Genomic DNA, 122,886 nt, shown 5'->3' with positions numbered 1-122,886 from the left:
CAAAATGATTAATGCTCAATAATTTGACGACTTCCGAAGCAGTAAAGCTTGCCTGGATAAGAGTTAAAAATGCGTCTTTGTTGGATAGAAATGAAATACGTCTATACGGGTCTTAAGTTATGAAAATAATTTTATCCTAAGTGTAGTTTATTGATACAAATAGAAAAAACTATATGCATCGTATAAAGTGATATGCAAACGTATTATGATATAAAAGCCATGATAAATTAAAGTAAATTAAAAGGCATAAAACGATACAAATACAATAAAAACCCCAAGCCAATCCAGTGTAGCAAGATAATTTGTTTACATGTGCGTGTTTAAAAATTTATACTCTGGCCTTTTCACTCCCCTCGAAAATTAAAAAGACATCGTATTATTACGAATATGAGACAATAGAACACCCAGCATTGTGATTTTATTCTCATCAAAAAATTATCATATGTCGCAGTCAAAAACAGAGAAAATCATCAGGTGAAATTGGGATTATTTTGTCTCAGCCATGTTTTGACGTGAACCTTCGAAGAATACAACAATGGCAATGAAAAGGGTCGGTTTAGCTCACCCGAACTTTGTCATATTTTAGCATTTCACAATGCTATAGGGGTGAAAGGCGGGCCATTATCTCTTTTATCTTTGAAGAGTGCATTAAACGGATACCAGGGCAGTGTAGGTGACCTATGGGGCTATTATTTCCCGGTCTCAGATTTGGGCTGTAGGGGTACCACCAAGTGGCTCCCAGGGGTTCTGGCTCATATCAGGGGTTCATATCTCACTTGAGATTGACCACAAGAACTTGGTAACACTAGGATTAGGTAGAGGGCCTCAGGAGGTATTCATGATAAGCGTTAGAGGGCACCTATGACCCCTGCAAGGGTCCAGTTAGCTCACCCGAACTTTGTCATATTTTAGCATTTCACAATGCTATAGGGGTGAAAGGCGGGCCATTATCTCTTTTATCTTTGAAGAGTGCATTAAACGGATACCAGGGCAGTGTAGGTGACCTATGGGGCTATTATTTCCCGGTCTCAGATTTGGGCTGTAGGGGTACCACCACTCGAAGGGGTCATAGGTGCCCTCTAACGCTTTTTATGAATACCTCCTTATAGGCTTGGGGCGAATTACATTGTAAAGTAATGCATTACATTACCATTACTTCATGAATTTGGGCATTAAATTACCATTACCATTACTTGATTTTCTTGAAGTAATGCATTACATTACCATTACATGAGTAAAGTAATGCATTACCATTACCATTACTTTTTTTTTAAGTAAAGCTAATAAAGAGTTTTTGCAAATGTTTCAAATATACAACACTCTTTAACATATCTACAGCTTCATGCTCAGTGTCAGGTTCAAATTCAATGAATAAACAAGAGTCACTCTTTATTTGCTCAATATATAATCATATTGTGGCAATATGAACAACATATTACATAAGTAAAATGATATTTATAGACATTTGGCATGATACAATACCAGATATGAAATAGAGACACAGGATAACATGCGTAACAAAAAACAATTTATGAAATAATGTTGCGGTTTTTAAAAGCTAAATATAGATATATCCCCAGATTACACAAATCTTTATAATTTTGGACACTTAATTTTATTAATTTATAAACAGATGATTTTTCCCAGTTATAATTCTTAATATATTTTAATTGTATTTCTTTTTACGGAGGACACTTTAAGACAAAAGATTGCTGTTGCACTTTATGATCGAAGTTTCAAAGGGTTCATCTTTTAAATGCATCGATCTTCCGGGCTATACTAAATAAATGTTTTGCAGGAGCAGTCAAAGCTTGGACTGGAAAATATTGTTTGACGATCTTTATCTTAGGATATATTAAATGCAATAATAGATTAAATACATAAATCTTGTATTTTCTATTAGTCCAAACTAATGTACAGTGTAATTAATATACAAGAGAGAGAGACAGACAGACAGACAGACAGACAGACAGACAAAGTGAAAGAGAGAGAAAATAAGTAAGATTATTTTCAAATACGTTTACATAATATTGGAAGTGATATTGATTTTCATCATGGATGGACAGTGCATTCATTTTGCTTTTAATGGTGCATGTCTGTCTCCTATTCTATTGTAAGGGGATTTGGGTGTTTAGCACTTCTTATAACAATAGATTGTTTTGATACTTAGATTATCCTGGGGGCATAGTGTGTTGTTGACACATTTCTTATTGAAGTGCAAACTAATTGGAGTAAATTGTTTAAATGATTAAAAACTCTTAATAATAATACTCTTAAAAATGTTATGAAATTGTGCTGTTATCTTTAGTAATATAAACAATTCAAAAATGAATTTTTAAAAAACCTTTTTAAAAAAACATGTACAATTATTAAAAACATTTTTTTCTCAATTAGAATTATTTCTTTCTTCTTTAAAAATGAATTTAATCAAATTCAATTTCAACTATTCATTTATTCATCACATTTTTTTTAAAGTGAACATGCATAAATAAGCATAGTAATGCAAAGTAATGCCATGTAATGCCAGCATTACACTAGATTTTGGAAAGTAATGCATTACATTAGCATTACTTGAAATGCTAATTTTGAGGCATTACACATTACTAGCATTACTTTGAAAACATGTAATGCATTACAATGCATTACCATTACATTTAGCATTACCCCAAGCCTGCTCCTGAGGCCCTCTTCCTAATCCTAGTGTTACCAAGTTCTTGTGGTCAATCTCAAGGGAGATATAAACCCCTGATATGAGCCAGAACCCCTGGGAGCCACATGGTGGTACCCTACAGCCCAAATCTGTGACCGGGAAATGATAGCCCCATAGGTCACCTACACTGCCCTGGTATCCGTTGGATGCACACTTCAAAGTTAAAAGAGATAATGGCCCGCCTTTCACCCCTATAGCATTGTGAAATGCCAAAATATGACAAAGTTCGGATGAGCTTACCGAACCCTTGTAGGGGTCATAGGTGCCCTCTAACGCTTATTATGAATACCTCCTGAGGCCCTCTACCTAATCCTAGTGTTACCAAGTTCTTGTGGTCAATCTCAAGTGAGATATAAACCCCTGATATGAGCCAGAACTCCTTGGAGCCACTATGTGGTACCCCTACAGCCCAAATCTAAGACCGGGAAATCATAGCCCCATATGCCTTCTACACTACCCTGTTATTCGTTTGATGCACACTTCAAAGATAAGGAAGATAATGGACCACTTTTAACCCCTATAGCATTGTGAAATGCTAAAATATGACAAAGTTCGGGTGAGCTAACTGGACCTTTGCAGGGTCATAAGTGCCCTCTAACGCTTATTATGAATACCCCCTGAGGCCCTCTACCTAATCCTAGTGTTTGCAAGTTCTTGTGGTCAATCTCAAGTGATATATAAACCCCTGATATGAGCCAGAAACACTGGGAGCCACTTGGTGGTACCCCTACAGCCCAAATCTGAGACCGGGAAATAATAGCCCCATATGCCCCCTACATTACCCTGTTATTCGTTTGATGCACACTTCAAAGATAACGAAGATAATGGACCACTTTTAACCCTTATAGCATTGTGAAATGCTAAAATATGACAAAGTTCGGGTGAGCTAACTGGACCTTTGCAGGGGTCATAGGTGCCCTCTAACGCTTATTATGAATACCTCCTGAGGCCCTCTACCTAATCTTAGAGTTACCAAGTTCTTGTGGTCAATCTCAAGTGAGATATAAACCCCTGAAATGAACCAGAACCCATTGGAGCCACTTGGTGGTACCCCTACAGCCCAAATCTGTGACTGGGAAATAATAGCCCCATAGGTCACCTACACTGCCCTGGTATCCGTTGGATGCACCCTTCAAAGATAAAAGAGATAATGGCCCGCCTTTCACCCCTATAGCATTGTGAAATGCTAAAATATGACAAAGTTCGGGTGAGCTAAACCGACCCTTTTCATTGCCATTGTTGTATTCTTCGAAGGTTCACGTCAAAACATGGCTGAGACAAAATAATCCCAATTTCACCTGATGATATTCTCTGTTTTTGACTGCGACATATGATAATTTTTTTATGAGAATAAAATCATAATGCTGGGTGTTCTATTGTCTCATATTCGTAATACATATGTAACACGATGTCTTTTTAATTTTTGATTGATGTTGTTTCCGGGGAATGAAAAGGCCCGAGGTTAAATTTTTAAACACACATGTTCAACTTTGATGTAAACAAATTATCTTGCCACACTGGATTAGCTTTGGGGTTTTTATTGTTTTTGTATCATTTTATGCCTTTTTATTTACTTTATTTTATCATGTCTTTTATATCATAATACGTTTGCATATCACTTTATACGATGCATATAGTTTTTCTATTTGTATCAATAAGACTACACTTAGAATAACATTATTTTCATAACTTATGACCCGTATAAACGTATTTCATTTCTATCCAACAAAGACGCATTTATAACTCTTATTCAGGCGAGCTTTACTGCTCTGGAAGTCGCCAATGCTCGTACAAATTATTGAGCATTAATCATTTTGATATTAATTAAAATATGTCGATAATTAAATAAAATAAAAATGTTTGTTCGAGTACTCTCAGTACTTTGATGAATTTCCTTATTGGCTGCTAGCTTCTACGGGCGTAGTGGCTGCTGTTAGTGGCTGCTAGCTTCAGCCTGGTAATTTAGATTCATGTTAAACAACATAATACTCTCCAATACTGCAGAGGAAATAAAGAATATCTCATCTTATCTTGCCCAAGTAAGGCTGTTCTTACACATGTTAGCCAAGTGATGTTTCCCGTGTCATACATTGTAGAAGTGAAAACTGTACCTTTGCAGGTTACTTTAATCAAATCCATCTCAAATCTAAAGACATTTGCTACTGTCGTTGTTTCTGCAAAGATCATAGATATTTTAAAGTTTTTAAAAAATTGTCTAATATATTTTACCTGCAGTTAAATTCAAAGAACTGAAATAGTACTGAAAGCTGGGCTCTTTTAATGTGTCATTATGCATTTTTTGTAGTAAAAACTGGCAATCTCTCTCTCTCTCATGGAAATTCATGCGCATTGTATATGTGCCCAAAACGCATAGTATTGTTTAAAAAACACGTGAGTAATAAGAAAGGAAAACAATTTATTCGCAAACAAATAAAAAACCATTAGATTTGACAAAACATGGCTCTCTGTGTAACTATTTGGTATAGCGGAAGCTTTTACTTTGACGCTGCTCGGTTTTTGTTTACTTTTGAAGTTGTGCTATTTATAGTATCATTGACGATTTGCCTGCCTACCGCCATGACTCGGCTTTCAGCAAAGCCCGGCTAAAAAATAAGATAACGCATGTTCATCAATTCATACAAGTATCATATGTGCTAAATCATACGGAATCGTACATAAAAACATGTATAGATAATCTATAGCTATTCTAGCTACATCTTACAAAACAAAATGAATATTAAGTTGCTTTAATCATATCCTCTCTAGGTTTTTATTATCTTTCAGAAAAAACCGCTACAACCGACGACTAAAACGATAATTAATAGCAACTATATAAATATGATAATATTATGTGACTCTCTCTCTCTCTCTCTCTCTCTCTCTCTCTCTCTCTCTCTCGATCGATCGATCGATCGATCGATCGAAACTTTGCCCATACAATCTATATAATGATTATATTGAATTCTAAGATGAATTCACTCGTACGCCATATTTTTTCATTAAATGAAATTGAATAAATGCATGTAAACAATTGGTCATTTTTAATCGTTTGCCTGATCTTTTCGACCTTAATCTTTTGAATTTTTCAATATGATTCTGCTGTTAAGTTGACGACTAACATTATAAATATCAGGATATTATGCTACTAGGAAGTTCAATATATCTGCAACAGATTGCTCAAAATTTTTATTGACTTAACAACGAAGTTGATAAAGATTTGTTTGTGTTTCATAATAAAATATTCAATTTTTTCAAGCATTTTCATTTTATTATTTTGAAGATATGATCTGTTTCAAACAACCATGATTCCTTATTACTTATATTTATATAACTTTAAGCCATCGTACGATTTAATATTCAAATTAAAGTAAGCAAACCCCGCTTGTGTCTCACATTTGCAGTTATGGGTTATATAGAACAAAATCGATACGTAGTGTTATCACAGGCAAAGACACTGGGAAATGTAAATATATACAAGAAAACGTGTGCGTTTCATAAACTGTTAAGTGTCCTTTATACCACTAAGCATTTGAAATTATATTTGCACTTTATTTATATGTTGCAAACTTCTAAAACGCGGTTTATTATTGAGTTGCTCTTTTGGAGTGGTGCCACTGTTTTTACCCGGTTGGTGGAGTAGTTCCAATGTTTTTACCCGGTTGGTGGAGTGGTGCCACTGTTGTTACCCGGTTGGTGGAGTAGTTCCAATGTTTTTACCCGGTTGGTGGAGTGGTGCCACTGTTTTTACCCGGTTGGTGGAGTGGTGCCACTGTTGTTACCCGGTTGGTGGAGTAGTTCCAATGTTGTTACCCGGTTGGTGGAGTGGTGCCACTGTTGTTACCCGGTTGGTGGAGTAGTTCCAATGTTTTTACCCGGTTGGTGGAGTGGTGCCACTGTTTTTACCCGGTTGGTGGAGTGGTGCCACTGTTGTTACCCGGTTGGTGGAGTGGTGCCACTGTTTTTACCCGGTTGGTGGAGTGGTGCCACTGTTTTTACCCGGTTGGTGGAGTGGTGCCACTGTTTTTACCCGGTTGGTGGAGTGGTGCCAATGTTTTTACCCGGTTGGTGGAGTAGTTCCAATGTTTTTACCCGGTTGGTGGAGTAGTTCCAATGTTTTTACCCGGTTGGTGGAGTAGTTCCAATGTTTTTACCCGGTTGGTGGAGTGGTGCCACTGTTTTTACCCGGTTGGTGGAGTGGTGCCACTGTTTTTACCCGGTTGGTGGAGTGGTGCCACTGTTTTTACCCGGTTGGTGGAGTAGTTCCAATGTTTTTACCCGGTTGGTGGAGTAGTTCCAATGTTTTTACCCGGTTGGTGGAGTAGTTCCAATGTTTTTACCCGGTTGGTGGAGTGGTGCCACTGTTGTTACCCGGTTGGTGGAGTAGTTCCAATGTTTTTACCCGGTTGGTGGAGTGGTGCCACTGTTGTTACCCGGATGTTCTTTTGTATTCATATGTGAACGACATGCAGCAAGTTTATTCACATTGTGTTTTTTTTTTTCTACGAACGTAAAGCAATTCAAGATAAAAACCATGATGACACGGTAAGACTGATTATAATGCTTCAGCAAAGCAGCTGCTCTCTTAATATCTGTTGTATTACTCCCTATAGGGCTAATTTTTATTAAAATATTCTGTATTTCTTATTTTTATCATGTTTGTTACTTTAAGGGTATGTTATTTTCGATGAACAAAAAAGAATGTTTCGTTGTATGTATTAACTACGAATCAACACCTAAATTCGGACAACAAGTATAACCTTTGGTAGAAAGTATTTACCGAATAAAGAACTATGTATACAGCCTTTGTTATACCGTATACTTAGAGAACTCTTGGTGTCTTAAAATTTATTGATTTAATTCTTTGATTTGAGTATTTCAGGATTCTTAATATTTAAGAATACCATTCGTTAGTTATGAACCATCAAACCATTGTAACAATTTACTTGCAAGAGACAACATAAGTTTCAAACAGTTGTATTTTTTTTTAATTTTCATTATTTTATAATTGTCAGTAACATCACATTGACATGAAACACAAAGTTGAGAAATAAGCGATATTCTTCTATCCTATAAATAAGATATATACAAATGCTGGTTATTCACCAGCATTATATAAAATTTCTGTAATTTGTTTTTTTTTTGTTACTTTAAATATTCTGTAGCGAATCTGTAATCAATCCAGACAAAATGAAATAGAAATGGAAAAAAGTAATAGGCATCAAATTTATTTATAAATGTAAGTATATCATTCGACTCAGGTTGTTTGTAAACATATTAACAAATACACAAGAAAGAAATTTTAAAAAAATCATACAATAAGTAAATCAAAATATAGTGTCACAACAGAAAGACAATAGGCCAGTGTGAGGGAACATAGAGTGTATATTTGGTTTAATTTTCATATATCACTTGTCGTTGTTTTCCCCGGGTATGGGGTCCTTAAAGCTCTCGGGCTCAGCAATAGGCGCTCTGTTAAACTCTTGAAATACCAAGTCATCATCGATTATGTCTTCACTGAAAAATATATAGGTACTATTATGATAATAGTTATTGAGAAAAAAATCAAGTACAAGTCGCCTTGTCGGATGAGAGACGATTAAGTTGTTGGAATTTCGACCGTCATTTTTTACGCTAAAATGTTTTTTCAGCCGTTTCACATGCAAAAACGTCTCCTTTAAAGCAAGTTAATTGCCAATACATGTATATGCATGTTTTATCCAGAATTTGGAAACCATTACCTAGGAATAATGGGATCGTCAGCTACAGAACTTCGATAGCTGTTTGTTCTGGTAGAGGGACTGTCTGGCATCGGATGTGTCAGAGTAAACGGAAGTTCTAAAATGACGTCACTAAAACAAACAAATATTTCATTTTCTCTCTGATGTACAATTGTGCTGCTGATAAGTTTCTGTATTCATTCATTCATTCATTCATTCATGCTAAAACATGCTAAAACAAAACAATAGTTTTGTCATTTTTGATGAGTTCTGCACCGTTTAGGTATTGGATAAAAAGAGCACTGATCATGTTATAAACGAAAGACAAATAATTTTTGATGCAACACCTTGTTCAATGATACACATACCAGTCTGAGAAAAAAACAATATTAAGGAAGATATGATCAACATTTCTTATATTTAAATTCTTCTTTATAAAAAAAATACTGAAAAGGATATATATTTTTTTCATTACTATATTTCGAAAATGAAAAAGTACCTTTCATTTTGCTTTATACGCATTGAAATCACACTACGTTACTTTATAAAGTGTTGTATTATTTATGTCACACTAATTTAACACATACTTCATGTTACTAAAGTGTATCTAAGTATTGAATTGCTTGAATAGTCTTTTATATTAATGCAAGGCACCCATAAATCATTACATTAAAATACTGTTTTGCTGTGTTTTCACTCACTTGCTTCCGAATCCAAGCACTAGCTTGATAACCACCTTGTAAGACACAATGATCCCAGCGTTTTCCTTTTGAAGACAATTGGACATCCTATTTTGAAATATGGATACCATTCGTTTTACACATGCATTCAAACTTATGACTTGTTTTTTGTTTTCGGTCTACTCACTGCAATTGCATTTCCAACACAAATTGCATTTTTTTATTCAAGTGCATAACACGTGTTACATTTTTAATTAATAAGTACACATTATACCTATTTAAACTCTAATACCAAATAAACTTAAACATCTTTCCTAGACTTTACACCGTGTTACCTACTTTGTTGAACATGCCAGATTTGTATCCTCATGCTTAAGTTTCCCGTCCAGAGCTATGCCTCGTTTGTCACGGTTATTCTCCAGTAACGGCATCAGGTGGTAGGTCTTAGCGAACCCCGTCTGTCCGGCTCTTATTGGGAATCCCTCTCTTATAACACCAATATTATGTTTAAAAAGTACCATTTTTCTACTTTTATGTAAATTAAATCATGTAACTTTTCGTGATGTTTGTAATTTGCTAGGGGCCAATATAATTAGTATTAAAAATCATCAAAGTACTCATTGACTGTTCAGTTCTAGAACTTTCATTCTATTTTATCTTATTTGTTGTTTATTTGATGTGAAGTTGATAAAGCTACGAATTACTGACAACAGAATTCGAGTGTGTCAATGTGACTTCTAACTTACTGACTGTTCAGATCTGGGACTTTTATTTCCTGTTCTTCCTCACAAAGCACGTGCAGTGTGACCATTGTCTTCTGTACAACTGAAAAGTCAGGTAGGAACAAAGGGATGTGTTTAATTGTTTTATAGTACATGTGGAGCATGCATGAACAAATCCGCTTGCACGCTTTATCAAATACTTATTATGCTTTAGGGGGGAAAAATTGAGAAAAAAGACTCTTTTGACGGAAAATTTACAACATGTTTTTATCTCTTTAGTTGTAACTTCTTTATTTCTTTACAGTGTTAAAAATTTATAAAAGGGAATCATTATTAAATAAACAGAAGTTTTCTGCCACTGAAATAGCCTTACTATTGAGTTTAATCTTCTTAATGGTCTTGTTGGACGCATTGTCTATAGAAATATGGACAGCCACGCTTTCCCCGTGGTAGTATTTCTTGCAAAATGAAAAAAAATTCAGTTTTATTGCACCTTTATCAGAATAGCTAAAATTTGAATGCTATTTGTCAAAGCAAGTGAATGATGCAGAGTTTACTATCATAGGTTAATATATACACAAAGCTAGAGATACCATTTTTGTGAACCCTTGTAAGATATGCTAGACTGTTTTAAGCAGATTTTTCTCCTCTTATTAATTTGCTTTGAGTATAAAAACAGTAGGCCACCTATCTTGTGTTTGTCAATTTGTTTGAAACTGTGTAAGTTCTCTTCAGCTATTCAATACTTAATTTTTGATTTGTGATTTTTAGAAATACCGTTACTTATCCAAAATGGAAAAATAAAAAATTGAACAATTTCAATCAAATCGTTACCATGCCCCTTTTATATTTTGGCTATAACTCAGTTGATTGTTAAAACACGAATTAATCTTATTTCAAATTAATGACATAAAAAATAGCCTTATCATAGCTACTACACTTGTGGCACGAAATGCTGAGTAGCAAATGCCACGTGCACGATGTAAATAAAACTTCATGTTACAAATGCTAGAAAAGTTTATTTGTGTATAAAGCGTGCTAATAGATTTAATTTGAAAACTTGCTTGAAACTGGAGTTTCATTATTATATTTAGTCAATGTAAACAAAACACGTAACAAAGATATATTGGCTGTTTATCTCGCTTAGAACTTGACAAGTGGCATTAGAAATACATCGTGACCGTACTTCTTATGATGATTTATTTTCATTCTCGTCTTCAAACGCATTCACTTCCGTTAAATTATACTTGATTGTTACTGTATAAGTGTTAGTATAAAAATAGTGCCTGTTTGGAAGGGTAAGAGTTGAAATTGACACCCCGAGAAAACCAATGTCAACCGACGCGAAGCGGAGTTTGACAATGGTTTTCGAGGGGTATCAATTTCAACTCTTACCCTCCTAAACAGGCACTATTTATTTTATTATACTGAATGTCTTTAATTTTAAAGAAAATTTAACTTATTTTATATAGGAATGACGTGAATTTTATGGCGAACCGTACACGCATAATTTACGCGCATGTAACAATTCGTTATGTTACCTGTTGCCAAGTGCGTTGATAACGCTGGGGGTAATAATATATAAATAGTGCCTGTTTGGGAGGGTAACTGTTGAAATGACACCCCGAGACAGCCATTGTCAACCGACGCGAAGCGGAGGTTGACAATGGTTTTCAAGGGGTGTCAATTTCAACAGTTACCCTCCCAAACAGGCACTTTTTATTTTATTATACTGAATGTCTTAATTTTAGCGAGAATTTTACTGCTTTTATATAGATTTGAGGTAAATTCAACGGCGAACCGTACGCGCATAATTTACGCGCATGTAACAATTCGTTGTTGTACCCGTTACCAAGTGTGTTGCTAACGCTGAGGGCAATAGAACGGATTACCAACTGCGTCTAAACCAATCAGATTTCAGTATTTAACATGAAAGTATAATAATATACAATTATTTAATGCTTGAGCAGTCAATAGACCAGAATATTTTTCCCGAGGTGCAGGGAACAGCTCAGTATGATCTATTGCCCGAGGCTAACGGCCGAGGGCAATAGATCATACTGAGCTGTTCCCTGCATCAAGGGAAAAAATTCTGGTCTATTGACTGTTCAAGCATTAAATAATTGTTTTATTACCTAATTCCTTTTTTAGTTTTCGGGGTTTACAATTTGCATATTGCAGATGGTTTTCGTGCCATTATTCAATATACTCAGATTTTTTTTCCATCTTTTACATACACAAAGCCTGTTGCATGCATTATAACATCTCAATTTAATATTAGTTTACTCAAAGAAGGGGGAGTCTTCAACCCATTATAGATTTTCATTAGTCTTTTACCTCATATAAAGCATTAAACCTGTTGATTATTTGATACTCCATTTTGATAACATTGTATTTGGTTTCACCAAGTACTAAAAACAGCGTCTATGTAAAGGAATATACATTCCCTGAGAACTATCGAAAGGATATAACATTAACATACCCGCGTTCTGAAATACATGTACGTTGCCGGTCCAATAGATCGCAGTCTATTGACCGGCGGTCCAATAGATCGAAGTCTATTGACCGGCGGTCTAATAGATCGCAGTCTATTGACCTGCAGTTCAAAATAGACGCAAATATTTAATTTGTAATAAAACAACAGAATCCCTTTGATTAGGTAATAAAATGGATTATTAACTGCGTCTAAACCAATCACATTTCAGTATTAAACATGAAAGTATAATAATAGTGTATATTTTATCATAACATGCATACAGAACTTGTAATAGTAAGATAATACATGTAAATTTACATATGATTATACTTTGATTTTTTATCAACTAATTATCTATGTTTCTCATTGCATGTCCATTGAATACTCGTTCATTACATGGTGTTATAAACGTTGCTTTGCAATGGTCTTGTTTTGCTGTGTTGCTAAATTGCTTTACAGTTTGTTACCTCCTTTCCTAGTGAGGCATCCAGCTTGATTCCGTTTTTATTTATCTCTGCACTGGGCGGAGGAACCCTTTCGTCACTTGGGGCATACGTCAGCTTACGTAAAGCCATTCTCACCGTAGTCCTGTCAAAGTCAGTATGCGTAATGCTTTTATACGGGTAACTTTTAAATTGTCATATTTATAACTGTTTCTTTTCTCACAGTTGAAGCATGTACACAACAGCCTAGCGCAATGGGTAGAACATTAAATAAGAATCTGTAAGCCTGGTTTGAATCCTGATGGGGCTTTTATAATTTTTACTTTTCCAAATATTTATAATACATAGTTTTTGGTCATAAGTTGTGAAATTTGAAAATTCTAAATCAGTGAAAGCATTTTGATTAAAATGCACTTTTTTCTTCGCATTAATATTGACATGTGTCCCATACCATCTTAATTTGTTATATTCATTAAAAAATGTAAAATACACAATTTCTCCATGCATCACTGTATATATGTTTATAGATATTTCCAATAAACATCAACTGCAGCCTTCGTTTGTTTTTAAGCTTCAGGTGCCCGATTATTTCTTTTATTTTCTCTGTTATTGCAGTGTGTTTTGTTAATCAACGGGAATCAACAGTAACTTACAATTTCTCTGGTTTGTCATCCAGACTCTCAGCAAGATGTGTCTTAAGTTGATAGTCAACACCACAGGGCTTGAAAAGTTGATTTTAATATAGGTCATTTGATAGAACACAATAGTTAAATGCATTTCCTTTGTAATATATTATCTTTCTAAGATACAGTCAACTGAACATAAGTCATATAATTTCTTCAATAAAAAGGAATTTGTTATCACAAGTCCTGCTCGAGGTCGTTATCAACTTTCAGCTAAATTTAATCAAATCCATTGTTTGATAGTTATAATATACAATTATCACTAAAACAATAGATAATAATAAATAAACCTTAGAATAACAATTATGTAACTGTATATATAAACAAATATAATTATATAAAAATGATGGCTACTTTAAAATTAAATTGAACTTATCATTTAAAAAATAATAGCGACTTTTATATTATATAAATAGTGCCTGTTTGGGAGGGTAACAGTTGAAATTGACACCCCGAGGAAACCATTGTCAACCTCCGCTTCGCGTCGGTTGACAATGGTTTTCGAGGGGTGTCAATTTCAACTGTTATCCTCCCAAACAGGCACTATTTATTTTGTTATACTGAATGTCTTTTTTAAAATTTTAAGAAAATTTTACTGCTTTTATAAAGGAATAACGTGAATTTTACAGCGAACCGTACGCGCATAATTTTCGCGCATGTAACATTTTTTAATGTTACCCGTTGCCAAGTGCGTTGCTTACGCTGAGGGTAATAGTAAATATTATTAACTGCGTCTTAACCAATCAGATTTCAGTATTTAACATGAAAGTATAACAAAAAATAATATTGTCCGCAAGGAAATACATAGGAAACAAATTTTAGTAGACTTTGAAATATGTTCTCTAGACTTAAAGAAATAAAGCGAACTTTTATCGTACAAATAAAAAAAACGCAGTTTTTGGTTATTGTTTAACATGGCTAAAACCTTGCAAATTCCCAAGTTCCGCGAGGGACACGTCTAGAAACTGACTCGTCAATAGTGATTGTCGCTTAGGTTCTTGATGAAATTATGATTCATGGTTTTTGGAGAGCTTCGTGGTCTTAATGATTCTAATTTGTCTTCAGAGACTCCCCGTCAGACAGCGGCTAATTTTCAGGTCGGACGTGCGAGTTCTGAATAATCTTTGATGATTTTTTTCAAAGGTCAAAAAAAAAACAACGACAAGAAAATGGTGAATCTAAATTTTTGTTTTTGGTTACAAATTGAGGAGAGAGCTTTCGAATACGTAACTTTCGAGGACTGCTGGGAATTTCTTGTAGAGTTGAAATAAGTTAAGCTTTAAACGTGATGAAATCCCTTCATTAACCGATCTCTTCAATCATTATTCAAGAAAATACAATTGCTAAGAAACGTAGAATACTCGAATAAATCAAAATTCTAACATTATAATATAAGCTATTTTAAATTGATGTGACGCAACAAGTGCGCGTTTGTTACCTTGCCATCTTCCCCTGGGGATTGCTGTAAAGTGACAGAACTCGGGGTGTTAGGAGGAATCTGCAACGAATCACTTTTATTAGGAAAAGCATTAATGTAGTTATACACACAAGAACCTTCTTCCCAGCGTGTATCCAATAGCATATAATATACTGTTGGAACATCTAACTATGCTGATCAATTGGAATTTGATGCCGAAGCCGATGACAACTCGGTCTAAGATATTTCTCATTGTTTGGTAGCAAGCGTTCATACATCTATTTCAATTGTAGAAAGCTCATTAATTTTACATTCAGTTGCTCCTGGACTAACAGCCGTCAATACGCATAGTGCATAGTGTGTAGAGTAATGAATGTCAGTTATCTAACCTATCTGCACTCTGAATAAACGTTCTGAATGAATGTCCTGAACACGTCATCCGTTACTACGTGAAGCTGGTAGTGGTCAAACGAAATAATTCAACATGCATTTGATTACCTACATCTTCGCCAATTAAATGATTTCCAGTTTGGTAGTTATAGAAATGCTTTTAACCGGGTTTTACAAATATAAAATTCAGTTATTGAACCGGTTAAAATGGCGGCTGAGCGGGTGGGTCGGCGGCTGCCAAAAGGATATCACTATTGTACCGATACAGTTTTCAAGGATAGGAAGTTGGTGTTTTGCAGATCACATGGATATATATCAGAGATGTGCATATTACTTGTATTTGATTTACGAGCTGTTAAAACATTTTCTCGCAGATATTGCATATATGGTACACCATCATTTCAACATATTTTTGTACACTAACATGTTTTTCACGTTAAAAAAGCTCTAGGTTGTCAAGGTTGGTCACAATTTATTTATAGCCAGCCTGATTTGGAGATTCCCAGTTTAACAGCATTCGGTGGTCAGTGTAAAAATCACTGGGTTATAACCCACTGATTGAATCTAAAGGGCGTGGGCAGATTTCTTGTAAAACATTTATGAACATCATACTTTTGCATACAACGAAAATTAAAATGTCCAATTTGTCTGTTAAACTCATTTACTGATCAGAGAGAGTTTGTAGTTAAGCAAAACAGTTCTTAGATAAGCAAAACAGTTTGTGAAGAAGAAAAACAAAATTAACAGTGTGTTGTCTGTAAAGGTGTTTACATGTATATTTTGTTACCTCAAAGAAGAAAGGATACGCGTTGGGTCCAAGGACTCCCAATAGTTTTTCTTGCAGTGGTGTCAAGGGTTTTTGTTGTTCAACAACTGGTGGGTAAGCTTGAATCGTGGCGCTGAATAAGTCCTTCCGAAAGGACAACCCTATGATATCCAGATCTTCTCTTCCATATCTGAAAGCTCCAAGGACTTGCACGTAAATTTTCTTCGAATCCTTTACACATTCCGGATCAACCAAAACCACACCGTCTACAAAATGATGAATTTTTTACATTAAACTCGATTATGTTATTTGTTTGGGTTTTCGTTTACTTGCGCATGTAAGAAATTGTTCATTTATCAGATAAACATTCAAGGAATGATCTATATAACAATTTTTTCTCGTATGCTAAAATTGTCGTATCTGGCAAGCTACATTGTCTTGAGTAATCCCCATTGACATTTCTAATCTGACCAAGATCTCGATAGCACGCGGATCGGTTTCGATTTTGAGGACTTTGCGCGATAACTTCCGCTTAACTCGGATTTTACAGACCATCACTAGAGAAGAATTCTTTTTAATGTAGTGATACAACCTAATTAGCCAGCAGAATGCATTATACCTCTTCATTCACAAACATTTCCAAGAATTTTGCAAACACAGTGCAATCTCTGATTCTGTCAAACATTACAAAAATGCGAGAATGGAGAACATGGCCATGTTTGTGTACTTTCCAGAAATCCGTTTTAGGTTGAACACGTAAAAATCCGAATCAGTGAGGATGAAGACACCCAACTGTGAACTTTATTAAGGAAAATCTCCAGTATTTGTGAAGTCTATCTATCCGTTCATGTCATTTTGTAAATACGGCATGTTACACAGACAATCACTCTCTGGTATATTACCGATACATTTAAAATGCTAAGACAAGACACAGAAATGCTTTTAAGGTACTAGGGCCTAAACATAGATAAAATATTATTTCAAATAAAATCAGCAGACCCCAAACTGCTGTGATGTATTAATGAAATAAAAAGAAGTTTTTACAGTATTATTTGCAGTTACAATTACTTTGCTACATTTTGTATTTAATCAGAAAATAAACTTTTCACCACATCAAACCAATGTTACAATCGATGTTTCACAAACATGTCTTTTTTTCATAGGGCTAGAATTATAGGATATGTCTAAGAATAAGTTGCATAATCTTGTTAAAAACATTTTTGCGTTTACGATTTCTTTTGTTTGTTCCTCTGAGTGACATACATGTATTTTCCAACATTCAAATACATAAACACAGGTTAGTAAAATAAGTGATAGATCGATAAACACTGATTTTTCAAATGTTGTATTATAAAACCATACTTTATACTTGTAAAGGGTAATATTCAGTTAATTTGTTTATTCATAAGCTATTTCAAAAATTCTCTACTTGTTGTTGTGAACATTTTGATCGTGTTGCTTCGAATTCATCATCAATTTTTTTTATATTCACATGAACGTAAACTGATGGAAGAAACGCGAGTTCTTTCCTATTGATGTTGGTAAGATGTACGTGCTTTCCTGATCGTATTCTATTTTGGTATAAGCTCTTTACAATGAAGGTCAAAAGGACTGGTATTGAAGGTCCGCTAATATGGACATGACTGGTTGACATAGCAGCATACGGTCATGACATCGGCTTTGTGTCCATTCAATATACTAATCGGACTATAACAATATCACGACTACTTTTCTTCATATCGAAACCCACTTGACTGCCGTGCTTGGAGCAGCCTATTAACTTGTTGTAGAGTGCATATGACTCCCGTATCCTAGCTACTTTAATTAAAGTCGACTCAATTGCAGTTATTCTCTGGAGAATTACGTTCGTTATATTCAATGTTCAGAACTTAAAAAAAAACACAGTGAGAAATAAAACAAGAAAATATTCCTTGAAAGAACATACAATTGTTTTATTGACGTGCTTAATTTAATTTTTTTTTTTGTTTTTTTTTTGTTTGTTATAATTCTTGATCAAAGAACTAACATAGGTGTTTCTTTTTCAATATTTTCGGTTTACTAATTGTTTAAAAGGTTTGGCGAAAAAGAATGAAGAGTTCTATTACCGCTCTGAGGGGAAAAACAAGAAAATTCCATTTTTTTTTTCTTTGATGAATCTTCATTACTATGTCCAAATAATGCATTAGAATGGTTAATTGAATCCATTTTCAATTTGGGGCTAGCAGAAATTAGTTCCGCCTTCATAAGGTTTGGTGTCATTTGGTACGGTATCATTAGCACCTCAATAAAATTTTTGCCATTTGTACACTTTCTAGATTCACCATGATATCATTTATGCCGTCATATTTTCCTTAAAAACTGTGCAGAGGTAGTATAAAAATAAAAAATTATATATGTGCATTTTATTTTCTGTTCCATGATTTAGATATGTTGATCTGTTTTGGAAATTTGGTAAGACCATATAAGATTCTTGTAAGGTGACATTTTTTATCGGAGTCTGTTTTCCATCGGAGTCTGTTGGTTTTTTTAAACTGTTCTATTTTGTATTTCAATTTGTTTTTGGAAAGTAGTTATTCGTTTTGCATTAAAAGCTTTTCGGCTGCAAAAACAAAGCGTTTTTAGTTTTAAGTGTGCTGTTTTAAATGCAAAGATGTGTTTTGGTAAATTGGAATGGTTGACTTTAACTTTCTAATTCTGTTCTTTTTTTATATTGTTCAAACATAACCTCATCGGCTCTGGATTTGATCATTTTTTTCGTATATTTTTATTAAAATCTTTGACAAAAGAAAACAGATAGAATTATACACTATACATGTATATCATATTCAACCATAAGAAAACCGAATTCTTGACCTAAAAATTTTTTATTTTTTAATTTCCAATTCGCAGCATGTGTTTGGGTCACTGGGTTTGCATTGTCGAAATTATAATGAATTAACTTAATATTTGTTTTTAAAGATGATTTGGAAGAAGTCAAGTACTCACCTATCGGATCAACGTGGGTCAGGTAATCCAGGAAGTCCCGCTTACCAAGGAACACCGTCACCTAGCAACAGCAAAATCATCCCTTAGCAACCGATTTTACATCCGCTTAAAATATGTAAAATTAAAGGAAAATTTATTAAATCTGAAGACTTTTTTCTTTGTATCTAAAATAAGGTACTTACTCTTCCATTTAAGCTACTCTTCTTGAATATTCTGTTTTAAAAAAGAGAGAGATAAATAGTTGTATAAACAGTTAGGACATAAGGTAATTTGAATGTAATGAATTTCAGTACCTGTCTTGTTTTTGGGGGTTGGGTGATTTTTTTTGTATTTGATTTCTGTGTGTTTGGGTTTTTCAGATTCCATTGAATCATTTTGATAGAAAGAAAACATATAAAATTTTTAATAAAATATACTGTAAAGGTACTTTTTCGATATTGCCAATCTCACAAAATAAGCATAAATTTTATACTCTAAGACAGTTTAATATTCAAAATAAAACCAATAATTAAAAATCTTAATTGACAATCAAACCGTTCCCCTTTATAGGTAGACGGTTGTTAATAGCAAAACACGTTTTGACAGAGCTTAGATTTCAGACCTGGAGGTTTTGTTACTCATTAAAGACACCGAGCAAGAATGCAGCACGATCACAATTAATTAAACTAATGCATCGTCATAATTAAAAACTTTGTATTTCTCGATTTTTGCGATGTAAACTTTTCTTTTAAATTTTGGAAAGTATCGCATTACATTACCATTATTTGTAATGCTGAATTTGTGACATTGCACATTTCAAGCATTACTTTAAAAACATTGCAATGCATTGTCATTACTAGTATACATTAACATTACCCCAAGCCTGACGGACACAAATCTAAAAATCAACATTACTTGATGATGGTAAGCCGAACAAACCTTCTACCTGGCAAAGCTGACATATATCAATAGTTACCGAAGGATATGTACGATGATAATTTGAAGTAGATAAAGCGAATGTGGCTCTGTTCAGTCAAACACAAGATATTTTGAAACGTCAAGTACCAGTGTCATCACTTCTTATTCAGCTTATTGTATAAAAAAGCTGAAAGAGGTCAGAAGGTCTTTTAGGGGTAATGGATAGAAGGGGGGGGTGACATTGGTATTCTGTTCTAAATCTGCTGGTTAAAATAGAGTTTTTCTAATGATTTTGAACCTCGTTTTCCTTTGCGCAATTACAATTTTGCCTAACTATGCGCTCACTTCATCATTCACCAAACTGATGCAACACAGTTTAATCATGTTGTTCATCTAGTATAATTGTTCCTTCTATTATCAAAATTAAATGCATGAAGGGAGAGTCGTGCAAAAATGCTATAAGCGACGTGTGTACTTTGGAAATTTCGTGCATTTGAAAGCACGGGAAACATATAGTCATAATTAAACATAACTATACTGTAGAAAAAAATTTTCATGTAATTTTCTTTCATCATTCTTGCAGAATAAACATTTGGGAGCGTTCTGAGTAAATATGTTGGCCAAAGTGACGTCATAATTATTCTTTCGAATTTCCTTAATTTCGGTCGTTCAAAGGGAGTTTTTCAATACATCTATTTGCATAGAATTATAATTTATGTTGAATATAATCAAAGAGTCAGATATCTCTGTGCATGTACACACTTTTAGAAGAAAAAATCAAAATAAGAAGATAAAATAATGTACCATAAACAATTCAACCCTATTAACGTTTAGTCTCTGTGGATATAATTACCGACAATACACTTTCTTTTCTTCTCACATGTTGTTAAATATCTCCTTAGATTATTTAATTACGTAAGGGTATGAAATATAACAGCATCATATGTTTAACTTAGCGTTTTTACCGACAGGGTAGCTAGTTGAAAACAGCTCTGCAGCAAAAAAAAAAATAGCAATGCATGTATTAATGTTAGGACCGATATCCGCAGTAAGCATAGTTCAGGTGCTTATAAAGAATGATCGACAATATTTTAATTACAACAACCCTATGCTTTGAAACTAATACTTTTTCATAAGATATTTTTTCTAGAGTCACAATACAAATCAACTTTAGAAAATAAATCTGAGAGGAGAGAAACTGACCTTACCGCATCCATAACCATAATAAAATGAAAGACGTGCGAGTATATTCTTAAGAAAGATGATAATACATGGACGTCCTAGGTCAAACATCAGAGAGGAACGTAGTTTATTAAGCCTCAATCTGAATTATTAATGTTTCGATAATAATTCGTAATTGACAAAACGTGTAGCTCAGATCCAATTGCCATAAAATAGAGAGAGAGATATTTCTTCATGTCCCAAATGAAATTAATCTGACCAAAACAAAAGGACAAAAATGAAAGCGAGGGTTTTCTTTCAAATCAATAGAATTTGAACATTTCATCCGAAATACTGATCTACTTTACAAGACACCAATTTTACAATTATCATTCGGTATTCAGCTAATGATTTATTTCTGATGATAATGGATGTGTTTATATCCAAACAATGTGTTCTAAAAGCTAATGGAGCTTTCTGAAACTTTCCAAGAGAGATATTAATTCAATACCAACAATGGCAAACTGTAATCGAATTTATTCATCAAGACCAAATTAACTTATGTGTTCAAAACCACCTGCTCTTACTAATACTCATGCCTGTAACCAACGACTTGTTCAGCAGTCAGATCATGTGCGATATGATCATACCTTTAACGAAATCGCAACATCACAAATATCTTGTTTAAGAGATCTTTTCACGAGTTAGACACCGGATGTGTATTTGTTTATATTTCATAAGAAACTACTTCTAAAAAGCATGAACATTGAAAACTGGTTTGTTATCTGTAGGTTTGGTAAAAAAAATACCAAGGTGTCAACGGTGGATTTATAAGGTTAGACCATTTTGACAAATGCATTTTTCCGTCTGCTGAAATATTTTTTTAAAAATAAATTTAGAGTAAATCAAATGATCCCAAGTCGGTGGAGTGAGTCTTGAAAAAATAGATTGTCTTTGTTGATGTAATCAAATATTGCATCAGATGTCTATGCTATATCCTTATTGTCGCTTCAATTAGAAAGGTTTACCCCTAGATATGACGCCAGGTTCCTACCCCTTTCTCTTAAAAAGGTTTATGCGTATAATTACATACAACAAATGTATATCATAGGACATATATCTAAATCACAAATGCAGAGGAATCCGCAAAAGTTATTGCAACCCGTAACTAACATGTAACTGCAGACGGAATTGTAAACTAATTTCTCTTAAACTGGTAAATTAAGTTTATTGTGACTATTAAAGCTACTTTAAATTACTAACAGTGAACTCCACATTCTCGCCTAGAAAAACAAAGGAAATATTTGCTTCATTAAAGAATTAATAACTATGTACTGATGAACCAAAGTTTGATTTAATAAAGAGTACACGTGTACTTGTTTTTGCTATCGTTCCAGAAAAACATATTTTCTCATCAAAGAGCCCGGGTATCAGTAGTATCAGTACTTTCATTTTTCTTTTCCGGAATGTCAGGAATCCATCGTGTTATAATCAAACAGTGACATGCGGCGTTGGTGCCTAGTATTGTACCAGTCTCATTTTTCATTTGATTTGAAATCGCAATTTATCAACGGTTTCTCAAAACACAGAAATGATTGAATTCTGTCCTTCAAAATTCGAGTTGCAATTCCTCAAAATTACTGTAGTGATCTCATTTTTTTCGTCGTGCTTCTCCCAAGGGGAGATACGAGTGACAGTGTGCCATTCGCAGATATGATCCCACAGATACACTTTTGTTATTTAAATTGCCATACAGATACTTTTAATCAACTTTTGCATCTACGTGTATCTAGACTGAGGTCTTCAATTAGTTACCACCCATGTCCCAAATGTAACATACGAATGGAATTCGGCTATCTCAAAGCAGACAGAATTCAGATAGCTCCGTGTATTGATTCCTATTATTTCAATACATTACAAATTATAGACCTCATATATGTGGCCAACTGCAACTTCAAGGTCAGAACTAACTATATCACAAGGTCGTGATCAGACGTCTGTCCTATGAAGCCATGTCATGACATGGGCATAGTTTTATTTCCAAACTGCTTTTTTATGTATTTCAAAATTTCAATGAATTAAATACAGTTTATATAATTTCTTATTAGTAATTTAGTAAAACAAAATAACATAAATTATTGGCAAGCTTACTTTTAGGGTATATGCTTCAAATTGTTGTGCTAAAGTAGCTTTTGTCTTATTTGGTTATAATTGTTACACTCCCCCCCCCCCAACCCCCCCCCCCCCCCCCCCCAAAAAAAAAAAAACTGACTATAGACAGCGGTCATCAGTAAATTACTTGCGTGATTTTCGATATTGTAGATATGCATTTGAAATTTGAAGTGATGCTACCAAATTGCTTGTAGCGATAATAATATCGAATGAGTGGAATGAGAAATCTTTTGACCATTTTCTGAATCTTAAAGAATCTGATGGCACTAAATTATATGTTATTTTCTCTTTAAAAAATATATAATCGTGTATTATGACTTTGTATGACATAGAATTGCAATGGTAATCAAATTACATTTTAATCTGGATTACTAGATATTTTTTATTGTATTGTACTAGATATTTGTTTTGTTATTCGAACCACTTTTATTTTTGAACAATCAAGATTCCAACTTTTTGAGAGAGTCAAAAAATTATCAAGTTTGGGGCCGTTTTTATAGTCAAAGCGTATATTATGACTTTCAGGTTTGAAGCTGAACTAGATATAAACTTTTTTATGAATTCAAAAAGGTTATTGGTGAAAACAGTCTTGTATAAACTTTAAATAACAATGCATGTACGAACATAACCCGAGTGAATACAAAAGCGTTGACTTCATTAACAACTGTGGCTCTTGGTGTCCACTCTTTATTTCATGACATCGTTACTTTGTACAAAATCTAACAACGCTAATTTCCTACCGCCCAATGATTGGTACCATCACGCATGACGATTCGTCAATGCTGGATAAGCTGCGTGCTACAAACCATTTGTTTTTCTGGCCTTATTTTCCACGTATTATTAATCTAACTAACGTACAGTTTTTTAAACATGTTATTTCTAAAATTGTCAAAACAGCAAAATTATGAACAGAGCACTACCCTAAAAATCTGATTTTTTTAATTTAGATATATATTTTGAAAGGACTATATATGATAAGGGCCTAAAATGGCCCCCTTAAATGAACATCATCATTTTACTATCATTCTTTGTTTTCTTAGTACAGATATATATGTGATGTGTTTACAAAATATTCATTTTGGTTCAAGTGCCCACAATTTAGAAATACGACATTGTAAAACCAACCTTTTCCCGCCATTTTTGCATTTTTAGCGTAAAACAGCTTGTTTTCAAGCAGTTTTTCATTCCGAAAACATAGAGCCCATTCTTGAACAAATAAAATATTTTAATCAGAGATGTATCTAGCCAAGACTAATAAGTGACAAACAAATTTTCCTTGTTCAAGCATGCGCTCTATATTTCCCATTCGTTAATAGATAAGAAAAATGTAAATTTTTGGCTGATTTTGATTGAATTATAAAAATGGCGTCACTTCTGACGTCATATACTGCCAGTGAGTGCAAATAAATCAAATAAATAAATGAAAAATATATTTTATATCAACTCTTCTAAAAAATTAGTTAACATTTTATCGTACCCGAAACACTTAAAAAATGGCGAATTATGGGGGCCAAATTTAACTCTTATCATATATAGTTCTTTGCCATATGAATTGGAATTTCAAAATACAAGTGAATTTTCTTGGATTTTATTTCGAAGTACATGTAGAAAGCCATGATATAAAAACTTCTATAATCATGCATTATGCACTATATGAATATAGGTTAGTCTATAGCTAAAGTTCTGCTTTCTGTCTATAAAGCTACAGTAAACATAATCATTATAGTGTTATAAAAGAGTATAACTGAAAATATAAATTAAGATTTTAAACTGCCGCTGGTATGTTTCTAACCTTAACGGTTCCGCCGGATCTTGAAGCTCTCCCTTGGGCATATCGTCACTGTGTTCCTTGTACCACACACCTGACTTCTTGGGGTATAGTGGCAAAGACTACCAATACTGGATAAGTAATCAAACTCAACTGGGGAATTCAATGTTAATCAAGGTTTTATTCATCAAAACGTAATCACTTCAGTAGATGGTAATTATCCAGTAAGTCCAAAAACGATACCATTACTGATAACAATCAACACCCAATCTCGGCCAGCATTACTTAAGAGAATGCCGGATATGACAGAGTCACGCATCCACTCCTGGTATATGCGGTGAGTTTCTCTTTATACCAGCTGGAACGATCGAATACCAATTAAGAGGTAGCCTCGGATCTCAAGCCTGAGTGAAAATGACTCCAGTGTTCATACGAACACACTCAGTGTATACTCTCAGTGCTCAGTGTTCAAGAAGCGCCTGGTGTATTCACGGAGAGAGTGTACCTTTGTAATTTCGTAATCCATATTTCATGTTTGGCTCCACAGACCACTTCTGCTAGATTGTATGCTTGATAATATATGCATGAAATTTAATTACGTTTTTAACAGCGCAGGTATTACAGTAAGGAACAAGGTTTTTGATATCGCAAGCGATTCCTTTGTGCTTGGCTTCCAGGAAATACGGTTGCTCTAGCAATAAAGTGCATATATTCTGTCTGAAGTTACCATCACAGAAGCTAAAAGTACCCGCGGTTAATTCATACTTAAATACATACCTATGTATCACGATAGATGAAAACCAATATATGGCTGATCGACAACCGATTTACAGATGTCAACTATTTTTTTTTGTACTTTATAGTATCCTTCGTATCTTAGACCAAGTCGCGTTTATCCATTTTTTATTTGACCTAGGAAGTGGCGAAACAATCAAACACATAAGCGCTTAAAGAATACAAGATGTTTACAATAATTGTTTACAAAATACGGTTAACCATCATCAGTATAAGTAGAAACTGTTGCTTGAAATGGGGAAGATTTTTATAGAAGCGTCAGCCAGAAACAGAAATGACTAAATAGAAGGTGTATTTAAGGAACTAAAATTATAAACAAGTCATATCGAAGTAATTACTCAATTTTCATTAGTACCTTTACATTTTCGTTTCATTTTTCCTTAAAGGTTATTAATTACTAAATAAGTGCAATGTCGTGATTGTAATAAGTAATACAACTGATACTTCTGCTGAGATTTATGATCTTTGTAATCAACATAATAAAAACTCGTACGATAAGAACAATTACGTAATTGCTAGGTTTTTTAAATTTCGATACACGGTGCTATTTATTAATGAATATTTTCCCCCAACAAAATCTCTGAAAATTTGTACTTAGTTGATTATTAAGTGTCTAACCGAAAGGGCTTTTTAGAAGATTTAATTAATAATACATACAGGAAAGGCATTATTTTGACTGCATGAATGGCAAACTTTAAAAGAATACTAGTACCGTACGATCTAATATGAATGTGCTCAAAATTGCTAAATAAATAATGCATTATTATGACTTTGATAACGCCAATATTGGTTTGTTTTAAGTGTGCAATATTATTTTTCCACAATTTGGGTTGTTTTAATTACCTAAATTTAGTAGCAAATCATGCGAACGGGCATCCGATGTACATATATCTACCAATACTTTCATGATAATAATTTCAATCCCAATCTTAACCTTTTGAGCTTCATATAACTATATTTATCTATAGTTATAGATAACTTTAAAAACGTTCGAATTTTTGCATCTTAATATCATAGAAGGAAGGCCCCCTGTGACAAACTCCAATGGTAGCGTAACCACTTACAACTGAAAAAAAAACCAGAAAAGGAAGTTAAAAGGTAACTTCAAATGTGTCGAATTTGACGTCCTCTAGCGGACGAAAATGGACTGTGTCGTCATTAGGCAGACGGTCAGCTGATTAACAATCTCACCGACGCTTCCCGCGTTTTTTCCGGTGTGCGGTTTCCGTAGTATTGATAAAGTAAAGAAGCTACTGCCAAGGTGGATTTGAGTAGATTAGGATCTCATACAGCATTTTTAACATCCATATTTGTAGCATAGCCACATCACGAGTAGTAAAAAGTAACACCCCCCCCCCCTTTTAAAAAAAAACAACAATACCAATACCCTTGTCTAATGAAGTTCGCCCAAGAGAATAATATTTACCTTTAACGTCAAAGTTTTAAGTTCATTACGCAGTAGATCTAAATAAAGAATTACTGGTTTATATAGTTCTTCTCATCACATTTAAATCATAAGAGATTTATGTAACTAATGAATGGTTATTTTTATTTGAATTTTACACCAATTTCTGGCCCAGAATCTAAAAAATGCAAATTTTGAATGATTACTTCATTATCTTTTATTAAAGTATTTGATGGAAATACGCAGTTCAATACAATACACTAATTTTTTTTTTAGATACAGTCATACGCTGCAGAATTCCTACCACATTACTTTAACAGTTGTTATATTTATTGCTGAAGTGACGTTCCTTATATAGGTCAGCTACGTGAAACTTGAGAGAAACGCAATTAAAATACTGTATAAAATTAACATTAAAAAATATTAGAAAACAGTACTAGCTTTAAAAAACATACAGTTTGTGAACCAATACCAGTCAAGTCTGTCGATCTCTTTGCAACTACATAAAAGTCCTGAATATCAGGTAAGGTTACTTTCTTTGCATTACATTTTAAATCATTTATAGTATACCACAAGTTATTGTTTCGGTCACATTTTGTCGATTTTTAATGAAAATAATTATACCTGTCAATTAAGCGTAAATACAATCAATAAAAGGAAAAAAATCCATGACACAGCATCTGTTTTGCCATGAGAAACTCACAGGAACGAAAACAAATTTCTTACGGAGATTTATATTGGGGAATGTTTACATCTTTTCCCAATTTTTGAAATATTCGGGACACCTTGCACAGTTGTTGAACGTTTTCATCCGGTTCCTTCATGTTGCATGCAATGAAATATCCCCGTAGACTATTTTTTTTTTATCTGACAAGCTAGAGGGAACGTTTCAAAGAAGAAGTATTGGGAAATGTTTCCTAATATTGAGTGAGCATCGTTTGAACCCCAAGGTATTTGTTCATATCGAATCACATATAAAAATGTGCTGCATAAATATCTTGGGACAGAGTATAGTTACAGTGAATATAATGGTTTGTTGTAAAAAGAACAATATTGTTTTGAATAAAATAGGTATCAAAGGAAATGATCTAATTGGTTAAATTACAGTACATGTACTTTGGATGTTGATGTTCTTACAGTAGTGGTTTGGACCCTCAAACAAGAACGCTTCCATTGAATAGAAATACAACATTAGACTACTTAATACAAGTGCACTTGAAGTACGCACATGAACTTCATGTGGATGAAAATCCATAGCTGTCTCTATACCACTGATGCTTGATAACTATAAGTAAGGACATCACACTGCATTATTTTGAATTTTCATTCTCTTATTTTTAAACGGGTTAAAATGTTGTACACAAAACCAACTAAAACTGATGAATTTCTTAGCGAGGTTATAATAAAAGACAAAAAGTGTTCCATTAACAGACTTCGTTAAAACGACTTAAATTATCTCATACGATATCTCTATAATGAGAAAATATATCATTATCTCGTTGTTAGATAATTTCTCGTCATTACAGAAAACTATCTTTATATTATGACATAATGATCTCGTAATTTGGAAAAGATTTGTGATTATGACTTAGTTATCTCGTAATTATGTAACAAAAATGCTATTTTCTATTTTTTTTTTTTTGGCATAATTAACATCGAAAACTACAATGTATGAAGAGGACATTATAGAAATTTGCTTAAATTTAAAATAAACCAATAATATGATATTGCTATGCTTATCAAACTGTGCAGTGGGGTTAATAAGTTTCAGAATAATAAAGAGGAAAATGAATCGCTAACGGTTAGTCCAACGGGGAAAATGTAGTGAACATTTGCAGGGTGCACTGTCTATATTGTACAAACTTAGAACAATGAAGGACGTATGCATTAAATAGCTTGTATAAATACATTTGGAGTGGGTACAATATGACTGAGATGAAAATTCCGAAAGATGTCGTATATGGGATCCTTAAAGTGCTAATTCCTGTAAGAAGATCGCAAATTAGAAAGACTATAAATAAAGGAAGTGGTGACCCAAACTTGGCATGGCATATAGATGGCTGCGATAAACGTAGAGTAGCACTACAAGGATGTATTGATTCCTTGGTTGGACAGAAGATGAATATGGGTGGGGGAAGGAACCATAAAAGACAACGTGATGGAGTATGTCGTGATGACAACAGCTACTTGTTGTTGATTACTTGCAATTTCTTTGTAGACAACTGTATAGATGAAGTCCACAATATTTGGAACAAACGTTGCCAGCAAATGACATGAAGTGGTTGAGGCCAACGGTCTGTAATGCTAGACGACCTGTCCTCTTTATAAGAATCAACCGACCATCTTTATTGAGTAGAGAATAACAAGTTCTTATCTGTGAGAAGGAAACAACACCAAAGTAGTCACGTTGATAAAACTGTACCAGTGCTTTGTTCATTACTTTATATGGAAGAAAACAAAATTAGCGCACAAAACATAGATACGGAGGCAAACGAACTTTTTATTTCAAACTTTTCGTTTTGAATTAGAATTATTGTGATTACATTAATTACAATACAAAGTCACATTTTATATTTGTCGCTTTATGATGAAACGACATTAGATTGATGTTTTGAGTCTCATTAAGAATGCTTACTTAAATTATTGTTCATCAAATCCAAAAAGCCAAAGTTTGTCCGCTCTGTCAATCTTTTCATCTCTAATAGAGATCAGTTACTCTTATATTTAAACAAGGAAATGTGTTGGTTGGTTCAGATTGAAAATTTCTCCTCCAAGACCACTCACAGAGAAATGTCAAAACATTTTTAGAAACCGTGATGCAGAGATTTTTAAAGTATGTTCAAATTACAAACACCAGAGTTAACTAGTTTTTGCCATCAAGCAGTATATGTTTGCATTTAAGTACAAGCAAACTTCGCTCCGTCCTTGTACTTTGGTTGTCTACAAAACATAATGAATGAGATAGGCTTTGTATAAAAATAATCTACTACTGTAAAATTGCAAATACAATAATATGAAAGGCAATGGAAGGATACTAAAATGCAAAGGATTGTAATTGTCTTAACTTCTAAAAAGAAACAATTTGAATTGTATGGTACACGGAGAATTTTAAACAGTTCTAAGAGTTGTTTATCATAGTTTTAACAATTGTGAAAGTATGTTTATCAAATATACAATGTTTTGCAATAGCAAATGATCGATTTCATGATAGTTTACACAACATAGATTCTTGCGTTAACTGTGGTTTACAGATTGAGCTATATATAGATTAACGTTGTCAACTCTACTGTAGATTCCTTATTTTACGCGAGTACTGAATTCTGTTTTTCCACCGTTATACACTGAACGCGATTATACAAAATTGCGAAAGCCGAATATTTATTATAGTTTCATTTAGTTAAAATCTATCCGAAAAATAAAAGCAATATTTTAGATTCTGTGAAATGGGGTTCTTATGATTTTGTGGAAATTTATTCCGGGCGTTAATTAGGAATCTACAGTAGTAAAACTTATAGTCGATAGATCTAGTTTTTTAACACTGAAACTATTCCTTTCTCAGTTTTTGGTGAATTTGGCGTGTCATAGAAATATTGTTGAATGAATAATTGATACTTTATAATAAGGAATGCAAAAAAATGTAAAATATTGCACGTGTTATGCATTAAAACCTTCTACAAGGTCAAGTTGCAACACTGTTTTTAATCTTGGTGCAGTAAATTGTAATCTTTTTTAAAAAAGGATGGCAATATTTTACAAAAATAAATGAAGTATTCTGATAAATTTTATCTTTAGAAATATAATATAATGTGTAAAGCAAGCTTAAATCGTGATATTAAAAAAAAGGAAAAACTTTTACAATGTGAATAACAATAAAATGATTTGTAATGATAAATTAATACATGTACGTAAACAACACAAAAAATGCTTGAAACAATTCCCATTACTTCATAATGAATGATGAGGATGACTTACAATTTCCATTTGTTAGTTTTCTTAATTATAATGAAATACATTTCATGTTTTAGAACGTAAATGAAAGAAAGACAACTTCTACACAGTATGAATACTAGACAAAGTACATTACTATTGAGATTTTTTTCGTCTTACTGCTAGACTGATTATTTACTACAAGAGTCTTTTAAAGATGCCATTCTGCTCTGTCTCATCTTTTGTCTATCGTGTTACAAGTGCTTTATTCTTTTGTCTTTTGCAGCTGATCTGGGTTTGCAGCTTTTATGAATTGTTACTCTGTATTTTAACTTAGAACCATGTTTACAAGGCCTTGGACTTTCAGTAGGATGTAATTATCTATTTTTGCGTCAAAACAAGTTAAAATGACGCTTGTTTCAGGCGAATATATACACCGATTGCGTAAGTCTTCGCTCAAAAGCCAGCCAAATGTTGGTAATTTCAAAGAGCCTTGACTGAGTGGCCAGCAATGAAATAGACAGGTCTACGTCACATCGCCGATTGACACAACTACCCAAAGTCCAAGCTCTTGTTAAAATGGTTCTACTTGGATACCTGTGTATGACTTGAGGTACTAGTAAAACTTGTAAGGGTCAACTTGAATGAAACCTTGTTTGCTATCAATGAAATATGTTACGTAACCCTTCTAAGTAAAGGCTACGTTAGCTGTGATTTACAACTTTCAATTCTGCACAAAATACATGCAGTTTAAAGGGGGATGTGCGGCCATCTTGTACATTTGAGGAGAAGAATGTAAACATTTCTTGAACTGGCTTGTTTCTGCCCAAAACTGGCCAAAAGATATAAAAGTAATAAGTATGAAAAACCTACATGTTATTTTGTTTGAAAAGTATGCATACAAGAACAGGACAATGCCTTTTTAATCACTCAGAACAGCTGTCGAACTGCGCAGCTACAGACTTATTTTCAAGATTAAAAAATCTTTTAAAATGAAGGGGGTTCATTGGTGTCCTCTCTACAACCATTTGTTGAGAAAAAGTTTGAATATTGCTCATTTTAGTTGTAGCTTTGCCTCAAAATTGGGTACCCTATTTTTATCAGTAGGCATGGGATCTTTTTTTAGAACAAGAAAAATCCATTCTATACCTAAAACTCCTGTGTCTATGGAGACACATTGACGTTATATTTTCATAGAAAAAAATAAATGTCAACTCAAAACAATGCGTTTTGAATTTGATATACATCTCAATACCTGTCCCATGTTTGTTTTATGGGGATTTTTAGTTCTATAAGTATAAAATAAAATATATTCTTTTTAGAAGTGGGATAGGGGTTCAAAAAATTGATTGTCTTAAATCAAAATTGTATACATCATATTTAAATGAAAATATATATGCTATCTACCTCCATAGACACAGACAAATATATCTTGTGGTTTTTGAGGCCCATTTTAATTAAGAAAAGGGTACCTTACTTTGATTACTTCATTAAGCAAGCTTAGACATTTTTCTCAAAAAATGTTGTAGAGAGGACACCAATGAACCCCCTTCCTATTTTTTTTTCAGAATTTTAAATCTTGAAAATCAGTCTGTACCTGCACAGTTCGACAAATATTCCTAGTGATTAAAAAGGCATTGTCCTGTTCTTGTATGCATACTTTTTAAACAAAATAACATGTAGGACTTCGTATTTATTGTTTTTATATCTTTTGGCAACAATTTTGTCCAGTTTTTTTTGGCAGAAACAAGCCAGTTCAAGCAATGTTTACATTCTTATCCTCAAATGTGCAAGATGGCCGCACATCCCCCTTAACTTAAGGTCAAGATCTAATTAATGATGACAAAATGAAACAATAAAATTCTTATCATCCTATAAAAAATTATACGAAAACATATTTAATTTGATATCATTTTGAAAAGGAGTAGTGTAGGCATTCTAATAGATAGATTTTAAAAATCAGAAATGAAGAGGAAAATCTCTGAGATATGTTACCTATTCCCTACATATTTCATTGAAAATGACAGTTCAAAATCAATCTCCAATATTATTATAAAATTATGATTTTCATAATCAATCTCCAATACTTTATACTAGTATCAACCAAAAATAAAGAAGATTCTCAGGATTAATCTGTGCCATTCAGTCGACTGAAATGTGACTGAGAGGTAACTGAAAGGTGACTGAATGGTATAGCTTTGCCATTTAGTGACCTCTCTAGACCATTTAGTTAACATTCAGTTGACTGAATGGTACAGATTCATCCTGTGATTTTTGGGAGTTGATTTTAATCAACTCTCCTATGCAGTTACTCGGACAAACCGAAATTAAAGTGAAACAGTGTTTGGACCTCAGCACAAACCATCGCCGCTGACAAGACTTAGTTCTTGAAAATAATTGATAAATTCGATGTAATGTATGCTAAAGCATTGTTTTTCAAGGAAACTTATTTAAAAATACCTTGAAAATAGTCAGAATTTATATGGTACGAACAATTTAGATATTTTTTGTAGTCGTATGTATTCCTACGCCAGAGTTCAATACAGTCTCGTTCAACTCGACGCTCGGCTGTCTCCGTAAATCTCCGAAAAGCAGAGAGTCTCTCTTGCTTGTCGGAGATTTACGGTGTCAGTTGAGCGTTTGGTTGAACGAGATTAGAGTTCAATATTGCTTGGATCCATACAATTTTCGAGAAATATTTCTATTACTGATACACAGTTTGATTGAATTAATTTTATCTTTAAATATTATATAACATGATTCATATGGGGGTTTCTCGACATTCTTGTCGAAAAAGTATAAAAAATCATATTATAAAAATGTGCGTAATTCAAATACAAATTAGAAACTACATGTACTTGTCATGCAAAATAACATATTATTGATTTTAAAATAAATAAACATCGACAAAATCAACTCTCGTCAGTTCTTCAGTACTTTGATCAAACATTATATTCATTAACACTATATGGCCATTTAAGCCCTGCTCTCGATTTGAAACCCTTACCCCCGGGGGACATGAAATTTATAATTTTTGTTGAGAGATTGCTGGTGTACTAAACTATTCAGGGGTTTTTTTCTTTCAGATGAGCAGAAGTAGAGAAGATTTTTGAAAAATTGTCAGATTTTGCCCTGCTACTAGGCCCTTGTGAGACAAGAGTCATAAACTTTACAACTTATGTTTCTCTTGCCAACAAGTTGCAACATACCACATTTGAAAAGAATTCGACGAGTAGTTTTTACGAAGAAGTAATAGTGTTCAATTGTTAACGGACGGACGACGACAGGCAGATAACAATATCAATAGGTCGCCTGAGTTACTCAGATGACATAAAAATGCAATTGCAATTCGTTCGTATTGACTCCTCTTGTGCTACAAACTAAAAATTAAACACAGATTAACTATTTGATATAATTTCATATTTATTTTAGGTTCCTGCTCTGCTGTGTAAGGCACGTAAATGGTACTTTATTTTCATAGCATAAAACGTTATTACTTGTTAGATGACATATTGCGGTCCGTTTTCGTCCGTCGTCGTGAACATTTTAGTTTATTGTCGATACTAGTAGGACAAACTTGACTAACTTTGGTGTGTATCATCCATAGAGGAAGAGGAACATATACACTGTAAAAGTCAAGACCCCCACCCTCAACTAGACGCCAGAAAACTTGGGTAAAAACTGTAAAAATGGATGCAAATTTTATAAATCTGTTTTTATACTACTGGACATTTAGCAGAGAAACTAAGCACATATTTATGATGAGCAAGGATTGTGAAATTCATTGCCTAGAGGTTCAAATCTCAGTGTGAAACCAATATGGTCATGTAGTGAACACTTATTAAACATTAGAATATCTTCTTCTCGACTTCATTATAAATTTGAGAAAAACTAAATGCATGTATATAAACCTCTCTACTTTAATTCTTATAAAATATAGCTATATTGTAGTAAAATGTATTAAATCTTCTGAACTCCCATTTAAACTTGAAAAAAAATTTAATGGTCATGAAGCCCTCTACCTAAAGTGTAAAATATATGGCCCCTATACCTCTAGTCCAGGCCTTCGGTCGGGGCCAATATGACCATAATAATAATAATATATTAAATCTCACAAAATCTTCTTTTCTATGTTCATATATATTTGAGAAATTCGTGGTTCCTGAATCATGGGTCCAGGTCCTAATGCGGGGCCAATTTGGCCATATACTGTAAACAGGGTTTTAGTTTCGCCAAACTGCATTTTCAAATAATTTTGCCCCGTCTTGAATTCGCCCAAACAAAGTTGTGTTAAAGAGAAATAATTTGAGATATTAGAAATCCCCCAGTCTTAAATTCGCACACTGACAACAAGGGTGAAGGGGGCGAAAATAAAACGGTGGCGAACATTTCCCTTCATACAATAGTGAAAATGTATTTTATCTGAATAAATTCTTCTCTACTCACATATTTAAGGAAAACTAAATGCATGATAGCAATAATCAGAAAGTCCCTAATGCTGAGTCAATATGGCCAATTTGTGAAAATGAATTAAATCTTGGAAAACATTCTTCTCTACTTTCACAGCATGGAGAGATAAACTGAATGAAAGGTTATTTCTTATGTATCAATACATATATTTATAATATATAATTTATCAAATTTACCTATTTCTAATTATTTTGTGTCACCTTACTGTATATGAAACGTTATTTCATGTATATTCAATGGTTTTATTGAATTCAAGTTTTTTATTTAAACTATAATTATCATTACAGTTGTCATTTAAAACAGTGTCGGAGTTATCTAGGGATAATCATTAATCAATGAAGTCTGCGATTTTTTAGTTATTTATTCTGTATAAGGCGATGAATAAAATGATGTGTTAAATCGCCAGTGAAAGTATGAGATACAAAATGTTCCAAACACCCATGTGACACCAAGCGGAATGCAAATTTCCTACATTTTAATTTCTATTGTAGATTAGCCGATTACATTTCCTCGTCCATGAAAAAAAATGGTATTACGGTATATCAGTGCGAAAGTACGCCTTGGGGAACGTATACTCACTTGATGATGCCATCTAATAACATTTGTGTTCTTTGCGAGAAAATGCAGATATTGGTAAAACGATAAAACTACATACGATGCCATGAATGCAGGGATACAAGTATCAAAGTCTTAAGACGAACTCAGTTGAGTTGCTTCTTGTACACAACCAGTGAACAAATTGAATTCATCTACTGGTAATATACCTAAAGCAATGTGTTACAGTGTTACAGAGCACTGAAAATCATATTAACAACAACAGCATACTAGGATGAATTTCATATATTTACTTTAACAATACAAATGATTAAATTTCAGGACTACCGAACAACAACAAAGCATATAAATATATCTTGTTGGACATAAGCGCTGACAGGCCGAACAGAAAGTAGGACAGTCAAGGGTTCTCTCCCCTTCCCCACACTGCAACTAATGCTGGCGAATGCGCGTGTCTTTGCTTCGTTTAACAAGTGGTCAAAACTCGTGTGTATATCTAGTAGTTCTGCTGAAGTTGCATTTTGTCAGATAAAGCATTACATAGTTAAAAGTCAAACCCAGGAGACTTCACAATGACATACCACAATGAGGTACAGATGGTACGCCATACTGAAGAGGTTACCAATAAGCTCTTTATCTATATCTTTAAAAAAAAACCTGCAATCTTATTAACAGTTCTAAACTAATCCCGTATTGACGATCGAGTATTGTTAAAAATCACCAGTCTTGAACTGATAAAGCTTCGTGACATAACACAGTTTTTTTGCCATAGAATTAAGCTGACCGTATTTAAATATGCAGTGTAAAATTCAGACAAAAATATTTCCATTAGCTAAATAAAATCAAATGAGGTTCAATTGATGAATGACAACGTTTTGTAAGACATATCTTTTCTATTAAATAAAATTAGGTAAAATCACATGGAAAAATTCTAAGCATGGTAAAAAAATTTGAATCATGAACTGATAAAAAAAAATAATGAAAAAATCAGTATGGTAGGTTTGCTTTCTATTGTTAATATGAAGAAATTTTGATAAATATTGCAAATCATTTGCTTTATAATGTTATATATTCTGAGAAGGAAAAACCTTCAAGCATTTTACACAATTCAAACATCCTTAAAAATGGCTACATTATGCTGATTTCTACAGATAAATATACAAGCACTAGAACTTTTTAATAAATATATAATACTATAATTCTCAAGCCAAACAGATACATAACTTATCTAAATATACCAAACCATACACACACGCACACACACACAGACAAGCACCCTGACAGACTCAAACATACTGAACTCGTAAAGCACCAGATAGGAAGGGGCTTACATAGGTACCAATTACACTTGGAGAACGGTGTGAAGTTTTCTTGTCTTGCATGCACAGATCGTTTGCTCCCTGGAGTAAAAACTTTTTATCAGAAATATAAAGTACGAAGACATGGGGAGAGGCTTCAATGATACTCAGATCAAGATTCAATACAATAAAAATATAGAAACTTCACATTTGTTACTATGACAACATCTAAGAAAAACACCCAGTCTGCTCTTGGGGTATCTCTAACACTTATGAATTCTGAGAATTCTAACAAGTGGTCCTATTCATTCTCTTTTTCATCCTGAAAGGTTTGACACAAATCTTTTTTTTTTCATGTAAATTGCCACATAGAGTTGATTTGCAAAAGGTTACTCCAAAGGTCAACTTAAGCTTCTGTGTCATCTGGATCATGACCTTTTAATCTTAGTCTTGCAAAGTCTTCAAATATAAAGTCATCATCTTTGACTGGCTCCACTCCACTGAAAAAAATGAATTAATTTCTTGTAATGAAGTATAAATATAAATATTTACATTTCACATATTATTTGCTTAGGGTACCAATACTTTAAGTTTAAAATGACAAGTTTTATTATGATGCCACAAACACTGAACGCTGTAAACTGCAAGGTCACAAGTGTAAATCAAAGTTCACACTTGTGGCTGTTACAGTGGCTCTTCCATTAACATGAAGTTACCCCTAGCCTAAGATAAGATAGGAATTTTAGGTATAAATCACATTTGCATACAAGGCAAAAAGTTAAAAAAAAATGTAAACATAAGCATTAAATAATGATTTTTCGAATGATAAAGTTTTATAACTGCAGCTATGTGCATCAAAATTTTCATAATGCGCTAACGCACGTTATTCAATTTGTATTCACATACTGTACAGTTATGCGACTGTATCTTTCAAAAAATCATTATTCAGTGCTAAGAGAGGGTTGATTATTACTTTTAAGTTTGAATAATGAGATCTACTGAAGGTGATCATTAATAATATTTGATAGCCAACAAGTAGCACTGGCTTACTTGGTGTCTAATTGTATGAGGTCTGTGTCCACTGGTGCATTCTCGCCTTCCTTGGAGACCACGCTGATAGGACGGGAGGGGGGAGGAGATTCCGGAGGTTTAGGATGAGTCAGGGTAAAAGGTAGCTCCACACACAGGTCTCTGTAAACAAATGGCAAACATAATGAACATGCCGTATATTCTGTAATTTTTGCAATTATCTTATTTTCGCTTTTTTCACATTTTTTTTTTACACATTTTTCCCAATTTCACGGTGACATGCATTATTAACTTATTTTTGTTCTTCAGTGACAAGGTATCCTTTTGCTGTTGTTTTTGGCTTTATTTTGTAATCAAATAGAGTTTGTTAAATAAGGACTTTGATATCATTACAATCAAATCAGTAAAATAAAAACCATATCAATAGTAGTATCTGAAGTTTGGATTATAGGTTAATTACAACTAAACTGTTTAACGGTAAATGTACATTGATGTATATACAGATTAATGATTACTGATAAATAAACAATAAATGCATCTTCATTTATCAAGTAGAGTTGAAAACTCTGAAGCTTTATGAAATATTTTTGTTAATGTTTCAAAAAATGAATTCTAGTATTATTCAATACTGCAATGTCTACTGAGTTTAAATTTACCATGCAACTACCTATTGTAGGTTAGCAGAAAAAAAACTGTTGGTAGGTTTACAGCAATGATGTAAAAGTCTTTGCTTTTTGACAAATAAAATGTGATGGATAATAAAAAGAAGACAACTCACCCCGATCCAAATCCCAGGATGAGCCTCACTTTCACTCTGTAAGACACGACAATTCCCAGGTTCTCCTTTTGACTAGATTCTGTCATACTGCAACCGAGCAGAATAAACACATAGTCATGACACAAAATACAACAAAAACTACCTTGGATATTTCTGCAAGTTGTTTCATGCTGACAATAATAATGACAGGTATTATCTTCAGGGTGTAGATATGTTATATAAGACATATATGTAGGATAGTGAGGTTCCTGGTGGACTGTAACATTATACTATATTTTTATGGTATTAAAATGTAAGTAATGTTCAAGGAAAAATTTCAATATTTACAGTTTCTGTCTAACTTCTGTGTCAACAAAAGCATCCTCTTGGAATAGGCTTGGGGTTTTTTTTTCTTTAATTTTTGTGAATCAAGTTCCCTTATTTGTTTATTGTGTACTTCTGTTATTAAACTTGGAAACTGAGTTGTCTGTGCTCAATAATATGGAATATGATAAGAAATAATACATACCCAGTGACTTAGTTTGGACAATGTATAGAATCTGACTTGTTACAATGCTTAAGAAGTATGCAAATTTAATGATTACAAGTGCAAAGGTTTTCCTTCAATCTTGCCCACAACCTCCAGTACACTAACACACCAACATACTTACAAACGCAACATCTTTTTGTTAGTTTTTATTTGCAGAGTAAAGTTTTGAACTGTACTTACATTGTAGAACTGGCCAGATTTGTATCTTCATGTCGGAGTTTGCCATCTAATGCTAAGCCACGTTTGTCTCGATTATTGGACAACAATGGTGTCAGGTAAAAAACTTTGCAAAACCCAATCTGACTAGGTTGAATAGGAAAACCCTCCCTGAAAAAAAAACATAGATTCTTATATAGCCAACTTCAACAAATAGTAAAGGTAAGAATTATCTTTTAATTCATATTGTTCTTTGTTCCAAACGCACTCAATGTATACATCAAATTTTAATAGACATTACATATCAAATGTGTGCCTTAATATCACATGAATGTTCCATCATACCCTTTATTTTTGTTTTACAGCAACTTTTTTTACAGATTTTAAAATGAACAAAAAATTTTTAAAATATCATCTCCTTCACAAAAACTAATTTTAGTGGGCCTAAAATTTTACCTGTAACAGTTACAGACAGATATAAGTGAGCCTCTTAATATCAGACAGTTACCAATGGTTACAGTTCTGATAACTATCTGAGGTAAATCAACAATGAAATTCAATGGCAGTCTTTTAAGTACCATATATGCCTCAAATAGTTCTGTATGAAAAAATATCAGACAGTTCTCAGCCCTAATAGGCCTTGAAACTATGACATTTTTTCATACAGCGCTTCCATTATTAAGCTTTATCTGATAAATGTAGTTTTGCAATTTTTGAAATTATGATTAACAACTATTAATCATAGTGAATGAATGGGGATATTTCAGATACATATTTGGAGTACTATTAAGGTTAGGTATGCAAAACTACTGAAGACGTTTTAGGTACATGTGTACTTATCTGGAGTATGATACAATTTAGGTTAGGCGAGCAAAATGACGGAGTATATTTAAGGTACATATCAACAGTACTACACAGGTAAGTCAAGCCTATTAACTGCAGGCAATTTGTTTTACTGATGCCTGATCAGAGTCTGACATTACAAACAACTAGAATGTTAACAAACCAATTTGCTCTAACCAATATTCAGATGTTAAATTCATATTGGAGCTAAACTACTGGAAATAATGCCTTGCTGTCATCAGTGATAAATTTGCCCCATCAGAAAGCGACTCGGGTTTAATTATTCTTGTTGATATTCTAGAATCAATATTAATATTGCAAAAAAGGTGGCAGCCAAGAATGTAGAACACAAGGTATCAAGTCCATCATATGGACGAGGAATTGTTTACTAATTAGTTTTTCCCCATCCTGACGATAGACTGTAAATAGCAAGCATAATATTTCTCAATAGATCATAAAACCAACATCATACATTTAAAATTCAGCAATTTTCATTCATTAAAAGGAATATTGGTGGAATCCCCCACTCCCACTTTATTAGAAAGCATTCCATCCCTACATTGTAACTAAAATGCTTATCACACAATAATATTCATGTATATTGATATCAAAGATTCACTACAGAAGCTGTATAAAGATTGTTGTCGTAAAAATCAATATAAAGCAAAGACGCTTCTCATTATTAAGTTTCATAGCCTCAGCCATTATATTGATAACTCAATAACATATGATACTTACTCGCTATCAATTTCTGCAACGCTACATTTATACTGTGCAGTTGAAAACAAACAAATATCAGCAAACTGGCGAACTGTAAATACAAAAGAAAAACATTCATTGATTACCACTCCCGTCTATAACATTAGATAATATCAAACATAACACAAGCAAATAAAAGTATATTTACTCTATAATAGTCTATGTACATGTATTAAGAAAAAAATCTTCTTAATTACAATTTTCTAGACATACTGCATATATGCAATGTACAAAAAATAGAAAAAAATCTTCTTAATTACAATTTTCTAGACATACTGCATATATGCAATGTACATCTCATAATTTTTCATGAAGTTCCAGAAAAGTTAAGTAATAAAAATGTTCCAATTATTAAAGCTACAAATAATCTTAAAAATCTTTTTAATCTTATACATCATTTCATTACTAATGGAAATATATGAATTTCCTATAAATTACATATTTTCATTACCAATTAAAATATATTATTTTCCTGTAAATCACTCATTTGAGTTCAATCACTTTACAATTATATCATGTCCAAAATTATTTGTCATTAAAAAATGCACTGAATAACTTCACCTAAATCTGGTCACATAATTCTCTTCATAGATTATAACCGGCAATGTAGACAACAGATTGCAAAATTTAAGACGACACGACAAGAAATCTATTTAATCATATCATGATTACCAAAGAAATGTACATAAATGTGTATATATATATATTTGCTTTTCTTTCTGTGCTCATCCATATTGTTGGGAGAAAAAAAAAGTCTCATTCAAATACACAAGAAATACAAGGATATTTGGGTACATTACTACGACAAAGGGTAGTTTTCCGAGTCCACATATGTGAAAGTTTAATTTGGATATTAATATTAATAAAAACTATGAGCACTCAATTTCACATCCAAAACACACTAAAAATACCTTTAAGAGAAAATTTGGACAAACAATGAAGAAATATTTAAAAATTATCTATTTCCTTAATAAAACCACCTCACAGCTTCGTATAGAAATCTTGAAACAAAAGTATAATTGAATTTCGACTAAATGTTTACTTTCTGTGTATTGTGACACTGCTCAATACACAAGGTTTAATTTTCTTGCGTAATTATGATGTATATTACACATACCTGATATCTTGATTTTTCTGACAGACTTAGTGGTATTATTATCCACCAATACATTGACTGCTATACTCTCTCCATGGTAGTATTTCTTGAATAGGAAAAACAAAGATGATGTACATATTCATTGATGACAGCAAAACATGAAATATATATCAAACAAAAATGTTGTTAAAAAACAACATCAAGTTCTTCTTCTATCTTCAGTCATTTCATTTCCAGCAAAGTAAGGCTGCATAGACCATACACCTGACCTACTAGCCAAAATGATATCTAGATAGTTATATAATTTTGTCTATTTTCTGGTGAAAGATGTATTGAAAACTTCATATCATTTGAATTGGTGCATGAACATCAAACAACATTCAACTTCCTGCCAGGGTTTTTTTTGGGGTTTTTTTTTTTCTTGCTTCATTTCTTCAGGGGGGGGGGGGTAATCTTGCAGGAGTTTGTGTTGATTGTAAGGACAGTTAATGATAAAAGACGAGTCAGAACATGTCTGGAACAACCTTTTCCAAACATAGCCATTATAAGGCAATAGTATACAATGCCATGCTCATGGTGCAGATCAAAGAAAATACTCAACAATGTTAATACTTGATGATTGCATGTCCATATACATGTACCAGTATTTTTCCATTATCAATATGGGCATAGGGGGTAGAATATAACCAGGAGCTGGGACCAGACAGTGGAAAAGGCCAGTGTTGTGTTTTACAAAAGAACTTGCCACCAAATTTTAAAATGCTCGTTATTTTTAAGCTTATGCACATTATTGATCTTCATACCAATAAAACGTTCTTATATTTAAAAAAATCAAGTAACAAGTAGTTGTATATAATCTTTTTAAGTGTTGATCAGGATCAATGCATAAGACTGAAAGATTTACGATTTTGTTCGAAATTCTTTGGTAAAATGCAGCCCAGAACTTATCTTAAATGTCATTTCTTTCTACATTAAAGGCATGTTTTGTAGAAAATAAACACTTTATATACATGTTCAAGATGTCATAATTCTAGACTAGGACAACACATTCTGTCATAGCACTCCTGTTGCCACTTCACCATGCACTTATGCAAATAATAGAAAAAAATTGTGTTCCTGCTGTGTCATTCGATCATTTATATTTTGCCAACTGGGGTTCAATTTCTTGAGGTACTAGTCAGATAATTTAAGCATTGAATGCTTATTTTTGGATGTCGTCGGTCCTATGACACACCAATGCGGTGCAGACAAATTGAATACCGCGCTAATGATCATACAGCGCTAACGCGCAGTATTCAAATTGTCTGCACTGCGCTAGTGTGTCATAGGACCGACGACATCCAAAAATAAGCATTTAATGCTTATATTTATATTCATACTGATGTTTTTTGTATGAAATATATATGTATTGTCGCTGTAAAGCCATTATATGCTCTCAGTCAGGAAGATGAAACATACATGGAACAGCCATATTAACAAGTTATTTAGTTAGCTTTCACGACAAAGAATATAATGCCAGAAACTTTGTAGAGAAAAATCTTTTTAATTATGAAGTAGATATAATTTAATGATTATTTTTCATAAAGACATGTCAAATTGGTTATGTAAGATTGAACGTTTCATTTAATCTTACAAAAATGAATATACTCAAAACACGTGGATACGTTTATATATGTACTCACGGTGCAGGAATTACTAAAGTGTATTCATAGGAAATTGAACGTTGAAGATTTCCAATGCAAACATAAGGGGAAATATACACTGAATGTCAATATACATCTATGGAAGAGTGAGACCCCTCCTTGATCTCTCGATCTCTCTCCCATCTTAACTCAGCTAAATTAGCTGCGATTTTTAGAGCCTTTTTTTAGGAGAAAAACTAACCCCCTGACAATGGCACTGACTTCAAATGACAGATAGCAATACATTATCCATCACAAAGTCTCAGTTGAGCCATGGACAAGGAAATGTGAGAAAATGAATAATGAGCTAAGTGAGCATGAGACAGGTCCATCATTTCTTCCACTTCAGAAAGTGTCCCAAATTAAATGTCACAGTGCCTCGATATTTCAGAGTGATAAAGTTCAATCTGCCACATGATAAATCAAGTGTTTGGTAAACTGTGAAAGGTCTGGATACTATTGATTGTAAAGATTGCTCTGATGAAGCTTAAGGCAATTACCAATGGGCTAGCTCAGTCAAATGCCGTTTATGGTCAATCATATTTAATTGAACTCACACTGCATCTAAATGAGCTGCCAACAACAGATAAAGAATATCAAATTATCCACTGATTTCTCCTGGGTAAACAAAATCACGGCTGAGGGTAACAATGATAGAGGCACATCACCAATGTATTCTGAACTTTTTAATGCAAGAATAATCTCCTGTATATCCTTTAATACAGAGATATCTTCATCAAATAAAATGTAAATAATTATTAATCAAGAAGGAAATTGCCAAATATAGGCTTGCAGGAATTAGACACCAGGCAATGTTAGGGGGCCTATATATTCACACAGGACATTGGTCCTGGAAGTATCATTAACAGATTGGAATCAATTCACAGATCCTCATTCAACAGCTACCACACTACTGATCCCCCTACTTTCTCCTGATTTATTTGCGGATCAAAATTGGTCAATTTGCTGTGAACCAGCTGGCATTGACCTCTGAATATCCCAATATCCCTGTTATTATCACTACTGGTGTTAATATTGCTATATTAAGGTACATGTATTTACTGTGTCTTCAAAAGGTTATAATGGAAATTGGCAGAACTCGCTTAAAACCTGTATCAATGGCAAGGCTTTAGCTTTTCATTGTCAATTTTCTTTAAAATGTTCTTGTTACAAGCAAATTCCTTTTAAAGTTTGAAACCAGCCTGAGAGACATTTTTTTCATCTTTCAGGCCAGAGATGAAAGACACTACAAGGACCATTAAGTCTGCCATTTCTTGGTAGATTGATACAATGTATTAGCCATTTCCTTCATAACTTGAAACTGTTATCATTGGATCACTGACCACTTGACACATTTTGTTTAAATAGGTCAGGCTCAGAATTGCTGAGTTATCACTTACTTCCTTATCTAGTGAGGCCTCTAGCTTGATGTGGCCCGGGCTCATCATGAAGTCTTTTTTAGCCTCAGCACTAGGCTGGGGTGCGGGCGCCTCGGGGGCATATGTCAGCTTCCTGATTGCCAGACGAACTGAATTTCTAGAATACCAAAAAAATATTAATTAAATTCATGTGTATGACATCCTATCTTACTATGGAGAATAATTCAAGAGTTCTTTTAATCAACTTTTTGAAATGAAAATAGTAACTACTGGTATTGAGTTTAAGAGGGCTGAATAGTTGTGGCCTTTCTTAGACAATATATTAACCTCCTTGAATAGAAGAGCTCTGTATATATAGATACATATATAGGAAACTATTAAACTTTAAATATTTTGATTTTTTTTCCTTAACAATAGTAAATGGCTTAATGGCTTATTAATCACACAAAAAAATTAAGGTAGATCTGATAGATAACTTGATGGATATAAACTTGATGGATAATATTGACAATATCCAGCCTCCTTTAGGTACGTAGCTCACTACACCTTGAAATAGTTTCTCAAATCAGCAGAAAATTACTTGATTATGATAGATAGTATGATGTTTAAGAAAATATAGGTCAATAATTGACCAGGGTTGTCTCTAAGACCTGGGAGGCGGGGAATTCCCCCGGCTATTATTGCATTTCAACACAATGTAGCTATAAGCAAGACCCCCAACCCCCTCTTCTATTTTTTCATTTCTTCCTTCTACTTCAATTTTTAGAGACAACCCTGAGACAATAGGTGAAAAATATGCAATTTTAGATTTTAAAAAATACGATTTTCACAAATTTAATTCAGCCCCAGGCAGATTCAAACTCATGACTGGCTGTTCACAAGCTAATACTTTAACCACTGAGCTATGATGATTTTCAACAAATTTAAGAAAACACTTCCCCATCTTGTGAGGTAGTGTCTTAAAAAATAGTACAAGTCTTGATGTAGAGAGTTACCTTAATAAGCATACCTAATAATCATGATTCGTAATGAAAACATGCAAAATTTTATTTTAACAGGTAAAGCTGCCATTTTGTTTTATATTCCTTCATTCTCAAAATTATACTTATAAGAACATAAAATATAATGCTTTGTACTATAATAAAATTTCAGAGATCCAGCAGCTGCTGATAACTCTCCTCATAAGAACAAATCAGCCAATTGTGTTTTTACATTCTCCCTTATGATCTTCATCCAATATTTGTACCTTCTATGTGGTTTCTCATCTGCATTCTCAGCAACAAATGTCTTTAGCTCATAGTCCACCCCACATGGCTACAAAAAAAAAATCAATATGACATAAAATATCTCGTAAAGAAATCCACTGCCCATTTGCTTGCATATAATGTTTACTGGAATCTCTCTACAACAATTGGAAAATCAATGTCTGATGACAACACTTTAGACTTGACTTGCAGGTTTCTTTGAGTTCCAATGCAATAATTATAGTGCATCAAGCATCTCCAAGACATCAATTTTACAGTCTTTATAAATGTTCAAATCTTAAGTCCATTTGCAGAAACTTTTATTTCATAACACAATGAGTTGCAAGTGGATAGGAAATTATAAATATTTTGAAACTGAAAAAAGCAAGCAACACAGCAATGAATATGAATTTGGAAAAGACATATATGAAATTTTTTCGGAAAGGTGATTGCATGTTTATCAGTAAATTGTATTCAAAAAATAAAAAATATCAACTTCTATCTATATCGAAATAAAAAGAATGGTTTCGATAAAAAGCTAAGTCTTGGAAGTCTAAGTAACGTGCATGGTTTTTTTCTTTGCTCTCTCAAGAAAGCAGTTAATAAGGTAATCTGAAGTCAAAAGGTTGATCTGCCGCTGCATATCAACTGGATATCCATCAAGAAGCGTACACAATAGACTGACTGTCGTGAATTTCATTGAATTCTCTTTGATTTATTGCGCAATCTTCTAAAGATGAGGTGTGTATGTGAGTAATGACATGACATGAGAAGTATTGATCTCGGCCAGTAGATGGCACCAGCTGTTTCTGCTAAGATCTGGATTAATTTAACTATTTTATCATCATTAGCACTTTACTCATGATATACCAGTAATCTATACAAGGGGCAATAGTCTCTAGCCATCCAACGATTTCAATCTTCCCATGAAAAAGCTGTATATGCAAAGCTTATTTGGTCTATATTGTCTTTAGACTAAATCAAATATTATTATATCTCATTAATCAATCTATACCTTCTTCTTTTTTTAAATGTATAAGGACAATGTATAATAAAGCAAAATCACTGACAAAGGTGATTAAGAAAATTTTGAATAGAACAGAAAGAACAGACAGTTAGTTGTTTTGTTTTTTTCCCCTGATTTCAGGCCCTCACATAACCATGTACTCTGTACATTTTGTATTAAACAATTACAGCTGGCCGTTTGGTGTGTTAAGGTTGTTGTTTTTTTTATTCCGGAGCCTCACCTTTCCCGTGTCCCCCGGAGCCGGCTGTAGTGTGACGGAAGCAGGGGTATTTGGAGGAAGCTGGAAATAACAAAGGGGAGATAATCAAAATCCAAATTGTACAAGTCTAACTATATTGTTTAAAAAACATTTGTAAGATTAAATCTGAATAGAAATGGCCCTTACAAAATGAAATAAAATGTGAGTAAGCTCACATAATATACCCCTCACCTATCTGACAATGTTACACAGAATGAATGGCAATTTTTGCAAATACTTGAATAAAAGGGGCACAACTCCTCTCCCTCCCCCCCCCCCCCCAAAAAAAAAAAAAACAGAGTTTTTCTTAATGTACAGATCTTCACATTAAGTCCATATCATCACAGTTTCTAAACATTAGTATCTTCAAAACTTGACTGCCCCCCACAATCATTTTAATTTAACAGTGTTAATTACTTGGAATTACCAGTATGACTATAGTGTTGAAATATAAAAAGAACTTGAATGAAGATAAGAAGGTCATCAATGTTAGCCAATCTATTCAATGATATCAATGTAACGAGTCATCTTGGCTTTAACAATTACTATACCCAGACATTTCACCTCATTTTCAACCTAAATGTTTATTTTACAGCCAATATAACACCGATTCCACTTAACTATTAGTTGTCAAAGGTTAAACACCTTGCTTTTACATAAACAGGGTGTGTATTTATCAGTTAAGAAAAATGTAACAGATTTTAGTAACATAAATCAAAATTAATTTAAAATAAAATATATAAATCAAACCAGAGACATTGGAAATTTTCAATCCCAGACAACTCTTTTATATAAGAGATTAAACATGTTAAATTTTTAGTGAACAACGTGGCTGTAAATGATAATTTTTATTTCAAAAGCTACATGCATGTACATTAGTTAAATATCATGATGCCTTATACTCAAAAAGTAACAATAATTTACAATTAGTTTTTTTCAAATAGAACATCAGAACATGTTAAAAAGTGAAACCAAACAAAGAAATAAAAAATAATTCATATGAAGTTTGGAAACATGTTAAATAATTTTTCAGAGGAAACCAGATGTGTGTTAAACAGAGCAAGCGCAGGCCAAATTCCCTATACCTGCAACACAAACTTTGGCAAGCGCTTGTGAGTGCTCGCTCTGCTGAACATGCCTCAGGAATTTTACCTCAAAGTAGAAGGGGTAGGCATTTGGTCCTAGCTTTCTGATGAGGCGCTCCTGTAGGTTTGTGAGGGGTTTAGCCTGGTCCTCCACTGGGGGATACACTTGATAATTGGCCAAGTAAAGGTCCTTTCTAAAAGTCAGACCGAGCACATCCAGGTCTTCACGTCCATAACGAAACGCAGCCAACACATGGGCGAATACTTTCCTTCCTCTGAGGGAATCTTTATCAATCAGAACTATTCCATCTGTAATACACCATTTCTACATTTTAAAAGTGCAGACAAAAACCAAGAACATACTCCATTAAATTACATCACAGCAGATGATTCTAATACAAAGCTATTTTTAATACACAAAAAAAATCGAACAATAAAAGTGGAATAAAAATTTTTGTAAATATACACATATTTCATTAAGATAGTTTTTGTTGACACCAGAATTATTCTATCTCACATGTAAATAGAAGACTATTATTCCATATTTATAAAAGTATCGAATACATGTATTCCATCTATCATTTGAAGTTCAATTTTTATCAAATACAGAAAACACGCACGAGTAAATGATTGTTTTTAGAAACTCTAGAAGATAACTGGCATATGTAAACTATCATAAAATATAATACAAAAATTCTAAGAATACCTGGTAGATTATTACATACATTAATAGAATAGCTAGAATACGTGCCCAAAAAAATGTCATTTTGATTATTAAGGTGGCTCACTACACCGTGAAATTTTTTTCTCAAATCAGCAGAAAATTACTTGATTATGATAGATATCATAATGGATAAGAAATATTTAAGTCTATTAGGCAAAAAATGTGCAATTTTGGATGAAAAATTACAGTTTCAAAAATTTAATTCAGTTAACATGAACAAAAGCTCCCGGCAGATTCGAGCTCATGATCTGCGGTTCAGAAGCCCAATACTTTAACCTCTGAGCGAAGAGGATATACAACCCAATCGAACGATATAAACAATTTAACAAAACATTTAAATTGCCATCTTGTGACGTAGTGTCTTAAAAAGTTTAAGTGTAGGTGTAGTGAGGTACCTTAGTAAAGCATTTCATTTATTCCTCAAACAATATTCTGACAGAGAAATGAAAGTTGTTGTTCCTATGATATACATGTACATGTATCAAATACACCAAAATGTGATGTACGTGTTACACAATTCCTAGTTGTTCTGATAAGAACGTAGCTCACCTTGAGGTTCATCAGATTCTACCTCAATGTTCAAAGATCACTGAATTGCATCCAATGAATTTCTTTCTCTTGTGTCTCTTACCTATGGGATCTATATGAGTTAGGTGATCAATAAAGTCTCGTTTTCCTAGGTATGTAGTTATCTGAAAATTGAAGAAAAAAATTACAGTTATAGTGTCCAATATTTGATGATTTCATTTCAGCCATATCCTTTCAGATAAGTTGGCTAAATACATGTTCTGTACTTGTAACTATGCAGTGATTTATAAAAAAAGTTACCAGTGCACTGTTTCAAGTCAGTTCAAGTAAATACATGTTTAACAAAATGTACTACATGTACATGTATTACTCCAACCCAGGTTATACCAGTACTCAAAAACTGCTATAAAATTATTTCCTTGATAGATACATGTACTTAATTTTTTATCATAAATTTATATTAGTACAATAGTGTTCTCATTGTCTACCAGCTTACCTTTCCACTTGGACTGCTTTTTTTGAAAACCCTGAAAAATAAATATAAAAAATATTATAAATTAAACTTAAATGTAAATGAAGGTAATACATGTATAAGCAAGCTCATCAAACGATAAAAACCCCTTGCCAAAAATATGCCCTGACCTTGGACTTGATTAACTGACTCAGGTCAAAGTCAATACATATTTTCAGTTCATGAGCAATCTTGTATCAAGTATTTAAGCTTACAATGATTCTCTAAACAAAAATACTGCATACAATAGAATCAATTAATAGCTAGCCTATTGGACTTCACAGAATTTGTTTATGTGACCAATCAACTTCATATTCAATTTTCAACTTTTCATTTCTTTCAATTTCAACTTCAGATCCAGTTTTAAACTTTGTATTTATTTCTTAGACTATTAAAGAAAAATTAGCCCTACAGTTATATACTGGGTAATATCCTCAAAGTACATGAAACATGTACTTAAAAATATACTGATAACTTGCACTTCTGGGTCGCATTGTGTCACAGTATTTCAAAAAATGCGCATTATGAGTGTGTGTAAGGAAGCAATAAAGGAAAAGGCAAGTGTTCAACAATGTGTCTTTATGATAAAGATGAGCTGTAAGTGCACATTCACTGGGAGAGTACCGGTATATCTTACACACCCTCAACAAGGAAACTAAAGCCTAGTATACTTCTTTCCTTGTGTACTGATAAGAACACAATTGTTCATTGTCATTGTTTTCTACAATTCCTCAAGTCTATATATCCTTTTCCATTCTCTGCAACCATTCATAAATCAACTTAAAAAGTGTCAAGAACGTCAATGGTCTGCAATTTAATTTCTAAAATCTAACCATTTTAAAAGTGCAGGAAAACATTTAACTCTTTACCCCTTAATGCCACCTTTTGACGCATAGGCCATATCCTTAACACTCTACCCTGGGCTACCCTTAGACTGTTTTCAGATGAACTGAAAACAGCTGGTGTGTGTTTTTGAATAGACTTATTACAGGTCTTAGCAAATCAAACACATAGAAAATTATATATCAATGGATTTGTAATAAATTGAAATTTTAATATTCATTGAGAAAAAAAAAATTTAAGTCACTAATAATGCAATACAGGTGCTAATAGGTATATGAAAATAAAACTGAGTGTTCTACATTAATGTTTTATTAAGAATAATTTCACAACAGATACTTGATGAACATATTTAAAAATGTATGTATTACAAATAATTATTTAATAATTTTTATAGAAAGATTCCATTATCATCATGGATTTCGTTTTTTGATAGTAAATAATTAAATGTACCTGTGGCTGACTTTTCAATTCATGTCTATCGTTTTCAGACTTTTATTTACGGTTTTTTTCCCAATAAACATGATAAATGGTGTAAGAGGATTTGATAAATCTAGCATGTTAACTAAATAAGTGTGTTGACTTTTTGAAAAAATACAAATTTACCGGTATATTCGTGTATTTAGGGGTTGCAGGTAATGCACACCTTGTGTTCCGTTTTCTGTAACTACACAGATTTTTCCACAAAATTTTGCATGAATTTGACATCTGGCTTTCATCTTTTAATCTCGATACCAATAAATCTAGAAAATTCTGCCTCTAAACTTGATTATAAACAAAAAGTGAAAACATGTGCGATGTCCGCATCGTAGTCCGCCATCTTTGTTTATTGTAGTAATGCATCACGCCACCATACACAGGTAAATCACGTGATATCTTTATTTAGAATGAGTGAACAACCATCCGTATACATGGCCAGGTGTATACCGGTCAATGTTTATAATAAACAACAGGTGTTGAGGGGTCTAATTAAAAGCTGTATATAGGGTGCGTCAAAAGTCGTCATTAAGGATATGGCCAGGGTCGTCAAAACGCGTCATTAAGGGTTAAAGGATAGACACCTCTAAGGGGAAAAGAGTTAAAAGGGGTTCATCCTGATCCAGAATCAACACTATCAACTCCACACAACAATCGTTTAGTTCATCTTGTAATTGCTTCTTCTGCACACCAACTGACAAGATTATTGTTTTGTGCTTAATTAAACCATCTGCAATTTCATCCATGCACTCTCTCTTTGGTTCAAGACAAAATATAGTTCTTTGTGACACAAAAAGAGCTGCGTCAGGAATTCTCTTGTGAGAGTGAACAATGAGGCACACTGGGTAATCTAATCAGAGAACAGACAGTACAGGGAAACACATGCAGAGCACTTGCTAACCTTTTATTGACACAGTCATTTATGAGTTATTATACTAAGTGTTACAAATTGACCAGACCCAAACAGTAAGGGAACAGGTGTAGAGATCAGGTATGGGCTGGCACATAATCAGATGGAGATGTAGCATTCTGGACAAAGCTAATGTAATACTATAAATGTATTACATGTGGCTGAGTATTCCTTTTAGCGTTAAAGTTGTGGCAGAAAGGCGCGTCCACCAAATCAAGTACATATGCATCACTAAATGCTTTTCATATATGTATAAGAATAGGCACATTCCAAATAACTTCTTGAAAAACCATTTTCATGCTAAATATTATTCGCTACCAGCAAGTTGGCCGTACATACCGGGGGTACTTTTAATTGGGAAAGGACCACGATGAATGCAAAGGCAAATATACAATTCTACTCACTAAGTTTCCATCATCTTTGACAGAAAAATTAATGGTCTTAAAGTTTTTAGTGTCTTATCTGGCTTTTTCTTGTTTTAAAATACTAAGTTTCCATCATCTTTGACAGAAAAATTAATGGTCTTAAAGTTTTTAGTGTCTTATCTGGCTTTTTCTTGTTTTAAAATACAATTGCTTCCATGCAAAAATCATCATGGACATTTGATTTTGAATTTCAGTTTAAGGGTTTGCACTTTATATCACCTGGTTACTATGGCAACACCTGACAGTTGAGAGGAAACCTCGTGTCTCCCTGCAGGCATATAGTCTCCAATTCAAACACGGACCAATATGGGCTCTACTGTAAACAAACAGTAAATGCCCCATATATAGGTCAGAGCTGTTTTGAGGGGGCAGTATTCTCTGCTTTGTCATCCATTCCTTGATAGTATTGTTGTGCTGAATTGTTGTATTCCATAATAAAAGCCCACCTTGCACTTATCCTTCCCCATAAAGCAATTTTTGGCTGATATTTACGAGAAAAACCTCTTAATTAAAGATAAGCAGGAACTCTATGTTCATGCACAAATTCAGGAATTAAATACGGAGTGTGTGTACTTATTTCTGATGATATAACATTGATTACATGCTCTAAACATTCACCCTGCTGATCCATGAGAGAACTCAAAAGATTTAAGGATTTTAATTGAGCAAATCCTAGAATTCATATGCGCACAACAATTAACTAATTGGTTGCTCTGTCAGTCAGATATATTATTCTTAATTACTATTCAGTATTGAGGATAATTGTCATTTGTGAGATTCAAGCCCCTTGGTCTTGGAAGTAAATAGGGTACCAGAAATGTTGTGCAATATATAAAACGATATATAAAAAACATTCTACACAATTTATTAAGAGAAACTGCACTGATAATGTGATCATTGGCTTAATTAATTAATAACTACTATTTGCCCCTTGATTTAAGAGGAAAATAAATCTAAAGACAAGATTGAATACCTCATGTCTATATCATAAACTAGTAAAACATACTGTGCAGGATTATCTACAGCTTGGTCAGGCATTAACAACAATCACTACAACACTTTCCCCAGTGGAATTAGCAGTGTAAGCTGTCTCCACGATCACAACAACAAAAATTTCACTGAGCAAATGAACAGATCTGAAATCTAGTCTGTGACACAGATGATCAATATTCTGACTTTTAATGAAAGCAATTAGTCAAATTGAAAAGTCTTTCAAAGAAGAGCATACAGCAGTGCATCCGATAGATCTATCACTCTTAGCTGTCCAATATTCTAAGATTAAAGGGTAACTAATGACAAATTTTAATTAAAAACATTTGTTAAAGTCTTAATTGATATCTAACAATGACTAAACAATGAAACTTTATTAACAAACCTGCATTTAGGTGAATTCGCTGCTAAATCCTGAGAAGGCATATTCCAATCAAACTTACTTATAGAACCTTATTGATCGTATCAAAAAATGGTATTTTTGAGGATGAACTTTTGAGAGTAAAATCCTTCGAATTCAGGTGATTGAGAAATATGAATTAAAGTTCCAATTCTTTTCTTTTTCCTCCTCCAAATTTAACCAATGTTCTAATAAAAACTAGCACAAAATAATGATATTAGAAAGGAAATTCAAAAATTATTTACAATAAATTTACTGTCACAGTTTTAAATGATAAAAGACAGTCTGATTCAAATGCAACCATCTTCAGAGTGCAAGAAGAAGTTGGAAATTGAAATCTAGCACTTTCCTACACGATTTGAGACCACGGGGTTCACTGAAGGTTAGGAACGTTTCTGCGAAGCAGACCACTATGGTGTCACTGACACAATGGAGTCCACACAGAAGACGTTGACGTTATTCGAGAAAATCAAGAGGAAAATTGTTCTGGTGATAACACTTTTGTATCCCCTCAATGCCTTCTCAACTAATGAAAAACCATGTACATGGCTTCAGTTCTTATGGAATTCATTTCATATTGCCATGGTGATCAACGTCTAATTAGCCAGAATCGGCAGGTAATGGATGATGTTCTATGAATAAGGACTTTATCCGATTTGTCTTCACACAGCATCTGAGCTAAATCAGGGCTGGATATAAGCTTTGATAATCATCTTATTCATTGAACCATACATGAAGAAAATATCTCTTTCTACCTGTAATAACATATGGTTGATAATAAACTGTATCTGCATCATTTTGTGAATAACGTTAGACAAAATATTCCCTTGCAGAATATCATACATACCTGGTATATACATACGTGCATATACAAGGATCAAAGCCAAATTTTAAGCTACTATCCAATACAATTGTCTTTTAATTTGTTCATTTACATAATATCAAGAAAACCATAGACACCTTATTAGTCAGATTACAAGTCTTTTATATGTTTTTCAGATTGAAGTCAAATATAGAGTGTTAAAAAACGTAAATCTGATCCTGATTATCTGACGTGCGGGTGAAGCTGCAAGTGACAGAATGTACAAACATAGACAAGTTTGTTGAGAAATTATGACAAGACATCACTGTTATTGACACTTAACAGCATGAACAAAACAAGGGATAGTGAGCCGTTTTAATATATACATGATTAGAACATGAAGCAGATCGTCAAAATATGCAACGCTTAAGTGCTCTAAAAATAATCAAAATATTTTGTATCTATCGGTTCTTGGACTTGTTTTTGTACTTGCCCTAATTAAAAGAAGCTGTTTATTTCATTTTAGTAATTATTTATGTAATATACATTGTACGTTATGCAAAATACTGAGAAAATCGTGAAGTTCCGTCCAAGGGGACCTTCACAGAAAACACCTGTCATCTTACACCTGATGAGAGCTTGGTTTTTACCTGCAATCAGGAGAGCTCCAATCGTTAGCACTCATTTATAACATAAAAACCCAAGAGAATTCCAGGTTTTCTCCACTTGTTTACTACTGAAATCATCCCATTGGGAGGCAGTTCCTTTGACTAAGACTTCATTAACTACATCACTTCCTCTAATTGTTTCAGATCAAAAGTACAGAGTGTCAAGCTTTCTGCATTGTCCAGCATAGAGAGGCAATCCGTTTCTGAAGGTGTTTTACTCATGAAGGACACACTGTGGGTAAAAGTACATGTTTCTCTACACAGACTAAGGTCACATCATAGCTCTACCTCTGCCAAAATACATATAGATTCCTATATCTGTCTTGCCAGGAACACTGGTAGAACCTCAGCAGGGGTAAAGCGAGATCGGCTCACTCTCCTCAAGACAGTTCCACCATCTTGTAAAAATAAAGAGGGGAGTTTTTACTTCACTGTTCTCCCCCCTGGTAGGGCACTAAGAATGCAAATCTAGACTGGGAAAACAAATACAAATTCCAAGCATACCTTCAGACCTATTTATTAAAACATTCTCTTGAAGGTTCTTTTTTTTGGTAAATTGAACAATAAACTCATTTTTCAGAATATCAATACAATACCTGGTACATCTATCTCAATTCTCAATGTAGTTAGTATATCTTTAATTATAAATCAACAATGTTTTAATGGACTCGGACTCTGGGCTTTGCAATCCATGCCGAATAACAGCAATTTCTGCAGATACTATATTTCATAATTGATGCATTGGTTATTCTACAACTTCTATCATTCAGTTCCAAGATTATTGAACATTTTTGTTGAACCAGGGACTTTAAATTGTTTCTTTCTATTATAGAGTCTGTTAGGAATGCATCAAAATAGCAGAACATTGTTTCGATGGCTGTTATCTTCCCTGATCTTCTTTGCCTGACTCTTCATACCCATTATATTATAGTTTAATATTCCTAAGCAGATTTTGTCAACAGTAATAGCTATTTAGCTCTTTGATCCATTCCCTGCATGATAAAAGGATCAGATACAAAAAAAATCTTATGTCACATGGAAAGACATGCTTTCACCAAGATTACACACCTTTTTTTATAATTTCAGTGTTATAGTGATGTTGCTGCCCTTTTCTTCTCTGTATATTACATGTACTAATGGAATCAAAACAAGATTATGCAACATGGATTTTTCCTCAAACATTCATGGAAATATTGTAAAATTTTAATAATGGCAGAAAATGTCAGCAAATATGTGCCAAATCTCCAAAATGACATATAACCATTTTAACATGTTTAAGGACAAAAAATAAAAAAAATTCTATATTTTACAACACAACATCTCTATAAAAAACAAAAAAATTCATTCATAATCCACAAAGTGAACAAAACATATTTTTACCGCAAACCCTTCAAAATTGCCCATCACTATATCCATCAGAGGCAAGAAACTTCACAGTAACAGAAACAAGCTATCAGTAATTAAATTACACCTCAAAATCTCCATTCCCTGTTTTGAATAAATCTGTGACAATGACCTTTTCTCTGGTCAATTACTCCATCAGCTTAATACTTTTGTAAAAATAAATGTAAATGTTGATTGAATTGAATTGATTTTATGGACTTTATTCTTACTTAAAATTAGCCTTGATTTTTATTTTTGATGAGCATGTCTTCCTAAACATCAACGCTCACAAATGAACTAGAACCCATGACGACAATCTTTTTATTCCACTTCACTTTAAGTCGTAAAAATTTCTGAGCCATGTTTTAGTCTTACCTTTGGAAACGATGGTCAAATCTATATAATGCAGCATTAGATTTCCCTTTCCTTTGGGGTCTAATCTTAGAGTCAAGAGTTCTCCTTCTTTCGGGCACAATATTATTATCAAAGAGTAACATATGCATCACGAACATACAGAGCTATTCCTTGGTGGACAAGACATGAAATAATGTCTATTATCTTGTTTGTGATTGTTCCCAAAGTGATAATAGTGGCGTCATTAACAGCATTCTATGATTGCTTCAGAAGCAAAACAAATTTCGATTAAAAACAACATCCAGTAACCCAGACTTACTGTTTTTGATTTTCTATAGACTGAAAGCATCAGTCAAAGGAAAAACATCCTTTGTTTTGCAAATTGTCTTTAAAAATATTCTTAGGAAGTACTGATAGCTTAAGTGTATATGCGATATGCTAAATCATGGATATAAAAACATGGCATTTACAGGTAAATATGATGTTTTATCATAAAGTAATATTGATGGAGGAAAGGTTTTGGACCTACTGAAGACACGATTGCCAGGACAGTATTGTTGATATACATACATTACATACATGTACATGTATGCCGATTTGTACTGGCAAGGTGAATTTAAAAGAAGTAAATGCTGCACATAGGTTGACAAAAGAAGATGATTTCCAATATGTTACCCTCACTGGCATTTATTAATATTATAAATTCATAAGGCATGCACAAATTCAAATAGACAAATGGTTACCTGGGTACCTTATAATTAAAGAAAGTTTATTAAATTTGCATTGCCATATTCTTTGTTTCATATGCTTTAATAAATTATTTCAATTCACAAACAAGAACTAAGAAAAAATATACAAGTAATATAGATTTTATAGTCAATATTTTTGGTAATATCACCTGTTGCCATGGATATGGAAGGTACAGTTACATAATACAGGGAGAAGCATTTTTAATCAATTGTTTGGATGCATCTTGACCAATCAGATATATGTATAGTAAAGTAAAATAGAGTCACATTTAATAATTCAGTTCATCCCGTTGCCTAGAATTTCTGATGTTTTTTTTCTCCATGTTAACATTTTTCATACAACACAGCCACAAGATATTTTTTCTAGACTTCAAGTGGAAAAGTACCAAAATTTTTAAATAATGATACATGCATTAATTAAGACCAAACAATACTAAAATGTTAATCTTTTGCATTCAAGTCTTATCAAACAGTGGGCTTTTTTAATTTGTATCAATAAACACAGAAAATTTCTGCACATGGTCATCTGGCACCTGGAATTAATAGCTTATATCTGGGTGGACAGGAATTTAGGGAGAGGTTGTAGACCTGATTCCTCTTTGTGAGGAACAGAATGGTACTCCGGCTTCTTCCCACACCACTGCCCCCTCGCGCTTACATCCGTGCCAACGAGAGATATTAATATAAGTTGTAGAACTTGCTTATCAATCGGTGTAAAATAAATAAAGTTCTTTTTTTTTTAACAGAATGGAGGGTTCCTACGCCTCCCTGAGACACCCCTAGAACATGTCATATCAATCATCTTCCCTCTGGTCTAATCATTAATAAATAATTACAATAGGAAGAATTTCTCATTAATCTGATTCCTATATTTTTCTGATAGTGCACTGCTGTGCTGATCAATATATGATTATTTGCAATCATTGAATGGGGAATGGACCAAAGATTTACTCTACTTATATATAATATCAAACTGTGCTGATACACAAATATTTGCCATCAGTAAGTAATGAATGGAGTTTACTCTACTTACCGTATATTGTTGATGCACAAAAACTTGCCATCTGAGTTAGTGATGTCAGAAGACCAAAGGTTTACTCTACCATATAATCAAATGTTGCTGATGTACATAAGAGTGATGAATAAACCTGCAAAGTTTACCCTACTTATATATGTAATTAATCATTAACCTTTGATTTTCATTTGAACTAGGAAGCCCACATTCTCTGATACTCCTGCATGTTATAAACCCAATTCATGCAAAATGTCAAATGAAATACGATAACGGCTGTAGTGAATGCTGACAACTTGCGGTTGTAACATCTGTTCAGTGACTATTTCTACTGAAACAGAATACTATCAACAACCGCTTGCACTACCCCGCCAGTACAAGTACCTTTACCATGTTTACTATGTCAGCTAGAAGACTCTCAAGTGTACTTCAATGGGTACGCTTAAGCGTACTTATAAGTCTTTCTAGTGGTTTATAAAAACTTTAAATTCTTTCGATTGTGCCTTACATTTGCTAATTGAGTACACTGTTTCTTATTTACAAGTAAATCTGAATCATATAACCACAATTCAGTGAGCATCTCTCGATGTTCTGGATAAAAGACCTGTTAGTAAGAATTTCATTGTACATGTATCAGTACTTTCAATCTTCAGACTAAGAGAATGAAGAGGTTTTCATATCACCAAACAAATCACATCTGAATTGAGTCATGTTATGCCGCAGATTTGTACACACATCTGACATACAACTAGCTCCTACCCCCCTACCCCCACCCAACACATGAAATGGGGTGGGGGAAGGATGGGGATGTTATGTATATGAATGCATGATACTGTTACATCCTGGTACATGTTTTTTATTACTGTTTATTCATCACGGTACTTCACAGTTCCTCATGATGAGTATGTAAACTCGGCCCACATTGTTTCTCATCATACACATGATCCACATCCACATTATTTCTCATCATACACATGATTAAAGTTACTGTTTTAATAAACTCAAATTCACCAATATCCAATGTCTTAAATGATTTTACTGAAAGTTAATTACAAGTATAAATTTAAAAAGATAACATAGTCATCATGTAAATTTTATTCAAATCAGTAGAATAGTGTATGCTTTTTTATCTTTTGCTTATAATAATGTGTTTGACTTCTTATCAGCCATCTATATTCCCATAATTTCTGATCAGAGCAAATCCAACACATTACAGAAGATAAAATTCTCTCTCTAATCCTGATTATCTCAGATTAAAAAAAAGGAAAAGTTTGTTGTACAACAGCATCGTACTAATATGCTCCGAAATCACGTCTCAAAAGAAAATCCATTTAACAATTTTCTTCTACCTCTCCATTAAAAAAGCTCCTGAGGATTTTTTGCACGACAACAGAGATTCCAGTCACAAACACACGGAAGCGATGAGGCTCTACGCCCCATCACTTAAACTGGTTTATAGATTTTCCTCACCACAGGGTGATATTTCAGTGTTGGCATGCATCTATTCTGTTCCTCAGCTACCAATATGTCACTTGACTCAAAAATATCTGAGCACCAATATTAAAGTTGCTCCCCTTACATGTATACAATATTCCTGTGTCAGTGTGAAAAGGTGTTTTAGTGAAAGAATGTTTCTATCTTTTAGTTCAAAAAGCAGCGCAGTGACTTTGACACCAGCAGCCTGTTACAGATTGGATCAATTTATTTAAACAGCTCATGGTGCACCTCTAATCTAATATGCAAGATTGATGAACTTCCTTCTGTCTTGCTGCCTCAACAATAACCGGGACTGTCAACAAACATGTACACGTTTCCTTGATCATGTTGTTGTTTAACCCTTCCTTTATTTTGTTTTTTGGTGTCCTGCACCTTGCTTTTTACTAGATGATCAACACAAGGACATTCCTGACTTGATTTGATTCTCCTTCTTCGCTAATGTGCAAGATAAAGGCAATCAAGCCGCATTGTACCGATATGCTGCATTCAAGAGGCTCTAGAGATGCCTACATGACATGAGCATCTGATATCCGCACTTCAATTGTGATGACAAAATAATCTAGTTTACTAGGTTTCTTTAAACCCTAGATACATGTACTTTGAAGCATCTTGCAAGCCTAATTATTCTGTATACGGCCAGTATTACACATGAAGTATCCTGGATATCTTACTATAGAAATTCAATATTTATTAAGTACTGTATCTCATTCTGAAAAAAATTTACTACGGTATACATTGTTATTTTCGCCCAGTTTAATTTTCACCCTTTTACACTTGCAAGCGGTTTCGCTCTGTCTTGAATTCGCCCAGACGCAGTTGTGTTTAAAGAGAGATAGTTTGAAACATTGGAATACACCCAGTCTTAAATACGCCCACTGACGAGGGTGAAAGGGGCAAAAATAAAACGGGGAGCAAATATTTCCCTGTACACAGTAGATGTAGGCAGAAGTTTTTGTGCCCTACTTTTTTAATATATCTAATCACATGCATTGATATGTAGAACAAACATGTTAAACCTTCATTTTCACCCTAAAAACATGGTAAAACACAATCTCAATTTCCAAATTCAAATCATCTATCTCAACCTTAATTAAGTAATATCTCTTCCATTTTTATATAAATTGAAAGAATTCCAATACACGCGTGACTATGATTAAAATTTCACGTGAGTGATATATGATATCAATTCTGTCTGCAAAACTCGGCATTCAAGCATTCACTGAGTTCCATTGAAAGCTCCAAGAAGAAAATTGTGTTCAGTTACAAGATTGCTAAATCTATCTTTTGCCAGATATAATTATTTTTTTCATTAAATGTCCAAGAATTATGTCTTTCCTTGTCAACTTTAAAATTACGTCTTGCCACAATTTGAACTTGTCAATGAGTGTCAAAAAATTAAATGAAAAAATGTTAATTCTTGAAAACACATATAGTTTAGTAATGAGCCATTTCCCATTGATGTCCTTGAATTACTGTACCTAAATTGGAATCTTAAGAAAAATCTTTTGTAATTTATGTAATACCAACTCAGAGAGATAAGAAAAAGAAGAACAATATTTTCTGCACAGTCTTAATTGTGAGGCTGGGAAATCTGATCCGAACTGTTCACTGATCAGCATCACGTTGTACCTCAGGTTTCAGCAGTATTGGAATCTTTCTAAGACAAATTAAGTATTGTCTGACTAGCAAAATTTAACAAAAAATGCTGTGTAGCTTCATCCGTATCAGAATTTTGTAAGACAGAAGACCATTATTACCAACAATGTGTGATTTTCATGCATAGATTTTTTTTTTTACATACTCCATTCAGGAAAATAAAAAATATTATAATCATGGGTTAAAATGTATAGACATGTACATTGATAGCTGGCAGTATATTGATGTTTGGTCGCACATTGACATCACGATCCCTGTAGACAATATCTGCATTCAGTCCACGCCCAAACAGACTATGTTAAAAGACCATTATGTGTGTACATTGTGATCTACAATTTTCTCAACATCAGAAGTTGATAAAGTAAATATATATTACGTATAATCTTTCATTCTACATTTTTAGGGTCAGAGCCAATACCATTAAAAGTCAGAAAATGAGCAATGTTTTAAAATGTTTAAGGGGAATTCAGAATATAAAGAAACATAAAATCTACTAATTTTGAATGTTTTGTTGTACATCACTGAAAACATTTCCATTGCAGAGGATTTACTGATAGCAGTTTCGTTGTTGTATGATTGATACAGATGTTGTACTACTACCGCGGTACTCACTAAAATACTTTAGATAACATTTGAGTATTAAATGAGCTTAATTTTGATGATTTAAACTGAAAATAGGAAAAATGATACATCATTCCTACCTTTCTGAATGGTGCTGATCAGAGTAGACCAACATTTTCTTAATGTTTTACCCTATATTTTTTATATTTTAAATCATTTATTTGTCTTGCAAGCTGTTGCCTTTTTCTTCTTTAAATAAATCTGATGTGGATGATGATGGTGATGATGAAGAGAGTGACTCCAATTGGTCGATTCTAATTGATTACTGTAAACATCATACTGATGCCATGAGGTTTCTGAGATCAACAACTGATGGATCAAGCTTTTTTACGTAATTATCACTACAAGCAAATATAGGGTGTTTGTCATCAACCTCAGCTGACAATCAGCGAAGAGAGGTCACGGCCCCTGCAGTCTCAGTTCAGTTTAGTCAATAACAGCAGGCAGTAAATCAAAGATGAATTGTCTGAATTTTAAAATTTGACCTGAACTTGAACCAATCAAATCTTTATCTCGAGGTTGATTTTTAATCTTTAACTTTCAATTAGTTTCCAAGCAACCTGTGCATATGACAAGTAAATCCTCTGACATATGTTATAAATGGTGATCCAATACAAAATTTTTGGTTTTTGCCATGCTGTTCCTGAAAGATAATATCATTACTATGTTGACTCCAGAAAATGACTCACTGCTAGCTTACAATGCTTCATGCTGAGCTTCCACACGCAGTAGTAGAACAGATCTATCTGATGACGATCAGCATGTTTACAAATTGACTCAGCCCCCAGAGACCCTCCATTTATAATCCTATTATATCTATATAGCAACATGTGCAACCCTTTGTGATCCGCCCAATTATGTAGGTCATGACAATATTATACACACACACACATGCACAAGCAACTGTTGACAAACAAAAAATAGGAAGTTACTTACTTGGTCCCTGTGGACCCGTTCTGGTTATGATTTGCCATCGTAAGAAATCAGCCAATATCCTCAATCGCATCAGCAACCCAATTTAAATGTCTCTCTCTCTCTCTTTTCCTCGGGTTCTAATCAGCACACAAAAACACTTCACATCTCACATATAGACGCCCTTTGGCGTAAGATTTCAGCAACACAACCAAAATTGAAGAGTCAGGCGTCTTGTTTAGCTGTAATGTAAACAAGGCTCATAACTTATTTTCCTCGTTTCGTTTTCACGAACGTACGAGTCGAGTCTTCATGGCGGAAGATCGATAATTTGGCAAGTATTCTCCGACAATCGGTGGCCTCCTGCTTTGCGGTCACTTGCACACTGGTGTGTGGTACCTATCGGCACAGAGAGTGACCTTTCTAGGGTGTTAATCGGTCACTTCGCCCCTAACTGTGTCATATTTTACCCATATACAATTGTAAGAAATATGCCATTGATTTGGAATGTCACGTGACAATATCCTAAAGATGTGTATTGTGACGTCAATCGAGGAATCCCCATCGGGCACCTGCTTTTCCGTTCGCCCTCTGTGTGGTGAAAGCAATGTAAATTAGGATGTATGTACATAAAAATGGTTTCCTTTGCTTTTCTGATCTTTTATTATCTGTTATATTTCTTGATTTTTTGTTTGAAATGAACTCAAAAGTTTGTTAAGTTGTTTTTTTTTTTTTAAGTTAAAAAATTAAGTTTACGGAAGGGAGTGTACGTAGAATGTATCGAATTCAGTTAAAGTGTGCCGTGTTATTTATTATAGTTGCATATTATTGGCAATAAAAACACACTGTGACGCAGATATTCAAGGGTGCGTCAAGAGGGATATCCCCTCAATTTAAAGGTGTGAGGGATTACCTTAATTCTCGCTCACCAATCAAATGCGCCAGAGCTAACTTTATTACAATAATATCGTGTACATGCAAAGTTTAAGATTTTAAAATAATTAAAAATAAATACTTCAATTTAATTGAAATATTCTATATTATATATACATGTAGATATATATAGATATATATGTAGAGTATATTCTATATTGAAATTGAGAGATATAATAGCCAAATTTAATTACATGTGATATTGCAGAGGCATAAATAACATATCATTATTTATGTCTCTGGATAAAGTAAGAGAAATCTTTTTAAAATATATTGAAAAATAAATATGCTTGGACCATCAAACATGAACTATTATATTGACACATAGATCATAAGAATATGGAAAGCAAAGTTTTAATATTAAAATTTAAAGCCTTAATTGGTTTACAGCGCATATTAACATTTGCCTGCAATAAAAATGCAATTTTAATTACATTTTTTTTCAAATGTATAAATGGGGGTTTTAATTAGTTATGCTTCTTTAGCACCCACCCTCTTTCCTGCATGCATGTAGGAAGACATATTTACATTTTACTTTGTTTTAGCTATGAAAAACCACTATGCATTAGAAGAATTTACATTATGATAGAGCCAACGATCTGGACATAAGCAGAAGAAAACTGTATAGTAATAGAACTCGGACAGGTTCGCATATGTAGATCAAAATGCACGAAGGGCGAAGATTTCTGAATCGACCATATGGTGAAAATTATTTATATTTGTAAGATTTTTAATCAGTGTAGCCATCGATTATTCAAAATAGAATCAGACGATTTTAATATGCATTCAATCTACGTATACTGTGACTTGCTGGTGTTTAGTTACATTAAAAAAGAAATACACCAATAATTAAAAACATTAATATGTTCAAACACAGATGTATTTCGTAACATTAACATACCAATACAAGAAACACGTGTATCTGTCAGGGTTATCCTTATTTTACATGGGGGTTTTATGACTTGTTATCAAATCAGTTTTAAAGTTAGATTATTTTTATGCACAATCGATTTACCAACAACATAATACCATTTTCAAAAGAATAATTTCTAACTATATTCAGTTTGAAAAATTTCAAAAAACGATAAGGACTAAAATAATTAATCCTTAAGTTTTGGTGGTGTCGAACCCACAACCTAAAAACCCAAGTTTTATAAAATTAACTAATGTCTGGTGCTCTAACCACTGAGTCACTTTGTACACAATAAAGTGCGTTGTTTAAATACAATATGAGACGTTGGCCACGAATTTTCGGACTTGTATTATTTTTCTAAAACGTTCAATTGTTGTTCGACAAAATGACATTTTTAAAGTATTGTGGGTCACCTCTCCACGTTTTTGTTGATTAAAACCGGTTTAAATTCCATTAAACCGCATTTAGACTATGACAAAAATATGAAGCTCAGGCCCACTCTATAAATGAAAAGAGATTGAAGTTATAAAAATTACACCATATTTGGAGGTTTTGACACACATACGCCTGTTTAAATCAACCTATTGCAAGCATTTAAAATATTTAAGGGTTACAAACCGATGTTACGTTAGATATGCATTGTTTTTAATTATTTAAACCAAAAGTATCAGATTAAGTGATATTTTAATTTTGCAGTAACTAATCATTCCTCATATGGGCATTTTACACGCCTTATTTGCCCATCTTCTTCATCCAAAATCAAATTATGTAACCATCAATGGGTGCGCATAATTAGTAGAAACTTAATTAGATAAAAGTTTTGAACCAACAGTATGTCAGAGAGTCATATAGGTTTGTCTCGTGCGAAACTCGAGTTTCGTCACCTTGTTTCAACTGACTGAAAAATAAACGCAGCGCTGGCTTACTAGTGTGTCAATTTAAGGTACAAAGTTCGTTTGAAAGAGAGATAACTCCTGCTAGACACATCTTCACAAGTCAAGGGTTTCTGATCCACTCCGCTTCTCACAGTCATGAGTCTTCTGTCCATTTCGCATCCGTCAGGTACTGCCGAAGACAATGATTGGAAATCAAAATTAGATTTTTTTCAGCACATTAGCAAAAGTTGATTTTGCGTTCAATAATCGTAGAGATGTGCCATTTTTTACAGGCGTCGGAACTGGGGGGAGGAGGAGGAGAAGGGCAAAGTTAGACATAACCGTAAGGTTTTTTTTTGCTTGTCAAGATTTCTGTTGATAAGTCTATCCTCCCCCCCCCCCCCCCCAACTTTTAACTTGCTTCTGACGCCACTGTCTTTAAAACATTATTGACCTGATGTTGTAAGGATATCTTGAAAAGCACTTCTAGCAAAACTCGAATATATAAAGAACACGGATATAGCGAATTTACTGCTATAACGATTTATTATTTATGCTCCGGCAAACTTCTTATATTATATAACCAGTAGAAAATTATCGAATATAACGAACACAGCTATGTTTTAGCCGCTGGCAATATTTCAAAGTATTTTATCATTTCTATTACGAATGTTCTTTTTGACAAATTTCATTGAAGATATACGAAATTTTAAGATGCATAAGTACTTATAAATTATCTAATACTCAAATTCGAATGTGAAAATATTGTACGGAAATTTTTTTAAAATCATGAAGGAAAAGGTTATATTGACATTATTTGAAAATTAAAATGGCGTTAATTCACTATGATCGTAATTGTTATACGGTGGTCTTTATTTTTTTTATTTTTTTTGGGGGGGGGTGGGGGGGGGCTCTTGAAATTCCATATAAACGAATTTTGCTGTTAAAATTAGATTTCCATGTTTAACGCACACATACATCAACTTTCAAGAAATGTATTTTTTTTTTACAAATCTCTCTCTCTCTCTCTCTCTCTCTCTCTCTCTCTCTCTCTCTCTCTCTCTCTCTGAAGTTTCCTACGTCAGCAAAATTTGCTCGTCAGATGTCACCAAAATATCTGACTGCATTCATTTTTTGAATAAATTGCCAATTTGGTGAAATCATACAACGACTGTGTTTATGAAATGAATAGGAAGAAATACTCATTTCTTTGGGCTTGAAGAAGATTACTTTGTGGGTTTCATTCAATGCGTTGCAGCGCACAGTACATGTCTTTCTTAAACATACAGTCGTGTTTTGAATAGCGACTCATAATTAATAATTATTTCATAAATTGATTTGTTTTACGACGAAAACAAACATCAATCATATTTCTGGACGATAAAAAAATGAATCGAATAGATTTCGCTAAGATCATGTGCATTGTACAATTCATATATTGATCCCTTATTGAATCCACATTTATCAAATAATTCGCGCGACCAAATGAAATGAATGGTATGGGAAATGAAACAGATTTTTAACGCCCATGCACTGTACATGCTAGGCTTCTGGTTGTCTAGCGATATTGCAAGAAGTTTTGCTTTCCTCTTTCTTGTTTACGAGGGTGTGTTTAGTGAAAAGTTTAATGGTCGCCTTTGGTATGAAAATAACTACCACAATTACTGTTGTATTAATCTCATTAAATTGTCCACATATTACGGCGTTTGAATTTTAATCATTGTCATATCTATATACTTTATGCTTGGATAAGGGGACGTTTTCACGCCATTTATGACGGAATTTTTGAAATTGCTATGAATCTTAAGACAGTTAATAGGATGTCTAGAGCAGGCGAGATACATACAAGAATAGATAGAGATGACATGCTCTGTTAATTATGGAGGAGAAGTACTTAAATTTTCACTCTTTTCTAATTCTTTAAGCCGCAGGAAACTGTTTTACAGATATATATAAGCTATGCATATTCGGATCAAGATTAGGTACCCCCCCCCCCCCCGGTGGAAAATTCAGACTTAATTTAGTATTTAAAATACCTACATAAAATATGCCTTAAAACCTCTCAGCAACTCCCCTCCCAATGATAGAAAAAATATAGATTTGTGCTTTAATTATTCACTTGTTTGTAAATAAAAAATCATTGTTTATTGATTTTTTTTTCAAAACCAGAATACTTGCATGCATAGTGTTATGGTATTTACATGTTTCAGTAAGAAAGCAAATAATAAACAACACGGAAGGCACTTTTTATTTCCATTAACGCAAATTTGACGAATATTTTGTAACTTAATACTGATTATTGATTTTTTTAAAAAATTAAAAATGGCATGTTAATGAATTTTATAGTAATTGTAAATTTTATGAACATTTGATGCATGAAATGCCAAACTGGTAGAAAGTTCTTGTTATAGAGCTTTAAAAATACCACCAAGTTTACACAGACGTTAAATGGTTGTGGACCCTAAAAGTCACCTGAGTGATACATTAGAATAAAAGTCTAAACTGCCATTATTTGCATGCAAGATTTGTTTCTTCTGCATGCTTTTCAAAATCTTATTCAGGAATTTGTCATATATATGATTACCAACACATTTGCACATATGTTGAATGTAATCAATAAATCAACATAATGCAACCGAGTTTATCTCTGTGCCGAAGTGTCAAATAAATTGCGATTTATAGTAAACTGGTTACCTAGTCAGTTTGAATGAATTGCATACCACTTATCCCCCTTAAAATTAAATATTATTATACACTGTATACGGGGAAATATTCTCCCCTGTTTTATTTTTGCCCCTTCTAGTTGTCAGCAGGCGAATTTAAGACTGGGCGAATTCACATGTTTCATATCATTTTTCCTTAAACGCAACTATGTCTGGGCAAATTCAAAACAGAGCAAACCCGTATTCATATGAAGAAGGGCAAAAATAACATGGGGTGAAAATAAACCTGTATACAGTGAGTATAATTTATGGATGTTGGATAACTGAGCTGTGAAAGAGCAAATTTAAGACATAGTGAACACTTTCTCAATTATGATTGGAAACTAGGAGTACAGTATTAAAAACATAACAGAGACCAAATGGTTTGAAAGACTGATTTATTTTACTATTTAGAGTACAGTTCAAATTGCAAATACAATACTCATCAATTACATATATGCAGAACCTTTCTTCACAAATACCTTACAGTACAAACAACCTCTGTTAAGACATGCATCACCCATTCTACTGATGTACAGTAACTTGTTGATTATTTCACAAGATCTACTTGTAGATTCCAGGACGGGCCATCCCAAAATAAAAACAAAATCTTTCTTTACTATGAGCAGCCCTTCATTTTTAAAACGCGCTACATATCAACTTTTGCTTGTGTAATCTATAGAGCATTGAAGTCTGCAGATTTTTATCAAATTTTCAAAGTGTCATGTAATATTTCAGCAACTACACAAGTAAATGTACACATTTAAATTGATTTAAAAATTACACACAATCACTAAATATTTCAGTGGAGTTGCTAGGATATCCTTGTTGGGAATATAGAAAGTCCTCTGATGAACTCGTCTAGTTTGGTCTGGAACAGCTCACTTGTGATTGGTTGTCCTAATTCACACTGTGGATTCCGTACAACATACTCAACAAAAATCTGAATTGAAAAAGCAAAATATCATATTTAAATCAAAGAACCAGACAGTTTCAATTTTGCCATTGAAGAAAGCATCCACATATAAATGACTAAGAGATCTTGGAAACAATACATGAACAATGTATACTTCTACATCAATCTTCTTTTCTCTGATGAATTATACGATCATAAGAAATTAACATATGGATTTTAGATTATTTTTGCGGCAAAAACAATGCTTTTAGTTTTTTTGTAATCAATATCTTTGGTTCACAAAAGTATTATGGGATACTCCTGTGCTAATGTTTCTTTCCAATTAAGTATTGGTACTTGAAATATGGTTCTTATATTGTTTTGATTTGGGAGATTTTATGATGGGTTAGTTTGAATTTTCAGTGCATGAAAATAAATCCCATCTCTACCTTAACTCCATCTGAATATACTCTTTTTAACTCATTTATTGGGCTATTAAACTGTATTCAATTTTATGCAAAACATGTAAGATATCAGAATGAAACTGCATGTATGATAGCAGTACTTACATTACTGTAGATCTGATGTAGAATATCTCTGATGTTACCCACTGTTAAATCTGTTGTCATTATAAACTTCATACCACTTGGAGTCTCATAAAAATTCAGCTTGTATCTACTAGTGCGAAAATTTGAGAAACCATCCCTTCTAATACCAAATGAAGGAAAACATTTCAAGAAAATCATGCCATGAAAATTTTTCCATAAAATAATCAATGCATAAATTTACAGTCAACATGTATACTGACCAAGCAATCGTGATAAGGATGATTCCCATTGATCAGAATACATTTATACCCTTACCCCACCCCCACTCCCCCCCCCCCCATGCACTTTAAGAAGATCAGCCCTTGTGTTTTACATACCTATCACCATTTCCAGAGATGTTATACATGTAACTGATTTGTTTCTCTATGTATTTGCTATTTGTTCCTCATTTACCACTTACTTTGGTCAGATCCACTCTTCTGTATTGAAACTAGCTGTTTTACTTACTGGTAGTGGTACCTATCTCAATTTTCAGAGATGCTCCACATGTTTATACACTTGTTTGTGTACCATGTGGATTTGTTGCTATGTTCACTTGCTAAATGTTCCTCATGTACCAATTTGTTTGGTCAGATCTGAAATTTGAACTTGAAGAAGGGGACATAGGGGCTGTTTTTAGTCAGATAAAGATTTTGCTTGGATGAAGGATACAGATCTGTTGGTGCGATCCTGTGCACAAACGACTTGATCGAATGAATCATACCATACATCAATTTGAACTCCTGAAAAATAAATGACAATCGGGATAAAATCAAACATTCTCCTTTTTAACACACAGCGCAGATGTTATGATATACATGAAGTTGCAATAAACTTGATAAAAAAATTCAATATTATGTAAACCCCTCAAAGCTGAGAAGGATCTTATCACACATATTCAGCTGACTAAATCAAATGCAACATGGGAGGAGAAAATCAATGCATTTACAAGAGTAAACTGTACAAGTATACCTATAAAATGTATGAGTTTCCGACTAAAAATAATCTAATCACATAAAACACAGTCACTGTTCTTTAATTTAATCTGGTATTGCTCATGAATCAAACTCAATTTTCTCCTCACATGGAGAACTGTTTCATACGATATTTAACAGTTTTGTTTTTTACTACTGTAGTTATTTTTCAAGACTTTTTCAAAAAAAAAATTGGGTCAGTAGGTCAAAAATAAAAAGAGTTATGATTAAAGAGCAATAAACACTCCTTATGAGAAATATGAACCAGAAAGTGCCAAGGGGAGAGAAAATATTGGTCCTGATAAGAATTTTTCACGGACATCTGCTATGACCTTCACAATTAGCCTGTTCAGAATATTCAAAAATCTTGGTGTGAAAATAAACTCTCATAGCCTATTTTCAAGTCTTATATTAAAATATATGTAGGCATATCATTTGATGGGATTTATTATTCATACTATACCAATAGCTCTAGCCATCTTATCAAGTAACGGTACATGCAATTAAAATCTTGGTTTAAAATTTTTATCACAGTATAAATACATGAATGTAAAATACTATAAAAAAAATCTCTCAAATTCATATCAAATTACAGCGTAATGTTTTCTGTTATTTCAAAAAAGATGTATGCCGGCTTTGAAAAATGAATTTTAATAGTCAGATTTCTGTTTTTGCCCAAATCATGAAATAGCTCTGCACCAATAAATCAATTTAAAACATGAACCTGAAACATCTAGATCAAGTTTCATGTGTACTTCAAGATAAATCGCATATGCCAAAATTATCTCAAAGTTGCAGACTGAAAGTTTTTATGTTTACATGCATGATAAGTGAGAAAATGGTGGCATGAAAATATTAAGCGTAAAACATCTTTATAACCTGGATATTTTTTAAAAATTACCTTATTTTAGTCTTTAACTTAAAGCAATATGAGCTGCAATTTTCATGCTGAAATTTTTCTATACGAAAATGTTACTTTCTACTTGAATGACAAAAATATCATGGTTTTTAGCTCACCTGAGCTGAAAGCTCAAGTGAGCTATTCTGATCACATTTTGTCTGTCGTCCGTCTGTCTGTCCATAAACTTTTCACATTTTCAACATCTTCTCAAGAACTACTGGGCCAATTTCAACCAAACTTGACATAAATCATCCTTAGGCAAAGGGGATTCAAAGATGTGAAAATCAAGGGCCACACCCGTTTCCAAGGGGAGATAATTAGAAATTAATGAAAAATTTCGAGAAATTTTCAAAAATCTTCTTCTCAAGAACCAGAAAACCAGGAAAGCTGAAACTTGTGTGGAAGCATCCTCAGGTAGTGTAGATTCAAAGTTGTGAAATTCATGCCCCCGGGGGTAGGGTGGGGCCACAATGGGGGGTCGAAGTTTTACATAGGAATATATAGAGTAAATCTTTAAAAATCTTCTTCTCAGAAACTAATCAGCCAGGAAAGCTGACACTTGTGTGGAAGCATCCTCAGGTAATGTAGATTCAAAGATGTGAAAATGATGACCCCTGGATGTAGGGTGGGGCCACAATGGGGGGGTCGAAGTTTTACATAGGAATATATCGAGTAAATCTTTTAAAATCTTTTTCTCAGAAACTAATCAGCAAGGAAAGCTGAAACTTGTGTGGCAGCATCCTCAGGTAATGTAGATTCAAAGTTGTAAAAATCATGATCCCTGGGGGTAGGGTGAGGCCACAATGGGGGGGGGGGTGTTGTGTTAAAGTTTTACATAGGAATATATAGAGTAAATCTTTAAAAATCTTTTTCTCAGAAACTAATCAGCCAGATGATTCTTTATAATTGTTAAGACTTTGGCGTCAGGACAATTCTTCCCATCACAATAAGGTTCAGAGTTTGAAGTAGCTTTATATCCCATATATAAACAATTGTTCAGTATCTTTTTGAGAACTGCAATACTCAACATGTGATATGTCTATAAAATCATCCTGTTAGAAAAGGGACTAATGATTATAAACATAAGAATATCCAGGGGGAAAAATGGATTTTATTTATACAGGATCTACATGTATTATTGTACATTGTTCAGATTGTTTGTATTATGACTCCATTAAGCTGATTTTATCATACCTATTGTTCCTCAGGTGAGCGATGTAGCCCATGGGCCTCTTGTTAAAGTTCTGTTAGTCATATTTTTATTGGAAAAGCCGTAAAGTAGCCTTAATTGAAGCAAAATTAAATTATTGTCGTCCTGTACAAAAATTGATCTGCTGTATATTCCTTTGAAGAGAAACCTTTTTCTGACAAAAATTAATGATTCTTTCAAATCTTAAATATCATAAAAGTTTTAGTTACATGCATACTTATCATAATGGCAGGTTTTTGCAGAAAAATTAAATTCTAAAAAATACAGCTCATATTGCTTTAAGAGTTACATGTACATATGCAAGTACTATCAGTATATGCCAAGTTTTTGGCTATATAACTATTAAAATCATGATGATTTCCAAACTAAGAATCCCTTGAAATGTGTGCAAGAGTTATTATCTGTACAAGCAAAGATTTGATCCATTCATTTTCCAATAAACATTCTTAAAAAATTTCTCATACAGATACAATGTACAAATTTCAGGAATGCACTTACAATATGATAATGCCACTGGCAGCCATGATTGACCGAACCTATCAATTCAGCACACCAATTATTGCATCAACATACAACTGATAGACAAAAAGATATGTTTGAATTTGAAATTAAACATCTTCAAAATAGAACACTTAAATAGAAGCGGGCAGTTGTGTTAGTCTATTTTGGTTTAAAAATATCATATGTACCAATTTAATGTAGTTGCAATGCAATGTCACTGTCTAATACCAGGGCAAGATTATAAAAGCATAAAAATAAATGTATGCATAGTAAATGGACTGACACATGTGAAAGAATTTTAAATGTTAAGAATATTACATTATCTAGAAGAATTTTAATATTTCATATAAAATCCTGGTAATCTTGAAAATTTTAAAAATATGGATCATTAAAGTAACAAAGGTATTCAGACATATGTTCATGCTTTTGTAAAAATAAATTTTGATATAGGGTTGGGTAGCAAAGCCTACCTGTAACTTATAACATCACTTTCAGTCAAAAATTGGAGGGAGTCTATTTCTACCAATACCTGCATATTACAGACTTGATTTAAGAGTCTAACATAAGCTGAGATTTGGCTTGGTTTGATCATTGGACAGACACCTTCACCTTCACTCTGGATAAGCACTCAAAATTGAATGATGCATTAAAATTCTCCCTAACTTTGGTGGCTTCTTACAGCTAAAAATCAGGATATCTGAGTGTCTCCCCAACATCATTTTTTTTACCTCAGATATCATGAATATCTCTCAATATTTATTTCAATCAAATCTGCATTTGTACAGCTTATGTACGGTATTCATTTTGATTTTGTTACCATTTTGCTTGTCATCTTCTGGTAGCTTGATACTTATGCACAAAAGTGACTTAAAGCTTTCTAGCAAATGATTCTAGTGTTTGAACTGCAAAATAATAGAAGTGGGCAGGACATACACCATTTTTACTGCAACATACACCAACTGTTGTGGCAGAACTTCCAGACACAATTTGTTAAGGATTCTCTGAAGATTTGTTTAAGGCATCATGCAGACAAATGAGACAATCTGTCAAAACATTAAGATAAACCAAATTAAGGAGTACAGTCCTTTGAACTTGTCTGCATCCATGTATAGTATCTTTAGAATAAATCAACAAGAATAATCATAAGCACAGCTCTCTGGTGCAGAGTGCTGGCAAACATTGCATGCACTAACAACAACACCTGGGCCAAGAGAAAACTTAAACTACTGCTCCCTTCGACGTAATAAATTTTCTTAATTATTTAAATCTCAGGAGAGTTTATAAGAAAAGAAGACGATAATTTAACCTAATATGAAACATGGACTCTGACGTCACAGTCACTTTCTAAAAAGGGGAAAAAATTATATTATGCATTCAACATATGTTCAAATAAACAAAATTTAAATCGTTCCTAAGATGCAACTATTGATTAACCAAGTTCTCACCATTTATCATTCAAAATATTGTGGTAATGCACCTGTATACTGTAGTGTAAAAATTAAAATCAGGTTTTTAAAAAAACATTGACAAAAAATTATTTTATTTTTGATCTTATTCAATTTTTTAACACTTTGATGAATCCATATTTGGTATTTTTAAATCATCTGACAGTCAGATCGGCTTGGAAACCAACGAAATTTAGCTTAGTAGGCAGTCTGGTCCATCATTATTTCTCCTATCCACTATGCAATCAAAATGACTTTTGCTGCGCTCGCCCAAAGGCAAACAGTTTCACGGCAACGTATATTAAATGAATGCTATGCCTGTGCACATTTCTATATAGACTAATAGTTAGGAACGTATACAAATGGACAGGTATAGATATGGGCTATAGTCATAAAATCAATGATGACTTCATGATATTTTTCAATATGATATGACGATGCCGGAGTCTGATTATTCAAACAAGACTGACATACAGAGAGCATATAAATCTTCTATTCTACCTCATCTTTGCTCATTCCTGGCTGTTTCTTCCTATTCCACTCCGTATAATATAAGCAAGTTCCATTTCTATCAAAAATGTATAGGGTGTACACTGTCATTTTTAAACCGGAAGTACCTAACAACAGCGGTCTTCTGATTTCCGCCAGATAAAATAGGATCAGAAAAAACAATTTTTGATAAGACAGTTTAGTCGGATAAGATGTTAAAGTCTATTCAAATAACAGTTTTTACAAAGCTGCTAGCTTATTAAAACAAAATAACTGAAAATTGATGTAATTTTTAAACGGAAGTAAGAATGTTTAAATCAAATGTGTAGGAATTTTCAAAAAAAAATTTCAAAACATGTTTTAGCATAACTTGGATGCAGGTAAATAAAGCTTTAATAACTTGATGCATATGATAAGCAGTAGTAAGCAATTTCGCACTCTAATGAGTATGGCAACTTAAAAACCACTGCTAGTTTCAAGTTGATGCAGTACTTATTGTTGTGATCATTCTTCAAGTTGTTTATGCATCTCGTTCGAATTATCTCTACAGTGTTGTTATATTTGACGCGCTTGTTTTAAGTTCAAAGGTATCTGGAACATGAGTTTATAGGTAAGCCCCATATTTATAAGCCGAACCTTTTACAAACGCAACTTTATTTTTTAATGAAACAAAAGCTAAAAATATTAATGAGAAGTACTTCTTGTGTCAGTTGCAATGCAGAATACCCGAATATTTCTATAGCCGTGTATTACAACTGAAGGAGCATTTCAAAGCATATTAACTGGATATTCTTTTTTTTTTTAGTGAATGATTATCGAAACGATAACTTTGGACAGACTATAGTGCTTAGTTTCTTTTGTTTTCCTCTTGTTTCTATATTTAACAAAATCTGAGATTCACTTGATGTAAATGTGGAGTTTAGGATAATTCTTCCACAACTTGGGTTTTGTGTTAACTTTTGTCTGCCTTTCTCCATTTCTCTCTTAAAAACTATTATTACTTAAAATTAAATGAAAGACTTTTTAGAAAATCTTTTTGATTTTACATATATTTGTTAAATACAGTAGCAGTTGTATTATTCTGTAAAAGCTATTGGATGAAAGTAAGATGCCATACTCAATGCATAACTTTTGACTTGACAAAACATTTTTATATTGACTACATTATGTTTTCTTTTTCTTAGGTAAGAAGACAAATGGATGAACTAAATGACAGCTTGGAAGATTATGAAGTAAATGAGGGAATTCCCACAGTAATTAGCAGAAATACAACAGGGATGGAAGATTATCATAGTGGCAATGAGCAGTCGGGAAACCCTGTGAGCTTGATGCAGACTGGCCCATTTATGGTAAATGAGGCAGCTCTGAATATCAGGGGAGAATTTGACTTCACACAGATTGGCATTGGAGAAATCCAGGCCAGATCGAGTTTGGGATATCGTCGGTCTGGTCCAGAAGGAAGTCCTGCATTTAACACAAGCAGTGGCTTTCTGCCTCAGAAAACAGCAGATGAGGAATCTGTTATCTTCAGACCTGTTGGTCAACTAGATTTTTCAGCTTTGGATGACACAGAGAGGAATGAAGATATAAGCAGGGACAGGTCTGTTTCCACACCCCAGAAAAATCGACCCCAGGCACCATACATGGCAGCTGAGAGGGAAGAAGTGTATGGGTCTCAAGACATGGACCAGAATGATTCTAGGAACAACTCACCAGCAGCGGGGTTCTTTGAAATGAATCAGTCTCCTAGACAGAGTAGTGAAAGTGATGAGGAACTCAACAGCAGAGTGATATTCTCTCCTCTACGTAGAATGGAAAACAATGATTCCACTGAAAATATTCATAGATTTGAATTTGAACGTCACTCAGTTCCAAACAAATTTCAAAATGATGACCAACGATTTCATGAACCAAATCTTGCAAAATCTCCACTGAGTGACAGGGGAAAATCTAGTCCTAAAGCACCACAAAAAGTTAAATACATTATGTCCCCAGGGGAGGTAAATCCTGGTAAAAATCAACAAATCACCTCTCCCTCATCACCTGTGAATAGGCCAGATAGAAGGGAAGTTTTTGTGTCTATTCCTGCTGTTGATCAACATAGGGAAAAGAATGGGACCCCACCAAGTATTCAAAAAGACAATCAACCTAAAATTCAAAGAGCATTTACCAATGATGAAGACAATATGAATTCTCAGGAACCTAGAACAACTCACGTTCATGTACACGGCAATGCATCTTGGGATATTCCAGTATCTGAGAGCTCACAGCAGACTCATGTTAAGACATCCAAACCTCAGCAGAAACCACTTAATGAGAAGAGACCATTTGTATCATCAGTGAGGAGTGAATCGTACAATGCATATTTACAGAGCAAGGAGTCCCATTTACCCAGACCCAAAACCAAAGGCTCCGATGCTGTTAAGCCAGCAGATACTTCTAAAGTCAACACCATTCAGAGACCAGATGGTTCAAGACAGAATGCTGGTGAAAAGAAAATGGCAGGTCCATATCCAACACATGCTGAAAACAGAGTAATGGCTAGAAGAAACATGGGAGCTGGTCAGAATGAGAGACAGGTCAGGACAGATCAGACAACAAGAAGAACAGTAGAAACTGCAGAGGAGAAGCGCCCCCGGTCCTATCACAGTGGGGGTGAAGCCAGGGTCAATGACCACTCCCCGGTCCACCCCGGGGCCAATGTGGTGACCCAAGTACAGCATTACCAGTCAGATGGAGAGGATGTTGCTCAGAAGCATGTAACAAAGGTTAGTATCCTAAAGGCATGTTTCACTGGTTAAAACGTAAAGTTTAAAACTTTGTAAGAATAGTTGAAAAAAAGATTGATTTTTTTTTATTGAACTGTAAGTGTTTCTCATCTGTGCTAAATGGTCTAATATGACTTGACTTCTATTGACTTTACTGGGTGTATACTCAGACAAGTTAAGTATAAGAAATGATATTTGTGCACTAAAATTTGATAAAAGCTTTGTTTTTATTCAGAAAAACATAGATGTTTTTGGGATGGATGAGGTCCGTAGTCAACTAAAGAACATGCTCAAATTTTCCTCAGCTTCTGGACTAGGTATGTGGAGGAAATCAGCTAAAATGCCATCCGAAAATTTTTTTCTCATTCAGATATTTTGATTGTTGACCATTTATCACCTGTTGTCAAAATGGAATTTCATTTTTGATAACTATGAAATAAAACCAGCCATAATTAAATGAATTAGATGTAAAGTCTGTAATGTTTTTTAAAATATTGCTAAATATTAATATTGGAAAAGAAAGATAAGTATAGAATTTTTTAAGATCTACAATAGTTACCTCATAACAAAGGTGAACCATGACTTCTTGTTCTAGATGACAATCAGATGAATTACAGTGACAACGGGTTCATGATGGAGATGCAGGCAGCTGAAGAGATGATGCATAGGCCTGGGGAGTACTCAATGAACAGGTAGAAATACAGCTCATTATCCATTAATTAACTATTTAAGATGGATGCATTGCCATGATGTATATGAAATTGTGTTTAAGGAATGATTTTTCTTGAATTGAGTCAATGTGCATGATAAGGATCGCACAATGATTTTATTTTTCACATATTGAAACTTTAGACATCAGAATGCCATAAGCACTCATTATGCTCACCAGAACATGGTTTCAGACAGGCAAAGTTACCAATCTGCATGTACATATGCGAGACTCATATAGATCCCTGCCCTGATTTTCATAGAAAACTGTTATTTTCCAGCAATAGTGGTGGTGAGGATGTCTCTGAGCTTCTAGAAAACTTCCCAAGCTTTACCTCCAAAATGTGGTCAGACTCCTCCAACCTTAACCGCAGTGAGTCATCTCTGTACGCAGAGAACCAGAGACTGCGGGAGGTGATGGAGAAGGAACGATACAGGAGAAAGGTACGCAGGGGACCTCACATTAGGTGGAGGGTGATATCAAAGTCTGAAATTTGTATAGATTTTAACTTCTAAATTTTTCTGTTGTTTTATTTACAGCACTGTGAACAATACATCCAGAAATTGAATGGCAAGGTATGTCAGTTCATTTTCAGTTTATTTTTCACTAAACACCATATAATGGTACAAGAGGCACATAAGAAGACCAAACATATTTATATATATATACAATATAGTTGTAAAGGTCAAGAAAGTAAGTGGGGTGAACGAACAGTATGATTAATTTTTGAAATAAAGAAACACAATTTTCCTAATGTAATGTAAACAACTGAAGACACGATTTCATAGAACTTTTTAGTGTTGGGAGAAGAACAGTAATATGTATCTAAAAACTTACTTGTAATAATGTAATATTGTTATGTAATACATGTACATCGTGTGAAAAAACTTTACATGATTAACGTTAAATAAATCTTAATTATTAGAAATAATATTATTGTAACTTACAATACATTGTGCCATGAGAATAATTACCTTTTTACTCTCACAATTCATATTGTAATTGACATTGACAATTCATAAATCAATAGCTGGAATTAAGTAAGGCTTTGAGATTGAATTTTATTTTAATGTGTATTACATATGTTATCAGCTTATGCTACATTACAATGATTTTTCAGCTTTTAGAAACTCAGCAGCAGTTAGCTGTTGCCATATCCACCGAAAAGAGAAAAGACCTCATGATAGAACAACTAGATAAGGTAGCTCATGTAGTGGTATAAAACATTCCATCTGAGACTTCATTCATGTATAGGCCTCTGGGATTTCCATTAGTCATTTTCTTGTTCTCTATAGCAACTGGCAAAGGTAGTGGAAGGCTGGAAGACTCGAGATGAAGAGAAGGAAGGCATGTTGATCAAGTTACGGACAGAGAAAGTGAAAATAGAGGAGAAGCTCTCCAGACAGGATGAGGTGCCGGAAAATTTCTTGTAGAGCATTTACTAAAAACTCTTCTTTTGCAGTACCATTTTATTGGTATCAAAAATAGCATAGTCTTGAAATGTTTATTTAATTTCATTGATTTTTAATTTCTAGATGATTAAGAACTTTGAAAAAGACATGGCAGATGCTTTGGATCAGATGAGGAGTGAGAAGGAGAGAGCAAGTATTGAGATCAGTACTCTGAAGGCACAGGTAATTTGTTTTTAGGAAGATGGCATTATCTGATCTTAGAAATAAGTCAGTTTTTCTTTATGCATGAAATTATTCTCACATTAGCATAAACCTGAGTTTTAATATAACTAATCTCTCTATCAGCCTTCTGTAATATGTTATTTCAAGAGAATATAGCATCACTCCAAAAAACAGGGCACCAACTATTTAAGTGGAGATCTAAGCCCATCTTAAAAACTTATTAAGTTTATGCCATAATTGTAAGTTCTGTGTCATAATTCATATTCTAATGAACTGTGTAATTCAGATCTCTGAGAGAGAGCGAGCTCGTTACCATGCAGAAGAAATGTTGGATGCTGAGCGTGAGCGTTCTCAGCTCATTAACCAGGAGTGGGAGAACCTGAAGGAGACGCGAGAAGTGGCCGAGAAAAAACTCCAGCAACTCCAGGACCGCCTCCGCTCTGTATGTACAAAAATTTAATATTGGAAACCAAATAGATTCAATACACCAACCCATTGAACAGTATCTAAAATATTTGTACAATAAAACCCAAACTGATACTTCTATTTCAATTTTTCAACATCTTTATTGCTTGAAACTGTTTATCTCTGTTTTTCTCGGAATCAAATTTATAATTTGTTTTTAAATGTTAGAGAATGTTTCTGGTTGAATATAGGAACAGGATGACTGGTTCAAGAGAGAGCAGGAATTGTTGCAGAGGATTGATGAAGTATCGGAGAACAACCAGAAAGTCCTGAAACAAGAGAAGGTCAGAATAAGCAATAGAGCACTGACTTCTGTTTGATAATACACTGTAACACATACAGTATACTTGTATACAAGCATATGTATATGTGTACTTGCTTGCTAAAAGCTCTCTTTTCCTGAGTAAAAATGTTAATTTAATTAAATAGCATGTCCTGGTAGTTAATATTCTTTAAGGAAACTGGTGAATGTTTCATGTTCTTGTGGACTTTCAGGAAAAGTGTGAGGAGGCGGTGAAGCTGTGTAAAGACATGGAGGAGAAGATCTACTCCCTACAGACAGAGAGCAAGAAGTTTGAAATGGAGCTGGATGCAGCCATCAGGGAAAAGGTGACTGATAGAGAAGGTTATATAGAGCTGTTTATTTGATATTCAGAGATGGTTTATGTAGGGTTGATTATCTAACAACATGGAAAAAAGGAGTTCTGATTAAAGTATTGTTAAAATGTTGATAATGATATGGGCAATGGCACTTTATAGATAAGATCATGTAAGGAAATACCGGTATTTAAACTAGATAACCAGGTGGAGGATCCATAGAAGGCTTAGGTACTTTATGTATGATGTATTTGTAGGAGAGTATGAAGGTTGAGATGGGCATTATGGAGGCCAAGTTTGAGAGTTCACAGCGTTCCCTGGAGGCAGATCTACAATCCAAGATGGAGAAAGAGGTCAGAAGCATTATATGGTTGCTTTATTTTGATTGTAAATTCAGATTTTTTGGATATTGTCACATAAATTATAAATAAATCAGGGGAGAAGCAAGCATTGCAAAACATTTAAAGAAGTACAACACCTTTAAAAACTTTTGATAATTAAATATTGATTTTTTAATCCACGAATTTCCATTTTTAAATCCATAAATTTTCAATTTTAAATCGATGTACATATAAATTTTTAATATACATTAGATAAATATTATAAAATCACACTGCCTCTTCTGTCATTTGATGTATTTTCAGAGAAAAATAATATCATTATTCTCTAATGTTCTAACACATGGATGTTCGTATGTTCAAATCCTTTATACAACAGATTGCCAGTCAGATGGCTGAGATCCACAAAAGGACGGAGGAAACTGAGAACGAGATTCGCCAAAGTCATCGGCTGCAGATCAAAGAGCTCAACCAGAGATACACCAAAGACATGGAGAAAAACCTGGCCAAGTTCCACAGCGACCAGAAAAGCAGGGAGGAGGAGTTCAGAAAGCTGACCCTGGAGTATGAGGAGAAGTAAGATCAGGGGCTAGAACCCAAGAGGTGGGGGGAGGGGGTCATAAAACATCTCTATTGATTTTCATCATATTTGTAAAACAAAAGTCTTGTTGTATGAAATACTCATTTTACGAAGTCATCAGAAGCCAGATTTTGTGGTTACATGAAATTCTTATCATTTAGAAAAAATAGGAAATATTATGATCAGATATTTCAAAATTATTTACAGGTTGCAAGAGCAAAGAAGTGAAATCACTTCACTTCATAGCATCAAACAGAAACTAGAGTCACAAAGGTAGGAAATTTTTGTTTCTTACAGAGCTTCAATGCAGCAAAACAGTAAAAACTTACACATATTTTATCTGAATGTCAATCTGAATCATTGAAACAAAAAAATGGAAGTGATTTGTGTGTAGATAAATATATCTTTTGCGAATAAAATTTGTTTGTGTGTTGTAGGTCGGAGATTCTGATGAAGCTGCAGTACATGATGCAGTCCCAGTGGAACGAGGCCGTGCAAATGTTGGCCACCACCCCTCAGAGAAAGGTCAGTATCAACAGGAAATACTATAGACAAGTCCATGAATAGCAGAGATGTGATTTTGTTTAGATTATATTGATGTGGATATTTTGGGTTTTTAGCTCACCTGAACCGAAGGTTCAAGTGAGCTTTTCTGATCACCCGTTGTCCGTCGTCCGTCCGTCCGTCCGTCTGTCTGTCCGTCCGTCTGTAAACTTTTCACATTTTCAACTTCTTCTCAAAAACCACTGGGCCAAATTTAACCAAATTTGGTACAAAGCATCCTTATGGAAAGGGGGTTATAAATTGTTAAAATAAAGGGCACAGCCCTTTTCAAAAGGGAGATAATTGCGAAACAGTAAGTTTAGGGTGCATGTCTTTAAAAATCTTCTTCTCAAGAACCACGGCACCAGAAATGCCAATATTTGCACAAAAGCTTGTATATATAGTGAAGATTCTAAATTGTAAAAATCGTGACCCTCGGACCAAAACTGGGGCCCCAGGCGGGGTTCAAAGTTTAACATAGAAATACCTTAGGAAAATGTTTAAAAAATCTTCTTCTCAAGAACCACTGCACCAGAAATGCCAATATTTACACAAAAGCTTGTATGTATAATGAAGATTCTAAATTGTAGAAATCGTGACCCTTGGACCAAAACTGGGGCCCCAGGCGGGGTTCAAAGTTTAACATAGAACTACATATGAAAAATGTTTAAAAATGTTCTTCTCAAGAACCACTTCACCAAAAATGCCAATACATACACAAAAGGTTGTATACATAGTGAAGATTGTAAAAATCGTGACCCCCGAACAAAAAGTGGGGCCCCAGTAGGGGTTTAGATTTTAACATATGTAGGAAAATGTTTTAAAATCTTCTTCTCAAGAACTATAGTGCAACTGTTTGGGATATTACTATGCATACATGTACATCCTTAAATAATGTAGATTCAAAAAATTGCAACTCCCGGACAATTGATGGGCACCAAGAGGGGTTCAAAATTTAAACATTTTAAAAAACATAAAGGGAAAGTTTAAAAATTTTCTTCTCAAGAACTACAATGTTTTAGTTTGTGGAATTTCTATGCATGCATCCTTCGCTTATGTAGATTCCTAATTGGTAAAATCGTGACCCCCGGACCAATACTGGGGCCCCAAGATGGGGTCAAAATTTATTAAAGAAATATAAAGGTAACATGTTAAAAAATCTTCTTCTCGAGAACTACAATGCTTCAATTTGTGAGATTACTATCATGCATACAACCTTGGATAATGAAGGTTCGACAGTTTTAAAATAGTGACCCCTGGACTAATACTAGAGACCCAAGATGGGTTTAAAGTTAAATGTAGAAGTACCGGTATATATGGAAAATGTTTAAAAATCTTCTTTTCGAGAACTACAATGCATCAATTTGTCAGATAACTACGTCAGCACCCTCAAATAGTGTAGATTCGAAATTATAAAAGCCGTGATCTCAATCTAATACTGGGGCCCCAAGAGGTGTTCAAAGTTTAGCATAGAAATATAGAGGGAAAATGTTGAAAAATCTTTTTCTAGGGAACTATAATGCTTCAGCTTGTGAGATAACTAGGCAAGCATCCTTAAATAATGTAGATTCCAAATAATTAAAACTTTAGCACTGGACTAATACTGTGGCCCCAAGAGGGGTTCAAAGTTTAACATAGAAAGATATATTGAAAATGTTTTTAAAAAGTTTTTCTCGAGAACTATAATGCTACAGTTTGTGAGATTACTATGCAAGGATCCTCAAATTGTGTAAACTCTAATGTAGTGGAACCAAGAGTTATCTTTCTTGTGTTCTGTACAGTCTGAGAGTTATTCCTCTTGAAGTGGAACTCTGCTATGTTCAGTTTTTCAGGTTGTGTACGTGCGGTCCCACCGCAGTGCTTCACATTTTCATTCCTATGTTACTATTTATGTTGTTCAAGCCAACCATAAACCTCGGACCATAACTGGGTCCCCAGAAAGGGGTTCAATGTTTAAAATAGAAAAAGCATATGCTACGAAATGTAATGTTACAAGGAACTGCTGTTCAGGTGAGCGATGTGGCCCATGGGCCTCTTGTTCTATTTGAGTTACATTCAGAAGAAAAATACATGCATTCTGAAAACTTGTTCGTGTAGAAGCTCTTTGTTTCTGTTAAACTGATGTTTTGATGCAACTATTCCAGACATATGCTAACACATCGTTCAGTAGCCAGGTCAACGCAACCTCAACTGCCACGACCTTGAATAGCAGTCTCCCTGGGGGTCAGGGGGCCTTCCCCATCACCAGCAGCCCAGGGAGGGACAGTCATATCCTCCCACCAGTGGAGCCCAATGTCAGTGACCTCACTACCTCACTCCATGTCCAACAGTTCTTTCAAAGGTTTGTTAACACCATGTATCATACATTTTAATGTATACTGGTGTCTCATAATATCGCGGTACTGATTTTTTTCCCTAAAAAAAGATATACCAAGTTATCATTTTCACATGTCATTAGTGCTGTTTAAAAAAGCGTGTATTAGACTAGCTTTTCTGAGGAACATCAATTTCCCAACTTACTTAGTTTATTTTGTGTGCTATTTTTAAATCACAAGTCTTATTTACCTTCAAAATTAGAGAGTTCCATTGTATCGCGGCATTGGAAAGTTGGTAGCCTGGTTGAGTTATAACGGACAGTTTTTATTTTTTAAAAATGAAATATGATTCTTCATGAAAGCAAAGTCACTAAACTGGTTAGGGAATGAAATATAAATTCTATTATTTTTTTTATTTATTTTTTTTTCATCATATACATTGTGGACTTTTGAACTTGCTTTCTCTCCGGAAAAAAATTTATTGTGAGAAAATTTTATTTGCCGATATATTTGACAACCTTCTTTGCACTCATCCTGAAGTTGGTGCATGAACTCCTTGTGGAAAATCACGGAAAAAAACTGAAATCCTACTTTTTGGAACGTACCGCGATACAACGGAACCCGTGATATAATGAGAAGAGAGTATACATGTATAAGATTTAAAAGGGAAGGGGGGTAATTTTTACTTATCATGCAGTATACATGATCTTTAATTATTTAAATTTCAGTCTTTCCCAACCTTTGGTCTTCCCACCACATTCATCCTTTCAAACTGATTCCAACATCAGTTCAAACCACCATCAGAGCACCAGTCATAACGTCACCAATACTAGTCATCAAGGCACACAGATCCACGAACCAGGGAAAGCTTCAGAAGAGCATCATCGGAGAGAGGAGGAGGGGAGGGGGGCGAGGAACGGGGCACAGGAAGACAGAGTGCAGTCTGTGGAGGAGGAAGAACAAGAGACGATCCATAATTGGCTGAGGAACTCCCAGGACAGCTTCAGGACAGGGGCCTCCTTTATAGGCACTGAGGACATAAAGAGCTCCAACTTGTCTGTGTCTGAGCTGGTAAACAAGTTTCAGGGCCCCAGTGGTCTTCAGGGTTCAGAGGGTTTTCTGCCTCAGGGCCAGCATTTGGAGTATGTATCTGTTTCAAACAGTGTGCCTGCTGCATATCCCTCTGCTGCTGTAGCCATCAGGCCACCGCAGCATGGAAATAGCCAGGCATCCAATCAAAACCCTCCTCGGGTTGTGTCCTCCAATCGTGTTCATGATAGAAGTTTTGACAGTGCTAGATCAGCCAATCAGAGAGAGGAACAGTCATTTCCTGAGAGATTTGCTCAGAGTCTTCCAGTGAAAGGAAGAAGTGCTTCCCCCACCCACTCACATCAAAGTAAAGGTTAGAAAACAAGTTTAACACACCGATATTGTAGATAAGTTCTGATATATAAATGATGAAATGCTTTTTGTGGTTGACCAAACAGGATATGAAGGAAACAAACTAAGTTTCAGTAGTCTTTTGAATGTATTTATGAAATGTATTTTGCAATATAAGTAAAAGAAGTCATTTGACAGTGATTTATTTAGAAGCCACATTGTTAATGTATAAAATAACTGCTCTCCCATGAACATTAATTAATGTAAAAGTGTGAGAAACTTTACAGGAATGAGTTATATACTGGGTCTGCTTTTGCATGTTATTTGTTTTATTCTTCAGAGGAACCTGTGTCTTGGCCACAGAGAAACATCATTCACTCGCCACCAACAAAACAAAGTCGAGGTCATGTGACAGAAGACCACAGTCTGTCTGAGGAGGGTATCAGGTAACAAAAACACCCACCCAACATTATAATTGTTTTTCTTTAAGAATTCGTCAATTTATCTTAAATAAGGTTTACATGCAAATTCAAAGAATTTGACAACTTAAAGAAAAACAGGGATGTATATCACATCAATAAATTCATGTTTAGATAGCGTAAATATCCTAGAATGTATAGTGATGTTACTGTGGGATTGTAGGCTGGATGTGGATTACCATCACTTGTCTCAGCGATTAGATGAACACGAGTCTAAGCACAGCCAGCTCCAACACTACATTCAAATGGTAAGCACAGTTCTTGTCCAAGTCAGTCATACCAAAAATTGTGGCATATTCTTCAGTCCATTAAAGAAATGTTCACTGCTTGTTGATATTTGTGATGGTTTCTCTTTTAGCTGCTGCAGAAGCCCCCCGGAGATCCAGTGGTGGGGGAAGGAGAGGAGGATAGCTCCATGCACTCTCACGACCATACAGGTAAGGAAGATAACTCCATGCACTCTCACGGCCATACAGGTAAAGAAGTTAACTCCATGCACTCTCACGGCCATACAGGTAAGGAAGATAACTCCATGCACTCTCACGGCCATACAGGTAAGGAAGATAACTCCATGCACTCTCACGGCCATACAGGTAAGGAAGATAACTCCATGCACTCTCACGGCCATACAGGTAAGGAGAATAACTCCATGCACTCCCTCGACCATACAGGTAAGGAAGATAACTCCATGCACTCTCACGGCCATAGTGGTAAGGAAGATAACTCCATGCACTCTCACGACCATACAGGTAAGGAAGATAACTCCATTCACTCCCTTGACCATAGTGGTAAGGAAGATAACTCCATTCACTCCCTCGACCATAGTGGTAAGGAAGATAACTCCATTCACCCCACATCATACTGGAGTGAATTGGTATTTATCATTTAGCTACTAGTTTAGAACATGACACAGTAACCAAGCATTGGAAATTCACATGATTTATGATGCTTAAGATAAATTGACTGTAGATTTACAGTGGTGTTTGTTGTATCTAATTTGGATTTGACTGTTGATAATTTACAGAGGAAGACTTGAATGACACAGCTCAAGCAGCTCAGATACAGCAGGACATGATAAGACTTCAGCAGCTCAGGGAGAAGAAAAAGTCACAGGTACACTAAGTAACTGTTCAATCATCTATAAATGTATGTGTAATGATTTGCCTAAGTATACATTGTATAACATCTTGTAAATAAATTACTGACAAATTTTAGCAAAGTATAAGTTTGATTCACTTTATTTGTTAAATTTTTAGGCAATGAACAATGTGATGCCCCCAGAACAGTTAGCAGAAATATCCAAGATGCTAAATCAGGTCAAAGGTCAGTCTGGGGGTCAAGTAAAAACAGCGACTGCAAACAGTGAAGAGGAGCAAATGCTACAAATATTTAATCTGCTGAAATTTATGCAAAGGTTGGTGTCCATGTGCTTTTCTCTCTGTCTTTTAAATATGTTAAGGCTAGATATCTATGCATTAAACACAAGTATGTTTGATAAAGCAAGTTTTAAAATAAGTATCTTGAAAGCAAAAAAAGCCCCTAAATTATCTAATAAACTTACTGAATATACATTTTTTAAAAAGCTTGGCATACTGATACACATAATTGAAAAGGGGAAAAAACCATATTATAATGTAAGCTGTGAAACTTTCAGGGGAACAGGTCATGTCAGGCATGACAGTGGAGGAGTGGCTAAACCTGACGCTGGTCACAATCCTAGTGCCCCGACCTCACCAAGGTCACAGGGCAAGGACAAGGTCAAACGAAATCTTAAGGACCAGATGGCAGTAAGGATTCATTGAATTAATAAAACGTTTTGCAAATTCTATCAAATATAAACTATCCTGTCATGTTAAATTCAGGTCCCTGGTTTCATTTACATTTATAATGGTATAAATTAAGAAGCTATTATATTCTATAATGCTTAATTTTTGCTGAATATCCCATGATTCGTTTTAAAGGGGGTAATGGAGGGCCAGGTTAGGACTGACAAACAAGGAGGGAAACCCCCACTGAACCAGCAACAGAAGAAACCAGAGAGGAAGGTTGCTGCGGGGCCAAAACCAGGGCCGGGGGCCAAGTCCAAGTCTGCCTGGAAGTGAGACCAAAAATGGGTCAAAAGTGAAAGTAGCTGCATGTATGTCAGATATTGAGAGAAGGGGGATAAGATATGATATAGGAAATGAGTCAAAAGGTTTAAGTACCTACGTGTATGTTAAACATGAAGATTTAGAACAGACCAGACGTGGGAAAAGTGAAAATAGATAGATATGCAAGCTTAAAGTTGATACTTGTTTCTGTTAGAAGATCAATTCTGAAAACAAGATGAAGTCAACTTTATTTTACCTGAATGAAAAATGTCGAAACTTAACCATTTTCTTTTTTCTTACAGGTATGTAATTGTATATTTTATAAACAACATCATACTCTGTAAAAATCCATTTTTTATTTATCTATTTTTACCTTAAATGAATCTGAATTTATTTTAGTTCGTATTTTTTATTTATTTGCTATTAAATTCTTCTATGCTTTAAAAATGTGCCAAATTATTATGACTGTGTATGTATGAGATGAAAGGTCTGATTACATGTATTTCTGGATTTTATGAGTAATGTATTGTGTGACATCTGTTTTCATACTCTGCACATGTATTTTGATAGTTGTAAATGCTATTTTGGCAGCTGTTTTAAAACAGATTGTTTTATTTGTTCTCTATATAGATGATGGACAAGATTTGGGTGCTGATCTAATAATGGGTATTCATTACCTTGTTGTTCATGTATTTTCAAAAAGGCATGCAGTTATTTAAGGCAGTGTTGAAACATTATACCAGGTGAATATTAATATGTTGTACAAGTTTCATGCTTTAGAAAATTAACATATTATATATAATCATAGAACTTTATTGTTCTCTATATTGGGATACAGGTAAATATTAAATAATAATAATAACATTTGATATAATGATATCATAACTCAATACTGCCCAGGATTACAAATATATTGACATAAAGAGACTGTCAGACATGTAGTTGGATGGATTCATTCTCTGTTATTGAGGATTGTTACATGCACATCTGACCTACCTTTACCAACCCCACTCATTTTGAGTTGCTATTGGGAGCGAACTTGAAGTGTTGTTCATTGATTTATCTTACGTTAGGATTATGAGTAGGTGACAATAAAAGGGTTATTTTATAGATCTGATGCACGCTCACAAATAATTTTGTGTTCCTGTTAGTTATTGAGAAATGCTTTATCTTCATGCATGTACACATTTTTTAGATATGAAGAAAAAACCAAGAACTGACATTTTAGAAAGTATTTGATTACTGTATTTTGAATATGTTCTCTAATCAAAATGGACCTTGTTCTATTATAAATATTTCTCACTGTTATTTTAACATTGTTTGTCCAGCAGTAAACCATACACATGTACAACTTGGGTGGTATATGTTATTCGTCTGTATGGGGTGTAGATGTTAGCAGCTGACTATTTATGTGGTGACGACTGCCTTAGGTACTGGTATTTAGGTAAAATGGTACTGGTACATACATGACCTCTGCTTTGTTTGTTAAGATATAAAAAGCATTTTTTTCAATTTGAAAACCAAATTATATTTGCATATTCCGTCCTGAATAAACCATAAGTAATGTCTGTGCATTTCTTGTTGATTTTTTTCCCCATAAAAAAATCTGAAACTGATCATGTACATGTATTTGCATACATACAAAATGTTAATTGCATTGCCATTAATTATTAAATTTTAGGTCAATTTTTCAAGTGCAGAATAAATATTGTTATTTCTGTGTTTGTTGACTATGACAACCATCATATAATAGATTGTTTTATCTTGTCATGAAAAAACAAGTTGTGAATATTTGCACTGATTCAAGCCCGTCTGATGCAGTATGTATTTTGGCCTGGGAGTATAAATATAGGATCATTTGATAGTGGTCCCAAGGCCTGGTTTTTTTAGTATTTTAAATAATCATTAATGATGGTGTCTGGGTTTACACTGTGGACAAACATTTTCCTTTTGAAGCTCCTTACCCGTATACAAAGGTGTGTAGCCATTGTTAGAGCAGTACAATTGATGACAAGTTCATTAACAGCGAGGTTAGGAGATAAGCCAAGTGTTACCCAACAGAACACAGTGGGGCCGGCAATTTTAATTGATGTTTGACATGTACTGTACAGAAAAGCAAATATTTGATTAATTATTGTCTGAAAAAAGTTGCTGTATGCAGGAAAGCTATTACAGTACTGTATGTTTGAAGCTCTCTCTCTCTCTCTCTCTCTCTCTCTCTGCGCAGGAAAAATATTACTGTATGTTTGCAGCTCTCTCTCTCTCTCTCAAAGAAAGAAGCGACAAGTTACTATAGTTTTATATTGCAATGCTTTATAATAAATCTAATCAACAACTACATAATATCACAGATAACTTTAACAGTGGTGTAGAATCAGACTAAATGCTACCAACATGATTAAAAAAATATTTGAATGTCAATGTATAAATGTAATTCAATCTTATTTAAATGCATGACAGCAAAAACTGAAGTTTTAATGAGTTTTAAAGCTTTTGTAACTTATTCCAAAATGATTCCGATCATGATTTTAATGCAATTTTGAATTTAAACCATTTCAACGATTCATAACAATTTGTGTTCACAAATCGTCAATATTTTCAAATAGGTATTTTACTTAGTTTAACATTTTGTAGATGCATATCTTTTGTCCAATGCTTCAAAGAAAAGAATTTGTTTAATTTTAAATACAGTCTCAAAAACCAGTTTTCATATAATAACCGAGCAATATTATTTTTTTCTGAAACATTTTGAGGCCTTCAAAGATAGCACCCACTGAAATTAATCCAAAAATTCCGTTAAATCATCGTGAGACAACAGCCCGAGGGTATTGTGCCTTCTATCTAAGAGGAAAAAAATACAAACCGAAAACTAAACCAGCCCCCTGATGTTTAAATCGAACCTGGATTGATTTGTCACCGAGGTCAAGTGTGATCAAATTGTGGTATTGTGCAGACTGATACCAGAGTCAGGTCTGTACAGCTGATAGGAGTTTAATTTGGATTTACTGACGGGTAGATAGGATGTTGATAACACGCCAACTGTGTGGGAAAATCATGTGTACGAGTGAGCCGGTACAATGGCTCCATACATTTAACCAAAAGAAAATGTCACAATATAATGAAGTCATTGGGTGTACATGTTATACATCATTACGAAATTTTTATGTAAAAAAAAAAAAGGAAATATACAATGATCCGATCTCGATCAGGAGACGGGAAAAGATAAATAGCACCTACAGAGGAGGGTTAAAACTATACGAAGTTCGTTATGGGGGAAATTGACTAGAAAAAAATCTCTAAATTACTAACGTCAAAAGGAAAAAAATATTTGATTTCAGAGAATGGCTATATGTGTATAAGTTTTAAACAAAGCTGAAATGTACAAATGATAGTATATTAAATGCATATAAACTGGCATTTTAGCGCTGTCCTGCCATTTTTCATACAGTACTATTACTGTCTTAGAGAAACCACTGAGTTGAAAAACTTCTTTCTATTTCACGGGCGCAGACTTCTCGCGAGATTTGATGGGAGGTGTTCCGATCGGAGAAACCTTCTTTTTCCCGCGTTTTGCTGACTTGGGACTAACTTGCGTCTCGGCAACCTTGTCACTGGGTCTTTCGCGTGCTTGTCGTTCCTTAAAGCTATCCTGGTCCGCGTTTTCGACTTTGATCTTTTGCCTGAGATTTTCCCAAGCCTTTGGCCATCCTCTAGTGATTTTATTCTCGGAAACATTAATCTCTTTCAGTTCCGGCATTTTGCATATCTTTTCCGGTAGAGATTCGATGATGTTATCGGAAATATCCAAAACTTCTAATGATTTCATTTTATCCATGTCACTTGGGATCGACTTGAGGTCGTTACTGGCTGCCCTGAGAACTTTTAGTCTATAAAGATAAGGAAATTCTATCGGCATCTGGTCAATATGGTTCTTTGAGATGTTAAGGTGAAGCAACGAAGCCAAAACATCGATCTGGTCCTTTGGGAAATTGAGAAGTTCGTTTTCCGAGAGGTCCATATTAATCAGTTTGTTTAGGTCTCCGAAATTGTCCGGTAATAGAGTTATTTTGTTGTTCGACATATTTAGATCACACAACGAAACCAAGCGTCCTAAACTTGGCGAGAAACTCGTGAGCCCGTTGTTGGAAACGTGAAGCTTCTCCAACTTTTTGAGCGCGCTTATTTTCTCGGGTAGAGCTGTTATTTCGTTGTGACACGCAGTGATCGACACTAACCCTCTCATTTTGCATACGTTGTCTGTCAGGGTTTTCAGGGCGTTGTTCGAGAGGTCAAGGTGTTTGAGGCACCTGAGGTTAAACACGCTGGGTGGAATCTCGTCCATACCGAGGTTGCAGAGTGCAAGTGACGTCAGATTCCTAAGGTGATCTTTGTCACCCATGACAACAATGGTGGACCTGATGTCGGTTGGGTTGATAGATAGTGGGTTGTCTGACATGTTTAGGTGGGTAAGGGTCTTCGGAAGATTCAACTCATTTAACCCATTCTTCGAAACATCCAAGGACCTCAGTTGATACAAAAAGTCGATAGATTTGGGCATGAGCGCTATTTCGTTATGGCTTACATGGAAGGTCTCAAGGTTTCGAAGTTTTCTTAGGTCAGATGGTAACACAGTCAAACGATTGTGGGACAAGTCCAAAAAGGTCAAAACTTGACCATGACCCAAACTATCAGGTATCGCTGAAAGCTTATTGCCACAGACATTTAAGCTCTTTAGACTTTTCACGTTCCCTATGGAGGATGGCAGTTCTTTGATTTTGTTCCACGAGAGATCCAGTGTGACCAGAGACTTCATGTGATCAATCTCTTCTGGTATGACCTCTATTGAGTTTCTGGAGAGGTACAAGTGCTCTAGCTGCTTTAGGTATACTGCAAATTTCATTGACATCAGTTTGTTTTGGGAAACCCCCAACGTCGTTAAGCACGGCAACTCTCGTATACTCTCGGGTAGGTATTCCACTTCATTATTGGAAACGTCAAAATAGGTCAACTTTCGGAGGCTCTTCATTCCGTCGGGTAACACCGGTATTTCATTGTGAGATATGTCCAGATGGTCAAGTGCGTATCCTAAATTGCAGATTTCTTCCGGTAGGGTTTTGATGTGATTGTGGGAAAGGTTAAGATAATGAAGGAACCGGACACCGCCTATTTGGGCCGGAATTTCCTGTACTGCATTGTGGGAGAGATCGAGCCACGTGAGACGCGATAGTTTGTCGATGTTTTCGGGAATCAAAGTAACACCGTTTCGCGCCAAATTGATCTTCTGTATGTTGGGTTTTTTGACAGCAGCTGTTGGCATCTCTGTAATCCTGTTATCAGATAAGTCGACTTCGGCGGTCATTTCGTACAGCCCTTTCTTAATGGACCGGATCATGTTCGAAGATACGTCCATGTACGATATCGAGGCTTTTCCGATGCTCTTCGGGAGCGCTCGGATTTTATTATTGGAAGCGTAGAGCTTCTGTAATCCCGTGCATTTGTGTATTGCAGGTGGTAGCTTTTTAATTGCATTGTTTTTAATTATCAGAACTTCCAGTTTCTTCATCCGTGACACAGACCCAGGGAAGGCCGACAGAGTGTTGTTGGTGATGTCAATGTGTTCTAGATTCTCCAGAGCCGCGATACTCTTGGGCAGCCTCTTCAGGCGATTATTTTCCGCGGTAAACTTGATGGCCAGCTGACTTATCTCCTCATTATCGTAAATTTCAACAGGCAGCGATTTCCAATTTCCATTTCCAAACTTCAAATGAATTTTCTTTCCGTCGGGGAGTTTTTTGAGGTACTTCTTGACTGGGTCGGGAAGGGAGACAATCTTGCTCCCGGGGCCCGTGGCGGGCGGGGGTTTCTCGTCCTTCTTCTTCCTCCGGGCGCTCATCGCTGCTGTCTGATGTCAGCGTTCTGTGTTACCAGGTACCCAGTCTGTAAAAACAGAAGATAACACTCGTTAACGAGGACAGAATCCACTTAGCTTTGTAAAGTCTCCCGTCGCTGTCACGGCGACACTTTTTATCATTATCAGAGAAATCAATACATACACACCCAATCACTGGAGTCACTCAACTTGTGAAATTAAATCCCAGTCATAAAATGTATTGAAAAAAGGAATAGATATAAATTTTATAGCAACCGGCCTCGCAAACTGTCGCACAATCCTACAGAAACAAGGTCTCTAGTACAAGATCTGAAATTATTGGGAAAAATAATTCTTAAATGTCACTGTGTGGGGTTTGGATAAACCTTGGAAATAAACGATTTAGGCATCTTGAAATTGGTTTCAAACTTGCCAATCAAAGAATGTCTGCCTTTTGGTAAAGAAGTGTTCTTGACCTGAAGGCGAATTCGATAAAAGTGAATAATGTTGTAAAATATGATTCGCATTGATTCGAGTTCGATTGATCTTTACCTTCATTTTAATAAAAACCTGTTTATGTAATCATTTCGTCTGATGACTCAATTTTGCTTTCAGATAAGCAGAGAGAGAGAGATAGAGAGAGAGAGAGAGAGAGAGGTCCATAGACTACATTTGTATTCATGGAAACATCATGACAGCATGATATTTCCGCCCAGAGCGAGGTTTACAATCGATATAAATGCAATGATTTTTGCTAAATGACGAATAATCTGCGAATTGTTCTTAAACAGTTTGGCAAACGATGATTTCCTTGAATAATAAATTCAGAATCAATATAGGTTTTTTTTTCATAAAAGGAAACTATTGATGAATTGAATGTTCAGGAAAAGTAACAACAGTATCATGTTCAAAAATCGGGATTTTCGTTGTTAAAGCACAAAGGGCATTTAAAATATGAATAAATGTAATGATTTTTCACTTCCATCCAGTAATGTATTTCTAAAACAAATATTTACATTAAAGTCCATACCCCATTCGCATTAACAAATAAACAAAGTCATCTTGATACGGTTTAATGTAAGTCGAGACTAACATTACGGTCTACTCTTGGTTCAAAAGTATATCTATTTCAAACAAAGCGAGGATTCGCAATAAAGGAAAATTCCTTTAGATATTTATTCTATTGGTAGACCTATTGACATTTATAGTCAAAATGGAAGGTCCTTTAAACCTCTCCAAGTTTATCTTGGGCTTTATTACCAACGCGGGTTTGACGACGCTTCGTTTGATAAACTGTATGAATATGATTATGGATGAAAATCAAGGAATGATTTCTCATTTTCTCTCTGACTAGCGCGAAAAAATCGGCAACCTCCTGCAGACTTTTTGGAGGCAACATTTATTAAAAAAAATTAAGCAAAACTATTTAATACCCAGAAGATTTTAAATATTGTTGGCATAATTGTTTCACGAATACCTGTTTGTTGCATGAAATTACCTGGAATTAAGTCTCCGATATCTCTTAGGAAAAAACTCATGCAAAGAAATCCTGTATTACAGCCCCGCTAGCGTGATGAGAGAGTGCGAGATAATGTGTAAATGCCATGCAATATCAAAGGCAAATTGACTAATCTTCAGGGCTTATCCAATAAAGGGCGCTTTGTGATTAATTATACAAATCGTTAATTACGGTGATTGTGTAATCAAATATTAATGAGCAAGATTCGCGGGTATACATCCCCTCACGAGACGAAGTAGGTGCTTTACAATACCCGAGTTTCTACTCAAACAATTGTTAATCGGAAAAGTTTTGATGTACTGAAAAGAATTTCTATTTTGGAATCAATAAACCTACATTGAAGCTTGCGTTATTCAACTTAACCATGTAGGTAAATCCAGGTGGTCGAGTGTCAATGAAATTTACAACGAGAAAATTTAACCATCTAAAAAAGGACATAATACAATGACAAAAATAAGATTCCAATATTCAACAAAAAATAATGATGTATATTTTTTCTCCTTTTTAAATGACAAATTTAACGAGTTTTTACCTGCACTCAACAGGTACACCTATCAAGTATACTGCAGATATAAACCAATACATGCACCAACTCGAATCACTTACCTCGTTACACGAAGGGGGAAAAAGCTTCTAATAATTTCCCAAAGCATTTACACCTGTTTTATGCCGATTTAATTAATTATTAATTGTGATTGACTGTACCTGATCTATTGGAACGACCCTCTTCTCTCGTATTTCACCTCTCGCCCGCCATGTTTGGAAACGAGCGATACCGATATTTGTATCTAGGAAGCTAAGCGTAACGACGACGTCACGATAGTTTGTCAATAGTGAAGTCAACACTGGATCGAGGGCTGGCCATTTAAAACGATTTAGATGTTAAAAGCTTATTTAGGCCTCACCTAAAGCGATTTCCTTTGGTAAATCGCTTTAAACACCTTTAATTAGACATTTTACATAAAAAATCAACAGTTTTCCCCTTTTCTTGCAAATTAAATTATTTTAATTTTTTTTATGAAAGGCATAAATTGTATTTTAAACATTGATATCCGTAAGGCTGAACTGGTTTCAGATCGACCGTTTTTGAAAGTGTTCTTTGAAAAAATAACGATCAGTGTTTTTTATTGAAATATCAATATGTTATTGCAACTATGATACTGCAATGCTACCTTGTTAATAGTCTTGTAAATTTGATCCATCGAATTTGTTCCTAGTATAAAGTTGATCCATCGAATTTGTTCCTGATATAAAGTTATTACACATTCTCAATCATCACAAAACAGAGAAGAATACGCTCCTAACTAACTCAAGATTGTACATAACGCTGTGTGGGTTTTTTCTCCATGTCTGTAGATTATGACGTATGTAAAGAGAACATGCATGTTACAGCCAATGAACAAAGAATTAATTATAAATCCGGTAACCAGCCAAACAAAGACTAATCATTGCAAACATGCACAACTCTCAATATATTCATCCAATTTTATATCTTTTGTTTCAATTACCATGTTAGATTTCACTTCATTTCATAAAAAATGAACGCTTCAGTTTCATTGGCTGTGAGTAGGAAAAATACAAGATTATCAAACACTTGACTGGACCTACAATCCATAGATGAAACGCGGAAAGCCTTAAAATAATTTTGGAACATTTGCTCCAACTAAAGTTTGAATAGTCGCATTGGTTTATACATATTTTATTGCATTTTGAATATGATTAAAAACAAGTTTTAATATCTTACAAGTTCCTCTGCTTATGTACAAATTAATTTACAATTCTTATGTAGAGAATATAGTTGTGGATGTATTTAACATGTTTAGATCAATATATTTGTATAATATAATTAAAAGAAGAAAAAAGAACAGTTGAAAAAGTACTGTAACGTTTCTAAAGTGTGGAACCCTTAATTTAAACAAGGAATCAAACATCAGATTCAAATTCTTATTTAAATTGCACTGTAGTTTTCACTGAGGTCCGCGTTAAAGCTTACAAATCTACACGTTATGCCAGTGCGATTACATATAATTAAAAGAATATTTTCTAAATGTACATTAGGTTTTAAAACCTTAAATAGATATGAAAAATAAATCCATGTGACAGGATGTATATCTAATAAGCAAAGATGCGAAGAATATTTACATTGTGCGCCCGTTAAATATTCTTTGCTATGCTTATGTAACATTTTGCAGATCAAAAGATTTTTCACCACACTGATAACCCTAATTTTGGTATTTTTTGGTTTTGTTTTGTTTTACGACATTTAATCATTTTAACCACACCATATACTGTATATTTTTATCCAATCAACCTATCCCTACGTTCTTTGAACCCACAAAATTAAAATTTAGAACACTGAATCATCAGTTCCTTCCGTCGCGCTACGGAGCCGGACAAAACATCACGCAAAATACTAGTAGTTAAACTGCGCCTCTCGCTATTGTGACAAATCCTCAACGAGGCCTATTCAGATGATTTCTGTTTTTAGTTCTCTCGAGATTAATGCATGTTGATATAATTGAATATATCTGTGACATTTGATGTTTAGATGGAATAAGAATCCCCTCCTTCCGGAATGATCATACCTGAGCCACAACACAAGTACATATGTAAATCTCTATCAATGCATATATTACTTTTACTGGAACATTTTTAAAAAATCAGACTGATTTTTTTAGCAGTTCTTTGAAATATCATGAAAAAATGAGTTCTAATTATAAAAATGAATCGCGCATAGCACCTTAGAACATTAGAAAATGAACCGTCATACCGACTGAGTATCCTTGTATTTCTCAAATCTTGTAGTGAGGATTGAATTCAAAATAGCAACAAGATGACAGTTTCAAATCTTTATTCTAAATAAATGTTTATATATTACTTGTTCTCTCTCTCTCTCTCTCTCTCTCTCTCTCTCTCTCTCTCTCTCTCTCTGTTATGCTTTCATTAAGATATATCTTCAACTAGAAAACTATCAAAAACTATAGTGGACAAGCTTTAGAGAAATTTAAAGTATATCTAGATTTAATGGACAATAAAATAAACCCTTATATCACATATGCTCTAAAATGACCCTTCCTCGTAAACAAAAAAAACAACAACAAAAACATACAATATCACAGATCAATGCAATGATGAACAAAAAAATTAAAAACAAATATATCACAGACTTGCTTTGATAAATAAAAATACCAAAAGCTATATCACAGACTTGCTTTGATGAGCTATATCACAAATTATATCACAGATTTGCTTATATAAATAAAGAATACAAAAAACTATATCACAGGTTTGCTTTGATGAACAAAAACCACTCTGAACTAAAACTACATCACAGATTTGCTTTGATCAACAACAATCATATCACAGATTTGCTTTGATGAACAAATGAAAAATTAAAAAAAAACAGATATTAACTTTGATGAACAACACTACTTAACAGTATTGCTTTGCTTATCAAAAATGGTTTGCTTTGTTGCTTATCACTAGCATTACATAAATGTGGGATATACTGGTATTAAGCATACATGGAATCTAAGTAAAGCTACAAAGCACTGAAAACCCATGTAGAATTACAAACGTAATAAATCAAAATGTCAAAAATTAAAGTTCAAAATATTAAACTCAACGATTGAAAATAAATAAATATAAATAAAATAAAACAACCAAACAAAAAACCAAAACAAAACATAATACTGTGGACGGTAAGGAGGAGCACTAGTTGACGGACGGCGTTATACAGTTATATGGACGGAGTCAATGAAGCACTTTACGTGACAGTTAGTCGAGTGTTCCAAGTGTTATCTGACATCAGTTCGTGCAGGGACCATCGTTCAGTCACATCGAGTGTCACTCAGTGTCTCTGGGGAGATTCGGTGAGTGGTCCCTGTGATGGACAGGGGATTGAACAGGACCAGCATTGGATGAGACATACAGACAGTGGTTAGTTCTGAACCAGATGCATCTTACATGTATACAAGGAACCATCGATCGGTCTCAGAAAAATGGTTGGGGGTCGTAGGTCTTATGTGAAAATAGGTGGTCCTTGTGTCCTTTAATATGGGGCGCTGGTTTTGATATTGACATCGGCAGCCATATCTGTAACAATTTTGAAATAAAATCATGAATAAATAATTCGTAACACAAAATGATCAAAGTGAAATTATTCAAATCAGAAGCATAATGGAATGTTTTCTCTTGTTTTAATTTAGTTTCGTTCTCTCCATGTTTTTGACATATGAAATAAGGGATGAAAATAAAAACATTTCATTCTATGGAGTTATAGAGCATTTAATACATTTCATTCTATGGAGTTATAGAGCATTTAATACATACCTTTCCAGAGATTTTCCTTGGCTGCGAATGAGAAAGTTTAAGACTTAACTTATATATCTACTGTCGGCACAGCAGGACCGGGTGTTGTCAAAACACACCACAAGGACCGTGCATGTCCCTTACATGTTCTTATCGCCGTGGACGAATTTAAATTGCCGATCACTTTGGCGCAAGTTTTAATTAAAAGTAATCTATTAAGACGTGTGGTTCCCAATTAGCACCCGCTTGTCCTCGTACCCCGGGGCGGAATCGTGTGGGTTTGCATGCGTAGAATTACGTTGTTTTCTTTAAAAAAACGAACAATGTATTGTTTTGGAGATTAGTAAATTTTCATCGAAAGAAATAACGATATATTGCGGCATTGTGTAATATTAACAATAAATGACTGTGTTCAATTCTTTATTATCTCAAAACCAGATCATTGATTAAAACACGAGTTATATGTTACAATTACATGTACGTACAAATAAACACAAAACAGGCCGACCAATTTGATTTTTCCATTTATACATTGAATAATATTAATCCGATTTTCTTATATTGATTTGGCACCCAATTTATTGGCAAGGCTTAAGTTTTGACACCACTGCTCGTACAAACACAGAGCATTCAAAGATAAACTGCCTTACTTCAAATTTTAAATCATGCACAAACAAGGTTGAAAACAAAATGAAAGTATTGCTTAATAGACATTTGTGTGTTTACATATAAATTGATTGGTTTTGAAATAGTCAAAGAAATGTTGACGCTCATCTAAAAAGGAACGACTTAGAGGAAAAATGTAATATGAATAAGTGTAGTTGAGATAATTATTTAATGTTAGTAAATTGTATTTACATGTATATAAGTTCATCAGTTTTGAAAGAGTACAGAATGAATTTTTTGAAGGAACGAAGAGTTGTTTTAAGTGTAGCGTTAAAGTATTTTACTGTAATAAACTGTTGATGAGTTCTTTTTTATTCTATTCCAAAGTAAAACAATGCTAGAAATCGTACAATTGGAAACATTATTTCAATCGTAAAAAAGAAAATAATGCTAATTCCAATTTTCCCCTTTAAATATCGATCATGGAAGGGGGGGGGGGGGGGTGTAACATGAATTTCATAACGAAGTCCTTTTAAAATCCGTTAACAAAGGTAGCAGATGTATGAATCCCTGTTACTTTCCTTTCTGGTTATTTGAGAAAACTGTCCTACAAATACTGTTATATGCATGGATGTGAAGTCTGGGGACTTTCAAATATTGCAATTATATAAAGGATTCATCCCAAATATTTTGTAGTAAATATTCAAAATATAAATTTATATAAAACAACCAATTTCCAGATTTTAAGATACAATGTATATGGTGAACTTGGTCGATATCCTCGGGAATACAAACACGCATGAGTGTCAAGATCACTAACCGGAGAAGACACAAAACTGCAAAATTAATCTACAATTATACTATGAATCAAGAATTGGGGTGACTGGGGGTTTTGAAGCATCAAAAGTATTCTTACTCATCGTGGACTTTCTGAATTGATCATTCTAACGTTATACATACCGGGTAATTCAAAATGACCAAGACCGAGCAAAACTGACGTTACTTCAAACAAATAGACAACTTACTCTTCAATATTCACTTAAAATCTGAAAATAAAAATTTACAAGGAGGAATCGAAACTTGAGTATTATCTCAATACACTATCAAAAAAAAAAAAAAAAAAAAAAAAAAGAAGCATTTTTTGTAGATTTTGAACATACAATCACGATTTACCTCGATTTGCATTTGAAAGTGTAGGTTATGAGAATATGTCGAGACATCAAAGGATTTGTGTTCAGTGCAATTGGCATGAAATAGAAGATAAATTTCATCACATATTCAGCTGTAATTCACTGCAACTAGTACAAATGCAATATTTATGAGAAAAAATATCAAAGTAAAATATGCCTTTGCTTTTAGTTTTAAATTAATAGTGTCAAGTAATTTTTGGGGGGTTGGGTGGGGATGAGGGGGATCATTGTATGTTCTCCTAAGGGAGGAAATAAAGAAAGAATGAACATTTGTAGTAACAAGAGCCAATCTTCTTTATTCTTTCTCACGTTTGTGATATTAGTTTGTTGCGTTAATTATCTTTATTTTGTAATTATATTATCTGTGTAGTGTGTATCGTTGTATAACGGTGTTGAGACCCCCCCCCCAAAAAAAAAAATGAATGGCCAATTTCAATTTTACTATTTATCATATTTCAGATATTTTGCAAAAAGATTTTTTTTTTAAAACTAACACAGGACATACAAAACTACACTCATGTGCTAAAAGTATGTCAATATTCTTCTTTTCCCTATATATTTCATTGAAAACCAACATTTTTCAAAGAGTCGTTAAAAAATAACCAATTGACCGATTTTTAAAAGACTTGGATTGATAAATTTAGAATTTCTCTAGCTTTTTTTTTGCTTTACAAAATGTATAATCAAATATTTTTTCAACCCACAGTTCTTAAGATTTGACATTCACAATCCAAAAGAAGATTTTTAGACTTGCATATTGCAATACCTGTAGATATAAAGTAGAGCTCTTAAAAAATATCTTTGAGTGGTGTTTAAAATATAAAATTTTACAAATGAGTTGTCAAAAAATTGTTTCAATGTATGTCAAAAATCTAAATTGAATCTACTTTAATCAGTTTTTTATTTTTAAATTACGCTCAAGTTACGAAGATTACAATTCCATCGGGCTTGGGATGATAAATTTTGACATCAGTTGCAGAAGACGTCAACTTTCATGATATTTTTCATCAAATGTAGAGTAGTTTTACAAACATTTGGTAAATGAAGAATTCGAAGGTAATTTAATTCACGAATATCATGAAAATGGAGGGTGATCGACCCAATAGGACCACTCCAAAGCGGAATAAAATTAGTAGATGCTTCATATCTAGCGCTAGGAGTGTCCTCCATTTTTTAGGAATTCACAATCATTCTGACGATGATGAAATCTGGGAGCAACGAACACTGGAAAGAATCGAGGTAAGGTAGGCCTACCAGTCTGAATTTCTCTTAGATTTAATGTTCATTGAAAGGTAAGAGCAAAATCCTTTGGGTCAATTCTGATATCATAATATTAAAGGGCATAACATATTACGTGGATATATGTTGAGAAAAGCTCACAGACAATTCGAATCAGATGAGTTTTAAATAAGAAGGAGTTGATAATGGCCTAATAGTTTACATACTGTAGTCGTCATCAAATAATGAAATTTCAATTTACCTTAGCTTGTGATGGTCGGACTGGTTCAAATACCGCGCCAGATAGCCCAGTTTGTTCTAACAGAGGACAATAGTCCTGATATATATAATTGTTATTCACTTGGGATCTAATGATATTTCTTTTTGTAGCTCACTACCTCTTATCAAAAAAATGAAAACTGATATAAGTTTGTTTACTGAAAATTTTGAAAATGCATTATTTTTTTATATTTACATTCTACTGTGTTTTTCCATTAAATTCCGTGATGTTTAAATGCCTCTAAATGCAACAAGTAGTCAAAGGTCAAATTGACGAGTTTTATTATGACGTCACAAACATTGAACGCTGTAAACTGCAACGTCACAAGCGAAAATCAAAGTTCACGCTTGTGGCTGTTACTGTGGCTCTTCCATTAATATTAACTTACCTGGTACCCTTAGGATAGGATAGGAATTTTAAGGTATTAATCACATTTGCAGACAAAAGCAAGAAGTTAAAAAAAATGTAAATATAAGCATTAAATCATGATTTTTTGAAGTATACACTCTCATAACTGCAGCGGTGTGTGCATACAAATTTTCATAACGCGCTAACGCGCGTTACTCAATTTGTATGCACACACCGCTGCAGTTATGAGAGTGTATACTTCAAAAAATCATGATTCAATGCTATATTAGATTTTTTTGGAAGTTTTATCCAGGAGATTTTGGGGTAGAATTGATGGCTGGGAGGGAGAAAAGAAGAAAATTCATATTAATAAAGAACTATAGTCTGTCCTAAGATATTTATGCAGCACATTTGGACGATTTTTAATAAAAATACACATACCTGTGAAAGAAGTGCAATTGAAATAATTGAAAGGGATATTTTCCAAGATAATTTCATTGACGCATTATCATCTTTCACTCGGAAAAATTCACTGGAACGAAAACAAATTCCTTAGGCTTACGGAGATTTATCGCGCAATTTTTCAACGTTATCATCCGGGCTTGCTGTGCACAATACAAAATCTAAGTAGACATTACATTTTTTAGCATTGTATTGAAACCTGATAAGCTAACAGGGGCGTTTCGCTGAGAAATCTTGGAAATTTTTCATTCTTTTGAATGAACATTGTTTGAACCCTGAGGTATTTATAAATATCAAGCAATTAAGCCAAATGTGAATCCAGGATATCTTGGGACAGAGTATAGGAACATTCATTGAAGAAAAGGGAGGGAAGGTAGTAGGGCACAATAAAATTTATTGGAAAAATAAATCGCTGTTTAGGGGAGATGGAATTCATTTGTCTGACAAGGGAAATGACATTTTATTAGAGGACTTAAAGGAATGTCTAGGAAGATTGTGTTGATTTTATAATTGTGTATAGTGATTTTTAGTTGTAAATATATGTGTAATATATGACATTTGATTTTTAAGATTTTGGCATTAAGTCGGAAATTCTGATTTAAGCCATATGGTGTGATTTTATTAAAATGGGGAGGAATGTAGTATATGTAATTAAGATCGGGGTCGGGATTCCGATCAGCTGATTGATCGTCCCTCAGTTGTGAACAGAACCTAGAATAGTACAGATGTCCCCCGGTCAGCTAGGCTATTCAAGACACAACTCAGGTGGGTAGTAACTTTAATTAAGTTACCCCTCACCACTTGTCACGTTTAATACTAACGAATAAATAAATCCAATTACTAACATCACTTCACAACAATAGCACCTGAATAGAGATTCCGGGGGCCTGGATTCGAATCCTGGTCTGGTCTGTCAATGTTTCTCCCAACCCATTACATCTGGTGTTGTGCTAACCCTTGAACTGACAAGTTAACTCCTGAAAGGGAAAGAGCCTGAGGGTATCTTTGAGGATGATTCATTTAGATCATTTAAGGGAGAAAGAATGTGACTGTCAGACCAGGTCGAATACTGGCACCAAATAACTCAGTTGATAGAGCACCTGACTTAAGATTGAGGGGATCAGGGTTTGAATCCTGGTCTGGTCCATCATTATTTCTCCCATTCACTCAACATACATATACTTAACAGAATAAAGCATTTGGACAGTGGAATATTGACAACTCCAATGATGATGCAACAGAGGGGCTGGTCAGGGAGGTGTGGTCCACCGTGTCGGAGGTCCTGTCCGAGGATGACCACATACCACAGGAGGCAGAAACACAGTCGAGTCAAAACAGAGAAGCAGAGTTCAACTCAATCACAGAGGATAAGCAGTACAAGTAAGATAACTTAATTTGTGAACACATTGTACTTCTATCGAAACTCTGTTCCATGATATTAACATGTATGCATCGCATTTTCTATTGAAAAATAAAAGAAATATTGCTCATTGAAATCATTTAAAGTGATTGGGGAATTACTGATTTTCTCTCTGTCATCATTTAGCAATGTGTAATCTTCAAGTGATGGTTAGGGTATTTAGAATGTTAAGTTATATCACTTCAAACAAAACTTAGAGGCAATAAAAAAATAGATAAGTATTTGATAACTAAACTATGAAATCTTTTCAAGTAATTGTATATAATTATGATATGATAATAAATATTTGATGCAATAATTCAAGGAAGCACAGACCACCAAAACATGACTGGAATCAATCAGCAAAAAGTATAAAAGATGTATCACAAGGTCCTTTGGATAACGAGCAGGTATTACCAACTGATTCTACATCTCATTCAACAAATACCATGCAAGATTCATCAATGAAATATCAGGAAGGAGAAATCCCCACCCTGGGCTCCCCAGAATCTAATGTTCAATCTAATCAGGACAAAAGCGAGTCTCCCACAGCCAATGAGAGTCCAACTTCCAGTAGTCAGAATGACCAAGCATCTATCCAAAACGTGGATAAAGACCCTGAAGATGGAGAAGCTGAAAACTTGGAAAATTTCTCTCCAAGTGAAAAAGTGGGCAGTGATAAACCTGATCCACAACAGCAGGAACAGCCTGAAGGTTCTGGAGTACCATCTTCTCAGGATACTGTGGGCAGTGGTGGCAATATAGAGTCGGATGAGCCAAAGAAAAGCCATAGTGGTGAAAACATAGAAATGACTTCTCTTAAAGTCACAGTGAAAGAAAGAGGTACAGAAGAAGACACTGAAACATGTCTAAATGAACACAATGAAAATCAGGCAAAAGAGGAGATGGAAACAGTGGTGCAAGAGACTTTACCAGAACAGCCACAGCCGACAGAGGAGTTATATGATGCTCCAAATACAGATACAGGTACCTCTGAATGTGTTGAAAGAGAGTTGAAAGAGGCCCCGAATTTTGCAATGAAAGAGGATCATAAGACCTCTGAACATGATATGAATGTAGAGGTTCCTAACATCACCAATAATGATGAAGATAAGGTTCCAGGCTCCTCGAATAACACCGCTGATAGTGATGAAAATAAGGTCTCTCGTACCTCAGACAATGATGTGAACATCACTGAAAAACAAAAAAGTGTACGATTTTGTGAGGTAGAAGACAAACATGAAAGTAATGACATGGGAAAGGCACATCTCAGTGAAATGAAGGAGATAAGTAACATGTCTGGTGCTCAGTTGAAAGATGCCCTAGATTTAGCTGGAGGAGAGATGACGGCTGATGAACAGAGAAAGGTGCATAAGTTGTACAATTCAGATATCATAGGAAAAAAGCTACTTTAAATAAAATTTTATTACATAGCTCATTTAATAAACAAAATTTGCTATGATTTTTGCAGTTAAATGAAATTTTAAACTCTGGATTGCTGGCTTATGGAAAGGAGGCGTACAGAAATTATTCCTTATATGTACAGGTACCCATCTACAACATTGAAACAAGGCATGAATGATTCTGACTTTGATCTGTTTCTTAATGTCTGATATTAACTTAATTCCACTGATCTGCTTTTTAATTGAGATTGAAAGAAAGAACAAAGTAAGAAAATTGAGAGAATCCAGGGAGCTTGCGATGGACAAGATGGAATGGAGAATATCAAAGTTAGATGAGATCATTGACACAGCCAGAGGTACCACAGCTATATTGACAGGGTTTACCCTGTATTCAATAATGAAATGAATTAAAGCTCTCTATATATTTTTATTCCTGTAAAACATTTCAGTTCTACTTTTACAAAGTGTTTTTCAAATGGAAGATAATTTGTTGAGTTTGGAAAGCAGGTGAACATTTGTTCCTTTTAAAATGGAATTTTTACATTCTTTGAACTAGTAAAGATTTTACAATATTTGCAAAAGCAAAGTGACCAAGTACATCTCTTGTACATATTTTGTTTATAACATTTTAGTACAATGCCAGTGTTTGGGACTTATCTTAGCAGACAATTTAAATAGAGGCCTGAGAAAAGACATGCATTTCTTCAATAATTATCAACCACAATGTTTTTCGTCACAGCATACTATCAACTATTTACAATGTCATATAGAGGTTGTGTGCCTGCTAATATATAAAACAGAAGATTCCCAAAAACTTGCAGATAATTTATTTTTATTTTGAATCCAATTAATCTAATTTGATTGACCTTGAACAAAAATTACAGGGTATGACAGTTCAAGGTCATTCTAATCCATGCACTGTGATTCCATTAATATTTAAAGACATCAATTTAGTGAAAATCAAATTTTCTATAATATATAAATTTATTGCAAATATCAGATAATCCTATACATGAAGATTACTGTGGATCAGCTCAACAGAAAAATCCATGAAAATTGGTATTATGCCATATCCATGAAAATTGGTATTATGCCAAATCCATGAAAATTGGTATTATGCCAAATCCATGAAAATTGGTATTATGCAAAATCCTTGAAAATTGGTATTATAATAAAAATATTGATGAAACCTCTCAGTATTTTGTTTGTAGAAGCGTCTGTCAGTCTGGCTGTTGTACTGTGTACTTGTAGAGTACTACCAGAATCCATCGGGAAAGTCTGCCCAGGCTTGGAATGACTTGCGACAGAGCATCAAGTCCAATACTACAGTACGACTGGGCAGTGATACCGATGTGGATATCCGATTCAAGCTCACAAAACTCCACTCACATAGACCAATCTTTACAAATACCATTATGCTAGTATGTAATTCAAATGACATTTCCTAGATACATCAAATAAGCAAACTGTTGATATATATTCTTCAGAAACTCCAATAAATTTCATCAATTTTTTAGATTCAACTTTTGGTATTTAGTGTATTGTGTTACTTTGGTGGACTCACTAAAATTGGGTTTGAGCCAGTATTGGAGCTTTCAGAGGGTATCCCTACATTTCTGGGCAAAGAGACAGTCCATCGGTGGGTCAAACCCAACATCTGGATCGGACCTAATGAGAAGTACTGGATAAGTAAGTACTGAAACAGTTAATCTTAAGTCGAGACAAAGTCAGAATGGGTATACCCAGCCTTCAATGTAAGATGGAAGTGGTATCAAGCAGCTATAGAATGCAAAAATTTCCACCCACTGAGCATGGTTTAATGCTCCAGATTGACAAAACATAGGAAAACATTATTGAGAAAGTTGTCCACTTACTAGCATAATATGATTTTTAAAAAAATGATAAAAATGGAATTGCAATAAGAGATGGAAAATCCTGCTTAAACTGTGTGCTCAATCTCCTGATCATATCCCCAGGTGTTGGAGCATTGTTTTCATCCTGTATGAGGGAAGACTACAGGTTGATGTTGGAAATCAGCAAGAGAAACTACAGTTCCTCCGCTGTTTTGGGTTGTTGTGAAGTAGCCATTAGAAATACAGCTGGTACGATGACTCAGGAGGAATGTGACCAAGAAACAGGAGGTTTGGACAATTCAATATCCCAAAATACAGAAATAAAAAACAGGAGGTTTGGACAATTCAGTATCCAAAAATACAGAAATAAAAAACAGGAGGTTTGGACAATTCAATATCCCAAAATACAGAAATAAAAAACAGGAGGTTTAGACAATTCAATATCCCAAAATACAGAAATAAAAAACAGGAGGTTTAGACAATTCAATATCCAAAAATACAGAAATAAAAAACAGGAGGTTTGGACAATTCAATATCCCAAAATACAGAATTAAAAAACAAGAGGTTTGGTCAATTCAATATCCAAAAATACAGAATTAAAAAACAAGAGGTTTAACTTTTAAAACCTGGATATGTACATGTGCTCAATTAATAGTGAGTATATTTTGTGCAATGCACTTAATATACCTTTGATGAAATTTGTAGAGAACAATATTAAGTGCATATAGTCTACAGTGAATTTATACAATATTGATTTCCTTTGCTATTCAGTTTCAAACAATGTTCTATTTGTTTATAGTAAATTTTTGTGTCCTGGTGGTGTGTCGCAACCTTGGTTTATGTCATTGACCAAGGTCAAGATCACATCATTGAAATATGGCTTTTACCCAAAAAGACCTGCAGGGTTAATTACAGTAAAACATAGTTACAGCAAAAAATCTTATAATGAATTCACTTTTACAATGATGTCAATTTCTTTATTCCAGTCATATGACTTCTGATAAATTCATGTCTTAAGAAAAATTGTGTGTAACATATGAAATTGTTCATCCTGGCAATTCACTATAATCATGTCTTACTGTAAACCTTTTTGGATTAGCAATCTGAGCAACATTGTTTGTCAGGTGAGCTAATGACATAAAATCTGATTGTAACACAAAAATCAAATATGGAAACTGATATTTCAGGAGAATAGTCTTGTGTCATGTATGATACAATGATTCCTGTTTTTCAACTTTTTTGTTAAAACATACAGGGATATTTTTCTCAACCAGGTGTTGGGGTGTGGAAGAGTGGCGTCCCTTGTGGATCTAGAGCTGTTGCTGAGATGAGTGTGTCCCACAACATCAAGCCTTGCTGTGTTAACACCATGGGTGAATGTAGAATGGTGTCCCACCAACACTGTCACTTCTTGAAAGGAATTTATCATAAGGACAACAGAGAGCACTGTAGCCAGGTTTGCAGTTACATGTTTTCTGTTTAAAAGAGATGAATTACAAAAACATTCTTATTTTTTAAGCTAATCTGACAAATATCAACTTTCTTATTGCTCCTGTAATTTTGTCACACGAAGCTTAATTATTGTAGCTTTTAAAATTGTGGAAGCAGACAAAAGTTTCTGACGAGATCACTAGCTGTTAGGGTTATCTGCCAAAACCCTATAAAACTTTTAGAGTACATAAGTCAGTTTTCTCTCTGTCTCTCTTTGTCTGTCTCTCTGTCTCTGTTTGTCTGTCCATCTGTCTCTCTCTCTCTCTCTCTCTCTGATCATATTATTATTTAACTACATGTTGTTATTTGTCACATTTCCAGGTGAACTGCATTGGTGAATTTTGCACAGGGAAGCTGGGGTTCATGATAAAGATGGCCTCCAAGCCTGACAAGCCCTGGCTTCCTGAGTCCCCCCAACAGTGGTGGAGACTTCCCTTGTCTTTGCTGTATCACTATGGTATCATCCACTGTCTACTTGTGGTGGGAGCCCAGTCATTGTTATTACGTCAGATAGAGATCACCATAGGTTGGCTTCGTATGATGATTTTATATATAGTCTGTGGATGTGGTGGCTTATTGGTAAGTGGAATTTGTTTCAGTGGCTATTAAAGTTAATACTTAATTGATGAAATATATTAGCTTCAAATATTTCATTGCAGCAACATGGTATTATTTCCCGAGAACACTTTTCAAGCACAGTGTTGCCATAACTTTTAAAAGATGGAAGGCATCTGTGATATTTATCAAAAAAATATCAAATTCTAATAAAATATGTTTATTATATACTTCACTTTTATGGGACACAACATCAAACCATACGTGTGTGTGAATTTAAGAGTCAGATTTTAATTTTGTTATGATGATAAAAAATTAAACAAGGAATTGTTAAGAATGTGTCTCTTAAACTGGTATTACCCATAAATTTGCTATATCCAAGCTTGTACTACCAATAATTGACTAAACCATGGCTATAAGCAGGTTTTTACCAGACAACTTTACCCGTACTCTTTCTATTTCATTATTACACAGGCTGCAGTCATATTCAACCCCTACCAGCCTCACGTGGGAGCCACTGGGGCACTGTTTGGGGCAGTGGGTCTGCTGTTTGTAGAACTCGTCCACTTCTGGTCCATCATCAGAAGACCCTGGCTAGAACTCATTAAACTGCTCACTGTTATGGCTGTTTTCATCTTCTCTGGGACTTTGCCATATCTTAACATCTTTTCCATTCTGGCTGGACTTTTACTGGGGATGTTGTGTGCCCTGGGACTGCTGCCCTACATCAGCATCAAGAGACATAAAGCCCTGTGTAGGATCATAGTGGTGGCTGTTTCCATTCCACTGGTCATCACAACTTTTTTTGTCATGTTTTATGTTTTCTATAGGGTTCAACTCCTGGAGAACTGCAAGTTCTGTAAGTTTGTCAACTGTTATCCTTATACTGAAAATATGTGCAAGTTACTCGATTAGTTTTGGGATTTTTTTAATGTGGGATTTTCATATTTGAGGATTTGAATACTGAACAAATGATGCATATTGATAGTACATGTAGTTAACAAAATTTTAATGTCTTTTGGTATTTTGTGCATAAAGACCATCTTTTATATCTGATGGATTGTATTTGTTTAGTCAGTAATATCTTTGTATGAATCTCTCTTAATTTAAATATTTTATTCATTAAATAAATCACTGAAGAATGATTTCCACTTACTAGTAATGTAGAAATTGATATCATTGGCAATACATGATACATGTACAGTGTAGCCAGTTTATGTCATCTGAATAAACTCCTCTAAATGTATTGGGAGTTACTTTTCTTTGCTAAACAAATTACTGGTAATTTTAATGCTTCCAAATTACAATACTTATAGCATGATTGTTCAGTCCTTGTCCTACCTCACTTTACGTTATATATTTTTCTCATTATAAAAATAAATACTCACTACCTAATAATTTATTACTAGGTAGAGACTAGAGAGTATATATTTCTAATATGAGCAAAATATTAATTTATTACTAGGTAGAGACTAGAGAGTATATATTTCTAATATGAGCAAAATATTAATTTATTACTAGGTAGAGACTAGAGAGTATATATTTCTAATATGAGCAAAATAATTAATATATAACGTCATGTGCACTTTAACCTCTATGAAATAAGGTAAGCTTGTTGGGCTTTTATTGATTTGAAGCAGCTTAAAGTTTGCTAAAATTAATATATGCTACAGAAACTATGTGATGAATGAATAGATATCATGAGTACATTATTTGATTGTAGTTTATCATCTGATACCATATGTATCATATACATTGACATATGTATGAAGCGATACAGAATGGAATGATATTGAATTATATGATACAATAAAATACTGTATCACAGATTATTTAATCCTATGATAGAGTGGCGGTCTCATAAAGTTGATGCCATGGTCTCAGTGAGCTCTATAATCTTTGATCAACTATGTTTATGTTCTGTGTTGATACCATTTAAACTAAACAAATGAAACATTAATAAAGAAGATTATCTTATTAGCTATCATTAATTGAAATAAACCGATTGTTTCAACTGCTTATATGTAAGGTTAATTTTTTTCAAAACATAATTTTAAAAGTGTTGAATGTCATTTAGATGAAAGGTCTTATAGTCTTATCTCGAGTTGTAATAATAAACCTAAGCTATTGGAAACCCGGCCCCTTTGATTTTCATGACGTGTCAATAAAAAAAGTTTAGATTAACATTTATCTGTCTAACCTTGAACAACATTAAAGACAGACTTGTTAACCTGAAATGATGCCACAAATTCCGCCTGACAGCGCGGTCATTAAAATGTGATTAAACATGTCTAGACGATCTTTTTAAAACAAACAATCATCACTTTCCGAGAATTCATTCATACATTTTTTCCAATTCAGAGACTAAGGCCACAAGTTAACGAACGTATTATTTTCTGTTGGGATACAAAATGACATTTTTGGTTCATCTCTCCAAGTTTATGTTGATTGAAATAGGTTTGATTACCATTAAAGCTTATTTAGACTATGACAAAAATATAGAGCTCAGACCCATTCTATAAAAGAAAAGGCATCGAAGTTCTAAAAATGACACTATTTGGAGTTTTTGACATGCATTTGCTAGTACATGTAATTGTATTATCAACCTATTTTAAATATTTAACATATTTAAGGGTTACAGATCTATGTTATGAAAAATATACATTCTTTTCATTGATTTCAAGAAAAAATTATCAGATATGTTGATATTTTAAATTTCGAGTATATATCTGTCCTCATATATGCATTTTACACGCCTTATATTCACCCTTCTTTTTTACACGTTTAAAATCGTGTCCTATGAGAGCAATATTAAAGTTATTTATCTCAATTCAATTTATTTTTCACCCACTTAAATTAAAATAGAATCATTTCCTTAATTTTGGAGAATGAGACAACAAAATGAGTCTTCAATTTTAGGTGTGATATCATGCATTTCGCACAGTTTCTAGCATTTGAGAAAAATAACCTATCTTGCGACTACCAAAATGTATTAATCCCTGGGGGTTCTCACTAGTATACGAAAGTCATTATATATAGAACCAGAGTGGGACTCCCCGTCCCTTACCCCCGTACTGAACGTTATCTTAAAGAAAGTATGCTCAGTTTAAACAAATAATCAATTCATTAATATGCCCAGATGCATCATCTATGAAAGTTTGGTGAAGATATAATAATTATTAACTATGATACAGGACATGCCTAAAACAACTTAAACCAGGTCCGCACGCCGACGGTATAGCATACGCTCTCCCTGACTATATATAATTATGTCAGTATTTTTGATATAACAAATAAAATGTTTAGGACTTAAAATCTCGATAAAAAGATTTGTGAAGATTTTTCCTATACATGCACTAGTATATTTTTGTATTTACCTGGCAAATGTCCCTGGCCCCATTATTTTCAAAGGTCATGCTTTACATGCTATCATAACAACATTATGCAGATACGTAAATATTTCATGGCTTTGGTGGGATCAAGCGGGAATAATTACCCTAAAATATTATAATGTAACGCGACTGACTGTGGCTAACGTTGTTTATGTTTAATTATGTCCAACTTCGCTTAACCTCATAAAAGTCACAAAACACGTGCGTCGGATCTGAGATCTTTTATAGATCAATTAAAACTTAAACAACACCTAGCTTTTGTATAGCAAATTGTATTATAACAAATGTACACCAATTTACAGTAACTTTAACAAGAAAGAAAGAAGTGTGTCTAAACAGCCTATCGTAGTTAGGCTTCTATTTAGTATCCAATGATATCTATCAACAGCCTATCGTAGTTAGGCTTCTATAAGGCATCCAATGATATCTATCAAAAACCTACCGTAGTAAGGCTTCTATTAGGCATCCAATGATAGCTATCAACAACCACGTAGTAAGGCTTCTATTAGGCATCCAATGATATCTATCAACAGCCTATCGTAGTTAGGCTTCTACAAGGCATCCAATGATATCTATCAACAGCCTACCGTAGTTAGGCTTCTACAAGGCACCCAATGATATCTATCAACAGCCTAACGTAGTTAGGTTTCTATAAGGCACCCAATGATATCTATCAACAGCCTATCGTAGTTAGGCTTTTATTTGGCATCCAATGATATCTATCAACAGCCTATCGTAGTTGGGCTTCTATTAGGCATCCAATGATATCTATCAACAGCTTACCGTAGTTAGGTGTCTATTAGGCGCCCAATAATATCTATCAAAATCCTAACGTATTAAGGCTTCTATTAGGCACCCGATGATAGCTATCAACAGCCTACCGTAGTTAGGCGTCTTTTAGGTCCCCAATGATATCTATCAACAGCCTAACGTATTAAGGCTTCTATTAGGCACCCAATAATAGCATTCAACAACAACGTAGTTAGGCCTCTATAAGGCATCTAATGATATCTATCAACAGCCTATCGTAGTTAGGCTTCTATAAGGCATCCAATGATATCTATCATCAGCCTACCGAAGTTAGGCTTCTATAAGGCATCCAATGATATCTATCAACAGCCTACCGTAGTTAGGCTTCTATAAGGCATCCAATGATATCTATCAACAGCCTACCGTAGTTAGGTTTCTATAAGGCACCCTATGATATCTATCAACAACCACGTAGTTAGGCCTCTATAAGGCATCCAATGATATCTATCAACAGCCTACCGAAGTTAGGCTTCTATAAGGCACCCAATGATATCTATCAACAGCCTAACGTAGTTAGGCTTCTATAAGGCATCCAATGATATCTATCAACAGCCTACCGTAGTTAGGTTTCTATAAGGCACCCTATGATATCTATCAACAACTACGTAGTTACGCCTCTATAACGCATTCAATGATATCTATCAACAGCCTATCGTAGTTAGGCTTCTATAAGGCATCCAATGATATCTATCAACAGCCTAACGTAGTTAGGCCTCTATAAGGCATCCAATGATATCTATCAACAGCCTATCGTAGTTAGGCTTCTATAAGGCATCCAATGATATCTTTTAACAGCCTACCGTAGCTAGGCTTCTATAAGGCACCCAATGATATCTATCAACAGCCTAACGTAGTTAGGTTTCTATAAGGCACCCAATGATATCTATCAACAGCCTATCGTAGTAAGGCTTCTATTTGGCATCAAATGATATCTATCAACAGCCTATCGTAGTAAGGCTTTTATTTGGCATCCAATGATATCTATCAACAGCCTATCGTAGTTGGGCTTCTATTTGGCATCCAATGATATCTATCAACAGCTTACCGTAGTTAGGTGTCTATTAGGCGCCCAATAATATCTATCAAAATCCTAACGTATTAAGGCTTCTATTAGGCACCCGATGATAGCTATCAACAGCCTACCGTAGTTAGGCGTCTTTTAGGTCCCCAATGATATCTATCAACAGCCTAACGTATTAAGGCTTCTATTAGGCACCCAATAATAGCTATCAACAACAACGTAGTTAGGCCTCTATAAGGCATCCATTGATGTCTATCAACAGCCTATCGTAGTTAGGCTTCTATTAGGCATCCAATGATATCTATCAACAGCCTACCGTAGTTAGGCGTCTATTAGGCGCCCAATGATATCTATCAACAGCCTAACGTATTTTAAAGGCTTCTGTTTGGCACCCAATGAAAGCTATCAACAACCACGTAGTTAGGCTTCCATTAGGCATCCAATGATATCTATCAAGAAACCTAACGCATTAAGGCTTCTATAAGGCACTAAATAATAGCTATCAACAACCACGTAGTTAAGCTTCTTTTAGGTACCCAATAAAAGCTATCAACAACCACGTAGTTAGGATTCTATTAGGCACCCAATAATAGGGCCTATTACCACCAAGCATAATAATTTTAAGGCCTCTGCCGAGGACACCAAGTGTTACTAGGATGCCATTTGGCTACAAAATGATAAATGGAATTTACTTTACTACTCAAATAGAAAGTTCTTTATTATGCAATAAAGACTACACAGGCAAAAAAAAAAAAAAAACACACACTCAAAAAAGCCAACAAAACCCCCCCCCAAAAAAACAAACAAACAAAAAACATTTGGCTACCAAGTGATAAATGGAATCAACTTTACTACTCAAATAGAAAGCTCTTTATTATGCAAAAAATACTACAAAGGCAACCCCCCCCCCCCCCCAAAAAAAAAAAACCCCAAAAACCAAAAATAAACCCCAGAAACAAACAAAACAAACAAAAAAACTTCAATAAATTTTATTACATTAAGTCACAAATATTTGCTTTGAGTGTTAACTGTAGGGGCCTTTCTGTCCTATACAGATTGTAAGATCACGGTTTAAACAATTTTAAATTTACTTTAGTATTTGTACGCAGGCACGTAGCACCGGGCGGGGGTGGGGGGTTGGGGGAGGGGGCAGCCACCCCCTTTTTTCTTGGAGCAACTAATTTTCTTAAATTAACATATAAAAAATTGCTTTACCATGGAGTGCCCCCCCCCCCTTTTTTGGGGGGAGTATGTAAGAAATTGGTGTGAAAATAAGAATTAGGAGTGAAATTGAAGTGTAAGATATACTACGCCCCCCCCCCCCTCCCCCCACCCACGGATTAGGATTTTGAAGATTTTGGAAAATTCACCCCCCCCCTTTTTTTGGCCCCCTTTCAAAAACGATGCTACGTGCCTGGTACGTTAAAACACTGGTGTACGTGATGTAATTCATTTGTTCCAGCAGTCTAAAATTCAACCTTACAATATCAGTCATATTGAACATTGCATTCAATTAATAAATTATGCAATACACAGTCAACAAGATATGCTGCATATATCAAAATAATATAGAGGTTATCTCCCCTATGGGGGCCAGATAAACAGGTTATCGTTTGGTTTATGTAATATGGAGTCAAACCAATACTTTAGAAAAACCTTGAGGTGTTATGTCGACCAATCCCGTGGGCAGCAATCGCAACTTCTCGGCCTTTCCGGTTTTTCCTTGCTCTTTCAGAAAGGGCCAAGTTGCGATAACGACATATATCGTGTAACTTCAAGGTTTTTCTATGATCGACAAGTAAACTGGTATTGTCGTTCACTGGCCTATGATATCGTTCCTTTGCCCTTTCTACTTGTAATTAGTATAATTTCGTTTGATAAGTTTTCATTCGCCTTAAAGCTCGTTATGAATATTGATATTCATATCAATTATCTTTTATGTGACAATTTCATTGAAGTCTTATCTTTTATTTTTAATTATTGTTCTCATATTTAAGGTCTTCAGTTTTCAACGGAAGACCTTATTGTTTTCGTATTGTTTCTTATTATTAAGGTCTTCCCTTTCCAACGGAAGACCTTATTGTTTTCGTACTGTTTCTTCTTCTTATTTTTTTCCACAAATTTTGTGCACGCGATTTATCAGAAACTATTCGGCCGATTTCAACCATTTTTTTCACAGATTATTGCCAGAGGAATAGAAGTTTTTTAAAATTTCGAAATCGTCACTTCCGGTACCGAGTTACCGCCAATTTTCAATTTTTTACGACCTATTTTGAGCAGAGTGGATCTCAGAAACTATCAGAGGTATGAATTTAAAATTTTCATGAGCGGTTGACTATAGTTTGAAGTTGTGCACTATTATGTTGTTTTACGCCACTGGTTCCATTACTTGGAGTTCGCCTCGGCGCGAAAATTGGTTAGGAGTTTTTAGGAGTTTTTGAATTTTTTTCTCCTTTTTTTGGTCTAAAAGATTTCTCAGAGATGGCTAAATAGATTTTCTTGATATATGCAGGGATGATAGAAAATGATAATAACGCGAAGTTTTATTTTCATTTTTTTTTCAAACTTCGTTTCCTGTTGTCTGTTTCCTGTCCCGCGACAAAAAGCTTGTGACGTCGAGATCTCAAGAATGATAAATTCTTGAGCATTCAGGCTTTGTAGGATTAAAAACCAATAGTTGTAGATGTCCTTAAATTATTTTGTGTTGTTCGTCATAACTTCCGGTCGTCACTGGAAGCACACTAAAAATAATTTTTTTACGCATTTAACTTATTTTAACATAGAATTGAAATATAAGTAAAAATCAACACATTAGTCGTTGATCTGATTTTAAATAAACAAAAACATTCAACTTCCGGTGAGATATCTCAAATATCTCAGATAGCCTTAACTAAAGAAATGTTTTACCCGCGAGATCTCAGAGAGTGCAAGTGATTAAGACACCAAACTTACAGTGATGATAGACATTTGTTAGAAAATGTGTTTATCTGCTATCATTTTGTCAATCGTTACTTCCGGTTTTCACTGGAAAGTTTTGAACAGATCTAGTTAAATTGTTTCCAATTTTTAGTAAAATTGATAAACAATATAGTACATTTTTCTAATATTCAAGAAATACGAACTTTTATTTTCACTGAGCATTTCTGTTTGTCCGTTTTCTGTCAAAAGACATAAAACAATGACTCCACGAGATCTCAAAAACGGTGACGACTTGAACAACCAAATTTTGTTGGATAATAGCCCTTAGTTTGTATCTGTGTTTCCATTATTTTGTGTGATTCGTCGGCACTTCCGGTCGTCACCGGAAGCACTTAATTTTTTTTTTCTACATGGAATAATAGATATCAGTATAAAATCTTATCTATGTTAACTATACAATGTTATAAACACGACATATTCTACTTCCGGTAAGATATATGACATATCTTAGGTAGCTTTCCTTTTTACAAATTTGATACTCGTGAGATTTTTGTCACTGTAAGCGATTGAGACACGAACCTTTTATGAATGTTTGAAAATGTGTTTAACGGGTTTTATTTCGTTAACTGTCTCTCTAACCGACTTTAGTATAAATCCTTACATGTGTCATGTATGCGATGTGAAATACACCAACACATCCTAGTTCCGGTGAGATATCTCAAATATCTCAGATAGCCTTTTTTAAACAAATGTTTTACCAGCGAGATCTCAGAAAGTGCAAGTGATTAAGACACCAAACTTACATCGATGATAGACATTTGAGGCGTTTAACCGCTTTCATTTTGTCAATCGTCACTTCCGGTTCTCACTGGGAGGGTTTAAACAGATCAAGTTGTTAAAAAAATTTAACTGTTTTTGTTTGACAATTTTAGTAAAATTGATAAACAACAAAGTACAGTTATCCAGTGTTTAAGAAATACTAACTTTTATTTTCACTGAGCACTTCCGTTTGTCTGTTTTCTGTCCCTAGACAAAAAAACCCCCTTGACTCCACGAGATCTCAAAAAAGGTGACGACTTGAACAACCAAACTTTATGGGATGATAGCCCTATGTATGCAACTGTGTTTTCATTATTTTGTTTGATTTGTCGTGACTTCATGTCGTCACCGGAAGTA

At 34.1% G+C, this 122,886-nt stretch overlaps 6 protein-coding genes and 1 long non-coding RNA gene across 9 annotated transcripts; 2 read left to right on the top strand and 5 right to left on the bottom strand.

Annotated features, from left to right (window-relative positions):
- Positions 1-7,672: 7,672 nt before the first annotated feature.
- LOC128180830 (beta-arrestin-1-like) lies at positions 7,673-25,414 on the bottom strand. The gene is made up of 13 exons (XM_052848986.1): positions 25,012-25,414; positions 19,172-19,202; positions 18,990-19,050; positions 16,026-16,270; positions 14,870-14,929; positions 13,402-13,469; positions 12,773-12,893; positions 10,203-10,287; positions 9,854-9,932; positions 9,447-9,593; positions 9,129-9,215; positions 8,449-8,559; positions 7,673-8,224 (listed from the first exon to the last, which is right to left on the bottom strand). The coding sequence occupies exons 1-13, from the start codon at positions 25,050-25,052 to the stop codon at positions 8,116-8,118; spliced, it is 1,245 nt and encodes a 414-aa protein (XP_052704946.1). The 5' UTR covers positions 25,053-25,414; the 3' UTR covers positions 7,673-8,115.
- Positions 25,415-36,414: 11,000 nt separating this feature from the next.
- Positions 36,415-56,789, bottom strand: LOC128180836 (beta-arrestin-1-like). Its single transcript, XM_052848995.1, has 13 exons — positions 56,540-56,789; positions 51,031-51,061; positions 50,638-50,698; positions 49,350-49,591; positions 48,180-48,239; positions 46,935-47,002; positions 45,710-45,845; positions 42,649-42,733; positions 41,511-41,583; positions 39,954-40,100; positions 39,245-39,331; positions 38,488-38,628; positions 36,415-37,937 (listed from the first exon to the last, which is right to left on the bottom strand). Exons 1-13 carry the CDS (start codon positions 56,572-56,574, stop codon positions 37,844-37,846), a joined length of 1,260 nt encoding a protein of 419 aa, XP_052704955.1. The 5' UTR covers positions 56,575-56,789; the 3' UTR covers positions 36,415-37,843.
- A 13,756-nt stretch (positions 56,790-70,545) lies between these two features.
- LOC128179580 (trafficking protein particle complex subunit 1-like) lies at positions 70,546-77,325 on the bottom strand. Its single transcript, XM_052847021.1, has 4 exons — positions 77,179-77,325; positions 72,319-72,389; positions 71,629-71,767; positions 70,546-71,107 (listed from the first exon to the last, which is right to left on the bottom strand). Exons 1-4 carry the CDS (start codon positions 77,275-77,277, stop codon positions 70,979-70,981), a joined length of 438 nt encoding a protein of 145 aa, XP_052702981.1. The 5' UTR covers positions 77,278-77,325; the 3' UTR covers positions 70,546-70,978.
- Positions 77,326-77,478: 153 nt separating this feature from the next.
- LOC128179577 (uncharacterized) lies at positions 77,479-92,632 on the top strand. 2 transcript variants are annotated; one of them, XM_052847017.1, is made up of 25 exons: positions 77,479-77,546; positions 78,351-79,934; positions 80,170-80,251; positions 80,530-80,626; positions 80,924-81,086; positions 81,183-81,218; positions 81,764-81,844; positions 81,939-82,055; positions 82,179-82,277; positions 82,564-82,719; positions 82,934-83,026; positions 83,238-83,351; positions 83,597-83,692; positions 84,057-84,253; positions 84,465-84,530; positions 84,695-84,782; positions 86,945-87,141; positions 87,844-88,517; positions 88,836-88,941; positions 89,138-89,222; positions 89,333-89,411; positions 89,999-90,087; positions 90,231-90,388; positions 90,629-90,761; positions 90,936-92,632. In XM_052847017.1, the coding sequence occupies exons 1-25, from the start codon at positions 77,541-77,543 to the stop codon at positions 91,074-91,076; spliced, it is 4,737 nt and encodes a 1,578-aa protein (XP_052702977.1). In that variant the 5' UTR covers positions 77,479-77,540; the 3' UTR covers positions 91,077-92,632. The 2 variants fall into 2 exon arrangements, with proteins under 2 accessions (XP_052702977.1, XP_052702978.1); XM_052847018.1 differs by lacking the exon at positions 77,479-77,546 and adding an exon at positions 77,556-77,776.
- A 723-nt stretch (positions 92,633-93,355) lies between these two features.
- On the bottom strand, positions 93,356-99,306 carry LOC128179579 (leucine-rich repeat protein SHOC-2-like). Of its 2 annotated transcripts, none has more exons than XM_052847019.1 (2): positions 99,158-99,306; positions 93,356-97,001 (listed from the first exon to the last, which is right to left on the bottom strand). In XM_052847019.1, exon 2 carries the CDS (start codon positions 96,955-96,957, stop codon positions 94,558-94,560), a length of 2,400 nt encoding a protein of 799 aa, XP_052702979.1. In that variant the 5' UTR covers positions 96,958-97,001; positions 99,158-99,306; the 3' UTR covers positions 93,356-94,557. The 2 variants fall into 2 exon arrangements, with proteins under 2 accessions (XP_052702979.1, XP_052702980.1); XM_052847020.1 differs by having other exon boundaries at positions 99,059-99,183.
- A 1,915-nt stretch (positions 99,307-101,221) lies between these two features.
- On the bottom strand, positions 101,222-103,148 carry LOC128182038 (uncharacterized). The gene is made up of 2 exons (XR_008243396.1): positions 102,785-103,148; positions 101,222-102,547 (listed from the first exon to the last, which is right to left on the bottom strand). It is a non-coding gene; the product is annotated as an uncharacterized LOC128182038 (long non-coding RNA).
- A 2,327-nt stretch (positions 103,149-105,475) lies between these two features.
- Positions 105,476-114,795, top strand: LOC128182037 (uncharacterized). The gene is made up of 11 exons (XM_052850640.1): positions 105,476-105,798; positions 108,057-108,247; positions 108,592-109,633; positions 109,738-109,812; positions 109,917-110,025; positions 110,921-111,090; positions 111,187-111,358; positions 111,646-111,810; positions 112,797-112,978; positions 113,335-113,592; positions 114,043-114,795. The coding sequence occupies exons 1-11, from the start codon at positions 105,637-105,639 to the stop codon at positions 114,481-114,483; spliced, it is 2,967 nt and encodes a 988-aa protein (XP_052706600.1). The 5' UTR covers positions 105,476-105,636; the 3' UTR covers positions 114,484-114,795.
- Positions 114,796-122,886: the final 8,091 nt, after the last annotated feature.

This window comes from Crassostrea angulata, chromosome 4 (genome assembly GCF_025612915.1).
Source record: "Crassostrea angulata isolate pt1a10 chromosome 4, ASM2561291v2, whole genome shotgun sequence".
In the NCBI taxonomy this organism is placed as follows: Eukaryota; Metazoa; Mollusca; class Bivalvia; order Ostreida; family Ostreidae; genus Magallana; species Magallana angulata.
This window is presented reverse-complemented; position numbering and strand designations above follow the sequence as displayed.

Bases quoted from the DNA above. Each gene is read 5' to 3' on its own strand.
- LOC128182037 (XM_052850640.1), top strand. From the start codon at position 105,637: ATGAAAATGGAGGGTGATCGACCCAATAGGACCACTCCAAAGCGGAAT. The intron at 110,026-110,920 runs GTACCACAGCTA...GTGTACTTGTAG, and splicing joins GATCATTGACACAGCCAGAG to AGTACTACCAGAATCCATCG. The intron at 112,979-113,334 runs GTTTGCAGTTAC...TCACATTTCCAG, and splicing joins ACAGAGAGCACTGTAGCCAG to GTGAACTGCATTGGTGAATT.
- LOC128179580 (XM_052847021.1), bottom strand. From the start codon at position 77,277: ATGACAGTGTACACCCTATACATTTTTGATAGAAATGGAACTTGCTTA. The intron at 72,390-77,178 runs GTAGAATAGAAG...TTTATTTTTCAG, and splicing joins CAGGAATGAGCAAAGATGAG to GAGTTCAAATTGATGTATGG. The intron at 71,108-71,628 runs GTAAGTACTGCT...TTTTCAATTCAG, and splicing joins TACATCAGATCTACAGTAAT to ATTTTTGTTGAGTATGTTGT.
- LOC128179579 (XM_052847019.1), bottom strand. From the start codon at position 96,957: ATGAGCGCCCGGAGGAAGAAGAAGGACGAGAAACCCCCGCCCGCCACG.
- LOC128179577 (XM_052847017.1), top strand. The intron at 79,935-80,169 runs GTTAGTATCCTA...GTTTTTATTCAG, and splicing joins CTCAGAAGCATGTAACAAAG to AAAAACATAGATGTTTTTGG. The intron at 88,942-89,137 runs GTAACAAAAACA...GTGGGATTGTAG, and splicing joins CTGTCTGAGGAGGGTATCAG to GCTGGATGTGGATTACCATC.
- LOC128180830 (XM_052848986.1), bottom strand. From the start codon at position 25,052: ATGCCCAAGGGAGAGCTTCAAGATCCGGCGGAACCGTTAAG. The intron at 8,560-9,128 runs GTGAGTGAAAAC...TGTTTGTTTTAG, and splicing joins GTGCTTGGATTCGGAAGCAA to TGACGTCATTTTAGAACTTC. The intron at 8,225-8,448 runs GTAATGGTTTCC...TATATTTTTCAG, and splicing joins GACGATCCCATTATTCCTAG to TGAAGACATAATCGATGATG.
- LOC128180836 (XM_052848995.1), bottom strand. From the start codon at position 56,574: ATGAGTGCTAACGATTGGAGCTCTCCTGATTGCAG. The intron at 49,592-50,637 runs GTAAGAGACACA...GGTGTATTACAG, and splicing joins AACTCATATAGATCCCATAG to ATGGAATAGTTCTGATTGAT. The intron at 39,332-39,953 runs GTAAGTACAGTT...GCTCGGTTGCAG, and splicing joins AATCTGGCCAGTTCTACAAT to TATGACAGAATCTAGTCAAA.